General features: G+C 36.3%; 11 protein-coding genes and 1 non-coding gene across 29 annotated transcripts; 10 read left to right on the forward strand and 2 right to left on the reverse strand.

Moving 5' to 3' along the window:
* Positions 1-2,755: 2,755 nt before the first annotated feature.
* Positions 2,756-7,209, forward strand: LOC133784375 (uncharacterized). Of its 6 annotated transcripts, none has more exons than XM_062223750.1 (8): positions 2,756-2,890; positions 3,410-3,635; positions 3,739-3,825; positions 3,911-4,130; positions 4,350-4,448; positions 4,950-5,216; positions 5,789-6,120; positions 6,196-7,209. In XM_062223750.1, the coding sequence occupies exons 2-8, from the start codon at positions 3,492-3,494 to the stop codon at positions 6,739-6,741; spliced, it is 1,695 nt and encodes a 564-aa protein (XP_062079734.1). In that variant the 5' UTR covers positions 2,756-2,890; positions 3,410-3,491; the 3' UTR covers positions 6,742-7,209. The 6 variants fall into 6 exon arrangements, with proteins under 6 accessions (XP_062079734.1, XP_062079741.1, XP_062079745.1 ...); XM_062223757.1 differs by having other exon boundaries at positions 4,953-5,216; XM_062223761.1 differs by having other exon boundaries at positions 3,911-4,019.
* Positions 7,210-11,735: 4,526 nt separating this feature from the next.
* On the forward strand, positions 11,736-17,001 carry LOC133784332 (histone-lysine N-methyltransferase SUVR4). 6 transcript variants are annotated; one of them, XR_009871292.1, is made up of 11 exons: positions 11,737-12,012; positions 12,569-12,831; positions 12,926-13,021; positions 13,107-13,347; positions 13,565-14,754; positions 14,897-15,159; positions 15,373-15,439; positions 15,526-15,576; positions 15,720-15,816; positions 16,587-16,749; positions 16,880-17,001. XR_009871292.1 is itself a non-coding variant. In XM_062223737.1 (11 exons), exons 2-11 carry the CDS (start codon positions 12,616-12,618, stop codon positions 16,613-16,615), a joined length of 2,046 nt encoding a protein of 681 aa, XP_062079721.1. In that variant the 5' UTR covers positions 11,737-12,012; positions 12,569-12,615; the 3' UTR covers positions 16,616-17,001. The 6 variants fall into 6 exon arrangements, 5 of the variants coding, with proteins under 5 accessions (XP_062079716.1, XP_062079721.1, XP_062079703.1 ...); XM_062223737.1 differs by having other exon boundaries at positions 13,565-13,767; positions 13,972-14,754; positions 16,587-17,001; XM_062223732.1 differs by having other exon boundaries at positions 11,736-12,012; positions 12,938-13,021; positions 16,587-17,001.
* Positions 17,002-27,499: 10,498 nt separating this feature from the next.
* LOC133784423 (uncharacterized) lies at positions 27,500-29,508 on the forward strand. The gene is made up of 4 exons (XM_062223777.1): positions 27,500-27,943; positions 28,027-28,119; positions 28,867-29,039; positions 29,163-29,508. Exons 1-4 carry the CDS (start codon positions 27,610-27,612, stop codon positions 29,355-29,357), a joined length of 795 nt encoding a protein of 264 aa, XP_062079761.1. The 5' UTR covers positions 27,500-27,609; the 3' UTR covers positions 29,358-29,508.
* Positions 29,509-31,960: 2,452 nt separating this feature from the next.
* LOC133784435 (splicing factor-like protein 1) lies at positions 31,961-38,133 on the reverse strand. Its single transcript, XM_062223786.1, is given in 10 exon segments — positions 31,961-33,785; positions 33,943-34,077; positions 34,292-34,345; positions 34,459-34,536; positions 35,843-35,925; positions 36,005-36,044; positions 36,162-36,279; positions 36,281-36,336; positions 36,552-36,878; positions 37,983-38,133. Coding segments are annotated over 9 exon segments (2,256 nt in total). The 5' UTR covers positions 36,810-36,878; positions 37,983-38,133; the 3' UTR covers positions 31,961-32,351.
* A 148-nt stretch (positions 38,134-38,281) lies between these two features.
* Positions 38,282-44,057, forward strand: LOC133784446 (uncharacterized). Its single transcript, XM_062223793.1, has 12 exons — positions 38,282-38,397; positions 40,457-40,804; positions 40,902-40,982; positions 41,271-41,366; positions 41,464-41,547; positions 41,636-41,705; positions 41,840-41,922; positions 42,397-42,476; positions 42,763-42,861; positions 42,955-43,057; positions 43,495-43,584; positions 43,691-44,057. The coding sequence occupies exons 2-12, from the start codon at positions 40,583-40,585 to the stop codon at positions 43,727-43,729; spliced, it is 1,047 nt and encodes a 348-aa protein (XP_062079777.1). The 5' UTR covers positions 38,282-38,397; positions 40,457-40,582; the 3' UTR covers positions 43,730-44,057.
* Positions 44,058-46,198: 2,141 nt separating this feature from the next.
* On the forward strand, positions 46,199-47,650 carry LOC133784470 (large ribosomal subunit protein uL14x/uL14z/uL14y). The gene is made up of 3 exons (XM_062223806.1): positions 46,199-46,541; positions 46,996-47,037; positions 47,414-47,650. Exons 1-3 carry the CDS (start codon positions 46,244-46,246, stop codon positions 47,494-47,496), a joined length of 423 nt encoding a protein of 140 aa, XP_062079790.1. The 5' UTR covers positions 46,199-46,243; the 3' UTR covers positions 47,497-47,650.
* Positions 46,604-46,758, forward strand: LOC133813364 (small nucleolar RNA snoR137). Its single transcript, XR_009884380.1, has one exon. It is a non-coding gene; the product is annotated as a small nucleolar RNA snoR137 (small nucleolar RNA).
* An 82-nt stretch (positions 47,651-47,732) lies between the features above and the next one.
* On the reverse strand, positions 47,733-48,589 carry LOC133784457 (nicotinamidase 2-like). Its single transcript, XM_062223800.1, has one exon. The coding sequence runs from the start codon at positions 48,570-48,572 to the stop codon at positions 47,958-47,960; it is 615 nt and encodes a 204-aa protein (XP_062079784.1). The 5' UTR covers positions 48,573-48,589; the 3' UTR covers positions 47,733-47,957.
* A 3,871-nt stretch (positions 48,590-52,460) lies between these two features.
* On the forward strand, positions 52,461-56,378 carry LOC133784481 (uncharacterized). Its single transcript, XM_062223810.1, has 10 exons — positions 52,461-52,730; positions 52,899-52,997; positions 53,108-53,577; positions 53,850-54,051; positions 54,290-54,460; positions 54,754-54,854; positions 55,026-55,094; positions 55,193-55,233; positions 55,316-55,424; positions 56,216-56,378. Exons 1-9 carry the CDS (start codon positions 52,560-52,562, stop codon positions 55,396-55,398), a joined length of 1,407 nt encoding a protein of 468 aa, XP_062079794.1. The 5' UTR covers positions 52,461-52,559; the 3' UTR covers positions 55,399-55,424; positions 56,216-56,378.
* A 1,145-nt stretch (positions 56,379-57,523) lies between these two features.
* On the forward strand, positions 57,524-58,959 carry LOC133784492 (acid phosphatase 1-like). Its single transcript, XM_062223817.1, has 3 exons — positions 57,524-58,039; positions 58,308-58,517; positions 58,604-58,959. Exons 1-3 carry the CDS (start codon positions 57,654-57,656, stop codon positions 58,779-58,781), a joined length of 774 nt encoding a protein of 257 aa, XP_062079801.1. The 5' UTR covers positions 57,524-57,653; the 3' UTR covers positions 58,782-58,959.
* A 33,379-nt stretch (positions 58,960-92,338) lies between these two features.
* On the forward strand, positions 92,339-97,445 carry LOC133784503 (protein PHOSPHATE STARVATION RESPONSE 1). Of its 8 annotated transcripts, none has more exons than XM_062223827.1 (9): positions 92,339-92,787; positions 93,458-93,534; positions 93,610-94,273; positions 94,411-94,621; positions 94,703-94,779; positions 94,884-94,923; positions 95,516-95,573; positions 96,483-96,552; positions 96,677-97,445. In XM_062223827.1, the coding sequence occupies exons 3-9, from the start codon at positions 93,617-93,619 to the stop codon at positions 97,037-97,039; spliced, it is 1,476 nt and encodes a 491-aa protein (XP_062079811.1). In that variant the 5' UTR covers positions 92,339-92,787; positions 93,458-93,534; positions 93,610-93,616; the 3' UTR covers positions 97,040-97,445. The 8 variants fall into 8 exon arrangements, with proteins under 8 accessions (XP_062079811.1, XP_062079823.1, XP_062079809.1 ...); XM_062223839.1 differs by having other exon boundaries at positions 93,614-94,273; XM_062223825.1 differs by having other exon boundaries at positions 93,458-93,519.
* Positions 97,446-132,460: 35,015 nt separating this feature from the next.
* Positions 132,461-141,293, forward strand: LOC133782816 (cellulose synthase A catalytic subunit 4 [UDP-forming]-like). The gene is made up of 12 exons (XM_062222589.1): positions 132,461-132,520; positions 132,643-132,790; positions 133,607-133,683; positions 133,790-133,871; positions 133,972-134,074; positions 137,295-137,925; positions 138,008-138,145; positions 138,346-138,471; positions 138,574-138,786; positions 138,873-139,397; positions 139,524-139,874; positions 140,014-141,293. Exons 1-12 carry the CDS (start codon positions 132,461-132,463, stop codon positions 140,593-140,595), a joined length of 3,036 nt encoding a protein of 1,011 aa, XP_062078573.1. The 3' UTR covers positions 140,596-141,293.
* The last annotated feature ends 2,886 nt before the right edge of the window (positions 141,294-144,179 follow it).

Here is a 144,179-nt window from a genome sequence, read left to right on the forward strand (position 1 = left end):
ATTTAATTTTTTAATATTCCTATATTGCTCCTTATTTATTGATTTATTTTATTTTCAATTGTTTTATATTTTTGAAATAATTTAAATATATTTTCAGATTTCTTATAATAAAATAAATATTTAATTAAAACTTTAAAATAAATATAATAAATAAAATTATTTGAAAAATAAATTTAATTAATTAAAAAGTTGAAATACAAAATTAAAAAACTAATTAAAATCTAATTAATTAACTTTAAATAAGCCTAAAACTTTAATTTAATCAACAAATCAATCAAACATTGAAACAAAAAAAAAATGTTGGTGAGAATGGGAGGGTAGGGAAGTGAGATGGTGAGGGTGAGATGGGGTGAAATATGTTTTATTTTTATTAATTAAATTAAATTCATGTTTATTTAAAGTTAATTAATAGGATTTTAATTTTTTAATTTCATTTTTTTGTTTTTAATTAATTAAATTTCTTTTTAAATTATTAAAATTATTTTAAATTTTAATTAAACATTTATTTTATTTTATGAATTCTAAAAATATATTTAAATTATTTAAAAATAATAAAACAATTAAAATCAAATAAATCACTAAAATAAGGGTGAGACTGGGAGAGTGAGGAACTGAGGTGGTGATGGTGAGATTTGGTGAAATATATATTTTTTATTAATTAAATTAAAATTCAGGTTTATTTAAAGTGAATTAATAAGATTTTAATTAGTTTTGAATTAATTAAATTTATTTTTAAAAATAATTTTGCTTATTAAAATGATTTTAATGTTTTAATTAAACATTTATTTTATTTTATGAATTTTTAAATCATTTAAAAATAATAATACAATTGAAAAATCAAATAAATCATTAAAATGAGGGGTAATATGAGAATATTAAAAATTTAAACACACGGAGGATACAAAACTATGTAGTTTTTTACAAATAGAGGGTATCGATTGATAATTATAAAAAACAGAGGGTACCAAGTTTGTATTTCGATAAAACACAAGGTACCAAATAGGCATTTACCCTTATTTTTAACTACATTTGTGCTTTATAAATTATTTTACTTCTAATTATATAAATATTTTTTAATCATTTTATAGTATAATTTCTTTATTTGATTGAATATTTTAAAAAATTAATATTAATCAATAATAAATGTACATTAATTTATAATATAATAATGATAAATTTTAATTAATTGATTATGTATACTATAAAATGGTAAAAAAAAACATACTATAAAATTAATTATGTATGTATACTTTTATGATATAAAATTGTACTATAATAATGATATATCGAATATTTTAGATAAATTAAATACTTGTATATTGATCTGTACTGTAATAATATATTTTTAATTAATTTATAGAAAATATACTATATAAAAGGATAAAAAAAATTATAAAAAAATATATTTATATAATTAAAAGTAAAATTATTTATAAAACACGTAGAATATGGATATATGCGTAAAAAATCATTAATTAATTATTTTTGTAGCACTTAAGTCATTTTGTAGTTTTTTTTTTTTTGGAAATTTGTGGCAAAAATCATTAAGTAGTTCAAAATATTGCACTCAAATCATTAAATAAGTTTTTTGGTGGCAAAAATCAGGAAGTTGTTTGAAGATTGCACTTAAGTCATTAAGTAGTTTTTTTGGCGAAAAAAGTCACTAAGTAGTCTAAAATGTTGCACTTAAGTCACTAAGTAGTTGTTTTTGTTGCAAAAGTCACATTTTTACACAAATTTTATCTTAATTTTAAGTGATATTTACGGTGAAAGTACTCAATTTATTATGTTTGTAGCACTTAAGTACCCAAGTTATTTTTTTAGCGGTGAAAGTACATTTCGTCCATGTTTTAGTGCAGTTTAGTACAACCGTCAATTCTCACCGTTAAGTTCGATTATGACATGTAGGGAAAATGCCTAATTAAATGAATATTTACGGTGAAAGTACCAAATTTAAGAGATACTTGCGGCAAAAGTACCCAAGTTATAAGTAATTTCACGTCATGGTGGCTGACTTAATAGCGAAACAAACACAATAATTTATGTACTTTCGCCACAAATATCCATAATTTTAATTAATCATAAAGCGTCTAAAAATACATATTCATAACATTAATAAATGGAATCTCTTTTAAAAATAAAAATTATTTTAAAATTTATAGTACAACAATATTATTCAATATTAGTTAATTTTTTTTTAAAATAATACAACTTAAATTGAATTAAAATTTAGTTTATTTAAACTAAATAATATTTCATGTTATAACTTTTAATTTTTTTTAATTTGTAAAATAAATTTCAAATTATTTTTCAATGTTACAACTATATATTTTTATGTTTTTTATTAATTAATTAAAATTGAGATAAAATTAGTATAAAATATAATTTTTGCAACTAAAAAATTACTTAGCCACTTAAGTATAATATTTCAAATTATTTACTAACATTTGCCACTAAAAAATCTATTTAATGGTATAAGTGTAACTTTTAAATCTACTTATTGATTATTGCCGCCAAAAAAACTACTTTTCGACTTAAGTGTAACTTTATGAACTATTTAATGATTTTCGGCTTAATTTTTTTTATCAAATTTGCGCACCAAAATACTAATGGAAGAAACTGTTGACAAAATAAAAAATTATTTTAAAGACTTGAGTCCTACAAACATTATTACATAGTATTTTTGCTGCAATACTCTCTTATAAAAACAATAATTAAAATATATTATTCACCATAAAAAAAAATTATTTACCAAATACAAAACTAAAGTCTTTCACATAGTTAGAGCTCAGTCTCAGTCTCTCTCTCCCTCTCTCCTATTTATCATAGATCATCTTCCTTCCATTCATGTCCGATTCTCAAACTTTAATTCTTAACAAAACAAAGGAAGGTCAGTCAAACGTAGTCAATTTCATTTTAAATTTCTGCTTTTTTTTTTCTTCTTAAAACCCGTTTTTCTTTGACCCCATACCATGTAATTTTTTATGGTGTTGATTTTGAAGTTCTAGAGTTTTTTCTGCTATGCTCATTTTCTCGAATTTTTAAGTACATTCCTCTCATTTCGTCCTTCTATATACTTATACTGTTTATAAATGTTTTTTTTTTATTTGATTTTCGTTGTTTTACTTGGGTTTTGAGAATGATGTTTTGAAGTTTTCAGTTGGGTGATTTTTGTTTTCTGAAAAAAATGGAATTATTAATATAGGGTTCTGTTGTTATACTTGGTCTTTGATTGTTTGAAGGTTTTAGTTTGATCATTTTTTATTTCTGAGAATATAGGGTTTTCTGATCGATCTACCACTGTTTCAATTTGTTGGGAATTTTTTTTTTTTTTCTTTTTGGCATCTTCTGACATTTTTGTAACATTTCTTTGTACTTATTTAATATTGGCCATTGACTCTTGTTATAGTCAATATGAATGTGTAGGTATCTTTTGATATTGAGAGCTCATAATCGAAGTAAGGAGAACTCAATTGGCGCTGAACCGAGCTATGAAGGCTCTAGGCATCGATGAAGTAAAGGTCCAACCCAGTTTGGAAAAGGGTTTAAAATTGTATGAAAAGCATATTGAAGAAGTGAACTACAGAGCTTTTTCTATATTTGAAGAAGTGAAGAAGAAAGACAATGATACTAACGTGGGCTTTTTTTTTTTCTTTCTCTTTACTCATTTTGTTTCCTATCATTCCCTTCATGTAAATATGTATGCGTATTAGCTGATTTTCCCATTAACCTGAACAGGAAGATGCTGAAATGGAGAAAGAAACGAAGGTTAATGAACATCTGAGGCCGTCGAGAAGGTTAAGAAGAAGACGTGAATTTAATAAGGTTTGAACTTCTCTAGTCACCAATTTTATTGAAAAGATCTATTCTTGAGTTATATAAACAAACTGAAACTTGTTCTGCATAGTAGTCAGGGAATGTGACAGAATCACCCGAGGCTAGAGCTGAAGGTAGCTCCATTTCACCTCAGCAGCACACTGTTATAAAAGACAAGAGCAAGCAGCCCATTGTTTCAGATGGTGAGTTTCATTCTCCATTGATTAAGCCTAAATATGAGCCATATACAGATGACATGTTTGCTAGGGACCTACCACAAGACGAGCCCACTCCTATTGGGGTGATTCGTCCAGGTATCTCTCTCTCTTTTCTAGGGGTGTTTAGTGTTTTTTGTTTTTGTCTTAAGTTCTTCATCTTAAATAATAACAATTTATTTTCAGGTGCGTGTTATGATGTTTTGCTTGAGAATGATACATTTTAATGTCTGTCAATCATGTTGAAACCGATGCTTTTTCATGTTGTTTCTTTATCTTATTAACTACATTTTCTTGTATTTCATTTGACTTTTGCAGAGCCGCAAAATAATGGAAGTGGTGGAGAAATTGGCAAGAAATCTTCTTCTGAAGACATCGATGCAAAAGGGAAAACCGATGGTGTTGCCTCTTCACCAGGTGAGGTGTTAACAGACAACAAGCTTGCAATTGTTCAAACTTCTTTTTAACTTAGATGTTGCTAGTACTACCTCACCCTTGGGGTGAGATAGAGCTTTCTCAAAGCTGCATTTGGCGTCTGGAGATCCAACTTTTGCTTGTCTAATATAAATGATGTTATAGAACTGAGGGAGGCAAAATGTTTGCATGCATACAAAATCATTGGCCCAAATTTTTCTGTCATGAATTTGTTGACGCATGTGTGTGAAAGCTTCCTTGAACTGGGAACTGATGAATCACAGGATGGCACAATAATATACCAAGTTTAGATGTAATCTTATCATCTATCCCTTGGGGATGAAGAAATGTCTCACCCTAACTGAATGAATGAATGAATGCCTCCAGGAGTATATTCCTAACCTAGTAGAATTTCCCAAAGAACCTGAGATTATTGTTTTAGATTAACAGTATCTCTTATGTTATATTTGCATAATATTTGATGGTTTGTTTGGATTATTTTAGCAGGACTCCTGTTTACTAGGCCCGTGTTCAGTGATATTGAGTATAGCAAGAAAAGAAAGCAGGCTGCAAGCATGGGTACATGCAAAGGGACTCTACCAGGGTGTTCTTCTGTTCCCTTAGACACCCAGACTATAATCTTCCCGCCACCTCCTGCTCCTGACATTCCAGTGCAAAATAATAAAAGTGGTGGAGAATTTGGCAAGAAATCTTCTTATGAAGACGTCAATGCTAAAGGGAAAACCGATGGTGTTGCCTCTTCTTCACCAGGTGAGGTGGTAACAGACAACAAGCTTGCAATTGTCCAAACTTCTCTTAACTTAGATGTTGCTAATGCTACCTGACCATTGGGTGAGATAAAACTTTATTCAAGCAACATTTGGCTTCTTGGAGATTCAACTTTCGTTTGTCTAATATAGATGATGTTATAGAACTAAGGGAGGCAAAATGTCTGCATGCATACAAAATCATTGACCCAAATTTTTCTATCATGAAATTGTTGACGCATGTGTGTGAAAGCTTCCTCGAACTAGAACTGATGACATTGATGAATCACAGGATGGTACAATTAAATATATTAACTTTAGATTTAATCTTCCTTCAAAGCTTTTTGATGACATTGAATCCTTTCATCTATCTCTTGGGATGAAGAAATGTCTCACCCTAACTGGATGAATGGTATATCCTCCGGGAGAATGGCCCTAACCTAGTAGAAATTCCCAAAGAGCCTGAGATTATTGTTTTAGACGAACAGTTCTTCTGGTGTTGTTCGTTTAATTGCTTCTGAGCTTTTATTTTATATTTGTATAATATTTGATGGATATTTTGGGTTATTTTGGCAGGTTACACAAGTCGTAGGGCCTTCTTCAGTGGTATTGAGTTAAGAAAGAGAAGAAAGCAGGCTGCGAGCAAGGGCACATGCGAAGGGATTCTACCAGGGTATTCTTCTGTTCACTTAGATCCCCATACTATAATCCCTCCACCGCCTCCTGCTCCTGCGGTGACTGTTGCCGCAACATCTGTGAATAAGCCTTCATTGCCTGTTCGGGTTCAAAGGGTGCTACCTCATGTTGAGGAGGTTTTTCATAGCGATCAGGTTCGGGCAGCTTGGTCGTTTTCAGGAGTTGACATTCCAAGGGAGGTCATCCTTCAAAACATCGCAAACAGTGTGCAGGTAATTTTGCTAGCCATATTTCATTTAATTGTGACTTTTATACTATTTTTATTTTTTAACAAAACTTTTGTTCAGGGGACGATTGCTTTGGTCAACTTGTTTGAGGCATGCGAACAGCTGAAGAAAGACAAGGAGGTTGAGTGCAGCAAGCTTATGAATGAAATTGAGGCTGTTCGTGATGAGCGGAACAACATTAAGGCTGAACTTGATCAACTCAAGACGTCCTCCAGCGCAGAGATCGATCAGCTCAAGAAGTCTCATAATGTTGAGGTCGATCAGCTTAAGGCCCAGATCGAACAAGTGAAGGTTGATGCCGAGGCTACTCGCCTTCAAGCCATCGAGGAAACGAAGGATAAGGAAGGGGAGATTATGAACAATATGTTTTTTCAAATATGGAAGCATAATCGTAATGCTGATCTCTCCTTCCTTGAGGGTGGTGAGACATCTCTGATCGAGGCTTGCGAACGAAGGCTTGTTGAGGAAAAAAGGCTTCTGTTCGCACTACATCAGAGTTTCCCAAGGACAACAATGAAAGAAGTTCAAGGGGACATAAGGAACAACACTCCCGTTGACCCTTCGGCTTCACAGAGCAACCAACCCCTTCAGCCAGAGTCCTGGTAGTTTCTTTCCTTTATTTTCTATTTCTATGTAAATATTTAGACGAATTCGACCAATTTTGCAAAGATAATTCTTTGCTCAACGAACAGACATATCTTTTAGAGGTTCAGTGACTTGTGCCCATTGTCACTTACCATCAGTAAGTTTCCTTGAAGAATCAAGTATCTGTAAAGAAGAAGAACAAACATAGTTAGTGACTCTTGCATTTATAATCCAGGATGACATATCATTAATTACTATACAAGTTTTAAGTACAAGCAAATCAAATTTACTTTTGGCTTAGTTTCTCTTTTAGTGACCATCAACTCTACAATAGAAGCAAGTTTCTTTAGGTTTTTTATTTTTTAGAACAAGTTGATTAGGTCGCAGATAATTTTGTTGTTTAAAAGCACTTCTCCGGAGTGCAAGATCTTCTCTGTACATCTCATAAAGAGACTTCTAAATATTAAATCTAATCCAAATATTTGTCTTTGATGTTGACTTATGTATAGGGATATAAACGGGCCGAGGCAGGGCGAGGGCGGGGCCGTGGATGGCTCCTCTATCCCCGCCAAGTCTCGGGGTAGAAACTTATTGGGGACCTATTTAAAAATAAATTTTAATTTTTTTTAAAATTGATAAAATAAATTAAAATAATTAATATTTCTTAATATAAAATAATAAAAAAACAATAATATTTATTATTTTATTATTATATATTTGCAATAATATTTATATTAAAAAAATAAATTAGAATAAATTTACAATATAAACGGACGGTTCCCATGGGGACTGTACCCTTAAATTGACATCAGGACGGAGGACTTTCCTCACAAAGTACATTTGTTGGTTTTTCCAAAACTTAAGAAAAGTCCTATATTTGTTATCTAGTGAATTTTTTTTCACCATATAACTTGTGTTTGGTTACTTGTGGATTTCATCGGCAGACATTTTGATTACTAGAAAGAAATAAAATATACATAATTCATTAAGCTTATTTGTAAGATCAGCCCCCAACTTTTAGGATTGGCAACTTGATCCCTAATCTTTTTTTTAGGCAAATTAGTCTCCATTTTTTAGTTTCAACACAAAAACATATTTTAGTTTCTCATATGGTTATCTTTTTCAAATAATAACATAACGGAAATTTGAGATTTTATGCATAATGAGGGACCTAAATCTAAAGCACTCTCAATTTTAGCATCATGTAAAATTGAAGCTAAACTTTGTCCAATTACCGAAAATACCCTTACCAGATTTTCTAACTCTCTTCTCACCTCACGGAGCTTTATTCTTAGACACTTCCATAGTACAATCATACCACACCCACCTCTATTTCTTTCAGATTTGAAGACCACACATTGACCCATGAACACCATGGAAGCTCCCTTGCCATCTTTTTGCTCTTTGTTTTTTTTCTTTCTAATTTTATTTGTCTTTAATGATTCAATGCTTAAACTAAGGAAAGAGTTCAGTTAAAACACTAATATATGCATTTCAAACAAGTCTATGTTTGATTTTGTTGTTTTTTTACAATTTTTTAGATCTGAAATGTAAAAATTTAAAGAAAACTTGATATATCTCGATATACTTCGATGCCCAGCTCGATAGGCCCTTAAAAATCATGTTTTTCATGAAAAAAGTCATTTGTCTCGACAAGCCTCAATAGAACTCGATGGAACTTGATGCAATTAATAAAAAGTGCATAATTTTTCACTTGAGTATTCGTTTTGCGTGATTTTTTTTTAATTTGGGTATTTTTTGAGATCTACACATTATACACATTTAGAAAGTTCAAGACTTTGAAAATATAGGGGCATTGTTTTTAACTTTTGGGTGCTTTTAATATTTGAACTTCCCAAATGTGTGTAGATCTCAAAAAAATACTCAAATTAAAAAAAAAAATCAACAAAAACGGACACCCAAGTGAAAAATTATGCACTTTCTATGAATTGCATCGAGTTCTAGTGAGGCTTGACGACGTGGCGTCGATTTTCATCAAGGTCTGTTGAGGCAAATGATTTTTTTTCATGATTTTCATGATATTCCATAACTTAAAACCATTTGCTAGTACATATTACAACTACTACAATGACTACAACCCATAATTTTTTATTACTTTTTACCACCCTAATTTCATCTTCATGTTGTACTCCATCCTTGCAATCAACATCGGATACAAAAATCCTATTCTCTCCCACAGAAAAATCACTCAAAGTTTGTTTTGTACTCCAATCGGCATGTGTGTTTCTAAAACCAAGATCATCCTCCAATTGTTTAATTTTTCTTAACAACCCAGGTATGACTACCTTGCTTCGGACGCACATATGAGGGTCTAATTAGCAAAAATACCCACAACCACTATTACTTTGTAAACACAAAAGAAATCATCAAACCAGTAGAAGTTAAGAAGAAATGAACAAACCCAAATTTAAAAAAAAAAAAAACTAAAAATTAACCACACTCGATACTTATAGCAGCACTTGAATCTTCTTCCAGGATTATCATTGGTCCAAGAAGTCTTGATGACGACTGCTTTCGATAGCCGAAAATTGAAGCTCCATTATCCCATGGTCACATTCGAACTCTTATGCCCAAGACCTTCGTGTTCTTCAAATGATAGACGAAGGATAGAGTTTTAAATTTTTAAGTTTTTCCAATAGTTAAGTTTTTTAGTTTTTATTTATATTAGTTTTATTTAATTGTGTCATATTTATTTTTAAGTTTTTCAAATAATAGTGACATGACATTCATTAGGTGACCTGGTCTGTTTAAAATTGTGTGGACCAATTACAAATTGTCACGTGTACCCCTACATGACACTTGACGACTAGCTACCAACGTGTGCCAAAGATTGTTGACGGAAGGTATTTTCACCGCAAAAAAAAAAAGAGTTAGGTATTTAAGTGTTATAAAACTAACAACGTAGGTATTTTCGTCGCAAATATTCCGCTAATAAATCTAACGTGTGAGTATTTTTGCCACCAAAATATCAGTTTGGATATTTAAGTGTCAGTAATTTGTAAGTTTGGGTACTTTAGCCGCAAATATATCTTTGTATTATACCTCTAAAATATTAAATATATTAATTAGTTTATTATTTTTGATAAACATTTATATACTTTAAAATTTAAAAGCATAAAATTTATTAAGGGTGCTTCCATCTATATCTTAATTTTTTTTTTACTGCACATATTTCTATTTAAACTCCTCATAAATTATTAAAAATTATTTCCACCTTTATAAATGAGGAGTTTAAATAGAAATGTGTATGTGAGAAAAAAAAAAGATGTTATGAATAGAGGCATTATTATCTTAATAAATTTCATACTTCTAAAATTTAACCTGTATAATTTTTTTATATAAGTGATTTATTAAATATTTTAGAGGTATAGTAGAAAATAAATTTATATTCTTTTTTAATATTAAAAAAGAAAAAAAATTGGTGCTATATATATTTTTAAAATATCTCATTTAACCTTTATAAATTAGATTTTATTTAATAAAACATGACATTAAGTGAGCCAAAATATTAATATTGAGGATCTAATTGTTACGAAAAAAAAGGTTAGGAATTTAAGTGAAAAAAATAATAAAGGTTGGGGACCCCTCATGATCGGGGATATTTGAGATTTTTTGCTTATATGAGTTTTTTCAATACTTCAATGGTGGGATTAGTTACTAGTTCGAATATGATACAAATTTTTTTTTTAGGAATTAGTTGGAATGTGTTCGTATTTATTAATAGGTTTTTGGTTCACACGACCTACTGCAGCGAATGCTTGTCAAAGAGCGTTTATAACTAATTGCGTGGGGGATTTTGGTTTATTATTAGGAATTTTAGATTTTTATTGGATAACGGGAAGTTTAGAATTTCGGGATTTGTTTGAAATATTCAATGACTTGGTTTCTAATAATTAAGTGAATTTTTTATTTGTTACTTTGTGTGCCCTTCTATTATTTTCTGGTACTATTTACCTTATACTTTATGCAAAATTTACACAATTTTTAGCATACCATACTATTTTATGTCCCTATATTATGCAAAATTTATCGATCAGGACAGCTGTTTTGCTAAATTACATTTCAAATCTCGTATTTTACAAAATAGTACTTTGGATTTAATTTTGGTGAGCATAATTTCAAATATATTATTTCCATCTCTATTATTCGGTTACATTCTTTGCTTCACTGAACTCATGAAGGTTCAATAATTGAACATATATCTGAAATTCTTTTAACCGAAATTAGGATCACAATATTATTTGATTTCATTTTGCACATACAACGACCAAAATGATATTTAACCTTTGAGTAATGTTATGTGTATTCAAAATATGCACCTAAATATTATACACAATAACATAAACAATTTAACTTAACTAATCACATTTATAAGAATTGAAACTCACTATTTTAAAAAACAGAATTTGGATATATGTAATGTTTGAATGCAACTTTTGGTTGCTAATATCATTATCTTAACTTTGTTTAGGTTGTAAAGGGTACTGTTGGTGTTGGTGTCCAACATCTTAAGAAGTTGACGTACAACTATTGGTGTAATTCAATATCAGTTTAATAAAGGGTAGGTAACTATTTGGTACCCTCTGTTTTTAATAATGCTCATATGGTACCCTGTATTTTAAAATCGTACATATTTAGTACCCTAAACTCAAATTTAATTAGTATAATTTTACCAATTTAATCAAACTGCTATTAATTATATAAGTTCTAAATTTAAATTTAATTATTTAATTATATATAACTAATGACAGTTTGATCATATTGACAAAATTTCATCTATCAAATGTGAGTCTAGGGTATCAAATATGTATAATTTTAAAATACAGAGTACCATATGAGCATTATTAAAAACAAAGAGTAGGAAAATAATATTTTACAAAAACATAACTTACCACATGAATAAATTCACTTTAATAATATCGTTAACTTACCATAATTTGCCAACTCACACTCTCATTTGACACCTCACTACTAGACTATGACTAACACTAACTAAACCCCAAAACAAAGCTCTAGTCTAGGCCCCTTTCTTTAAGCTCACGACTCATTTCTCTCTCCGCCACACTCCCATTATCAGTCGCGTGCTCCCACGCGCCACCACCACCCCTACTCTACTTTCCTTCACATAGTTCGAGCTCAGTCTCTCTCTCTCTCTCTCTCTCCTATTTATCGTATCATCTTCCTTCCATTCCTCCATGTCCGAATCTCAAAGTCTTATTCTGAACAAAACAAAGGAAGGTCGGTCAAGTGAATCAACATAGTCAATTTCAGGTTAATGTTCTGTTTTTTTTTTCTTTATTATTTTCTTTGACTCCATACACATGCAAATACAAGCCTTTTTTTTTCCTCAGTATTTTATGCTGTCGATTTTGATGTTCTAGGGTTTTTGCCGTTACGCTAATTTTCTCGGATTTTGAAGTACATTCATCTCATTTCGTCCTTCTATATACGTATATATTTTTTTAAAAAATCTATTTTTATTTGATTTTCGCTGTTTTACTTGGGTTTTGAGAATGTGGTTTGAAGTTTTCAGTTGGGTGATTTTTGTTTTCGGAAAAAAATAAATTATATAGGGTTCTGTTGTCATACTAGTCTTTGATCGTTTGAAGGTTTTAGTTTGGTCATTTTTGGTTTCTGGGAATATAGGGTTTTTCTGATCGATCTACCACCGTTTCACTTTGTTGGTGTTTTGTATTTTTTTTTTCTTTTGGCATCTCCTTACATTTTTGTAACATTTCTTTGAACTTTTTTAATATTGGTTTTTTTTTTTTTGAGATTTGACCACAAGATATTGCATTGACTCTTGTTATAATCAATATGTATATAGGTACCTTTTGATATTGAGAGCTCATTATCGAAGTAAAGAGAACTCTAATGGCGCCGAACCCAAGAGTTATTGCAGCTTTCCGAGCTATGAAGTCTCTAGGCATCGATGAAGTAAAGGTCAAACCCGTTTTGAAAAAGCTTTTAAAATTGTATGACAAGAACTGGGAGCTTATTGAAGAAGAGAACTATAGAGTTTTAGCAGACGCTATATTTGACGAGGATGATACCATTGAGGAAGAGAAGAAGAAAGGCAGTGATATTAACGTGGGTATCTTTTCTCTTTGCTCATTTTTTCTTTTATCATTTCATCATTTCCTGTATATAAATATGTATGCGTATTAGCTGATTTTCCCATTAGCCTGAACAGCAGGAAGATGACATGGAGGAAGAAACACTTGTTAATGAACCCCTACGGCCTTTTAAAAGGTTAAGAAGAGGATCTGAAGTTAATCAGGTTTGAACTTCTCTAGTTGCCAATTATATTGAAAAGACCTATTCTTGAGTTACATAAACAAACTGAAACTTTTTCTGCATAGTAGCCAGGGAATGTGACAGAATCACCCGAGTCTAGAGCTGAAGGTAGTTCCATTTCACCTCGGCACACTGTTATAAAAGACAAGGGCAAGCAGCCCATGGTTTCAGATAGTGGTTTTCACCATAAGCCAAATGTTCCTACTGCTTATCAATTGATTAAGCCTAAAGATGAGCCATATACAGATGACATGTTTGCTAGGGGCCTACCACAATACGAGCCCCCTCCTATTGCGGTGCTTCGTCCAGGTATCTCTCTCCTTTCCAGGGGTGTTTAGTGTTTTTCTTTTTTGTCTTAATTTCTTTATCATAAAGAATAACAATTTGTTTTCAGGTGCTCAATATAATGTTTTGCTTGAGAATGATACATTTTAATGCCTGTCAATCATGTTGAAGCCTATGCTTTTTCATGTTGTTCCTTGATTTTATTAACTGCATTTGCTTATATTTCAATTAACTTCTGCAGAACCTTTAATTATTAAAGGCATTTCTGCGCAAAATGATGGAAGTGGTGGAGAAATTGGCAAGCAATCTTGTACTGAAGACCTCAATGCAGAAGGGAGAACCGATGGTGTCGCCTCTTCACCAGGTGAGGTGGTAACAGACAATGAGCTTGCAACCGTCCAATCTTCTTCTAATTTGGATGTTGCTACCTCATCCTTGGGAGAGGTAAAACTTTCTCTCAGCTGGAATTTGGCTTCTGGGAGATCAAATTCCCGTTTGCCTAATATAGATGATGTTATAAAACTGACGGAGGCAAAATGTCTGCGTGCATACAAAGTCATTGACCCAAATTTTTCTGTCATGAAATTGTTGACACATGTGTGTGAAAGCTTCCTCGAACTTGGAACTGACGACACTGATGAATCACAGGATGGTACAATAAATATATCAACTTTAGATGCACTGAAAAGATCTCCTGCACTGAATGCTTTTGGGGCTGGTAGAGAAAATGTGTGCATTCCATCAAATGGAATAGTCAATGGTGAATGCCATATTTCAGTGGATGCTTCTCAAATTCCAATTGCACTGCCTCTGAGTAGCCTGGATAGTCATGCTGGGAAAGATAAGGACAGGGATCTGGAAGACCACGGCACTGTGAATAGTAAGAGTTTGGTAGCTGCTTCACAGTGTGAACTGGATCCTGACGATCTAAGATCTCTCCATGATATTAATGACATTAGTAAAGGTGAAGAAAGGGTTAAAATTCCGTGGCTAAATGAGATCAACAGCGAGTGTCCAACATCCTTTCATTATATCTCTCAAAGCCTTGTTTTCCAAAACGCCGAGATTAATATCTCTCTTTCTGGAATTGGGGATTTGAGTTGCTGTCCAACTTGCTTTGGTGATTGTTTATCAGCAGTTGTGCCCTGCACCTGTGCTCATGAAACTGGAAGTCAGTTTGCATATGCGCCTGCAGGTGTTGTGAAAAATGTCTTTCTTGAAGAATGTATCAATATAACTCGTGACCCTCAACGACTCTGCACTTATTTTTGCGGAGATTGCCCACTTGAAAGATCGAAGAATGATGTTTGTTTGGAACCATGCAAAGGCCACCTAAAGAGAAATTTTATCAAAGAATGTTGGAGCAAATGTGGCTGCAATAAGCAGTGTGGCAACCGAGTAGTGCAACGAGGCATAACTTGCAATTTGCGGGTGAGGCTTTCTCTCTCGTTATCTAAATTTCCAACTAAATTATCTCAGATTTTGAGTCAGAATTCATGTGTAGACATTATTCTCAAATCTTGCTGATGTGATTTTTTTCTCAGCTGAAGCATTAATTAATATTGTGCCTCAGGTGTTTTTCACTCCCGAGGGAAAAGGATGGGGTCTACAAACCCTGGAGGACTTGCCAAAAGGCACATTTATCTGTGAGTATGTTGGAGAAATACTGACTTGCACAGAGTTATACAAGAGGAACATGCATGGCAAAAGTAGAAAAGATACATACCTTGCTTTACTTGATGCCGGCTGGGATGCTAATGGAGCATTGAAGAATGAAAAAGCTCTGTGTTTGGATGCATCACAATATGGAAATGCTGCTAGGTTTATTAACCATAGGTAGTACTTTCATGAAGTTGAGTAATAAGAAGTGCAAATGGTATCTGCTTCCTGTTATTACCATCGTGTAATTGTCTGTGAAGTATAGTTGCTTAAATATCATACGATATGCAAGTTCAAAATCTTATCCAAGTCCTGCCCGCAGTTATGTTTTATTTTAATTGTCTGATTAATTTTTTTCTTTTTCTTTTTTTTGTAACTGAATATTGCTAGATGTTTTGATGCAAACTTGATTGAGATCCCAGTTGAAGTGGAGACCCCTGACCGTCGCTACTACCATGTATGTAATCCTATTATGTCTTCTGCTGGACTCAATTTATTAATCTATAAAATTTACTATATGGAATGATTTGTTCTGTCGGGCAGCTGGCTTTCTTCACAGCAAGAAATGTTCATGCCATGGAAGAGCTAAGTTGGGTATGTAAATCTAATTTCTGTTGGCTCTAGTTATCCATCCTTCACAAATATATAATTTCACTATCTTGTCATCTTGAGATTGCATTTAATTAAATTAAAGCACACTAGTTAACCCGAGCATCCATGTGTTTTCTGCTAAGCAGGATTATGGCATTGACTTTGATGACCTTGATCATCCTATTAAGCCATTTGAGTGTCGATGTGGCAGTAAATTCTGTAGAAACATGAAACGTCCAAACAGTAAGTATCATTTTCTTGCTCACTTTAAACCCCCCTCCCCTCAGAAATATATATAGTTTACTATTCCCTTTTCCCGTACTTTCCCCTATTATGTAGCTTGAAATTGAAATCATCAAATACTTACATTTGATAAAATTGTCCATGTTTTTGCAAATACATACTTTCTCCTTTTTCTGACATTCTGTTTTGCATTTTTTTAATATAGTTTTTGTTATCATTATTGTAGTTTTAAAAGTACCTTCTACTTTCATCAACTCTAATGCGTTATTTAAGAGACTAGTATTTCTAAAGTTTGGATACCATGGAAGTTGTTGTACTTAAATTGCCAATTTTCAAATAACTAAAATGTCATTTACCAATTATATTTCCAATTTAACCTTTTGGTATCCAAAATTTGGTAAATAAGTTATTATGCTTGATAGACTTGGGTTGATCTTTCTGTAACTACTTCAAGAAGGAAAAACCAGAAGCTAAAAAAACGATTATTCGAGTTCAGGCCTAAAATGCTTTTCAGCAAGCTGTGGACGGTAATAGTATTGCCTTCTCCTTTCCCAACCAAATGAAATGTTTCCAATAATGCTTGTTCAATCCTTGACTTGTATTTCAAATGGTTTCTCTCATTTTTAATGAATTTCCTAGTTGTCTCGATATCGATCTCATTGACACGATCTATCTTTGTGTGTCTGTCATTAGGATTAAATTTGCATTACCCTAGTTGCTTCAATTCTGCTGAGTTGCTTCTAAGGATCATTATTCTTTACATGTCGCAGGATCTAAATCGATGTCTAACGCAAGATGAACAGCTAGCTATACGAGGCAATCATTAGTTTTTTTGTTGAGTTTTTGCTAATGATCTTCGTCTGTTAGGCTGTGTTTTACATGAAAATAGACTCTAAGGAGACCTCATCTTCTTGTTTTACATGATCTTACTTTGTGAGTGCATTTTGGATCAACTCTTTAGACAGTGAAAGGAATTAGGCTGTGTGTATAGGTGAAGGTGGTTTTCTTGACTGTTCTGTACAGGGTTTTGTAGATTAACCATTTTGCATGTCGTGCCATGTAGGGTCTAGTAGTTGCATGGTCAGCCATCGTGGACAAAACGACCCATCTTTTTTGTACGACTTTCCCGGATGAAGGGCAGAAAACATGTTTTGGCTGATTTATCTAGTTAATTATTATGGTATATATAGGGTGTTTCTATGATAGGCGTACCGGTGCACCGTTTTTGTGTAAGTTTGTGTTCTCTTACGGTGAATAATTTTATGACTGCATGTATTATAGTTATTTAAATTTTTTTGCAAATTTTTAGAAAATTTCGAATAATTTACAATATTGAAAATTAGTTTCAAACAATTTGTTTTCTACATGCATAAAAAAAATTAGTGACACGTGCAACGATGTGGTTTAACATTGTTTTTGGCATTGTAGATTATTCAAAATTTTATAAAAATTTACATGATTTTAAATAACTAGAATAAATATGGTTATAAATAAAATTTTGCCGAAAACTGTTCACGGTAGGGAACACAAAAGAAGTGTAGCGAACACAAAAGAAGTGTAGCGGTACATGTATATATACAAGGATCATAAGTTTCTATAAAAACAATCTCATTCATGATGACAAAGAATATGGTTAATCACTAAAGTCAAATTCTATGAAATTAAAAAAAAGAAGCATCTAACATGCCAAAAGAATCCACTTATAGAACTCTACTTTCAAAATTAAGGACATAATCCTAAAGGAGAGCAACAAATTGAAGTAGGATTTAAACAGTCATTGTTGCATGTGTATTAGTACACAGAAATTAAATGAATGTGTGGTTGTGGTCTACTTTTTGGGTAAGAAATATCACTTTCTATACTTAAAGTGATACCCTAGTACTAAAAAAATTTCACTATCCTTCCTGTTACCAAAATATGCTAATCTTTCACAAAGTTCCTAAAATGCCCATATCATTACTTCCCACTTCTCTCAAAACTTTTTCCCAAACCCATCTCCTCCACCCCTATGATCCGCCACCACCCCACATCTCTGCCACACGGTGCCTCTTCCTTGATGCTTCCTCTTCATAGACGACCTTCTTTGTAACATCTAACATTTTCATAATATATTTTTATTAAAAGTCAGAGTTTTAATACATAAAATGTACAAGTTTACAAATTTAAGAAATAATAATGAAAAAATAGTGTTTAAGGCATGATTTTATGTTACTAACGAGATTAATGAGAGAGAGAAACTTGAGTAATCAAGTATTGGGCCCAAATGCCATATAATTTTAATTAGGGATTTGTATAAAATTAAGAAAGTTTTGTTAAAGAGCTTATTTCAAAATAATTTTAATATTTTGGCTCCAAATGTAATTTAAAAAAAAAGTTTCAGCCTTGCTTCCCCGTAACCTCTCTCTCTCCTAAAAAATTTCTTTTCTTTCTCTCCTTCTCTTCCTCTTTCTTTTTCCTCTTTGTGTGCTACTGTTGCTGACGACGAGCGACCACTTTCCGGCCGCCACATATAGACACGCGCCTGATCAAAATGCGCAAAATCCTCCAAACTATCGACCACGTGGGAACCAAGAACTCACTCGTTGGTTAAGCACCTCAGCCGGTTGATTTAAGTTCGGCCACCACGCGACTTCAAAGTTGTGATCCCGCCACCTCGAGCATCTGTTGGCTGATCCGTCACCACCATCGTGTTCCTTGTATTGTGGGCTTCAAAACTCAATAAATTGTTCCCACATCTACTATAGTTGGGTGGCGGGCCCACCACGAGCCACCGTAGATCAATGGTCAAAACTTAGTTTTGAGGTTCCAGAGTTCGTTTTGAGCTTCATAAATCATCATTTAACTCGTTTTGAAACCCCGATCATTGTGGTATCATTTCTTTGACCTATATATTGTGATTTAATTGTGATTGATTATAGTAATTGTTATTATGTGTACCTATAGTATATATTTATATATTATTGATATACTGAATATTTTTCTGTAATTATACTGGCTGTCTGAGATTATATGTATTTCTGATACATGTTTTGATTTTGGGATTGTACATTTTATAGCTGTTGTGCTGTCCAATTTTCTAGAAAATATTAGACATTAAATAAATTATAAAAAGACATATTTAATTGATTTTCTATTAATATGGAAATTATTATAAATAGTTAATTTTTATAATTTATTTTTATTATTTTGTTTGATAAATCAAGAATATAATTTTTATATGTAAAGTGTGATTGTGGTTAAACTATTATTTAACAGTTATTATAGTGTATTAATGTTTTGGTCAATATTTGAATACTAAGATAATATAAAAAAAAAAACTATTTTCATACAATTATTGATATTTGTAAGAACATTGAATTTTGTAGAAATTATATTTATCTTATCAATGTGATCGATTTTATGAATATAAATATTTATATTTATATTATTATCATTATATCGATTATTACAATTTTATGTTAAAAATATGATTTTTTTTATAAAATGATTATTCGAATATATACATTCACACACATATTGTTATTCATGTATTTTGTTATTAAGATTATCAATATGTTTAAAATTATTTTAATATTGAAATAAGTTTATATTTGCAAGAAAATTATTATTATTATTATTAATGTATCATAAAAGTACATTATATTATGAGCAAGGTTTAAGGCAGTGTTTTGTAAAGAGGATTATGATGCATGAAGAATATTAACATTATGATGATAATAATTATTATTATCATTTATGTGGTTTCTGGTATTGTTAATATACACTATCAATAGTGTATATTTACGATTTTGATAGAATTTAATAAATGAAGTACATTGAATAGGATCTGTATGGATTTGATTGATTGACTCTTGGTGAGCAGTTTTAACATAAGCGAAGGACCTAAGGTAAGTAAATTTCACCTTTTGTGCTTAAATGTGAGATGCATGACCACATTGATTGTGTATGTCTGATAAGGTCATTTTTGTATTAATATTTGTTAAGTTTTTCTATGCTTGGATGGCGTTATGATAGCATTTTTAATAGTTTTCACTAAGTTTCGTGATTCTACGACATATTTTCTACGTTGCGTTTTATGATGATAAATCTGACATTTTGATGGCAAGTGTAGTTAAAATAAAGTTTTAGGAGTATTCAAAGGTTTCAGGATTGAAATGTAGAAGTGGTGGCAACATGGAAGCTTTCTAAGATCAAGAATTGAAGAATTTTGAGGTAGGCCGCGGCTCATAAAACTCAGGCCGCAGCACTTTAAATGGAAATTGCAATGTCAGAATTTTTCTTCCAGACAGGCCGCTGCGCATAAAATTCAGGCCGCTGCGCGAAAATTTCAGGCCGCTGCCTGAGGGACAGATTTAGGCACAAATTTCGTTCTAGGCCGCGGCTCGCGACGTCGTTTTCAGATTTTTTGTTTCTTTTTAATTAGAATTTAATTGAGACTATAAATAATTATTAGGGTTAATTTTAGATTAAGTTTTGATTACGGTTTAGAGAGAAAAAGAGATTCTGAAGGGGCTGGAAAGAAGACTACAACGCGACAACAATCTTGTTCATCCATCTAGTTTCTTTTCTTTCCTTAACCTCTATAATTTTAATTATAATTATGTTTGTGATTATGATTACAATTATGGAGTAGATTTTTTTTAGGTTAAGGGTTAATTCAAAACCCAAGACATGAATTCTTGATTATTAATAATGAATATTGTTCTTCAATTTCTCTCAATATTAGATTGTTTCTATTTTTCCAATTGAATGTTATGAATTTTGTAATTTCTTGTTAGGTGGCCAACTAATTAAGGTTTTACATTGTTCAATTGTCATCTTAGAATTACTACTCACCTAATAGTTTAGGATTCTAAGCGTGTGTGATAAATTGCAATTGATAGTTAAGTCAAAAGAATTGTTGATTGTAATGAAAAATAGAACCTAGGTTAAATGAATTATATGCTTCATTAATTTATTGCCTAGATTAACTTGTTTCCATAGAACTTAATGCTTTATCTAAGTTAAATAGATTGTATGCTTCATAGATTTATTGCTTAGATAAAAGAGTTAATTATTGAACGTTTCGCCTTGATTACTTATAATAGGGAGACTGGGATAATTGACTGCTTCAGCGTTATCTGCGGGGTTAATAGTTTAATTGAGAAATTGGAATAATATTTATTATTAGTGATTAGGAATGATTGTTGAGGGTGGAGATTAACCTTTAACTGTTTCTTAATATCGTAATCTCAATCTTTATTTTGCTTTCTAGTTTATGTTATTTTAATTTTGAGTTAAAAATCAAAATCCCCTTTTAAGTTTTAGTGTTAATTCTTGAATAATAAAGTGAACGATAGTCCTCGTGGGTTCGACCTGTGCTTGCTATTATACTGAAATAATTGGAAGTATTGAAAGAAAAATCATTGTTAAATTTGTGTGGTATACGACAGCCATCAATGTCTGATGAGTTAAGTATGAGATGATGATGCATATGATGAGTATGTGATGAATTGTTATAAGGTTATGTGTGGTATGCATATCATAATGAATTGTATGACATATAATAGATGAATTTCATGATATGTGAAAGTTATCTTAATTGGTTAAGTTTGATCTAAGTTATGTGCAAGTATGCGTTCTCATGTTGATGAATATGTAGATTACTTTCTATGTTTATGATTTTGTTACATGTTATGATATATGAAGCCTTTAAGTTTTTAGGTTGGAAACCTTAGACCTGAGCCATAGCTCTACATTAAGGTATAATAACGCCACCAACCCAAAGCTTCATGTATTATGACTAAAGATGTTTTGAGTTATATGAGATGTGATACAATGCATTGATTGAATACCATCAAACATGAATCATGAACATGAACATTGACATTTCAACATTAACATGTATGCATGACATGTATAGTTATGTGATACATTATTATGTGATATAAGATCATGCATAAGAATATGAGAAAAGTTGTGAAATTCCTTGAAAAGTCTTACGTGAAGTTGAACATTTTAATGACAACAAGGCTTAAGCAAAGTGATAATAAGATGTTTAAAAAGGGTGCCACTGTTTCGATGAAGCAATTAAGTAAGTTCAGTAAAGGTGATGGATGTCTATAAGGCTTATAGTGGCTGCCCACTAGTGTGGGCTAGGTCAAAGTTGACCATTCAGATATGTTTACCATGTTCACGTCTTTCTCCTCCATTTATATGTGTAATAAGTATGACAGCTATGGCAACGATGAAATGAGTAATACGATAAGCCCAACTGCGATGATGGCTAGCCGGAGAAGAACCCATGGGATTTCATATTATATGTGTAATAAGCCCTGCAGGCATTGGCTAAATCAAACAGTGTGCACATAAGATAATGGGCCCATAACAATGTGAAAGTAAAAAGAGAAAAAACACAAAAGTAAAGTTTGAAAGTGCTTGATCAATAAATGAAATGCATAAGTATTATAAGTCAGCATATAAGTATATGTGCACTTCAAACTCACGATATTCATGTGTATGTGTGTGCATGAGATTTACTTACTGAGCGTTAGCTCATTATGTTATTTTCCAACATTTTTCCATGCGTGGCTTTAAATGTTGAGCAACTTGTGGAGCACAGACTCAGTAGCAATGTAATAGTGGTTTAGGGTTTTCATATTGCTACATTTAAATTTAAAGTATTCATAAGTGTAATAATTTCTATTAATAAGTTTATATAAAAGTTTTAAAATTTTCTATATTTCTTAGTATCATTTTATTTAATTCATTTGTTCAAGTGCTTAACATATTCGTAAACTCTGGAATTACGAGTATGTCGCAGACGTACCCTACCTTAGGGACGTCACATTCTTCTCCACCAAGGAACTCCAAATTCTCGAAGAAAAAAATTTGGAGCACAAAATCAATGGGTAAGTATATATAGTGTTTGACTATTGTTTTTTTATACTTATTATCATATTTCGAACATATATGCTGATATATTTATCTTCATTATTTGTTTTTCTTGAACTTGAATGTAACTAATTTTTTTGGATCTTCTGCAAAAAAAATAAAAATCGACACGACCCACCAGATCTCACCAAGCATCATTCAATATGAACACACCTCACCAAGCTTCACCAGACTCAATATGAACACACGCTACTAGACCTCACCATACATCAATAACATTTAAAATCAATACACCTCACCAAGCCTCACCATACCTCAATAACATTTAACATGAACGCACCTCACCATACCTAAGCCTAGATGATCACACTTCACCATACCTCACCAAGCCTTATCAGACCTTAATGACCCATTTTGTATTTTTTTTTTAACTTGAATATACATCGAGACACCTCGCTTAAACAATTGATTTTATTAACACTGTCTATCCCAGGTTCGACAGTCTACATTTATAGTCGCTAGGCAAACAATTGGTAGTGGAACGTAAATGTCGTAGATGTGGTGGTAAAGGCCATAGTAGGAAATCATGTAAGGCTAGACTTTGAATTAATTGGAACAATTTCATTATGTTTTTTTTATTTTAATGAAACTGTAGAAGCGATTTCCTACAATTGATTAATTTGGGCACCAACAACCTATCAAGAACAAAGAAAGAGACGAGAGTTCAATTGGGAGCACTAGTGGGGTGTTATCCAAAGGAACTACGACGCTCAAGTTAGTCCAATTGCAATAATAAATAACGTAATAGAAATGAAGTAACAAAATAAAAAAAATGATGAAATGATGAGTAAGAGAAAAATGATGATTGTGACTAGGGGTGGCAATTTGGGTCACGACACGACACGACACGATTAAGGTAAACACAAACACGACACGTTTAATAATCGTGTCGTGTTCATGTTTGAGTTTTTGATACATTTAATAATCGCGTCGTGTTCGTGTTTACCTTAATCGTGTCGTGTCATAATCGTGTTGACCCGTTTAATAATCATGTCGTGTCAGACACGATAACACGAATAATTTGCATAGGTTTTATGATTTTTTTCATATAGTTATGATTAATCGTGTTCGTGTCGTGTTGACCCATTTAATAATCGTGTCGTGTTCGTGTTTGTATTTTTGACACGTTTAATAATCGTGTCGTGTTCGTGTTTACCTTAATCATGTCATATCATAATCGTGTCGACACAAATCTGACACGTTTCCACGAATTGCCAGCCCTAATTGTGACAGTCAGTATCCCGTGATCCGTAGGGGGAAAGACCAGGTAAAAGCTGTGCAATTTCACATCGCCTGGGGAAGGTCAAGTGTGATGATTCTAAGACTGTGTAGGTATGAGACTATACAGTTGAAGAAGGCTTAAAGGGATTGATGAGTACTACCTATGCCAACAAGATGCATATTATTTTCGGTAGCCCATCATTTGAGAACTCCAAAGTTAAGCATGCTTGACCTGGAGTAATCTCAAGATGGGTGACCTCTTGGAAAGTTTTCCCAGGAAGCGTGCGAGTGAGAATAAAACACGCTGGAAAAACTCGTGTTGGTTTGTAGGGCCAGTTGTCATTCCAAGAAGCAGCCATAGTGACGTGGGGCGTTACAATGATGGCGATGGAGCTTGATGGCAAGGTAGGATGATTGGTTCGACTATCTTAGTGAAAGTTATAGGTTTTAGCGTTGATTATTAGATGATCCTCAAGGACTACCTCGACTTCACTTTATAAGGTCCTCCATCAGTCTGGCTGTCTTGTTCGACTCGTTCAGAGGAATGGTTACGTGAATCTCGTAGGAGGGATAACGTCCTTTTTGACTTAATCTTTGTCTGATTGATTCAAACCCTTTGGTTGACAAGGTGAATCCGGATGCGTATTCGGCTATGGATTTAAACATAATGAGTCGTAAGGGCTGAGTAGGAGTGTGCCTGTGTTGGTCGAGTGGGTCGTGTGGGCTAGCCACATGGCCTACTAACGAGTATGGGCCTACTCATTTGTATTAGTGTCGACTCGGTTGGTTTGTCTGATTGTTTTATTGGGCTTTAAGTACATTATTGTTTTAAGAAGATTTTTATCACTACTAAAACTACATTTGTTGGCATTTTATTTTACTTTCTCATGAATTAAAGAACAATTGTTAATATATCTGAAACTGGTTGTCTTCATTGAAAGACTTCAAAATTTGGCATCGTTTAATTTACATACAATAGTCAATAAAATGCCACACAATACTAAGAACTATTAGTCATAGTCCAAACGAAGAACAATTAAATGATGATAGAGTTAGATTAAAATAAAAACAAAGCCATCTCAAGGAACCACTTTTTGGTTGAACAAGTCAGCGCACCATTTCTTTCTGACCAACTTCATGTTTGCATCAATAATGGTGTCTAGTGGTAACCACCCAATAAGATGCTCAATATATTTGATGATGTACATGCCACAATCTCCACTACAAACAATATATTTATATATATATAGAAACAATTGTTAGGTAAGTATTAAACTATAAAATTTGTATGTGACATAAGTGTGTGCCCTAAAGAATAAGGAGACGAGGGACTCGAGCCATGCACTAGCCTAAGCCCCACGACCCAAGCCACCTCCGTTCTAGACTCTTGACGAGCCCCTGCTCTCACACGCTTGCTTTCTGTTGAGCCCATGCACCTACGCGCCTCCTGGCGAGCTCCTACTCCATGCGCGGCGTAGCCTCCTACGTCCCCTACTACTGTGCGCAACCTCCAGCCCAGCCATCTGCTGTGGTTAAGCAAACTGAGCCTTTGAGGCTCACTGGCCGTCGGCCCTAAAATTAGGGCACCAATCTTGGCGCACAAGTTAGATTTTTAATGATTTTTATTTAATTTTTAAATAATTAAATGAATTTTAAATAAAAATTAAATAATAAATAACGTGGATCAATCAGAAGCTGCCACGTAGGCGCTTATCTGGCAGATAACAGTGAGGTACCTGCGACTACCAAGAAAGTGTAACGGAAGGTATTTTAGCCGAAAAAAAATAGTTAGGTATTTAAGTGTTACAATGTAGATAGCTTAGGTGTTTTCGCCGCAAATATCTCTTATGAATATAATATCAGGTGAAGGGAGAGCATATTTTAGCTCAGAGAGTATATGCAAAGCAAGTGTAAAGACAAATATGAAGATCTTTTGTGTCTAGTTGAATTTTTGCATGGTTTGAAATTTAATGGCATCCCTAAACATGAGATGCGACTTAAAGAAGGTGCTCCTGCAATACCCATTAGAAATCTAAATCAAACAGAAGGCTTATGTAATAACACAAGATTGATTGTCATACGTCTTGGTAAATATAGTCCATTGGAGGCGACATTATTTTTGGAACAAATATTGGTCAAAATGTCACAATTCCAAGAATTATCATGTCTCCCAATGAATCAAGATGGTCATTCAAGCTTAATAGACGACAACTTCCCTTGGCACCATGTTTTGCCATGACAATCAACAAAAGCCAATGACAATCTCTTAAACATGTTGGCTTGTATCTCCCTAAGCAAGTATTCACCCATGGTCAATTATATGTTGTCATGTCCTGAGTTATACCACAAGAGAAATATTGATCATACTAAATGCTGATGATGAGGTGGGAGACCCAACCTTGATAAAAAATATTGTTTACAAAGAAGTATTTCAAAATATTCGCTCATAAAAAAATTGTTTATTCTAGAAAATGATATAGTCTCCTTATTCATGCCCCTGCTTCAAATTCTTAGTTAATAAGATATAAATTTTACAGTTGTATAATTTATTAAAATAATTTATCCATTCTTCCTGTCATATATAGTTCAATTCTATCCTCAGCAGTTTTTTTTTCTTTCAAAAAATCATATTTTTTTGTCAAGTTGCATGTGTTTGTAATATTGTAAATTACCATGTCAACTTTATTACACAAACATAGTAGTAAAAAAAAGAATATTAAGTTCAATATTATTCTTTACCTTATTTATTTTTCAATTCATTAAATCAAAATAATACTATATATAATTTCATTTTTTTTTTCCAAATCATAATTACATCAAGGCTTTCACTTATTGGCTAAATATAATACTCTTTCTTGATCTAAATTGAATCAACAAATATATGATTGCCAATGAGCAAAATGTCATGATTTATATTAACTATAAAATTAATTAATATGAAATTGCACAAGTTGCAATTATATTGCCTAGTTTGATGTATGATAAGTTTATAAATTATTAATATTCTAACACAGCTCTAAAATATTCAGAATTTTGTTCAACCAAAATCATCTAATTAATTTCAGAATGTAAATAATACAATTATAAAAATGTGAAGTCACCCAATATTTATTTTTAAGAATAAAATAATGTTAAGAAGTAACATCAAATGTATCAATAATAAATAGGTCCGTCAATTTATTTTTTAAAATTATTTTGCATTTTATCATAGTTTTAATAATTTTTTATAAAAAAATTTAGACAATTAGTTAAATTTTAGCCAAAAACTATTACTTAAAAAATGATCAAAATTAGGCTACAGTACAGAATAAAAAAAAAAGTTTCTTTTTCACAAATTTAAAATTTCTCCTAATAAATTATACTCCAACAGTACCTAAGAATTCAGTCAATTCATTGAGAGATTTCAACAAAACAATAACAACCTTATCTCCATAAAAATATCATAATGTGGATGGGACCACAGTACTCTCTTCCATACTCAGCTTCACCAAATTAAATACCAAAATCTTTGTTTTATTCATCAAACACCAAAACGACACGACGTCGTCTTGTAAATCCACACTCACACCATTATATCATACCAAAGTTCCAATCTTTCTTTCTTCTTCTAATTTTCATCTCACAGTTCAATCTCAAGAAATGCTTCACTCTCTTGTGCAAACCTCCTCCTCATCATCTTCATGGCTTTCATTTTCATCCAACTACTTCCACATTCCAAGCTATTCTACTCTTTTGCCCAAGACCCTTTTCCCAGATACCCTCAAAACACTGTTACTCTATTCAAGTAAAAGATCATCACTTGGGTCTACACTCAAATCAAGAAAGTCCTCCTCTTCACTTACCATATCTACTGCTGCTACTATTCAGGCTTCTCTGCTTGAGTCCCCAGTTTTATGGGCTGGCCGGATTTGTATCTTCTATGCCCTTTTGAAGGCTGGTTTAGTTGGATCTCAGGCTAATCCACTTGTTTCAGGTTGAGTTCTTTAATGGGTTTTACTTAAATAAGTTTTTATTTAATGGATTTTTATTGATTGAGTTGTTTTTATATGTTTTTAGATTTGCAAAGTGGTGAAGATGGTGATGGTGTTGGTGGTGAAACTGGTGATATGGGTTTCTCTAAGTGGATGAATAGCATAAAAGGGAAACCAGGTTTGTGCTTTCTTCAACTCTACTTGGTTGGATTTCTTAAACTGAATAAAACTATGGATTTGTTATGACTGCGAGACTTGTCTTTCACTATGGTTAATTTCATAGGCACAACACAAGGCCAGATAGACTGGAGGATTTTGTTGCCACACACTTTAGTTCTTCTTAATGATAATCTAAGAACAAATGCTGGAAAAGGTTTTGACATGTGGGGTATAAGGATGTTCTTTTTAACTAGATTGTATTAGTCCCTCTTGGCATCTTGTTGCTTTGGAATTGTGTTTATGATCATTAATCACTTATTAAAGACAATAGACAAAAATGAGTTTGAGTTTTTTGTTTATTATTATTAAAAAAATTGTTATGATAAGTTGTTTGAAGGACTCATTCAAATGATAGTATCACAATAGTCTATTTCCTTCAAAGTGTCTGACAGCATCCAGAAGAAAACAATATGGTTCCTGTGTAAATGTTCATAAAAGAGAAATTTTGATTATGGGATATAGCGGTTAGTGAAGATAGAAGCTTCATTCCTTCTCTGATAATAAGTTGTGAGATTATAAGGAAATATTAATTGAAAAGTTTTATTGGATGAGAAGATATTAGTTGCTCTTATTTTACTATGTGCTTTTATTGGTTAGAATTGGTGCAAGGCTTTGCCATTATGAATTTGTTTATTTTCTTTATGAAGATTCTTTATTGATAACTATTAGTTGTTTATGTAACCCAAGTCTTGATTTTTATAATCAGTAAAAGAAGCAGCTGATAGAAGGAAATTAGTGAGTAAATGGCATCCCACAACAAAAGGAACACTCAAAAGGAACTACAGGGTGCCATCTAAATCCGAAGGAAGGCGTCTTCTCAAAGCCATCGCTTCCTTATTGTCAGACGACGATCACTTTGTAGATGCATCTTCCCACAAGGTAGCACAACTCTGCTGAGCAATTCCAGAAAATGCTAATCATGTGTTATCCTATTTCTTCGTTTTCTTTCCTCTTTGCTTTGCTTTCTTCCCTCTTTAGTCAAAATATGAGGTGAACTTGCAGGGTTGTCAAATTCGAAGGGAGAGTGCTCATGGAGAGAGTGTCTGTTGCAACAACGTGAGGGCGCTGTTTGATGAGCTCCCAACTCCACACTTATTTGTGGAAATCACTCCATTCCCAGAAGGGCCTCTCACAGAAAAGGATTACACCAAAGCTGAGAAATTGGAGAGGGTACTTAGGACTGGTCCTTCGATTTGATTCCTCTCTTGATTGAATCGTCACCTTATGTATGTTTGAGTTGTACATATGAACAAAAGTTTGCTGGCATTTTATCTGAAACATAGCAAGCTTCCTTCAATTGACAGTTTTCCTTTTACACTTACCTAATGACTAGCAGCTTTCAGATTTAGTTAGTAGTACAATTACAATGCACATAATTTTACTACAAAGGCATTGAATCTATGTAGATCCAAGCCAACATCTTTAGATAATTAGCAACTAATTGTATGCATGGAGGGAGTCAAATGTTTTGTGGCATTTTGAACAAGGGTCATTGTGCAAAATGATCCTTACTTTGTGTGGAAGTAAATAAATGTCTATATTTTTATTTTTGTAGTAAAATAGCTTAATCATCTCTTTAATATTACATATTACCAAATATGTCATTTAACAAATTACTATTTTGTTCTAAATATTTTAATAGTATGTTATATGTATATTAGTTTTTACTTTAAGGTTATTTTAATTTTTTATGGGTTGTTGAATGATATACCTTACCACAATATATATATATAATGAGTTGAAAAATAATATAACATCAAAACTTACAAAATTATTACTAAAATATATATATTATGCTAACAAAATTATATACTTCCATTAAAATGTATATACCATGATACAAAATTATATATTACCATTATGTATAATAAAATAGAAACTAAATATCACAAAAGAAAAAATTATATACCATACTACAAAAAGCATATACGCTAATTGGAAAATAATATATTAACAATCTATAAAAAACTTAAAAAACAATATAATTTTAAAATAAAAACTAATTAAACAAAACTAATATACATATACCACTATATTAAAGTCATACAATCTTAAATAAATAAGTAAATTATAAAAAATAGCAATTTAGATAATCAACAATGTAAAATGACATTTTTCTACAATTTAAAAAATGAAGACATTAGTTTCTTGATGATTTTATTTTGAGCAATTTGGTATAATTTCTCTTTGAAGGAACAAAGCACCATCAAATAGAACTAGCAGGAAGGGACCATTAAAAGAAAGAAAGAACAAGCTCACTCATTTGGGACATGATCCTGAGCCTGACCCATTTTGCCTTTTCAGCCACAAAACATGGAGGCACCATTGTGTTGCGCCCTGAAAACGTCTACAGGTCTTACTTTGATTTCCCAGAAACAGAGAAGAAATTGGTGAAGTTTTCTAGGGGTGTTAAGCATATCAACCTAGTCCGAAATTGAATATTCCTTTTATGCCATTATTCTGAAAGAAAGAATGGCATTGGAGTTGAGTGTTGAAGACTATCCTTTGAACAATAATGTGCTTTAATGTTCTTAAACACTAGTGCAGTGTCTCTTTATTGCCTTTTCTGTTCACTAATAAGATAGTTATTTCTTTGGTGGATTCTACTACAGCATTGGACATTGAAAAGTAACAAAGAAATGCCCCTTGGCTCAGCTGTCTCATGGACTTGTTTGATTTGTCAACCATCATATGTTGTCAACCCCTTTCCTTCCAAAGATTTGGCTTTGAATTCCATTCGCGCTCAATTCGAACACAATTCTTAAAAGGCAGGAATTTGCTAAAATAATAACATGAAAAAAAAAAGTTTAATTAACAAAATTATCTTATTTTTACACTAAGACTATAATGATAAAAAAACACTACTAATTTTAAATGGTATAATATCATAATGATGCGATTTTTTTTAAATTTTTTTTAAATAAGATGTTGAATATAGTATTGTTATTCGTCTCGAAAATGAGTTGCTATAAATATCATATAATCTGAAGTCTTTTCTTAGAAAGTTATTGGAAAAACATGAGACAACTCCCTTTTCATTCCACTTTTAGTTCTAGTAAGTTCTTAAAATAGCGATTGGTGGGGACGAGAGGACACACTGATCTCTTTTTTTTGTAGTAAAAGAAAACCTAAATAATCTTTTTTTTTATTAGCTACCAACCAGCCCAAAAAATAGAGTAATATTTGGTCAACAACTAACTCCCTTAAAGGGATGTTTTGAGCTGGCATAGCTCTCCGCAATTAATCCATAATCTGTAAAAATTGATCGCTTGACAACTTTTGTAGGTTACTGACCAATTGGATGACAATCTGTAAAAGTTGATTGCTCAACAACTTAGAACAACTCCAATGGGAGTTGCTTAGAGGAGTGTTTATCAGTGGTAGGGTAAGTGGTGGGGTAGGTAAATAAGGTGGAGGAGATTGTTATAAAATGAAATTGGCAACGTTGCCCAGCAGTGGCAATGTTGCTTTCATATTTGTTTTTTTAATTTTTAATTTTTTTTTTTATTGGTTAGGTTTATTAAAAAAATTATGATGGGACAACTTAAGCTACTTTTAATGTTGCTTCCATTATAGATGCTCTAAGTTACTAAAGTATAGCCCCATGACTCGTATTTATGTTCGTCTATAACTCCAATCACATTTCAAAAGTTCATTCGTCTATAACTCCAATCACACTCGTATTGTTGTTCCTCTATAACTCCAATCACATTCCAAAAGTTCATTCGTCTATAACTCAAATCACATTCCAAAAGTTCGCGCTGAGAATTCAAGAGCACTACTCTTCTAATGATCGATCATTTTGAAAAAAAATTGAGCACTCGGTGCACATCTTATAATTATAATAAAAAGTAACATGTGGGCACACGAAATATGTGCCAAATTTTCACATTGCACATCTTAAGAAAGTAATCAGAGTTTAGAAAGAGGATTTGGTCAGGCACAAATAAATGTAATCCAGTACAACTATAGAGCCTAATGGATTCAAAGTCCACACTAGGAAATTGCATTACAATTTAAAAAAAAAGAAGAAATAATCCCATAAGAAATTGCATTACAATGTATCAACCATTAACTATAATATCAGTGTTTAGTAACATCACAGAAGGTACTGCTGTACTAATCTAACAATTTTCTCATTCAGAGAGGACCATTAAAATCCCAGTACTACAGATTGTTGTCCTGTTTTTTTCACCTTCTAGGGAATCCTCCCTGATGTTGCGGTGTAATTGGCATCGACGTTGGTGAGAACGGATCATACAGTTGCTGCTCTCCCGGAGCAGGAGCTGATCTACCAGAAGCAGCAAAGGAGTGACTTGCCTGAACAGGATAATTTTGATGCTGGGCATGATTTCCTGGCCTGGGAGGGAAATGGCCAGGAAAACTAGGAATTTGGGGAGATGGGCTAAAGTTCCGTGGCCCAGGCCCCCCTTGCATCATCTGATTCCTTGGTGCAAGGGTACTTCCATCTGCAAATGTTGGAAGCCTGGAAGGACCTGACATCCCAGTTGGATCTCTGGCAAAGGGACTAACAGGCATATGAGATTGAGGTTGGCCCATGTGGTTGCCAACTGGTGGCCTTGAAAACCCGTGGTTGCCAGACTGAGATAAATTAGGCATTGGCATCCGTAAAGACTGGGATGCTGGACTTGGCAATATTGAATTGGTGGGTGGAGCATTCTGAGCGAAATGATTGTTTGGCCTGGGACCTGCCTGAGAGGGTGGGTTCTGTGGACGGTGAGGTTGAAAAGTAAAACTACCAGAACTTGGAGCTGTTAGCAATTGCGGTTTTGCAGGAGTAAAATTTGCTGCATTTCCAGAAACAGAACTTGGAATTCCTGATTGCATAGATGGGCCTGGCGGAGGATTTGGTGCGGATCCTAAAGTAGGGTTCCCAAAAGATCCATACACAGGTGCAGGTGCATGTGGTGAAACTACGGGTTGATGTAAATGTGTCTGGACCATCCTTGGAGCCATATTACTGAACCCTGCAGATGGTGGAGTATTGGCAGGTTGAGACCCTTGTGGAAGGTTAGAGACAGGTCGGGGTAATGAAGGCATCGAAGGCCTGGTGAAACTCATCGGTGAAAGTTGGCTCCCAGTAGATGGATATGGAACTGAAGCATTACTTGCTGGAACTGAGGAAAACTGTGGAGCCATCAAAGAAGGATTTCTCGGCCCAAAAGGGCCAGGACCTGACTGAGCCATGTATTGATGCTGTAAAACTTGTGCTGGTGGCTGTGGTTCATGGGAAACAAGATTTGGGTTTTGGGGAATGTAGTTGAATCCACCTTGACCTGGTGGAGGGCCAAACAGTGAAGGCATGTTTGAATGTTTGAAAGGCGAGGTTGACATGTTGGCAGGGATGTTCAGACCAAAAGCCGAAGAATTGGGTGGATTGAAGCCGGAAGGTTGATGCAACACCATGTTAGGTGGTGGGCCTCCTGGAAACCATTGACCAGAGTACTGAACCTGTCCTTGTGGAGGCGTTGATGTAGGTCCTGGCACCGGTTGCATTGCAGAACTATGAGCTGGGTCAGAAGTGGCCACATCCTGGCCTAAAGAAACACGGGCATCAGCTGCAGAAGCTGAATTAGAAGTAGTGGATGTAGAAGCCAAGTTACCCTAAACAAAAGAAAATTTTAGTATCAATCCACGGTAAAGGAGTAATGACAGCAAAACTAATATGGCAGAATGGCTAAGATAACTGGAAGTTAAAACACAACAGAGCATTTGTAAATTACAATATTTTTTATAACCTATCTGAAGTAAAGGAACTCACTTTTACTGAGGTGATTAGAAGCTCAATGACAGCAACTGCAGCATCTACTTTCTCGAATGTGTCAGCTGATATATGGACATATAAGTCTTCATAAGTATTGTGAACTTCATTCCCATCAGACTGTTTTATCTCAATCTGCATATTGTAATTCAAAATATTAAAGAAAAAAGGAAGTGCTAACACCTCAGTGCAATGAAATGAAATACACAACAATAGCAAGATGCTCTTGTAAAATGATTAAGTGTAAATACTGATATATTTAAGAGCATAGTAAGGGATGAGATGATGACTAATAATGATGACATATATCTCAAATGATTTTATATTTTCAAATTAGTTAAAGAGATACCTTCTGTCCATTATCTATGTTTGTTCTGTATACTTGAATCTTCGCTCCAGTTTCCTGAGTTCCAAAGAAGAGGTATTCTATCAGTATATACTAGTTTTTTATATACTAGTGAAATAATGAAACCTGACCAAAGCCCCTCTTTCAAAACTGGAAACTTATTTTCTTACCTTTTCCAGCCGTTTTAAGTTCTCACCTCCAGGCCCAAATATTAGCCAAACAAAATTATAACCAGGATATTCTTTGACCTGAGAAACAGTAAATAGCAAGAAAGCATCACACGATAATGCCTACTGTCCAGAAATTTAAATTCAGACAACTTGATAATCCGACACTAACATATCCAGAATATTCATTAACCTTAAAAGGAGAAGATTAACTGGGAAGATTTAGAATAAATTTGAATCATATAAGCAAAAAAAATCCCTCTCAGCATAGACTTTGAAACAAAGAGTAATAATAGTTATATAATGGCATAAGGTTGCAAATCCATAATAGTTTCTACGATGAAAAAAACTAATACATAGAATGTAATTGCAGTTCTTCATCCCCTTGTACTACCCCTTTCAAATACCTAGTTCTTAAAATCTTCCTTTACTGCAAATGAAAACATCCATTAATTTAACAAACGATGCAGCATAGCCTTTGTTTACAACTAATTATTATCCAGCTTGAGATTGATATTAAGGTAATCATACTCTACCTTTACTTTTTTGAAACTAGGCTCTGCTCCTAATCCTACAATATATGGGGGGGGGGGGGGGGGGGGGGTTTATAGGTGGGGCTCAAACCTTATACCGTGTGGAAGCAAATCACATGCGTAGCCATTTGAGCTACCCCTCTTGGGTATCATATTCTACCTTTATTATTTATTTATTTTTAGGTTCTCTTAGTCATCTTCTTTATTTTGTCCCCTGGACTATTAATCTTTTAATTTGTTCCCCCAAACTTTTCTGGCAACTTCTAAGTAAGCTTACTTTTTTTCTTTTTTTTTTTCCAATTGATGTATTTGTTTATTATTTCCTCCACAAACCCATTTGCTCCCTAGTCCATCATTCTTCTCTTCAAGTTTTCCTCGTTATCAACAAAATGACATGTGTAGGGCGTTTATGTATTTAATTGAACTAAATAGATATTAATATTTTTTTTTTTGAAAAAGAGACAGAGGTCATGGAGTGACCTCTTCTCAAATAAATTGAGAACCCTCACTTATGGCCTCACTTATGGCGGAGGAATACCGTGGTGAAATAGATATTAATATTCATTCACAACACAATTCACATTTCACATTTCAAACATATTCACAGCATCTTAATTACACCATGGCTGTTGAAACCTAAGCTCCGAACCAGGCCCCTCCAAATTACAGGTAATTTATTTTCAACAAATTTTCAAAATGTACGTCTTTATTTATTCAAGATATAAAATCCTAGTACAATTAAAATTCTTATATTATTCTTTTATGTATAAATTCTAATAAATAAGAATGCTAAAATACAAGATATGAACTTAACTTTGTGAAAAACACATAAAAGTTGCAGAACAACCACTTACAGGTATGAAAACTCTGGCCTCTCTCATCAAAGGTTTATAATCAGATGGAGCCTTGTAACTTGGATTTAATTTTAGAATTTCACCTGGAAATCATCAACAAAAACATAAGCCATGTGAGAGACAATATATCATCCCTCAATCTAAGAAAAGCAGTGAACATACCTATTGCTTCCCGCTTTTCGAGCTCCAATTCTTCTAACTTCTATGTCCACAAACATTATTATAAGGTCAGAAGACTTCAAAAATTGTTCATGGCAATTAAAGAATGACCAGCATATTAAGCCAAACAAAGAAAAAAAAAGTTAAATATAATCTTTACCTCAATGGCTATTAGATGACTGGACAGTTCATGATCTGGACTTTGAGCATCTGATGCTGAGTTGCCAGGGAACCCAAGCTCTGATATTCCGGATTTGAGTTGCTGATAAATTTGATCTACCCGAGTCTGGAAAAATTTGTGCCACCACACAGGCAGTAATATCACTTAGTGGCACCTGGAAGGGGTATGTGAACCATTCACACAAAAGAATAAGGAAAGGGAAATTTCAATCTGTTTTTTCTTTTGGGGATTGGGAAGCAATTCTTGAGATTTAATGTTATAAAGCCCAACACGAGGAACAAGGACTAAAATATATAATCCTATTAAAAAAGGTTCAATTTGTAGAAGTATGAAGCACAGCTTGCAAAGTACTGTTAAGTAAGAACATACCTGATAAGCAAAGGCTCTCACTCTCCTAACAGAAGCATCCTGGGTCAGATCAGGTCCCCATTTTGTTTTCCTTGGAGTCAGTTTGGTACTTTCTCCATTTAAAGTATCACTGCCTCCAGGATTTTTAACTCCCCGGAATATGGGAACCAATGAACCAGACAACTTGTTTTTCGGTATGACAAACCCAGCCTTTGCAGCAAACATAGGAACTTTTTGGCTACTACCTGTTGATGTCGAAGAAACAGCTGTTCCAGACATCTTACTGCTGATTGATTTTCAACTGCAGATGTTGAGTCAATCCTTGAACTCGTTCAATTATTCATTTACCTTTGAACAAAAGTGAAATCAAAATCAAAGGCTGTAATCATTAAGTGTATTACTGAAAGAATGCATTTTCAAATACTATTTCTAACTCAAACTAGTGGAGAAGGGCCAAACAAACAATCATAAAATCAGCAATCTGTTAAACAAAAATACAGATACATACAATGCCAAAAACCTATAAGACTAAGTGAAACCAATGAATTGATTAACTGATGTGATACCCATACCACCAGAGAATAAGCTCGGTACACTTAATGAAACATATTGAAATCCATCCAAGGAATTGAACATTTCTCACTTAGGCTGATGTGGTGAAAAACGCAAGCTCAGGACACATTTCAGCTTTATATAAGAATAATGCTCTACTCCCAGAAGGGAGGGGGGGAAAGACTGTGGTGAACTATATCATTTCCAAGAAAGCTACTTGAGTTTGTTGTAATTGAGTCATGAGATCAAATTTTATTTTAACTATAGGTAAACCCTTTAATTTATGTCTTTAAGAAAGGTTACCATGATAGAAGCCCTTATCTCTTGTATAAATATTTACAAGAATGCAAGGGAGAAACATCCAATGAAATGATCAGTGCTTGGACATCATAAGCATAGGAACAAAGTGCACAAAGATTAGCATAAAATACAACAACAAAAGATGGTCCATCCCCATGGCCTTCAAGTTTGGTAACTACATATACATGTCAAGTATTCCCACTTAGGTATATGATCAACTATTTATATTTCAAATTCAATACACCGATGAAATATGAACAATGAAATGGGTTTCGAAAACAAAACCGAGCAACCTCAAAATCTCATCCCAAAAAGTTTTGTCTCATAGATTAAATATACATACCCCACTTCAATTTTCACAAAGAAAATTTGGGGTGACAATCAAACGAGCTCAAATGACAAAAAAATTCAGCACAGTTGACAAGCAATGCTAGTTTTTTTTTTTCTTTCCCCATAATCATAAACACAGAAATTGATTCAAAAACTCAAGCAACAATCTTTTTCATTACAATTTTCTGTCTTTCCTGGGATTTCCCGGAAACCAGGGGAGAACTATGTAGGGCAGATAAAATGGGGCAAATGAAAACTAACAAAAAATACCTGATAGCTATGAAGGGTAGAGAACCTGCGAAGTGGGGTGGGTTGGCCGGAGGACCCAACTGGAGCGGCAGAAGAGAGAGAGAGAGAGTTTAGGTTACTGGTTATGAGTGAATTTGGGAAAAAAACATTAGGGTTTAGGTTCAGACACAATCAAACCATGAAGAAGGAGAAGAAGAGTAGTGTGTGAGGTGCCATTTCCTTGTAGTAATAGGTGGCGGGTCCAACCCGTACCCGCTATTTTTGTTTCAATAAAAAAAATTAATATTTATAATAATAATAATAATAATAAACAATTAAACATAAACTTACAAAAACCCTAGAAAAACCCTCACTCGCTGACGACGTCGTTCAGCGGCTTCTTCCCCACCCCACGGTCAGCGACTCGGCGGCGTTCACACAGTCCGACAGTCCCACGGTAAGTTCTTGTTTTGAAACTGATATAGGAAAGGAAGTGCATTTTATAGATTTTCTTCAATATATGGTGTTAACACAAATTTGTATGGAAGAGCATCTTGATTTCAATCAATCTGTCTGCTCGACTTCTGAATTTTCAGCGAAATTTGAATTATGATAAGACTGCCCTTGCATTGCATTCATTTCTTGTTGGCCCATTCCACAAAATTGTTCTTTCATTCATATATGACAAGAGATTTTTGTGGGACTTGAATTGAAGGTCTCTCAAGCCCCAACTTTTGAACCATCCTCATTTTCTGATTAAAATGTTTTGCTTCACTGATGTATCATGGAAAGTTGATAGACACCAGATTGTTCCTTCTTCCTTCTTTGTGTTTTGTGCTTTCAAATTGTTGCTCAGTTCTATGGAGGCCAAGGTCAAGGAAAGTTATTGAAGTTTTTAGCTTTATCTCTTTTACTTCTGTTATTTAGAAAAGTTTTTTCTAACCATGAATTGGACTGTTAGAGTGTTCCTTAAATGTCTAGAGTGTGCCTAGAACCTGCTGGTTTACATTTAATAATCAGGTCATCATGAACATTTGTTGAATGTGAATGATCTGCAACTATAGTTGACTCAGAGTTTGTTTGATGTTTGCAATTTCATGGTCAAGGTTCTTTTCATTAAGCATCCTTTGTATGTGTTGTATATAGTGCAATTTGAGTACATGGTTTCTTGCATAATTGCATTTATGATGGCGTTTATCTTTTTTTGATGTGTTGTTCGAATTTTTTTCGCTATAATTGTTTTCATTCTAGTGTTAAAGTTTAATAGACTCTGTTCTCTAAAATGTTTGTCAATTTATACAAGGTTAAGTTTTGTTAGGATATTTCTTGAAACAGTCTTTAATAAGCTTCCTTGCACACTATTTAATCATTTTTGCCTTGATCAAACCACATTTTCCATAGAGATATGGAGACATTATTGACACAATAAGAGTTGGAGAAGCCAAACCTCTAGGTCATAAAATTTTATATCTGGAATTATATGCATATCTACAAGCTAAGCAAAAAAGATTGTAGAAGTAATATAGAATAGAAGAAGAAAAAGAAATTGCCCGTCTAGAGGAAAAATGATTGTTGATCAAATCTAAAAGAAATCAGTGAAAAATATTTTGAGTCCTTGCTGTGAACCTAATCTGGCTTATACTTTCCAATCATGAGGCTGTTTAAGTAATGAAGATACGGTGGCATTATTATTTTAGATGTTCGAAATTATATGTATCTTGACATTATCTTTTTTATATATATAAAAAATTATTTTGGAACCTGAAATCAAGTCAGTACTTAGTAGGTTCATGGTACCAAATGAAGAGGATCATGCTACATTTTTTTGTTCATGGTAGTAAATTTAATACTGTATCATCTTTTGGATTTTGATTATTGTGTGGATGTCACAAATCCTTTTATCAGGCTCAAAGATACCTTAACAGTTTCATTTGAAATAGTAATAGAAACTAACTTTCAGTGGGTGTTACCAAATTATTGTAAATTTTTATTGACGGAAAAATCAATTGATTCTGACCCCAATGATAAAAGAGGGATGTGATTGTGTGGAATTACATATGTTATATTGTGGGTAAATTTGGTTGGAGAAATGGCAGAATTATTTAAGAAAAGAAAGAGAGTGTGGAATACTTGCTTCTCTCTGTGTGCTTTTGTGGCTAAAGACTTGACAGATTTTCTTTTTTTCTTTTTCATTGTTCTTACTTATTAGTTGGAAGGGTCAAAATCTAATTGTTTTTCTTTTCTCTCTTTTCCTGTTGATATTGTTTCTTCGATAACTCCTTTTTTTTTTCTTTTTTTCCCATTGGATTGCCTATTTGACTGTGTGCTTGTCAGGTACAACACACATGGAAGAATTTCTTTTACACAGTATAATACTTTATATTATTTTCTTTTAAAATTATGTTAGATCCTTTAGCCCAAAATCTTCAAAAAAATATGCTGAATTAATTAGGCACTTCTCACGAAGTATATTAATCTGTTAAATGTTAATGAATTTATAATGGTTTCTTTGGAAGGTTATATAGCTTAAAAGTCCCGGTTTCCTCAAACTTAAACCCTAAGCCCTGCTTTGTCCCACCCCACACTGCACAACCGTACATATTGATACCTCTTAACTCTTTGAGTGGAGTAGTCGAGAAACAATGGTGGTGAAGAGAAAGAGGAACGATTCCAGAGGTGGAGATGAAGAGGAATCGGAAGCAAAGCTGACTATGAAGAAAGAGATACTACCATCTATGATAAAAAACAAAGATAAAAGATCAGAGGTTCATGCCAAGCTTAAGCAGCAGAAGAAACTCGAGAAGCGAAAGAAAGTTAAGGCTCGCGATGCCGCCATTTCCCGTGCTCTGGAGCTGGGTGAGGAGGTTCGTCCTATATATATTATTGAGATATGTTTTTATGGGTAGCTTGCTTATTATTATTATTTTAATGTTTTGGTTTGTTTCAATATGATTTTTGCAGCCTCCAGCGAAGAAGATCCCTCGCACTATTGAAAACACAAGGGAAGTTGATGAGACAATATGCATGGTCGACGATGAAGAGGTTAACCCTTTTTCTTATTATTGTGGTTTTAAGTTTTTTATTTGTTTGTGGGGACTACTTTAAAGTTCAAAATTCGAGCCATAAGTTAAACTGGTTGAAATCTTGAATGCGAAATGCATGGAGAACTAATTTTTATTTGAATTCCAAAAGAGAAAATGCACAAAAATAAGCTGCATTTGTAGAGATGAAATGGTATTTTGATCATTTTCTTTCGAATAAGTTTTTGTTTGCTTTACTTTGTCCGTTATAAAATTGGTGAAGGGAATCGTTTATTGGATCCATTTGCAGTTATATGCTGGAATTGATGCCGATGAGTTTAGTTCAACTTTAAAGCGTGAAAGTACTCCAAAGATATTAATCACCACATGCCGTTTCCATTCTTCGGTATCCATTGCTAAATTTTTTATTCTTTACATACTCTGATTTTGTTAGTTGTTCTATAATATGTTTAGGTTTTATTGGTATATGTATTGGTTTGTAGAGAGGACCTGCTTTTATATCTGAACTACTCTCCGTGATTCCAAATGCACATTATTACAAGAGAGGAACCTATGACTTGAAAAAGGTGGTTATCTATATATCTTCTTGAATGTAATGAACAATGAGTTGGAAAGACATTTGCATTAATATTTCTTGGTACATTTGGGTTTCAGATTGTAGAATATGCTAATAAGAAGGACTTCACTTCTATTATCGTCGTTCACACCAATCGGAGGGAGCCAGGTTGGTAGTGTTGTTTTGCGAAGCCTTCTGTAAAATATTTTATATTCATCATATGTACCATCAAGTTTTGAGGCTTATCTTATCATACTTTTTCTGTCAAGATCTAACAGTCATTTCTCTTGATCATCTTTTAGATGCTCTCCTATTCATTAACTTGCCCGAAGGACCTACTGCTCATCTCAAACTATCGAATCTTGTTTTGCGCAAGGATATTAAGGTACTTACTACCATGTTTTACATACGGGGACAAAACCATTTGATTGTTTTGAGGCACTAGCACATGAAATAAATATGCACGAATCAATGTATTCATTTGATGCCAGCAAAATAACAATGCAGCTCAATTTGGTTGGGTAACATGAAGTTACACTTTCATGATAACCTCGAGCAATGAATGAACTAGAGCAGTAAAAACTTTGTCTAAATTTCATACATATCTCATTCATTTAGTGTTTGACCTTTACTCTATGTTATGACTCATGAGAACCAGATTTTATGGTTAGTCATATGGCCATTCCATAAGAAATGGAAGAACATTTGAGATTTAAGGATTTCAAGCTCTCATACCATTGTTGGTTTCCCATGTTAAGCTTAACTTTCTTTTCTTCATACTGCTGGATGGTAATTTATGGAGGAACAACGAACAAGTAGTTCTTAGTGTTAAGCCTTTTAATTTTTAATGTGCTTGCAGAATCATGGAAATCCAACAAGCCACGAACCTGAGCTTGTGCTGACTAACTTTACAACTCGCCTGGGTCATCGCATTGGAAGGTTGCATTCCTTACAGTACTTTTACACAATGTGTTATGCTTTTGTAATCATATGAGATTTATCTGTTGCCCCAATATTGAGATGCAGCATACTATATGGTTGGTTTCCATTTAATGTAATCATGCCTTTACCTGGTATAATGATTCATATGTATATTCTTTAAGAATAAAAGGTAGAGAATTTAAGATCTAATTTCGGTATGATATATTCATGTAACTTTTGATGTGTAATGGTCACCAACCTTTATCTTTCTAATGCTTTTACTTTGGTGATTCATATTCTTCAGATTGATTCAATCAATTTTTCCACAAGAGCCTAATTTCCGTGGTCGAAGAGTCGTTACTTTTCACAATCAGCGAGACTTTATTTTTTTCCGACATCATAGGTGTGTGTGCCTCTATTGTGAATATAACTAATCCCAACCAGAAGAACATGTTTCCTTATAACTATAACTTTCTGATGGTGTATTATACCCCAGGTACATTTTTGATTCAAAAGAAACTAAGCAGGCTGATTCGAAAGGTAAGTCAAAGGATGCAAAGGGTGAGGTCCCTCAACAGAAACTAATTGCTCGTCTTCAGGTCAGTGTTAATCCACTTACTTTCTTTGTTGGGCTAAACTATCATATATCATATTAGTACCAGAAACAATGATTATCTATTTTTGAGGATATTTATCAAGAATAAGGTTTTACTGTGATGATATGCACAATGATTATCTATGTTGCCATTATTTATTCTCAATCTGGCATTGATGATCATCAAGGTGATTAGAATCTAAAACAATTCATATGTTTGGTTCAAATTTTAAGGGTAAAATTAATAATTTGTGTGGCCCCACATGTATTTTAAGGATAAAGTGAACCATTTTGTACATAAGAGTTCAATATTACATCCATTTTAAGTCTTTCTATACTTTCCAAGACAACTCAACTACTCAAAACAAACATCTGTTGTTTTCTATTTTGGAGCATATACGACTTATAATTGTTGATGCAATGCTTTTATCTTACACACAGGAGTGCGGACCTCGTTTCACGCTAAAGCTAACGAGCTTGCAGCATGGAACATTCGATACCAAGGGCGGCGAATACGAGTGGGTTCACAAGGTATTCTGCTTCAACTGATTTTTTCTTTCCTGCTTCCTCTTTTGGTTTGGTTTGGTTTGTTCAACTTTTGGTCTGACCCTTCTTCTCCTCCTTATTTGAATTTTAGCCGGAAATGGACACTAGCCGAAGGAGATTTTTCTTGTGACTTGGTTTGAAGTGTTGCTTTCGAGTATTTGTGGTGAAATGGCAGAGCTCAGTTGAAGTTCCTCGTCATGATTTTTTTACGTGAGAGATTTATAAATATTTATTGAGTTGTTGGTATAGTTATGTATGGAATGGTGGAAAAAAATAAAACATGATTTTTCTTCCTTCATCCTGTCACCCACCCCAGTCTTCCTTGTGACCCTTGTTGTTAATTAACCCGCGGTCGAATTGTTCTCGGGCTAAGCTTGAGGAGGTCCATTCTTAAATTTTTTATTTATTTTGAATTTAGGGATTTTTTCTTAAATATATATATTTTTTTACTTTTTTACCGTTTTTATTTTTTTTTAAGAATATTTAGTCAAGTTTTCAAAAATACAATTTTTAAAATTTCATATTTATAAAAATATTATTTTAGGAAAAACAACTAAAAAATAACTCTCTGCATTAACTTAAAATAAACTAGAAAAAAATATATATCAAGACAAGTAAACATCAACAAAAAAGAAAAACTAAAAAAAACTTTAAAACAACACAAAAAGTAAAAAAAGACAACCATAAAAATGTAAAAAAAAAATTATAAAGCCGTAAAATTGAAAAATAAATAAATATTTGAACATAAAAATGTAACTTTTTAGTGACCCAAGTTCAATTTAAAAAAAAAAAAAAATTGTTGGAACCAAATTTATATTTCCAATTGTTAGAAATCGGAGAAGACTAAGGGAAAGGGACAGGATGAACTTAATACGATTTTATGTTTTAAAATGTAATAAATTAAAAAGCAGGTGAGTTATGCAGTGTAGTGGGCAAAATATGTTTACATGTGAAAAAAGTCCAACAAGTCAGTCAGACTAGCTTGCCATGCCCAATAAGCCAGCCTCACTAGCTAGTAAGACCCAAACCAATGTAAATGGACTTGCATATATTAAATGGACCGTCCAAAATGGCCAATCAATACCCAGACCCGAATCCCGATATACTTAGCAAGCTTGGAACTTTGAATCAATCAAGGCACACGCCACATTTTTCATGAATTTCGGGAGGAACCACTTGGAGCGAGTCAGACGAATCAGGAAAGTGGAGGAGCAACAGAAAATAAAATAACTATGAGGAAGACCCTAGGGGATGAACACAGGACCATATGAGAACAATGACTCTAAACACTCTCTTTGATTATATTCTCTCAAGTTGATCCTGTCAAGCAAGTCAAACCAGTCATATTGACATGACCAAACTGTTGAGCTTCGCCATTACCTTACCACAAACCAATCAAACTGACATGACCAGACTGTCGAGCTCTGCCGTCGCCTGACCACGAACCAGTCACACCGACCTAATCAGGCTGTCAAGCTTCGTTGTCACCCGATTATCATTATACTCACTTATTCACTATTATCTACGTTATCATTTTATTTTTTCGGTTATCTTTCATGACAATCTGACTAACTCGAGCGTTGGAGTTCCTTTGGCTGACACCTCACCAGTGCTCTCAATTGAACTCTTGTCTCTCTCTTTGCTCTTGACAGGTTGCTGGTGCCCGTTTAATCAATTGTAGGAATCAGCCTCTACATGCAGTGTGTGTAATTTTTTTTAGAGTTTATACATCTTTGGATCCTATGTTTTGTATGATTACCTGTTTGGACCTTCTATTTTGACAAATTACTTTTTAGATCTTATGTTTTGTAAAATAATTCAAATAGACCCCTAAATCTAATTTTGGTCAAAGTTTTTTGATAAAAAATTGCAAATAATTCACCAAAATAACAATTCAGAAAAAAAAAAGCAAATTTAATCTCATATTCAATTTTTTCTTCGTTAAAATTGTGTTTATGAATATATTTGAATTATTTTATAAAATATAATGTCCATAAAGTAATTTTTTAAAACACATGGTTTGACAAATTACATGATCCAAAGATATATAAACAATTTTTCTTATAAAAATAGGGTGTTTATATTCTTTAAAAGAAGAGTATAAGTGATGTCATTTTTAGGATCGGTGTCTTTTTAGAGAATTGTTTGGTTTCTACAACTATTGTTGTTTTCACAACTTAATGCTCTTTTCGAAATAGTGTCGTTTTCAAGAATAATATCGTTTCTCGGCAATGATGTCATTTTTTCTTAATTATGTGGTTTTTTGATAACTATGTCGTTTTTCTAGAATGATATTGTTTACGAGGAATTTTGTGGTTTTTATGAATTATGTTGTTTTGTTTTTTAGTTTTTTTTTAACCGGAGGTCGTTTTTCTAAATAAATAAATACATATATATCTCATTCCGATTTGTAAAATGGTAAGGAACCTGTGTGTTATATTTATTTTGGAAAAATTAGTGAAGGGTTTAGAGAAATTTCTTTCAAATATATTTTAAAAATAAATTTGTCCGATTAAAACGGCGTCGTATAGACTCAGACACCCAACGAACCAAAACCCTAGCCCCAAATGGGTAAATATATAAAGAGCCACAAGCTTACAAACCCTCGCTTCAGTGGAGGCGTTGGAGAGCGAAGAAGGCGAAAATGTCGAAGAGAGGAAGGGGAGGATCGGCCGGAAATAAGTTCCGGATGTCGCTGGGTCTTCCCGTGGCGGCGACGGTGAACTGCGCTGACAACACGGGTGCCAAGAATCTTTACATTATCTCCGTCAAAGGGATCAAGGGACGTCTCAACCGTCTTCCCTCCGCTTGCGTCGGCGACATGGTCATGGCCACAGTCAAGAAGGGAAAGCCCGATCTCCGTAAGAAGGTGCTTCCAGCTGTCATCGTCCGTCAGCGCAAGCCATGGCGCCGAAAGGACGGTGTCTTCATGTACTTCGAAGGTATAAACCCCTAACTTTGATTATTTGTTGATCTGAGAATTAGGTTTTTGTATTTTGTTATTGTTGCTTCTCTGATTTGAAATCTGATTGGCCAAATTGGTTTCGACTGGTTGTTGGTCATTCGTTTTGAGAAGCATATATTGAGCTTAAAAGTGCCAGCTTTAAACAGCATAATGGTTTGTCTATAGCATTGTGTTACCTGTCACCTGGTACATGCCCAGAAAAATTTGTCATTTCATTTTGTTATTTGATCAAATGGGTTTTGGTTTGTTTCGCTAGATTTGTTCAATGTTGTCCACAGATGGGTTGGTGTATAAATATTTCAATTGTAACACAGTAGCACTTGTACCCCATCTTGAATCATACATAACAATTATTGTTATTATGATATGTTTTATTTGCTGTTTCATAATACTTAGTCTTCTAATAAAATGAACTTGATATTGATCTGCAGATAATGCTGGTGTGATTGTCAACCCCAAGGGAGAGATGAAAGGTAATTATACTTTTCATCTTTATGCTATAGTATTTACTTGTATACTTGTACAACATGATAATCTCAAAGATGGGATTGTTAACAGCTAATTTGACCAGATTCATATAATATTGAATGAGGCCAAAATTGATAATTTGATGAGAGATGGGATTGTTATATAAATGAAAATGATCAATTGTAACTTCACTTTATGCTATAATATTTACTTGTATACTTGTACAATAATCTCAAAGATGGGATTGTTAACAGATAATTTGACCAGATTCATATAATATTGAATGAGGCTCACTACCCAAAATTTGATATAAATGAAAATGATCAATTGTAACTTACATTCAAGTTTGGAACTAATAATTTTCTTTGATTGTTATTGCAGGATCTGCCATTACTGGACCAATCGGGAAAGAGTGCGCTGATCTTTGGCCAAGAATTGCTAGTGCTGCCAATGCTATTGTCTAAGAGTCTTTATTTCAGTTTTAGCTCTCTCTGTTTTATTGCTGATCGTAGGATTTCCAATTTTTGTTTAATTTTGCTTGCTTTTGGACAACCATATATTTTCGAATAGATTGCCCTTTTTATATAATGTTAATTTTAGTCCCATTTTTTCTCTCAATTGCTATGTGATTGCTACAGTTCTCCATTTCTTCAGCTTTTGTTTTATGTTAGGCATAGTATACCAAGAATAAACATGGTGGTGATCTTCAAATAGTTGAGTTAAAGTTTCAACTTTTATTGGATTAGAAATGGTGAATCTAATTACAATGATTGGATTAACTTGTTGGAGCTTAGTGAGAAGATTTGAAATCAGACAGTCAATTCTCTCTTTCCACTTTCACTTCATAAACCAGAATTTAAAAAACTTGTTTTCTTGTATATATATTGCTTAGTTGAAACAAAAACAAAACTTTACAATATATTGTTTAATTACCAAAAAGCCCCTGATTCAGTCTCTCGCAATCAACCAAGTAGGCAAACCCATACGCGAGGTTCTTCAAAGTAGCGTCGTGCAACTCGGCGTTCGCCGTGGCCGTCGCATCCGTAGAGAAGAAAACCCTAAACCCTTTGACGAAGGCATCACGCGCCGTCGTCTCGCAGCACAGGTTAGTCATGACACCGGTAACGATCACCTCCTCTACGCACCGCTTCCTGAGAATCTCCTCCAGACCTGTACCCTGGAAAGCACTGTAGGTGTTCTTTTCCAAGAGGACGTCTTCGCCGGGGCGGCGGACGGAGTCGAGATCGGGCATGAGGTCGGCGTCGGGAGTTCCGTCGAGGATGATGTCGCCGTTCCACCACTCGGCGAGGACGGGGTTGTCGGTGAGAGACTTGTGGCAATGGCGGGTGAAGATGACGGGGATGGAGGCGCGTCGGCAGAGACGAATGGTGGCGAGGAGGTTGGGGAGGATCGGATTGGCCATGGAGGAGAAGTAGTTTTGAACGTCGATGACGAGTAGGGCGGCGGCTCTGGGGTTGGGGTTTCGTGTCCTGATCTCGTATTTCTCGTAGGTTGAACATTTCTTTAGTGAGGAAGCCATTGGAGAGAGTTCGAGAAACTAAATTATAAGAGTATGAATATGATATGATGATCATTCTTTTTGGTTGAGTTTACACGTGTCAAAATGTTAACCCAACGTAGAAGTTTCTAGGCATTATGTAATATTAAGGCCCCGTTTGTTTCGCCAAGTGTTTTGAGGAAAAAAATAAGGTGATTTTTAAAAAATATGGTTTTTTAGCAATCAATGTGCAAAAATATGTTACTTTGTATGAAAAAATTTAACTAATATGGGAAAATTTATCCCACATTAAAAAATAAACAAATAAATAATCCATTAAGGAGGGTGGTATTGTAATTAAACATCCAAATACTATAATGCTGAAATTTTGACTCGATCAAAAACATCCCTAACAGAATTTTTTTTTTTCAGCAAGAACACCCATCTCCTCCGGCAACTCCAGCCGCCATTAGAGCTCAGAACCAAGCTCAAAAGCTCACATGTTTTTTCTTTATTATTCTTTTTCAAGTTCTGAATCTTTTCTTGTAAATATGTCTATGTTGCTGTATAGCTTTCTTTCTTGATTGCCTTTTGGTCTCTGTATTGAATTAATTTGTATTAATGCATCTTCCCTTTTTGGATTTTCTATTTGGAGCATTTTGCAGATCCATACACAGCATATAATCTTTAATCAAATACTCCATTGATTTGTTTTGCACTTTTCCTTTTTTCTAATTATTCCCAAATCTTGTAACCCGAATCATTGTTCTCTCTCATTTTCCTAATATTTTCTTCTCGTTAAAGGACTTTTTGTAATTTTCCATTTGTCACTCTTTAGCTGATTTTCTCGGGAAAATCCAAGCTACGAACCTTCAAAATTCCCTCTAGTCTTTCTACAATCTTGCGTAATACACTTTTTTTTTAATATTTATAAAAATGCTTCGATTTGTGGGGTCGTTTTTGCTCTGCCTCTATGCCGTGGCTCTGTTGTTTTTAGATTCAACTTTGTCTTTGCGATAAAAAAACATTTGATATTGGTCTGAATTCTAATTGTCAAAACATTCAGTAACAACAAAGTAACCAGTTACCTTGAAAAACTGTTATATTTTCCAATTAAGTTTTTCAGTGACGTTTTTAATTGCAAACTAAAGTAACCAGTTACCTTCACCGGTTACAACCAATTAACCACTTAAAAATTTACAAAATATTACATGTATGGAAAATACTACTTCTTTGGTTCAATTTGGAGGCAAGTGGTCGGAGGCGCGGGAGGAGGTTGGTTCGTGGTCAGATCTGGTTTTTTTTTCTGTCTTGAGATCGGTGGTAACTGGTTACCTTCACGTTGTTTGTTTGTATATTTTAGGAGGTAACTGGTTACCTTCACATTCTGATGTGTGTGTATATTTCTGGGTTCTATATGGTAACTGGTTATCTAGGTTACTAAATCATACTTACTCTTCTTCTTTTTTTTTCCTTCAAATGTGATGTTTTTTTTTTCATTTCTAATATGAGTGACTCGTCAACCTCTTATGATAACTGGTTACCCCTCTTATGGCAATAAGTTACTAATCGCACTGTAACTGGTTACCCCTCCTGATACATGTTATTTAACCTCTAAGATTATTTTTGACATAAATGTGAAAAAACACAAACAAGTAACTGGTTACCCCTCTAGATAAATGTTATTTAAGCTAGCTGTAGGATTTTTTTTACATAACTTTGAAAAATTAAATAAGTAATTGGTTACCTTACCCAGGTTTTAAAAAAAAAACGTACAACCTAAAAAAAAGGAAAAAAAAATGTTTACAATAAATAAAAAAAAATAATAAACACAATTCATATTAAAAAAAAAATAGCAAAACAACCATGGAAAAATTTAATATAAAAATAGTTATATAAAATTAATATAAAAAAATAATCAAATAAGCTAAAAAAAATAATCAAATTACAAACATACCCTTCAAAATTCATAAAACTTGATTAAGAATGAAAATATGGCACAAACAAACTTTTATACAAAAATATGGGAAACTAAACCCATAAAAGTGAAATTAAAACAAAAAAAGCCATAAATTAACTTTTCTTAAAAAAAAAAAGCCATATTTTTGCACAATCTACTAAAATTCCCATACAATATGTAATTTTCACAAAAAATAAAGGAAATTCCAAGGTCCATTATTTTATTTTTGGGTGGGACGGTGTACTTTTTTTTTATGATATTTTGTAAATTATCGTGAAATTTTGAATAATTTATAGTGCTGAGAACTAGGGCTGAGTACCGGTAGATTTGAGCGGTTTTTTTTTATAGTATTAAATACAGAATTTGGTTTTCGGTAACATGTTTTTAAAAACTATTTTCATTTGTAATATCAAGGCCCTGTTTGTTTGGCTAAGTGTTTTGAGAACAAAATACAAGAAAATTCTAAGCTACATCCTTTTGTTTTTCGGGTGTTATTTTTAAAGTAATTTTTGTTATGACTCAATATATTATAGTTATTTAAAATATATTGTAAATAATCGAGAAATTAAGAATAATTTATATTGTTAAAAGTAAAGTTTAAACTAATTATTTTTCACACATAAAAAAATAGTTATATGTGCAACAATTAATTAATTGAATTTTGTTTTTTATAATTGTAAATTGTTTATAATTTTCTTAAAATTTGCAACTCTAAACAATTACAATGTATATAATTATAAAACAAATTGTGCAAAAAATTATTCAGATATTTAAAACACAAGGAGAGTACAACGGTGTACGCCTTTTTTGGAGTACACTATAGCAGCCCAAATATATATATTAAAATTTAAAATATTTTCTTTTAGAGAAGGTATGGTTATAATTGATTTACATCACTCTATATATTAATTTCTTTATATTTTTCTTTACATTATTTAAATATTATATTTTAAAATATTATTTATTCATTCAAATAAAAATAGTACAAAAATATTAATTAAAAACTCTTTAAATGAAAAAATAAAATAAAAATAATAAATATTAATTAATTTTTTGAAGGAGCTTTATTCCATTATCTAAATGTAGAGAGTGAATAGTTTAGAGAATCTTTAAACAAAGATGGATTATAAAATATCTGATGAACACTATCTTTCTTTATTATTTTAGAGAATTCTCTATTTTAAAGCCGTTGATGAGAGAGTACTCTCAATAATTATTCTACTTTATCATTTAAAATACATTACTAAAACTTTACTTTTTTTATTTTACATCAAAATTTTACAATACACTATATATATCAGCTTCTTTATATATATTTTTATATCATTTAAATATTTTTATTGATCAAAATAATAAAAATGAATAAAAAAACTAATAGATTTGGAGAGAGAAAGAAAGAAAAGTGAATAAAAAAAATGGAAAAATGTTTAAAGGAGTTCTAAAATTCTATTAGTGTAAAGAAGGAAACAAAAAAATATAGAGGAGCTCCAAAATGAAGAATTGGATAAAAAAGAGCTGATGGAGGTGAATTTAATCAAGTTTCTTAAAATTTTTAAAGCAACTATGAGTGCTCTTAGATCCCTAAACTTATTAAATATGTATCATAAAAGTCTTTTCTGTTAGAAAATGATTTACAAAATACATAGCGTAAATTAATTTGTGACCCAATTAATTACAAAAAAATTAACTAGTTCATAAATCGCTTTTTATTAGGTCATAAATCACTTTATGCTGCATATTTTAAAGTTATTTTCGAATGTAAATGACTTATGATACACATTTATTAAATTCTTGGATTTAAGTGATATAAAATAAAATTGGAGGATATAAGTAAAAAGTTGGACAATTCTGCCTACATAAACCCAAAATTCATTAACTTAAAGATTTATGTACGACATGTCGTATTTGTGGATAAAAGTTATCGTCGTTTTCCGAAAATTGCTTTGGGTGGGGTTGGTTCGTTGTCCCAATTGAGGGAATGGCGGGAGAATCAGAAAGTCCAACGCCAAGCGCCGACGATTATTCTCCTTAGCGATACTTTCAGCTTGAAGAAGAAGAAGAAGAAGAAGATGGGATCATGGTTCCACCCGGACATATCACTGGAGGAATTCATGAAACTGATAAAAGGGTTCGTAGATATACTCATTCTGACATCTGGGTATCAGTCTTCTGGTCGTATTGCTCACTGGGATCCCCTTAACATCAAGAAAGCTTTCCAATGGGCTTTCTTCTTTGAAAATGTCAGTACTCATTCTCCATTTAGTTTTTTATTGAATTCTTGTTAGTTTTTAGACTAATATTCCAACAGCTTTAATGCATTTTCAAATAAGTTTCATTTGGGTTTCCATGGTTATGCTTCAATTTTCTGTACGTGTACTGTGATTGAACTTTACTTGCGGAAATAATAGGTCTTGAGAACTTTGAGCTGCTTGGACAATCACCAGGAATCTGTCAAGGAACTTGATGCAGCTCTATCTGAATTGACATCTGATGCTTCTTTCCCTCAGGTGTTATTTATTTTCGTACCTGTGCTTACACTCTTATTAGCTATATAAATAAAAATTATGTTACTTGAACTTTTTTGTAATTGTTCGGTTTATAATATGAAAAAAAGCAGGGTTTCACACATCTGTCATCAGCAACTCTTACTATGGCGAGAGGGTTTTTAGTAGAACATTTCATCCATGCTTTACCATTGAGAGATTCACATCTTAGAGCTTTTTTGAAGGCAATTATCGAAATGGATCTTGATGAGCTCTCAGGAGCAGAGCATGATCGCTTGAGTGTATATCTGAACAATCTGAAGCTGCAAGAGTCATTTTCCTCTGATCAGAATAGAATGTTTTGTAACGAAGATTTAATTACCTCTCCAAGCTTCTATTTGGCTACTGAGGCAGGAGAATTTAAGGGTAATAGTTTCACAAAATATACAGTTCAAAAGCTACTGAAGAGATTGTCTGCAGTGTCACAGATATCGACAATTGAGAGTGGCTTAAAGACCATTTCTAACAACATTAGATGTAGCAGTTGGAGTGAGTTTGATGATAACTTGTTCAAGGAATTAATGAAGCAGAACGATGCTCCAGCGTAAGTGGGTGTGCGAGCTAGCTTTGCAGTATTTTTAGTATGTTAATATTGTAAGATGTTTCTGAGTTATGAATTAAGAGCAGTCTCTACTGATTTGGAAAGGCATGATCAAATCTAATCAAATCCCTCTTTGAAATGTATGGTTTTAAGTCGTTTCAGTATTACTGATTGAATGTTTATTGATGAATGGAGATTTTTAGTCACATTTTGCATGTCTTAGGGATTTAAACTTTATGGCCTGAACTGGATATCTTCTGCCTATGAGTATTCAGGATTGTGGAGCAGCTGGTTGGTTTTGTGACATGGAACCATTGGAAATCAAAGAATCTTAGTTATTTTCTTGACAAGAGAGCTATTCATATGGTCTCAGGTGCCAGCATGATATTTTCTGCTCCAAAGATTCAGTGGGTGCAAGTTCTTGACCGGCTGAAAATTTCAGCAGAAAGAAGTGATGATGATTTCCGTGACACAGTTGTAAGTAGTCTAATTATTAAGTTATGCTCTATTGTCTATTGTTTTATGTAGCTTCCCAAAAATTCAGTGAAAAGATCAGAAACTAGCTCCTTTCCTCTTTTTCCATCTTCTGTTTTCATGTGGGCTAGTTGTATTTAAATAGTTGTACGCATTTAATGTTTCAAAAGCTTATATTCTCCAGAAGTTATAATCTTATATGAGTTTTAATTTTTCCCAACTCCTGTTGTTGTTTAAACAGGAGCTCTTGTTACTTGGGTGCATCTCAAATAGGTGGACTTATTTTATTGAGCATTTGATGTCAGTTTCTTACTATCCCATTACGACTTCAGAGCAATTTCAAGAAGTATGCAAGTTACTTCCTGGGAAATTTCAAACATTCGAGTCTAAACAGGAAACAGTGAATTCAAAGGTTAGTTTCATCTTTTTCCTTTTCCTCTTAGAAAAACTCAAAGGTATTTGTCAGTGCTTTTGTTAATATATGGTGATTTCCTACCAAACACGAAAACTAAGTAGAAGCTTGGATATTACATAATTGAAGTTGAAGCCATAACTCATAACCTTGATCTCATTCCACGTACAAAGTCATTTTCGTAATATATTTTTGGTAGTCAACACTGCTGCTCATGTGTTATATCAATTAAGTTTAATATTTTTCTAAGTATTCTATATTGTGTTAAGTTCATCATTAATTTTTGTAACTAGGAAAGTGATATTTTTGAGTATTTGACGGGAATATTGAGTGGTCAACTGCATCCACTGTGGAATATATCCCCTGCCCTTGCAGCAGTTGCAATTCCATCCTGGTATTTGTACTTTTTACCTGATCTTGAAAATTTGAATCCATAATCTTTGCTTCTTACATCCAAAGATCTTAAACCAGTGCTTGATTTTTTTTTTTTTTTTTTTTTTGTGTGGAAGCATAAATGTTCTTAAATCGGATTCATTTTTGGTATTTTTGTACTTGGAAACTGCAGGTCACTCCTGTTTAGATTTTATATAAATGAATTGGAAATTCAATTCAGAGGAGATTTCTCAACGATGAGGTGTTCTAAAGTCCTTTTGCCTCCATTGTTTTATTTTCAGATATTTGATCCTTGTGAATTTTTAGTATATAAGAAGTTTATGTGTATTTTTCTTGTAGATGCTGCAGTTGTATTGAAGATAAGAAGGAACACAATGATTGTGAGTTTCACATGTAAATAAGTGTCGAAAATTGTAGTAACATATTTGTTACTAAAAATTAATACAAGTGTTTGATTCCCAGGTGATCTTGCCGAGAGAATATGGTGCCTCTATATTTTTCATGTTTATGTTGCTCGGCAAATGCATGGTCCCAGTAGTGTTTGATGCCTTGCTGGTAAAAAATTGACCAGGTTAGTCTTCAATAGATGCATATGTTTTATTACGTGTACAATTCCACACTCATTCACTTAACCTATGTATTTGTTATGATTCGTTTTATGTATTTTTGCATAAACTTTCTCCTTGTTAGGTATAATATTTAATCATTTTATGGTGTAGGTTAGGGAGACCTGCTTTTTTCTTAGAAAAGCTAAGTTTTTTTGTTATCTTCCACTCGTGGCAATCAACAGATGATCTGCCCCATGAAATCTGTGAGCATAATCTTTATTTCCTTTTCAATCCAAAAGCCAGGTCAAACTTGATCTCTTAGGAAACAGATGGGGCAACTTTAGACATAAGAGTCGGCCTTGTTCTCATCATTCTTTACTGACACTTCCTGGAAAGTTCACCTCCATTTTTTTGAGTGAAACAGAAGAGAACTAAAAAAATTTGACGAACCCAACATCTTCTTTGAGAAGGTATTGCTTTTGAAAAGTGCCCTGTCATCAATGACAACACCTCACTATGAGGCCATAGGACCACACCTTCAAAATCTTGTCTTTAAAGCTGGGGCCTATATGTGACTGTACCAAATATTTAGCGGGGGATATATGACTAGGGAAAAGCATTTTTTTGTAGATAATGCCCTTTTACTTTTTTTAATAACCCACAAATGAGAAAGTGACATCTAAAACAGGAGGCTCCTCCAGTGGGATGGAGCTAATCCACACATCTACTTATAACCTTAATGATTTCATGGGTTTTCCCACTTCTACCACTAAACTACTAATATTCTGATATCAGTCCTCTCTGTGAAACGCAGCTCAAAATGAAAGCTTCAAACTTTGGGAAGAGAAGTGCCATCTCTAGTTCTGCAGGAACGGTAGTTGGCTTTCAAAGAAGACCATCTTATGACTGCTGCTGCCACAATGCATCATATCTTTTAAGGCAGCTGGTTTGGAGATTAAAGTCGCACTGGAAACGAGCTTTGGGAGCGCAAAGAAGCAGTGCTCGGTACAGCTATGATATTCAGAGCTATTCTCTTAACTTTGATGATGGTTTCTTATAGTCATGTTTCCTATGATTTTTCCTCTTTTTCTTTTTCTAATGTGAAGTTCGTAAATAAGAAACAGATCATTGTTTTGTTATGATTTGTTTTTAGAACCCATTTTGAGGGGTATAAACACGGTGCTCTTGTAAATATTATATATGTGAATGAATCACTTGTATGTCGTTATGCAATTTTGATTTACCATGAAACAATAGTTTCAGTATTCTTGAAGAAAATTCATCATAGCTATCTGGGTTTCTGCCATATTCACCATTCTGTTGTCCACAATGATTAACACCCCAGTTTTGTATAAACATTTAAGCTTCTTCATATTATGAATTTTGAGATTATAATTAATTAATTCTTCTCACTTTTAACTGATTGGTAACCATGACATATGTAAAGATCTATTTACTGTTCCTGGTTCAAATTAAAAAACAGATTTCTTGATAATCATTATCCAGAAAAGAAAAAAAAGTTAACAAGGAAAAGGGTAAAAAGATTACTACTTTTTTATCTCATCCACTGTTTTGGTTTCAGGTTCCTTAAATCAGGGTATGAATGAACCGTAAAGCAAAGAATACTTTTACTTGTTTTTATTTTTTTCACATTTTAATGTCAAAAGATAAATATTCAAGTTCATGAATGAATGACCAGTGTTGGCCAGTTGGGCATCTTAGTTGGCCTCTTTATCGGATCCTCAACCATTATTGGCATATTCCTTTGTTTTCCAAGCAAAGACCAAATTAGTCATGATGAAGTGGGGCTGCTATTAGTATCATTTAACACAAGACTTAGGTAAGAGAGGAGAGTGTCAATCTAAGGTTATGAATGTCTCTTTTAACCTAAAATCTAATACATTTGACAAATGAAAACTCATGTCTTGGATATGCACACATATTGATGAGTCATAGCAATCATTCAGCAAAAGAAAAGGTAACACAAGTTTGAATTTTATCTTAGGAAAAATTTGTAACAGCTTCAAAGGGAACAATCTTCATAGTTGTAAACCATAATAAATGTATTCTATTGTCCAATTGTCTTCCTACATTATGTACAGCTACCCACTAACTTTATTGATTACCATGTGAAATTTAAGACCCATAATAATCATACACCTCATACTATTCCACACCCTTTATTTCCCTTAAAACACTCAATCTCATCAAATTTCTGTTCATTTCCAACCTCTCTTCTCCTAGCTTTAGACATGGGAAAACTCATAGTTTTCTCACTCATTGTCTCAAACATCTTCATAGGCTTAGCAGTTGCAGCAGATTGGAGCATTTTGAAGCCAAATTTCAGCAATGGACTCACTGACAGCTTGAAAAGATACTGTGAGAGTTGGAGGATCAATGTAGAGGTGAGAAACATTATGGGGTTTGAAGTGGTTCCACAAGAATGTGTGCAGCACATTCAACAATACATGACATCTTCTCAATACAAGGCTGACTCTGAGAAGGCCTTAGATGAGGTCAAACTTTACCTAAGTAGCTCTTGTACTACTTTGGAAGGTGATGGTAAAGATGCATGGATTTTTGATGTTGATGATACTATGCTTTCCACCATTCCCTACTATAAAGGACATGGTTTTGGGTAAGCCAATACTCAGATCATGCTTGTTTTTTTCAACCCTTTTTGTTGTTTAGACCAGATCAGATTGTTCATTCTCGTTGGGCTATTAGAAGTATTGTGTTTGTATATATATGCTACATAACTTGGAGATCTACACTATTTTGATTCTTAGATGCCTAGGAATTTGGTTCATTAAAACTATTGTTGATTGATCATATCTGAAGTATCTTCTATGCTTTTATCCCAAGCTAATTCTAATGTGATATAGCTAAATATTGATTATTATTAGAGGGAAGAAACGCAATACAACCTCTTTGGAATCATGGATGAAAAAGAAAAAGGCACCAGCTCTTAAGCACACCCTCAGCATCTTCCATGATATCAAAGATAAAGGGCTTAAGATCTTTCTGATCTCATCAAGAAGGGAAGCTCTTAGATCTCACACCGTTGATAATCTCATCGATGTTGGATACCATGGATGGTCTGGCCTCTCATTAAGGTACACACACTCTTGCTTAAAATATAGCAGAAACAAACAACACCAAATAGTACTTGTTTAAGAACTTGAAATTTATGTCATCTTAGGGGTTTGGAAGATGAACAACTTGATGAGAAAGAGTACAAATCAGTGGCTAGACAGCGATTGGTCGATGAAGGATACCGCATATGGGGAATCATTGGAGATCAGTGGAGCAGCCTCGAAGGGTATCCAAGTGCAAAAAGAACCTTTAAACTCCCAAACTCTATTTATTCTCTGTCTTAAAGCTCTTAAAAACTATCTTATTTATGTTACTAATCACAAGATTGTTGGTTGCCCCCACTTTTGCCTTTGTTCTCATTTTGATTCCTGCGAATATGGAAAGAAAAACTGTCTTTCGGCTTGGTTGTGTTATAATACACTTTCTTAATGAATGTTCAAAGCATTAAGTTCTCTGAATGAACTCCACTCTGATATGTTGTCACTTTCTGAAGATGATATACCATGGTTATGCACCAACTCAAGGAATATCATTATCTACCACTACTATTATCTATAAGCCTGGACTTAATACCATAATGTTTACATATCTTAAATTGACTATGTTGGTTTGGCTATACTTGGTTTGGTGTTATCAAGCAACTAAACCTGACAAAGTGGATAAACAACATTAACTAAATGTCGTTTGGAGATTATATTCATATTCATATTCACATTCACAATTATCTCGAAAAAGAATCCAATGAAATTCAAGTACAAGTTCGATTGTAAAAGGTGATATTTCTCAATCTTATAGTGGGATACCATTAATAGCAGTTTTGAGCTGTGATTCATTGGAAGCCAAATAAAAGACTCTTAAATATATACTTGTATAGAAGTTGGTGGTGGTGGTGGTGGCAGCCATGGGAGGTTATGTTATAGTGTAACTAAAGATTGATTTTGACAAAAGATTGAAAATGACATTTCTACAAGCAAAGATTATTCCCATTATGGTATATTTTTTTTTTTTATTTTGTGTTGTGTGGATAATGTACTACATCTTGCAACTTCAGAGCAAAGTTTAGATGCCTTTCATAAAAAAATTGCATTAGTAATAAAAGAAATTCCTTTGCAATCCACTAAAAGATTTGAGGAAGATAAAGTAAAATATTACTATGTGACTAGTCATATATATCTTTTTAATTGATTCACATAATTATTTTCATAATCTTACAAGCATGCATGTTCTCACAATTATTAATTAAATTTCTACTTGTGTATATGAAATATTCATAATGTTAGTATTATAACTTTTGTAGAAATAATATTTCATATCCGTAGATATTGAAAATTGTGAGGTTGTAACAAATTTGGATGCTTATGTATTCACCTATCGTGAGTCTAAGCTAGCAAGTTTTGGAATCTTATTGATTATTTTAATCTCATATAAGGTCAATATTGATTTACTTTCCATAATTTTGTTATATGTGCCATTTGTGATTTTGTGAATCATTATTTTTTGGGCATATAGTATGGATAATTTGTGACAAATTATTGATTGTTGTTGAAGCATTAATTATGTTGATTATTACTAAATGCTTTAAAGTTATTTTGGTAATAATTTTTTTAGATTGATAATACGTGTATTTGACCTCATTTGATGATTATGAGATTAAAATTATACATTGAATGTGTTATGCTTACCTATAGTAAGCTTTCGCATGTCAATTATTGAACATTGTGATTTATTATTATTATTATTATTTTCTATCATGTCAATTACAAAATACTAAGATCCATACAAACAATTTAGTCATCCTGTTGATGATTTTATTGTTGGTAGGATGCTTAGATGGTGAAAGAAACACATTAGATGTCAAAAATTGCACAATTTTTCTATCTTGTCGGTAGTAGATTGATGCAATTAGTTGTGACACTTGACATTTGGTGTGGTTGTCTTTACCTACGTAGGAGTCATATGGTTTGTTAGAATGACTCTAGCATGATATGATCGTTTCTACTGATAGATCATTGAGAAAGCTAAGGAAATGAGTTGTAATGTCCTGGATAGCCAAGACCGTTACACTGTGTGTTTGTAAATATGTAGGACTTGCTAGCCAACTCATTTAATTAAATTGTGTTACTAATCATAGGTGTGCTAGGGTTAAAAGAAGTTTTGGTCAGAAAAGATACATTTTATAAAATTAAACAGTTTCACATATGGGATCCCAAAAAGAAAATAGTGTTTAAAAGTTGGTTTACAAAATCTCAACAGTGAAAGACAATCATTGGTCATACTAAGGCAAAATAAACATTTCCGGTCCTCTCGTCCCTGCTTTCCCCTCAACCGTGGCGGCTGAGCAGCCGGTCATGTACATTCAGCTCGCAGAGCTCTCCAAATCAGGGCTGATCGAGCTTGCCCTTGTCTTTACCTGCACCACGCAGCACCCGTGAGCCAAGGCCCAGCAAGAAAACACAATCTACATCATATACAGTATTAGCAAACAAGTAGCCTTTTAAGCATGTTCAATCATTCCATATTCATATAAACTTGTTATCCCCATTTTCCTGTCAGGGTTTTGGGCCCTCGCCCCGGCCCGCGGTCGGAGGGACCGGTTCGGTATTTGGGCCTGGTCCGAGGACTACGGACTGGGCCTGTGTAGAAGGGTCCGGGACGTTCCTCCGGGTTCATGTTCAGATTGAACGGTCCCGGCACTGTCCGGAGTGCCCCGGACCATCGCGACCATCGCATCCCTGTCCCGGGCCCGGAATGGTCCGGGCCCGAAGTAAACGAAGCGGGCCAAAGGTAAACGAACCTGGGCCGTTTCATCCCCAGGCTACGGGTCAGGCATCCAAGACACTGAAACCGCCTCATTTCGCGTGGGCATTGTCCCCCCGCTTTTCACCTGCAGAAAGGGTCACCTTGGGATTATCTGCTGGCATGTCAGGACTGCGCAGCCAAGTATTCTGACCGGTCTTGTCCCCTGAATCGGCCTCGTGATTCGAAGTGGTCAGAGCCAAAGTGTCGTTTTGTCGGGAGAATGCTTGCGCCTCAGGGCAACTACTTGGGCCTGAGCTGGTTCGGGTTTGGTGTACTGTATATCTTTTTAGCGTGGGCCTCCACTAGGAAGGCCCCTTGTATACATTCCCCAGATGGGTCCGGGTCGGGCTCGGCCCAAACCTGATGTCCCCCTCGAACTATAAATATGAGTTGTAATGCAACGTAGAAAAGGAGAGAGAAGGCAGAAACTCTGCTCAAATACAGTCAAACAACTCCATTGTAAAAGCTTATCCTAGCTCTAATACAGACTTATATACAGACTCGTGGACTAAGGCTAGTTAACGCCCCAACCACGTAAAAATCTTGTGTCAATCTTCCATTTTCATTATTATTATCAGTAAACATCCTTCCTTAGGATAGTTGCCGAAAATCTCGGTTAACAGTTTGGTGCTTTCATTGAGAGCTGAAGGAAGCTAGCGCCGACGCCAGGCCTTTGCTACGATGGTGAACACGCGTCACACCACCTTCGACCCTACCAACCCAGAGCAGGGTAACGAAGACCCACTGCTTTCTCAGCACATTCCTCAGGACCCGCCTGAAGACGTGCCTCTTCAGACGTCTCACCAGGACGAGTCGCAAGACTACGAGGGTGAGGCAGAGTACGAAATAGAAAACGAAGAGTACTACGAGGAGAACGAAGGGGAGTATCACGATGAAGCCGCGGACCCCGAAGTCCCTCTCGACGGTCAGCAAGACTCGGAGGTGACTAGGCTGAGGCAGCAGATCCTGGACCAGAAGGCCAGGATGGCCGAGAAGGCGGAGGCGCACCGCCGGGTGCAGAGTCTCTGCAAGCCCTGCAAGCACTGATGGCCGCGCAGGGCCTGGCAGCTAACCCCACAGTTGGCCCGCAACCAGAAACGCAACAACCCGCTCCCCAAGCGCAAGCCGGGGGCCCCAGGGGTGCCAGTCCGATCCGTCCGCCGGAGCATCTCCCCGACGCGGCTCCGAAAGTCCCGGACAAGGAACGATGGACGACTCGGAAAAAGACTACCCCCGTCAATAAAGCCGGGGCACGTTCACGACCGTTACCCAGGAAAGAGAAGGTGCGCCCTGTCCCAGGACGATGCCACCCTTTCGATCCGCAGGGGGTACGGCCGCAGGACGGTCAGCCCCGGCCCGCCCCAAGGGCGAACGGGAGGGAAAAGTCTTTACACCCGAGTGCCTCGGTCAACAAGAACCATCGGGAACGATCCCGCCGCGAGGATCATAACGCTCTCAGCTCCGGGGACGACACTTCCCAGGTAGATCTGCGTGACGGACTAAATGCCCGGAAAGAGCGGGCCCGCAAGCAAAAAATCCTTCCTCGAAACGGCGACCTCAGGAACGACATAAACGACAGGCGGAACGAGAGAATCCCCCTGGAGGACAGCGCGGCCAGGCAGCTCATGGAGCAAATGGCAGCATTAAAAAAGGTCACCGACCGCTTGGTCTGCAAGCAGGAAGGCGCGGACACTGACTCTGACGAAGAGGACAAGGAGCCGTGCGCAAGACATATCCTGGATGCCGTATTGCCCAAGGGGTTCAAGATGCCAAGTCTCGCCGCCTACACTGGAAGCATGGATCCTAGGGATCATCTGTCCCGGTACAACCGACTCATGACCGTGGCTCATGTCAGCAACGACGGCAAGTGCCTCTGCTTCTCCATCACGTTGGGCGGTCCCGCCGAAGAGTGGTGGAAAAGGCTTAAACCGGGGTCCATTCAAACATGGTCCGGGCTACAGTCGGCTTTCCGAAAGCAATTCGTGGCCGCCATGAGGATGGACATGCAAATCAGTGCCCTCGCCAATATTAAGCAAATGCCCGCGGAAACATTGAGGGCCTACATCCAGTGCTTCACTGAAGAAGCCTCAAAGACAAAGGTCGATGACGGACAGCGCCTGGTGGCACTACAGTCTGGAATCCGGGCCGGGTCCCCTCTCTGGGACGACATGCAGCGCAATAAAGCTGCCACTCTAGAAGAGTTTATTAGGAGGGCCCAAGGAATCATCAACTGGGAGGAGGCTCATATCCAGGCTTTCGGATGGCCCTCGGCTCCTCATCCAGTCCCTTAGACGATTCCAGGAGGTGCGGGACATTTCCCCGCACAGTCCTACGCAACGCCTCCCATTGTTCCGAGGGCGGTTGTCGCGCCCGGCGTTTGTTACACACCTACGGTGTACGGTCCTGCCGCTTCGGGATACGTCCCGGCCAATCAACGCATTTCTCCAGGTATGGCGTTGCGCCAGCAGGGCACAGTATGGCCCCCGTCGTGGCCCAACAATCACAGACCAGAGTAACCGAGGCAAGCGTGAATCCCTCCCGGGGTAAGCGGGCCGGCAAAGGCCAGAACCGGCCAGAGTTGGCCAAAAAAGGGAAGAGGGGCTATGAGCCCCAGTATTCAGAATACACTAACTTGGTGGATACCCGGGAAAACATCTACCTGGCTACAGAAAGAGCGGTCCACTACTGGAAACCTAGCCCCATGTTTAGGGGGGAGGAATCCCAGAGACACCAGCAAACGGTGCGCCTATCACAAAGATGTGGGCCACACCACCGACGAGTGTCGGCAGCTCAAAGATGAAATTGAAAACCTCATCAAGTTGGGCCACCTCCATCAATGGGTAAGGATGCCCGTAAGCGCCCCGGGCATGACAGCAAACCCCGCGCAGTCTGCGGCGCCGGCAACGACTCGTGCATTCCCACCCCAGGGGGGGTATACGCCGGGGCTCCCGGCCCAGGCCCCTCAGGGGGTCGTCGCTACGCAGGCCCCCGGTCCTGGAATGCCCTATCCTTCCGGGGCAGCGCCCCCTCGAGTGGACGGGCACGTGTCGACCATATCAGGCGGACCCCACCTAGGAGGACCTTCGAAGAATGATCAAAAGCGCTATCTGAGCGAGCTAGACCATGACCAAGAAGTTTGCGCCCTCGTCCAGGCCCCTGCTCAGCGCCCCAAATTGATGAACCTCCCCATCACGTTCACAGAAGACGACGCCCGTAACGTCCATTTCCCGCACCACGACCCACTGGTCATAGATGCTCAAATTGCCAACAAGATGGTGTCCCGAGTGTTGGTAGATGACGGAAGCTCCGTCAACTTATTGTTCAAATCCGCCTTTGCCGCCATCGGCCTGACGGAGGCTGATCTGGCGTCGTGCCCGACCCAAATCTATGGCTTCAACGGAGACGCGCTCCTCCCCATGGGAAAGGTCCAGCTGCCTGTAACTCTGGGGGACGCGTTGCAGCAATCGTTCAAGTTCTGCACCTTTGTGGTGGTGGATTGCCCGACCGCTTACAACGTCATCTTTGGCCGGCCCGCCCTGGTCGAGTTCGGGGCCATCACCTTCATCCGCCATCTATGCATGAAGTTCCCGTGCAGCAACGGAGGGGTTGGGACGGTCCGCGGAGACCAGAAAAGAGCGCGGAAGTGTTACCATATCTCTGCCCGTCCCGTTTATATGGTCCGGGATGAGGACGATCTGGACCCACGGTTGGGAGAGGAGCACTCCCTTGAGCCAATGGACGAAATAGAAGAGGTATGCATCAGCGAGTCCGACCCTGCCAGGGTCATCCAAGTGGGAAAGAGCCTGCCGGAAGACATTCGGGCCGTCATTATCGCCCAAGTCAAGGAAAACCAGGATCTTCTGGCATGGTCCCACTCCGATATGACCGGGATCGACCGCAATGTCATATGCCACGCGTTGAATATTGACCCAAACGCGACCTCGGTCCGCCAGAAGCGCAGACCTCTGGGGACGGAAAGGGCCGAGGCCCTCAAACTGGAGGTAGAGAAGCTGTCTTCCATTAACTTCATCCGCGAAGCCGTGTACCCCGTATGGCTGGCCAACCCTGTCTTGGTGCCGAAGCCTAACGGGACCTGGAGGACCTGCATCGACTTCACGGACCTCAACAAAGCATGTCCGAAGGACTGTTTCCCGCTCCCCCGGATAGACCAAATGGTGGATGCTACGTCCGGTTACGAGACCTTGAGTTTCATGGACGCCTACTCGGGCTACAACCAGATCTCCATGCACGTGGCAGATCAGGAGCACACCAGTTTCCAAACTGACAAGGGCATCTACTGCTATATCGTCATGCCTTTCGGACTCAAGAATGCCGGAGCAACTTACCAGAGGCTCGTCAATCGAATGTTTAGGGCCCAGCTGGGGCGAAACATGGAAGTATACATCAATGATATGCTGGTCAAGTCCAAGACGTCGTGGGAACATTCGAACGATTTGGCGGAGGCTTTCGCGGTTATCCGGAAGTACGGGATGAAGCTGAACCCTAAGAAGTGCACCTTCGGCGTCGCATCCGGGAAGTTCCTGGGCTTTATAGTGAGTTCCCGAGGAATTGAAGCCAACCCCGAGAAGATCAAGGCCCTGATCAACATGGCCTCTCCCCGGAAGCACAAGGACGTTCAAAGCCTGACAGGACGAGTGGCCGCCCTGAGCCGTTTTGTCTCCAAGGCCACGGACAAGTGCGTCCCTTTTTTCAACGTCCTCCGGGGAAACCAGCGGTTCGAATGGTCACCCGAGTGCGAAGAAGCCTTCCAGAAGCTGAAAGAGCACTTGGCCAAGGCCCCCATCCTGGCGAAGCCAGTCGAAGGAGAACCTTTGTACTTATACCTGGCCGTAACCGAGCACGCCATCAGCGCCACGTTGGTGCGCGAAGAGGGAAGGACTCAACTACCGGTGTACTACGTGAGCAAGCGATTACTAGACGCCGAATCTAGATACCCACTAATCGAAAAGCTGACTTTCTGCCTGCTGACGGCATCCTGGAAGCTTCGACCTTACTTTCAGGCCCACACGATAAAGGTCTTAACCAACCACCCCCTGCGGCAGGTGTTGCAGAAACCTGAGGCGTCGGGGAGACTCCTGAAATGGGCCATGGAGCTGAGCCAATTTGATATATCTTACGTACCCGGGTGTCCATTAAGGGACAGGCCCTGGCCGACTTCATCGTCGAATGTTCCGGGATAGCCCCAGAAGAGATTACCCCCGCGGCCTGCACTTCTCCCGTTTGGAAAGTCTTCGTGGACGGAGCATCGAACGAGAACGGGGCCGGCGCCGGGATCATCCTGGTATCCCCGCAGGGGCACCAGCTACAAAACGCCCTCCGTTTCCAATTTAAAGCGTCGAACAACGAGGCGGAGCATGAGGCCGTCATAGCCGGCTTGCGTCTGGCCCGAGAAGTAGGGGCGGCGAACCTCAAAATATACAGCGATTCTCAGCTGGTAGTCAGACAGATTTCGGGGGAGTATCAGACCAAGGGAGAGCGAATGGCGGCATACGTAACCCAGACGAGGGAGATGCTCCAAGCGTTCGCGGCGCATTCCATTCGCCAGATACCCCGGGAGAAGAACGTCTTCGCGGACACATTAGCGAAGCTAGCAACCGACGCAAAGGCCGAGTTGGCCGGGCTGGTCCCCGTCAACCATCTCCCCGTCCCAAGCATCGGGACTCCGACCGTCCATGTCGTCGATCACTCCAATTCATGGATGGGGCCGCTGATCCTCTACCTATCCACCGGGGAGGTTCCGAACGAGCGAGTCGCGGCCAGGAAGCTCCTGTACCAGGCCCACCGATACGTCATGATGGACGGGAAACTTTATCGCCGGGGACTGTCTATGCCTTACCTCAGGTGCGTGTCCGGGACTGAGCTGGGCGCAATCATGCATGAGGTCCACGAAGGCTTTTGCGGAGATCACACAGCCGAATCCAGTTTGTCCAAGAAGATTCTGCGCCAAGGATACTTCTGGCCCACCATGAAAAGGGACTGCATAGACTACGTCCGCAAGTGCGAGCAATGCCAGAGGTACGCGAAGATCCCTCGGGCCCCCCCAACAGAGATAACCTTGATGAACAGTCCCTGGCCCTTTGCAGTGTGGGGGATCGATCTTGTGGGATCCCTCCCAACCGGGAAATGAGGGGTGAAGTACGCCATTGTGGCGGTAGACTATTTCACGAAATGAGTTGAGGCGGAGCCTATGAACATGATCACGTCCAAGAAGGCCTTAGATTTCGTCGTTAACAACATAGTGTGTCGGTATGGCCTCCCCTACAAAATCGTGTCTGACAACGGGAAACAATTTGACAGCCTCCACTTCACGGATTTCTGCGAGAGGCACGGTATAGTGAAGAGTTTCTCCGCCGTGGCCAGGCCCCAAGCGAACGGACAGGATGAAGCCGTGAACAAAATCCTAAAAGGAACACTGAAGAAAAATATCCAGGCCTGTAAGAGTAAGTGGCCCGAAGAGCTCCCGCGCGTGTTGTGAGCCTACCGGACAACCGAACGGACGTCAACCGGGCATACCCCATACTCAATGACGTACGGATGCGAAGCCGTCATCCCAATTGAAACGACCATCCCGTCCCATCGTCGCGACACGTATGATCCCACCCAGAACCACGCCATACTCCAAGAATCTCTGGACCTTATCGAGGAGATCCGGGAAGAGTCGCAAGTACAGTTAAAGATGTACCAGGGCAAGATCGCTGGGCACTTCAACTCCAGAGTCAAGAGCCGTAAGTTCGAAACCGGCGATCTGGTCCTGTGGAGGGTCTTCCCTGCCACTCAGGATCCGGGGGTAGGGGTTCTGGGCCCCAATTGGGAAGGGCCGTATGAGATCCAGCAAGAGATCTGCCCCAGAACATACCGCTTGAAGCGGCTCGATGGTTCCGAGGTTCCGCGAGCCTGGAACGCAGAACACCTCCGTAAATACTACCAGTAGCCCAAAGGCTCGTCCCAGTTTAATGTTTACGCTGTAACATGTACGCCTCAGGGCTAATTCCCTTTTTTTTCGAGCAATGAAAATGACGTGTGCAAAACGTCATAAAGGGCTATCATTTCCATGAAAATGTGTGCCTCAGGGCTATTATCTCAAGTGACCCCAGACCAATCTCCGCTCACTTGCGGGGGGTGTCATCCCAGGCGCAAAAATAAAAAAAGGGACTGAGCCCAAAGCCGGTCCCACCCCGGACGAACGACGTCCGGGGGTATAAATAAAAGAGGACCGAGCCCAAGGCCGGTCCCACCCCGGACGAACGATGTCCGGGAGTAAAAATAAGAGGACCGAGCCAAAGGCCGGTCCCACCCCGGACGAACGACGTCCGGGAGTAAAAATAAGAGGACCGAGCCAAAGGCCGGTCCCACCCCAGACGAACGACGTCCGGGGGTATAAATAAAAGAGGACCGAGCCAAGGGCCGGTCCCACCCCGGACGAACGACGTCCGCGGGTATAAATAAAAAAGGACCGAGCCCAAGGCTGGTCCCACCCCGGACGAACGATGCCCGGGAGTAAAAATAAGAGGACCGAGCCAAGGGCCGGTCCCACCCCGGACGAACGACGCCCGGGGTATAAATAAAAGAGGACCGAGCCCAAGGCCGGTCCCACCCAGGACAAACGACGCCCAGGGGTATAAATAAAAGAGGACCGAGCCAAGGGCCGGTCCCACCCCGGACGAACGACGCCCGGGGGTATAAATAAAACAGGACCGAGCCCAAGGCCGGTCCCAACCCGGACGAACGACGCCCGGGGGTATAAATAAAAAAGGACCGAGCCAAAGGCCGGTCCCACCCCGGACGAACGATGTCCAGGAGTAAAAATAAGAGGACCGAGCCCAAGGCCGGTCCCACCCCGGACGAACGACGCCGGGGGTATAAATAAAAGAGGACCGAGCCCAAGGCCGGTCCCACCCCGGACGAACGACGCCGGGGGTATAAATAAAAGAGGACCGAGCCCAAGGCCGGTCCCACCCCGGACGAACGACGCCCAGGGGTATAAATAAAAGAGGACCGAGCCAAGGGCCGGTCCCACCCCGGACGAACGACGCCCAGGGGTATAAATAAAAGAGGACCGAGCCAAGGGCCGGTCCCACCCCGGACGAACGACGCCCGGGGGTATAAATAAAAGAGGACCGAGCCAAAAGCCGGTCCCACCCCGGACGAACGACGTCCGGGAGTAAAAATAAGAGGACCGAGCCCAAGGCCGGTCCCACCCCGGACGAACGACGTCCGGGGGTATAAATAAAAGAGGACCGAGCCCAAGGCCGGTCCCACCCCGGACGAACGACGTCTGGGGGTATAAATAAAAGAGGACCGAGCCAAGGGCCGGTCCCACCCCGGACGAACGACGTCCGGGGGTATAAATAAAATAGGACCAAGCCCAAGGCCGGTCCCACCCCGGACGAACGACGCCCGGGGGAATAAATAAAAGAGGACTGAGCCAAAGGCCGATCCCACCCCGGACGAATGATGTCCGGGGGTATAAATAAGAGGACCGAGCCCAAGGCCGGTCACACCCCGGACGAACAACGCCCGGGGTATAAATAAAAGAGGACCGAGCCAAGGGTCGGTCCCACCCCGGACGAACGACGTCCGGGGGTATAAATAAAAGAGGACCGAGCCCAAGGCCGGTCCCACCCCGGACGAACGACGCCGGAGGTATAAATAAAAAAGGACCGAGCCAAGGGCCAGTCCCACCCCGGACGAACGACGCCCGTGGGTATAAATAAAATAGGACCGAGCCAAGGGTCGGTCCCACCCCAGACGAACGACGCCCGGGAGTAAAAATAAGAGGACCGAGCCCAAGGGCCGGTCCCACCCCGGACGAACGACGCCCGGGGTATAAATAAAAAAGGACCGAGCCAAGGGCCGGTCCCACCCCGGACGAACGACGCCCGCGTGTATAAATAAAATAGGACCGAGCCAAGGGTCGGTCCCACCCCGGACGAACGACGCCCGGGAGTAAAAATAAGAGGACCGAGCCCAAGGGCCGGTCCCACCCCGGACGAACGACGCCCGGGGTATAAATAACAGAGGACCGAGCCAAGGGCCGGTCCCACCCCGGACGAACGACGTCCGGGGGTATAAATAAAAGAGGACCAAGCCAAGGGCCGGTCCCACCCCGGACGAACGACGACCGAGGGTATAAATAAAAGAGGACTGAGCCCAAGGCCGGTCCCACCCCAGACGAACGACGTCGGGGGGTATAAATAAAAGAGGACCGAGCCAAGGGCCGGTCCCATCCCGGACGAACGACGTCCGGGGTATAAATAAAAGAGGACCGAGCCAAAGGCCGGTCCCACCCCGTACGAACGATGTCCGGGAGTAAAAATAAGAGGATCCCACCCCGGACGAACGACGTCCGGGGGTATAAATAAAAGAGGACCGAGCCAAAGGCCGGTCCCACCCCGGACGAACGATGTCCGGGAGTAAAAATAAGAGGACCGAGCCCAAGGCTGGTCCCACCCCGGACGAACGACGCCCGGGGTATAAATAAAAGAGGACCGAGCCCAAGGCCAGTCCCATCCCGGACGAACGACGTCCGGGGGTATAGAATTAAAAGGATCGGACCAGGGCCTGTCCCGCCCCGGGCGAACTGCGTCCGACCCGAGGAAACTGGTCTTCGTGTTCGGAGTGCAAAAGCATCCGACCGACCCTAGGCGCTCCGGGGCAAACAAAGACCCAAGTGCCCCGAGCAGCGCCGAGGCTAGTCGTGGGGTCCAGTCCCGGCCTTTGGAACCAGGACAAAACCCCCCGCAATCAGTTAGTCGCGACTATAACTTGTTGAACGGTGAAAGGAAAAATCTCTTGAAAACCAAAGGAAAAAGCAGTGTTTAAAATTTAGTTACAAGCTAAACACATTAACAAAAGAACAAGGCCGAGACAAGGGCCTACAGTGCGTCCGCCCGAAGGTCCGCATCCTCCCTCTCCTTGGCCTCGTACTCGGCACGCTTCGTGTCGGGATCGGGGAAGATCAGGAGGTTCATGTACTTGTCCTTGCACCAGGCCATATAAATGGCCTCGTTAAAGGTGACATCCACTAAGTTGTCGGCCTTCTCCTTCTCCCGACGGGTGGTTTCGTGTGCCGCCTTCTCATGAAGAAGGGAGTCACCCAGCTCAAGGACACGGGCTTTCAGGATCCGAATCTCCTCCTTGTCCAGGACGGACTGTGCTGCAGCCGTCTCCAAGAGAGTCGCTCTTTCGTCAGCAACCTTTGTCGTCCGGGACAACTCCTCTTCCACCCCGGTCTTGGCACGGCTAATTTCCTCGCGCTCCGCCTTCGCGCGGGCCAACTTTTCTTGGAGGCGAGCTGTCTCCTTGCTGAGATTTTCTTTGACGGCCTCCCTCTGGTTCACGGCCGCCTCTATTTCCAGCTTGGCCGTCTCCATCTTGAGGGCAAGCTCGGCCATCAAATCGGCACTCCTTTGAGATAACAAGGCAACCTAGAGCAAACGAAAGTTAGAAAAAGAAGTCACCACCAACGAATGACTAAAGGACATGAGTTGAAAATTACCGCGGTAGCCTGGCGGCGGAGAGCCTGAGAGATGAACAGCCCATCCGGATTGGCTATCGTGGCGTACCTCTTCAGTTGGAGGTTAGACATAGTGCTCCCGACCTGATTGAGCAGATCAGCGGCCATGGGGGCAATGTCCTGGCCCAGCTTAGGGCGGAAGCCCATCTCAGCAGCTAGCCGATCCACGATCGGCTGAGGAGCGCTGAACTCGGCGGGACGATCCGAAAACTCGACCAGACGGCGGATCATCAGGGCCTTGTAAGCATCGTCTCTCCAGCATCGGCCGCTCTCCCATGTCCGGTTGACCAGCCGGGACTGCTCGTCCCACAGAGCGGACTCCCCCTCCTCGAGAAGGGTTGGGCGGAAGGGAAGGTCGGGCGGAGAAGGGATCTCCTTCGTGGTTAGCCTACTCTCCCTGTGTGACTCCTCGGCCGTCTCTGACAACGTCGTCCGAGGCCTCTTCCCGAGTCTGCCCTCCCGGGCATCATCTCCAGGGCCTCTCTTCCCAGAGCTCCGGCTTGCGGCTTCACCCGCTTCCAAATCAATTACCGGGGGCTGGTCTGGGAGACCGTCTGCGGCCGGCTCCACGGCTCGGAATGGTACCACGGCCAGTTCCTCGCCTGGGCCGGGCGTTGTCCTGGGTTTTTCACTGGTTGGGGGGAGCTCCGCGCCGGCCACGACATTCGACCTCCTGGCCGCCCTCAAGGTTGACCTTTCCTTGAAGAGCCTCCTCATCTCGCTAGCCAGGTCAGACATGTTGGAATCCTCTGCAAAAATACAGGAAAACGAAGTTAGTATGGTAAGCCGAACGGGAAAGCACAACAGAAAGGAGAAAGTATAGCCTGGGACAAACCCTCATCTAGGCCCCGGGCGAGACTCAATTCCCTTAAAGCAAACGAGTGTATCCGGTCTCCTACGTCATCCGGGATTAGAAACCCCCCGTATTGGAGGAACCCGGACAGGAACATTAGGGTTTCTGATCCTACAGGGATGGGAGATGAAGGCCTCATCTCCCCATCAGCCCCAAACGCGGGGCCCGGCGGCTCTAGCCTATCCCTAGCTAAGTCCCCAACTTGAGGGGCATAAATTAAGACTAAAGGGGAGTTACCTCGCCCCGATACGCTAGCCCCAGGAGTCCCAACGTTTGGTAGGGAATCTTCGAAAAGCTCTTCCAGCTCTTCTGAGGTGGCCTCTTCCACCTCTTCTGAGGTGGCCTCTTCCACCGGAAGCAGATTCTTCTTACGCTGGGCTGCGGTGGCCCGCGCCGCTCTCACCACCTCGGCGATGTGGTCGAGGGCTAGCCGTTCCCGGACCTCGGCGTTCTTCTCAAACGGGATGCCCCGGAGGCTAGGGACAACAATGGTCTGGGTGGCCGCGAGTAACCCTACTAGCCGGAGGTTTTTGTCGTTGACATAGCCCCCTACGTCCAGCTCCTCCGCGGTCAGCTTGGCGTAGAACCTCCTCCTTTCTAGGAGGGAGGCGGTGAGGGGGGTTTGCATGAAGGGACCTGCGACCCGAAAGATACGATGAGAGATGGAAAGCGAAAGAGGAGTGAAATAGAGGGTCCGGGGAAATACTTACCCACTCACTGGAAGTCTAGCAGCAGCGTGGGATTCTTGTCAATAAGGAACCCGGATGTCATAAACTAGTAATGCCTGACATCCGGGGGGTGCTTCCAGGTGCTGGTAGGAGCCGGATAGCCACTCCGCGGCTGCAGCTTGTAAAAGCCGTCCAGGCTCTTGTCTTTGGCGCTGACCTGCGGCGCCAGCTTGTAGAAGTACAGGATTTCCGCCGGGGTAAGCTCCGCGATCTCTCTCGCGACACAAAACACCTTCCACCCTGCAAGCAGGCGATATGCCTGTGGCAGTAGTTGGAATGGCGCGATCCCCACGTACGTAAGGAACCGCACGAAATAATCATGAAGCGGGAGCGTAGCTCCCGCGCTGATGTGGCCGGCACTCCAGGCCCCGAATCCATCCACGGACATATGCGCCCGCTCCTCTAACCTGGCCATACGATTGTGGAATAGGCCCGGAGTCGATTCGATGCCCAGCCCCGTCTCCAGGAGCTGCATCATCCGGTAGTTCCGGAACAGGTTGGGCGTTACGTCCATCTCCCACCTGTTGCCTTTGGGCGTCGTGGAGCCGGGAATGACTACAGGAGCCCTATTAACCTCCTCTTCGGAGTGAAGTGTGACGCCCGTGGACATGATTGACGATCTGGGAACAAAGAAAGAAAGACCAAGCAGTCAGTACCTAAACCCAAAAGAGTCGATTGAGGTACAGGGAGTGTCCTAAGGACTGCTCGGAGTCCCGACGGATCAGGCCCGGGACCCCAAAAAGCCCCGGGACCCTGATCGGGAGGAAAGGCTACTACGGTCCATCCCTTGTCCAGGGATCGTCCGAAGCGGTGCCGCCCACCCGGGCAGCCTTCCTAGCAAATTCTAAAGCACGGAGCCTAGGTGCATGCGTCTAGAAAGCCTAGATTCACAAAGTTGACAATAGAATCAAAAGATACTTACTGTGTGGTGTCGACGGCTGAAGCTGGCGGTTGTCTGATCGCAAGGACGGCAGGGCCTCGTTCCTGAAGTGGCACAGCCGGTGCAGCAGTTCGTCGGCGGGGCAAACCCGAGAAGCGCCGTCAGGTTGCAGAACGAAGTTTGAGGCCCTGGGAAACAGGCGGTGACGCAGAACTAGTAAACGGCGAAGTATTTCGTCGGCGAAGTTGGACATGCAAAGCTCTGGCGAGCGTTCTGGTTTTTCTTTTTCTTAAGCTGGGTCGGAAGTGGAAAAGTGCCGAATGTTTGTAGTCCGAGTCTTTATATCAGCCCCCAAATCCTGGCCCCCGATCCAACGGTCAGGTGCCTCTTCATCCAACGGCCGAGGATCGTGCAGATGACATTTATGAGCTCTTTTTTGATCTGGATCCTCAGCACCTCCAATCCGACGATCTAGGAGTGGTGGATGTCAAAGGACGCCCCATCCTACGGTCCACCCCATTCCAAGGAAATTAATGATGACTCTCCCCGTGCGGATGGGACGCCTCGTGACGTGCGCTGACACCCTAACCCAGGCGTAGCAGACTTTGGGAGGCCTAGGCGACTCTTCGAGGCCCTTGCAACAGTCACGTGGCGACACGTGTGTCGCTATTCTTGAAGCAGGCCAAGGGTAAACGTCCCCGGGGTACATCAAATGGTCCGGGCTGGGTAACCTGCCCCAGCCACGGCCTTCCCGCGAGCCTCCTGGCCCTGGCAGAAATTGGGAAGGTAACTCGGCAAGAACCGCGAGGGTGGTGCAACCCTCCCCCCGGCTAGCCCGGGTGAAGGCTTGGGGGGTAAATGTTATCCCCATTTTCCTGTCAGGGTTTTGGGCCCTCGCCCCGGCCCGCGGTCGGAGGGACCGGTTCGGTATTTGGGCCTGGTCCGAGGACTACAGACTGGGCCTGTGTAGAAGGGTCCGGGACGTTCCTCCGGGTTCATGTTCAGATTGAACGGTCCCGGCACTGTCCGGAGTGCCCCGGACCATCGCATCCCTATCCCGGGCCCGGAATGGTCCGGGCCCGAAGTAAACGAAGCGGGCCAAAGGTAAACGAACCTGGGCCGTTTCATCCCCAGGCTACGGGTCAGGCATCCAGGACACTGAAACCGCCTCATTTCGCGTGGGCATTGTCCCCCCGCTTTTCACCTGCAGAAAGGGTCACCTTGGGATTATCTGCTGGCATGTCAGGACTGCGCAGCCAAGTATTCTGACCGGTCTTGTCCCCTGAATCGGCCTTGTGATTCGAAGTGGTCAAAGCCAAAGTGTCGTTTTGTCGGGAGAATGCTTGCGCCTCAGGGCAACTACTTGGGCCTGAGCTGGTTCGGGTTTGGTGTACTGTATATCTTTTTAGCGTGGGCCTCCACTAGGAAGGCCCCTTGTATACATTCCCCAGATGGGTCCGGGTCGGGCCCGGCCCAAACCTGATGTCCCCCTCGAACTATAAATATGAGTTGTAATGCAACGTAGAAAAGGAGAGAGAAGGCAGAAACTCTGCTTAAATACAGTCAAACAACTCCATTGTAAAAGCTTATCCTAGCTCTAATACAGACTTATATACAGACTCGTGGACTAAGGCTAGTTAACGCCCCAACCACGTAAAAATCTTGTGTCAATCTTCCATTTTCATTATTATTATCAGTAAACATCCTTCCTTAGGATAGTTGCCGAAAATCTCGGTTAACAAAACTCTATAGCATTTAATCATAATCCAAGATACAAGTAAACACCATTAATAATCAGATTACACAATGTTCACAATAATCATCTTTAATAGCCAAAATACACAATAATCAGGGCCGATAACTTAGGCCGCACCCTCTGTTTAACCCACTGACTCCAGCCCGCTTAAACCGAGCTCAGTGCATAATAAGCTGTCCTCGGCTACCAGTGGCCGAGTCGTGCCCTGTGCGCTAGTTTAACATTGGCACGCTTAGGCCATTGGTTTACTATTTACATGGCATAATACCACTCTTTCAAATATACATATTAGGGAGCCCTTAGTCCCGTTTCAAATATACAACCGGGTGTAGTTTTCTTACCTTTAACTTCTTCGTTTATTAACTACAAACGACGTCCCTCGAGCACGATCCTTTCCCGAGCCCTAGCTTTAGCACCTAATCACAACCAAGGTATTGGGTTCCATTAATATTCAAATATAGGTTTTCGGGTACAAAACTAGCTTTCGGGAAATCGAATCCCACCAAGCACGGTGGGGAAATCGATCTCGAGCACTCTAGGCTAGATTCCCATGCTTAAAAACCCTAAACGTTCAAGTATGCACCAAAGGGTTGCGGCCCTTGAAGCCTAGCTGTAATGCCCCAAATTTCCTAAAAGGTTTAGGACCTTGATTAGGAGGCCAGGATGGCCATAACTGATTTATTATGATATTTAATGATTATATGCATGTTTATGTGAATTATATTATAATATGATGTTATATGCATGCATGTGAGTCCACATTTGATTATTAGGGTGTTTTGGTAATTTGGCCCATTGAGGGCATATTTGTATATTTGGGTGCATATTGTAATTTGTGAATGAGATTCCATTATTATGGAGATATATTCGAGCTATTCGACATGAGACGATCTTATATTATTGATTAGCGGTTTTGTCATAACGGGGTCAATTATTGGGTAATAAGAATGTTTATTTAATGATAAATTGGGAGTTATTGAGATCAGGAGGAAATTCTAAGAGTTTTGACTATAATGTCCCTGGGGGTGTTTTTGGGACCCCGAACACTAGGTTTTATTTGAGGTTACTTAAACTTGAAATAGCTTGTCAGATAGAACGTACGTTAGAAAACATTTCCTTTCTCCTTCGTTAGCTCATTTTATCGTTCGAAGCCTTTTTGAAGAAATCTCGAGTTCTAGAAGTCGGAATCAAGTGAGGATCAAGGCATAGAGATCCTAGGAAAGATTAGAAGCTTCTTAACCGAAGGATTTGACGGAAAACAACTCAATCGAAGGTAATCTAAGTTTAAGTTTTGAGTTTTTAGAGTTTCTAAGCTTTGAATTGGATTTTGTGAATCGTTGAGTTTTTGGTTCGATTGAGCCTTGGGTTTTGATGGTTTTGGACCATTGGGAAGCTTGGGAACTTTAATTTGATGATTTGGAAGTGTTTAGATATGTTTTTGGGGTGTTTGGGATGATTGAAAACGAGTTTGGGCATGTTCTGGGTTGGGGGCCGCGACCCTATTCTTGGAGTGCCGCGGCCCTAGCTCGAAGAAGCAGGTGGCTGAGATTGTGCTTGCTGGGCGCCGCGACCCTATGTATAGGGCGTCGTGGCCCTTGCTTTAGGAATGGCTGGGGGCCGCGACACAAGGTGCCAGGGCCACAACCCTTGGTCAGATTTGAGCCCGTTTGAGTGTTTTGGCCCCGGGAACATGGTTTTAGGCCTCGGGATTGCACCTACTACTTGGATTAGTTTGGATTGATGTCCCGGAGTGTAATGCCCCAAATTTCCTAATAAGGTTTAGGACCTTGATTAGGAGGCCGGGAGGGCCATAATTGATTTATTATGATATTTAATGAGTATATGCATGTTTATGTGAATTATATTATTATATGATGGTGAATGCATGCATATGGGCTCATATTTATAATGCAAGGGAATTTTAGTAATTTGGCCATAGTGGGCGTAAATGTATATTTTGGGTGCATGGTTGAGATTAATTAGTATAGCCACATTATAGGGTGGATTGGTTCGAGCTTTTCGACATAAGACGATCATGAGATGTAAGTGTTCGGTCTAGTCATAACGGGTTTAAGTTTGGGACTCGGGGTGAGTCTCGGGGTGAATTTAATGATTAGAGCATTACCGGGAATTAAAGGGTAATGGGATATGATTTATTGGTATTTGAGAATATGGAGATTAGTGGGTATTGGGAAGCGTTAATTATGATTAACGGGATAGGCGGAAAGTACCAATTTTACCCTTGAAATGGTTTAGAGGCTTTTGTTGGCTTAAGGGTATTTTGGTCATTTTGGGTTTTGGATATATATAACATAGGAGGGCTGTAGAAGGACAGAGCAAAAACAGAGATTTGCTTCTTCCTTTCCCGACCTTCTTCACTTCTCCTTTAAGGGTTTTGAGTTCTTGGTGGAGTTTCAAGCTAGGGAAACTTAAAGGCTGGGTTGGAGACTGGGTTTAGCTTGTAAGGGAGGTTCAAGACCAGTTTCAAGGTGAGTTTTAGCCTTTGGTTTCAGGTGTTGCTCTGTTTTCGTTTTCGTTTTTAATTCATGGTTTTTGATGTGGGAAGTGTGAATCAAAGGGGGGTTTTGTGTTGTTTTGATTGGGGTTTGATGAGGGTTAGCTAAGGGTGTTATTTGGGGGTTTAATTATATGTTTGAAGGAGGTTTAGAGATGGTTTAAGGGACTGGTTTTAGGGGAAAGCGCAGGGGAGAAATCTGGTGTGCGAGTTGTCATTTTGGCTGAACTGGGGTTGCGCCGCGGCATGGCCAGGGAGAGTCGCGGCCCTTGGAGTAAACTGGGTTTGGGCGCCTCTGTCTGAGGGGCGGGCCGCGGCATGGCCAAGGAGGGCCGCGGCCCTTAAGGTCATTTTTGCCAAGGAAGGGGATTTTATCTTGGGAATTCAAGCCTTAAGCCTCGGGGTTGTACCTAGTACCCGGTTAAGTGGGGATTGATGTCCCGGAGGCTAGATATTGATTTGGGAACTTATATTGATCATTTTTATTGATGTTACCTTATATTTGGTTATGACTAGGTGACCGCTAAAGAACTAAAAGTTGATCGTTCTCAAAGGTCGTTTCTTTTATTAATTCACGCTCGAACCCAAGGTAAGAAAATTGCACCCCGTATGTGACATGCATGGCTATGATTGATGCATGTTGGATGTTTAAATGTAAACATCGAAAGCATAATGAATGCCTGGCAATCTTGCCCGTTTGCATATGGTTATTATTGAGGCATGCTGGATGATTAAGTGTGATGCATGTAATGCACGAGAAACATGTGATTAGGGCATGCCATGAGTGATGAATATGAGATTGGCCAGAGCTTGAGTCTCTGGGTTTGTGCATGATCATGATTATGCTAGCAACTGTTTAGTAAGCATGTTGAATGCCCTATTCTTGGATAACTGGCATATGATACATGTTGATAGCATTGCTTACTTGTGCATGGTACTGACTAATTAGTCAGATTTGGCAAAGGGGCTAGTATCAACTGTGAAGCTATGACTTATGAGTCAGGTTCGGCAGTGATACTAGGCACTGGTCACGATGCACTGACTCTTCAGTCAGAATTGGCAAAGGTGTTGGTATCAGCTGTGAAGCTGTGACTTATGAGTCAGGTTCGGCAGTGGTACTGGGCACTGGTCACGTTGCACTGACTCATCAGTCAGAATTGGCAAAGGTGTTGGTATCAGCTGTGAAGCTGTGACTTATGAGTCAGGTTCGGCAGTGATACTGGACACTGGTCACATAGCTGACTTATTAGCCAGAACGGCCTTAGTGGATCACGCAAGCCAACAGAGATTAGATCTAATCGACTATTAGCATTGAATGGCTCAAAGAGCATTAATGCAAGATCGACCTCAAGGGTCGATGAATGAAATAAGCACTTGGAGGCTAGTGGCTTACCTAGCAGCCACCCTCCCTCTTGAATCATGTGATGTTCACTCATTGGCTTGAAAGTTTTATGCTCAGTGTGATTATAATGATAATCATTTGATAATGTTTATGTATAGTGTTATGTTTTCTTGCTGGGCTTCGACTCACGGGTGCTATGTGGTGCAGGTAAAGGCAAGAGGAAGCTAGACCATCCTTGAGTTGGAGAGCTTAGGTGATGATGTGTACATATGCAGCTGCTCGTCCGTCACGGCCGAGGTTTAAAGTGGAACTAGGGTTGAACCCTGTTTTGCCGCTTAGAACGACCTGTTGTAAATATTTTCTGTAATAAACTCTGAAATTTATATTTTCGGGATCCCAATATATGTATTAAACGTTCTAGTGAAACGTTACATCCTAACCAAAGTTTTTAAACCCTAAACCGCTAATCATACTTAGTTACACGATTTGGCCAAATGACTCGGTTAGTGAGTTTAGCACTGTTTACAAGGCACACCGTAATGGTCCCTGGAGTTTGGGGCGTTACACGGAGGCTAGATATTGGTTTGGAAAACCTATGTGGATCATTTTTATTGATGGTGTCCCATATTTGGTTATGACTAGGTGACCGCTAAAGGACTAAAAGTTGATCGTTCTCAAGGGTCGTTTTTTTATTCATTCTAGCTCGAATCTGAGGTAAGAAAACTGCACCCTGTGTATATGTGACATGCATGGTTATTCTTATTGCATGTTGGTTGATTAAATGTGACACGCATGGTTATGATTGAGGCATGTCAAGTGATTAAATGTGATGCATGTGCTGCACGACAAACATGTGATTAGGGCATGCTATGATTATTGAATATGAGAATGTTCAGAGCTTGAGCCTTTGTGTTTATGCATCGTCCTAATTATGCTAGTAGTTGTTAAGTAAGCATGCTGAATGCCTTATATTCGGATATTTGACATATGATATATGTTTGGTGGCATTGCTTGCTTGTGTGTGGCACCAACTGTTCAGAATCGGCACTGGCCGCGTATCACTGACCTGAGAGTTAGAAACGACATAAGCGTCGAGGACGCATGGCCGAATGAAGATTAAATCTAATCGATATCAACGTTGAATGACTCATATGGGGTATTAATGCTGGACCGACTTGAAGGTCGATGAAAATTATAAGCGCTTGGCTAGTCTAGGACTAGTTACTCAGAGTCAGGGCCTGAGGCCTAGGTGACTGCTTGTCACATGGCTAGGGAACAGTATTCCATAGTTATGACTCTAGGGTCATGAGGAAGGTTATGTTGGTGACTAATCATCATGCACCTATCCTGTTCAAGCTAGTGAAATGATCACTTATTTATAAAGGGAATGGAACCCACCTTAGTGACTTGTACCACGATCACTTTTTTATTCAGGGCTATCAACCCGGTATGGTTACCGGAACCACTAGTGATAAATCACTTATCTGATTGAGATTGACTTGATAGTCGTCCACTCAAGAGGGCAGGATTCTTTATCCTGGATACCCATCATTATGTGAATCATTTTGCCTGCTTGATTAGGGTTATATCTGCTAGGCGTGTGCCTTATGATTTGATGACATGTTATTACTGTTCATGAGCATATTGAGTTTTCTTGCTGGGCTTCGACTCACGGGTGCTATGTGGTGCAGGTAAAGGCAAAAGAAAGCTGAACCATCCTTGAGTTAGAGAGCTTAGGTGTCGATGTGTACATATGCAGCTGCTCGACCACCACGACCGAGGTTTGAAGGAAAGGAGCTAGGGTTAAACCCTGTTTTGCCGCTTAGACCGGCTGGATGTAAATATCTTCTGTAATGGACCTTTAAATTATATTTTTGGGATCCCAATGTATATATTAAACATTTTAATGAAACGTTATATCTTAACCAAAAATTTTAATCCCTAAACCGCTAATCATACTTAGTTACACGATTTTGGCCAAATGACTCGATTAGCGAGCTTAGCATTGTTTACAAGGCACACCGAAACGGTCCCTGGAGTTTAAGGCGTTACACTCGGGGTGCCGGAAACGTCTGCGAGGCCAAAACGGTAAAATTCCCCAATATTTCCGCCTAGGCTTCCTAACCTCAAATATATCTCCATATATTTATTTTCATAACCCAATAGTCTAATTAACTACCCGATACCTAGAATACCCCTGACTTATCCAAAGTCAACTATTAAGCCCCGTTGTGACTTTTCCCGCTACTAGCTCCCTAGGATCGCCTCAGGTCGCACGCTGCAGATTTGCCCACATAATAATGTGGTTCTCACAATTATAGCATTTAATCACAATTTAACATTCATATAATCAAACGGGCATTCTTAACATATAATCATGTATTTAATCAATTAATCCACACATGGACCAATTATGCCCTCCCGGCACACTAATCAAGGCCCTTAAGCCATATTAGTGATTTTGGGTCGTTACACGAGCACATAGCATAATATTTGTTCTTACACGCTTATTGCTATTGCTCTTATATATTTCCTTTAGCTTCAAGCAATCCTAAATTCTCTACCATTTTGATTATCAGATGAGACAATAATTCATATGTTTTTGACATATCTATCTCTCATTAGAAAAATGGACTAGGCCTTAGAATTGATTAACCTTGATGCATAGTTGATTTTTTAAAAGATGCCAAGTTGCTCCTTAATCAATGGGAGTATTGAGATGAGTGTCAATTGACTATAGTGAGGTGTATATGTGTCGATCGATCCTACTATGATTAATTTTATGAAGATGAGATTGCTTAGGCAATTCCCAAGGTATTTGAAGTGAAATTCCTATATTTTACAATAATGATGAGTTCATATGACTAGTATTTTGGTTTTATGCTTTGAAATAGTTTATGTAGAACTAGCGAATCATTTGTTATGATCTTCCTTATAATTGAGGCTCAAGATATGACATAGATCATAAGTGGACAAATTTTGGATGAATATGACAATAGATGTGTGATTGTCGTTATCTATTTTTGAGGTAACAATCGTGTTAATTGTGGATGTCTGTAAACACGGTGAATTTGTATTTCATGGGATAATGCATGTGTACTCAATATCATATCGTTGTTGCTACTAAATTTTGAGGATAGTTAAGCTATACCCTTTGGGATATATTGATTATTAAAGTCTACTGGGATAGAAAGTTTCCACATAGTGACATTGTCGTTTTAGTCACAACTTTGGAGGAAAGGTGGAAAAGATTAGAGAGCATTAGTCGTTGACTTATTCAAGGTTAGTACACATGTTCATTATGAAATGACCACCAATGTTTGTCAAAGTTAGTGATGATGGATTTGCTTATCCTTTGTCCATAAAGATTGATCTATAATACCATGTATGAGTTTTGAGAGATAAGCAAAATATGATTATTACTTTTTTTTATGAGATCTCTCTGGCATGGCTATCTTGGGCACAATATTCTCAAAGTTTTGACTCATTGAGGTTTAAAAAGGCTTCTGTGTCTTAGAAAGCTATAAAATAGAAAACACCTAAAGCGATCAATCCAAACGTGCATAATGATATGCAGTCACTTCTTATATGTAATGTTTGATGAAGTAACAAGTACAAAACGAGATGTATATATATATATAGTCTCAATTGGTGTACTACATGCATGTTGTTTTAATGGTTGTTATTATATTTGAATATCTCTCGGGCCAAATCATGTGTAATATATGTTTCCTATCAGTATGATGTTATACATGATTTATATGACTGCCTATTGGATAATGGATATTAGTATGGTGTTTGTTAATTATATTGGTCCAAGTGGGAGAGACATTGGAATTTTGTATGGACCAATATAATCATAAACATAATTCAATATTCACAACCATGTTAGGTGAAGAGACAATATGGGTCAAGCTCTCAAAAAGGAATTAGATTAAGTCATTCATTCCTAATAGCCTCATGTAGGTTATGATTGAATATGGTTTCGTTTTTATGAATTTTTCGTGAGTTTTAGAATTATGAGGCAACATAGGACCTTGTGTTTGGAAATCTCAAAGTTTAATCGTGTAAGAGAAAGTGATTACTTTTGAGAGTGCTACGTTTTATACATCTGTCTCTTCTAGCCACCATTGATAAAAATTAAATAAAGTTGTCCAAGTTGGAGTTTTATGCTAGTGTTAGTGAGGGTTCAAAAGATCATATAATGGTTATTTGTTTAGCTTCCATTGCTACTATTATTGACCCTATTAGCCAAAATATGATAAGAAACTCCATATAAAGGATCAAAGCAGTTTTACAGAATCGCAATTATAAGCAGGAAATAAGGTTGATGGCATATACCTCTAAATTATTAATCGAGAGTCATTAGTAGTTCTTAATCCTTATTAGTCAGATGATATAATAATATCACGATTTCCAAGTTATGTTCAAGCATGAAAGTTTAGGCTTAATTACATGGTAATTGAGATTTTTATTCTGATGGAAGTTCATGTTAAGAACATGCTATTTGGTAATCAAATTAAGGTGAATTAAAGCACATAGCTAGTCACTATTCTGATAGAAGGGACTCGTTCATTTTGCACAATTATTTAAGGATGACTTGGAAATCAATGTTCAAGGATGTGAGACAAATTCTTATTTAAGAATATCATATGGCTCAATTAAGCCTTGAGATGGTGACTGACAAAGACACCCGAGTTCAATGGGTTGAATCCATTGTATGGAAAGGCATCAAGACAATGACTATCAAAAGGGTCAATTCTAAACATTAACGTTAGTAAATATTATGTGATAGATCAGTGGGAGTAATGATACTGATCTATTCAAGAGACAAATAAATCGTTATTAGATAATCTCTACCAAATGAAGAATCCTCTCATAATCTAAGTATGTAGATTCTTCATGATGAGATCAACGGTAGGCTGAATTGTCTCATTGTTTGCGTTGACTATCTTTTGTTGAGATTAATGTTTCAATTTCATTGAGAATCTTGGAATAGTCTAAAATGTGTTGCATTATAAAAGGCCTAAAGTCCACGTGTATTGATAATGACGAGAGATCAAGTTTGAGATTGTTCCATATATGCTTATTGAAGGCAGCCTCATATTTACTCAAGTTCACGCACCCCTTGTGATATTTTGTTGCGAGCGTGCTGGACTAGTACTTGAATTACCATCCTTATGGTAGCAATGATGTGTTGTAATTGACAAACCAATATCATGACATGCAATAATTGATTTTTCTTTTGTGATATCGATTAGATAAGTTGGATATGTGACAAAGTCCACTTGTAAGCATTCATGATGGTAAGAGGAGCTGATTTGTGATTAATTGCCAAATCAAATAAACACCTACAGCTTCTTCTCTCATACATGAAGGTATATTAGTAAGAGGAGTTATTTTGTGCTTAGGTGTTGTGTGGACACTTACAACCTCCTCATTCGTAGAGATAAAATGAATTGCGTGTTATGAGGACATTAATTATATAGTGCAACTGGGATATTTCATTTCAGGGTTAAAAGTTGCTTACTCTATTATGATTTACTGAGCTTATGTGATAAATGTTGCAATAATATCTTTCTCTTGGAACTTGAGAAGCCTTATTACTCAGATAGTGTTGATGACGTTCCATTTGTGATGATAAAGTAGTAGTCATCTATTAGCATTAGAACACACAATTATAGATAGCATATTAATGACTATACTGACACAACTTACCTAAACGTGTGAACTAAGAAAAATTTTCTTAGTTGGATTGTTAGGTGCTCAAGATGTATTTTGTCAGTGGGAGTTATATTTCTTTTTCATGATGTACATGTTAATGATTGCTATTTGTTGTTGAATACATGCATACAGTTGATCACTTTTTGATATAATGTATGCACATTTGTTGATGCAAGCTGGTGGCTTAATCTCGGTGCTATGTTTTGAGTGGATTCATATTGGAAGTTATCTATGTGGTTTACAAATCTTCAATGTCTCATTGTATATTATATTTGTATCTGTACGCCCTAAATATCCACGGGGTATTAGCGAGCTAAAAATGGCATAATCCTACCAGCCACGTGGAAGCCAGCTACCTGGAGTTGCTGTTACGAGTCTCTACCTCTTTAGCTCGAGATAGCCAAAGGTTTAGTAAGAACACTCAAAGGCATCGGGTCAGCAGTGTGGACACCACGAGCTGAGACTACATCAGGCTCGAGGTAAGACTTGGAGCTGACACGTCCGCCCTTTATAAAGTCAACCACGCAATGTAAACGTGCGCATATCAGACATCACGTGTCTACTCCATTCCTGAAATCTCGGACACGCAGCTTAAACATGCATGTTCAGGCACCCCACGACTGGTTTGGGCCATGCGGCCCATTATCCCCCTTACTTATTGATTAGACCACACTTTATTGTCAGTTTTTAGGAATTAATCATGAATGTCACAGAAGTGACATGATGGGTAAGAAGGTCACGGGATGACCCCCTTTGCCAACACCCAGGTGTCATCTCCCTATAAATATGGAGACCCTAGGTGTTGCAAAGGGTTGACTTCTAATTTGTAAATAAACACCCTGTAAGGAATACTAGAGATATATTAATAATATTGACTGGTGGACTAGAGGGATTTTAACCTTCGAACCACCTAAAAAGAGTACGCGGGTTATAACCTTCCTTTGAAATTATTCACATATTACGGTTCATCATCTAGCACTAATCCATCCCATTTATCCATATAATTATCTGTTGCCGAAGAACCGCGTCAATAGTATCCTATCAATACAATATGATAAATAATTAGTTTCATAGACATTTGTGTTTTTGAGATTCTTGCATATAGACACTATTGTTCAGTGAGCACTTGTTAATGTAATTATGTAGTCCAAATGAGAGAATGTTAGAATATTTTATATGGACTAATATAATTAACTGTTGCTCACACTGTCATTATTATCACATAATGATAACTACATAATTAGTATTGTATAGTATTATTATCGGGCCATAATGAGATGGACATAAAACACTAACATGCTCGGGACTCATGGACACACTCTAAAACGTCTTTGGTCAGCCCATTGGGCCAAGCCACTAATTCTCTCCCTATTTGGGTACTAGGCCCAATAAACCCATTGTGACTCATAAAATGGGATATGCCCTTTCATTGTATGATGATAGTGGTACAGGTGGTTTTAGGGAGAAATGGAGGAGTAGTGTTCATAACCCCCTTGCTCTTCCTTGGTTTGTTTTTGTTTTTGTGTAGGAAAATGATTGAAGAACATAAGGTACTCAATGAGGATTCACAGCCAACAACACAAGGTAATAGAGCTAGTCCTAAACCTTTCTTGGTATGCTTCAAGTTCTATGAGTTGTTTTAGTTGATTGTTTGCACTTAATGTGCATTATTTTCAACATAACGACCCGATTATTAATCTTATAATTGAAAATATTTTGACCAAATCGGGTCTAGGGTACTATTTTGATCCATTTTGTAAAATACAGGGGCTGATCGCGTATCCGGGAAAAGCAAATAGGCCAAAATGATATTTTTCATTTATTGAATATTATTGACGTTTATAGCTTTTATTTTTAAATAGCATTGCATGTAACGTGTATTAGAGCATCACTAACATTTATTTTGGGTGAAAAACAGATATTGGAGCAGTAAAATTTTTAGTAAGAGTAAAATAAAATTATAATAAAAATAATTACAATGAAAATAATTAAGCTGTTATAACTTATAATATATATTTTTCTCAATAGTTCTGTGCATCTATAGATACTTTTTGTGAAAATCTAGCTCATATACTAGAGTACTCCCAATTGATGAGCTAAAATGTCTAATTCTTTGTAATATAGAGAAAAAATAATTAAATAATCTTTCAATAAGTGATGTAAACTTATATTTTTTTTACCTAAATGAATAGTATTTCTCTATATGTAGTAAAACATTATTCATCAAGCTATAAATATTTTATTATTTTTTTATAAACTTTTGTATATATATAAGTGTGATACTATTATATTTAATTATTTTATTTCTTAAAATGAATAAAATATTTTATAAAAAATATAATATTTAAATGATGTAGAGAAAAAATAGAGAAGCTGTTGTATGGTATCATGTAAAAGTTCGAGGTAAATTATAAAAAATATGTTTTGGTGATGTATTTTGTAATACACTTTCTCTATAATATTTAGCTAAAACTCACAAAAACATCTTCCATCAACTCCTTTATACATATATTTATAATAGCTATGCACAAACTCCAATTAATCCATATCTACATTTACATAACATTTACATATTTTTTATATAATATTTTAATATTATTATTTTTCTTTATAAGCTTTCTCTCTCCCATTTAGTATATATTTATTATTTCTTTTTTCCTTTTCAATTATTTTATTTTACTTTAATTAATAAAATATGTTTAAATATATAATATTTAAATGATGTAGATAAATAGAATCTTATGTATGATATAATGTAAAACATGGAGGTAAAATAGAAAAATGTGTGTTTTGATGAAGTATTTTAAATGATGGAGTAGAGTATCTATTTGAAGTGCTCATGGCCACTTTTTATTTATCTGATAAAATTAAAAATAATTTAAATCTACTTTTTAATTTTAAAAATAAAAGACTATTTTATTTTTTATTAAAGTAAATTAAAATTCATTTAATTCTTTTAAAAAGTTCAGAACCTAAATGTAAACTAAAATTCACACATATATGATTTGAAAGGATGTCCACTATACCATAACTCATATTTATTGCCAAACTAAAAATAACGTGTATTTTTTTTTTTTTTTTGGAATTTACTCATTTGACCTATGTTTTTGTAAAGTATCATTTTGGTATCTTCTGTTTTCAATAATACTCATATGGTACTCTGTATTTTAAAATTATACATATTTGATATCCTAGACTCAGATTTGATAGATAAAATTTTGTCAATATGATCAAACTGTTATCAGTTATATGTAATTAAGTAATTAAATTTAAATTTGGAACTTACATAATTAACAATAGTTTGATTAAATTGGTAAAATTTTATTAATTAAATTTGAGTTTAGGATACCAAATATGTACAATTTTAAAATACAGGATAACATATGAGCATTATTAAAAACATAAAGTACTAAAATAATACTTTACAAAAACACAAGGTACCAAATGGTTACCCACTTTTTTTTTTAAACACTCCAACTAAGATTTGGGTTCCAACATAAATTTTGTGTTCATTTAAGTAAATAAATTAAAAAAAAGTGCGGTCATCATTTTTATTCTCGTGGTCAAAAATAACAAATAGATATTACACAACACACTTTAAAATAAAATTAATCTAAATCACAAACAAATTAATTTGAATCACTAACAAAAATTTCAAAATTAAAAGTCTAAAACTGAAATGAAAAGAGATAGAAAAAAGAAAATAAAAAGAGACCTTATATTTGCACCTCAAAAATATATATAGACACCCTTGTAATTAAAAAATATTAATTTTTAAAATTATTTTAAACATTTTTTCTCAATATTTTTTTGACATTCTTTAATTTTTTTTGTTAATTTTAATAATTTTATTTTATCTTGTTTTCATAATTTTTTTAAATAATGTATAATTTTTTTAGAAAAAAACTCTTACTTTAATAAGTTTTTATTTTATTTTTTTGTTATAAAATTTTATTTTATTTAAATATTTAAAATATATATTATTTATATGTATTTTTTGGAATACGAAAAATAGAAAAAAAAAATTAGAAAATTTTGAGCATAAATTAATAAAAATATATATTATATATTAATTTTTAATAAAAATAAAACATTTTAATTAAATTTTGGGATGCAAATATAATGTCCCAAAAAAAAGGGAGAGGTTTGCTGCCATTTGCTACACCAACCTGTTATAAAAAAATCTTTATAACATTCATTTCTTTGCATTTTTAGGTTTATGTGATTTGTATTTAGGTTTATTTCATTTCTGTTTTTGTTTAAATGTTTAATAAATTAAATGAATGTTTTTTTTTTTGAAAAAAATTAAATGAAAGATAATTGATATTTTAGTTTTATTTAAATTTTTTTTTTTTTAATTTTAGGGACCATATCCACTTGTCTCTTGGCTTCACCAACTACATGTATTAAAAAGGATAATTTTTAAAAAAATTATTTTTAATCAATATAAGTGTCCTTCGCTTATTATATATAATGAATTTTCTCTAACTTCAATTATAAATCATTTACCTAAAAAAATATCCAAGCTAGAGGTTTTTTCTTTATTTATTTTAATATAAAAAAAAAAGGAGATTTTAATTTTGTCCTCTAGATTTTAACCAAATTTGGAATTGTTACAACTAATATATTAAATATATGTACTATTTTGGGCAAATTTTTTTTTTTTTGCCTAAATAGCTTTGATTCAAACCCTTTTACAGCTACATTTAGTTGAAAAAACAAATAATTAAAAAGGACAAATTGCTGTTTTTTTCTTCCAAATAAATGAAACCAATTATTAGATTGACTAAATCTTTGAAGAGTTTTGTTACCAAATTGTAACACCTGAATTTGGAGCATGAGATTGTGATCTTGAAATCTAGGCTTGTTATGTGTAAGTTTGAAATAGACGCGATCGTCGTGCGTCCTTTCAGTTAAACCGTTTCTGTAAACAGCGACCTCGAAGGTGTAAAGGGGTATGTAGCCTTGAAAATGCTCCGAGCTCGCAAACAACATGGTGTGACACTTGTATATATCCCTGAACCATCTCTTGCCTTCCAAACTGTTCGAGCTCGAAATGTGTGAGTTCGAATGTGGCGACATCGACAATGTCTATTTGTTCCGAGCATAGGCAAAGTCAGGCGACGAACTCGTGATTGACTGATAGTCTCGGCGAGTTCATGATCGATTGCTAGTCTCGGAGATTTGATGAATCTCGTACCTGAGTTAATCAGTTATATGTGAACATATTTATTGCTGTACAATCCCAATGTTTAAGGGGATATTATTTAATCTGTCATCCGATCCCATATTTTATGTGACGTTTCGTGTATGTGGGAAATAATGCATTAAATAGCATTATATTAATTGATTAACAGAATATCTTCATGAGATATGTGGGAATGAATTCTGCAACCTTCTCTGTAAAGGGCAAAATACTGATTCTCTTGAGAGAAAGCTCTGTGCAACTATTCTCTGAAAAAATTTCAGAAAACTCCCAAGTTCTAATAACATAAACTCGTGGACTAGGCAAATTAAACGGCTGAACCACGTAAAAATCCTCTTGTGTTCATTTTTGTTCATTTCATCCGATATTTTCTTGTTTAATTGCTATCCTATTTAAGTTGACGAAAAATAGCGTCAATACAAATAATTTTTGAAGAATTGTTAGAGTAGAAAGTTTTTACCAAATATTTTTATGGAACTCTTCCTTCCAACAAAACTTTTTGTAAAATTACTTATATAGAAAATTCAGACCTTATGATTTTTAAATGGTATGTGTATTTATTATATTCATTTTATTTAATAATAAAACATTTCTAAAAAGAAACCAAAGAATCTTTGATGTTGTCAAGTGGCAACACCAACCCAATAACACTCATAATATAAAATAGGGATCCTAGGGTTTCACTTTATTTGCAATTCAATCTCAAATAAATTTTTTTAGCAATCAAATTTTTGAGTTTTATGAATACTAATAATTAAGTCTTTGTTATTTATTTTTCACAAATTTTAGTTTTAGAAAGTTTTTTCTTTAATTTTTCTATACCATATGATGTGTATGTTTATAAAAAATTAATTATTGATGCTTTTAAAACTCAAGGACTTGAATGTTAATTTCTGTTCTTAAGGATTAAATTACCAAGCAACAAAAAATTCAAGAGCATTCAAGCTAAAAACTCTATAAAATCTTTGAACTTTACTCTCTTTTTTAAAAATTTGACACGTGTCGACCAAAAATCCGAAGGAGCATGTTTAGAGTGTGAGAAGTAACACAGAGGAATGGCCCAAAAGGGAAGACCTCTGTTTTTAAAAAAATATGACACGTGTCGACCCAAAATCCGAAGGAGCATGTTTAGAGTTTGAGGACTAACACAGAGGATTGGCCCAAAAGCGAAGACCTCTGTCTCAATCCACAAGGCCCAATTAATTGGCCTCTTGGCAAACTCAAAGAGCAAAGTTTTTATTTATTTATTTATTTATTTTAAATAAAAAAACACAATAAAAAATAAAAAAGAGAAAAGTGAAGAAACCAAGCCCCACGTGCGGCACCACCAGATATTTAACCGTAGACCAATCACAAACTTCCATAAAGTGGACCCCACAACAACACAAGCACTATTCCACTTACATAACCAACACGCGCTAGTGAAGCGCGTGGATTAAAAAAGACTGTTCCTTGTTGTATTGTATTTGTATTGTATGTACTTCTCTGTTTAAGCCCCCAAAATACGAGAAAGGGAAGCAAAACGCACTCGTCACCGCTCACTTCCTTCCTTTTCTTTTGCCGGTGACCCAATTTAAATCACCAGCTCCGTCATCCTAGCTTTATCTCCATTCCATATCGCTCTTCTCTCCTCTTCGACCAAATTTTTTTTTTGGTTCTTTTCCTGGTTTGGATTCGACTCTTTTGGGGTTTTGGATTCTGATTTTTCGCTGCTTCCCTTATCAGTTTCCAGGTATGAATTGAATTCGGCCTTGCCCGTGTCAAAAGTTTCTCCATTTCTGGTCAGAATTTAAGCCTGTACTGCTAGCGAGTTTTTTTGGAATGCTCACTTCGACTCATCGTCATCCCCAGTTTCGGTTTTTCTTTTTGTATTGTGAATTGGGTCGGAGTTGAGTTTGGCTTTCCTGCTTTTCGTTGGAATTTCTGGGGTTTTTTTTTTCTTCTTTCATGGTGAGTAATGTGTTTTCTCATTCCTGCTCTGTAATTTTCATGCGCATGGTAATTGTTGCATGGGATTCGTTTATTGGATGATTGGTATGTGGAAAGTGTTTCTCTTTTTGTTTGGATCGATTGAGGTGGTGGTATTATGGTTCTTTACCTTACCTTTGTTGTAGTTTAATCTGTGCTTATTGCGGTGTCTGCTTTTTTCGTTAGGGATTGAAGTAGGGATTTCGGTAGAGTACGGTGGAAAGTCCTTATATCTTATCTGCGTATAACATAGCTGAAAAAAAATAGATGATTGGTGAAAGTTTTGTGAACTCCAATTGGATCATGCAGATTGGTTAGAATTTTACTGTCAGGTTACTTGGTTGTTCATGATAGTGAAAACGGATTCAAAGGTCGTTACTTGCTACCATTCAGGTGTTTATGGGTGGATCATGTTGGACCATCCTCTTTGGGGATTTGAGACAAGTAGTGTTCATTCTAGTAATTGTGATAAAGGAAACCATTTTACTGTTTTAATGAGTGTTGTTTTACTTAATATAAAGTCTTGTTTTGTGTGCCTGTGTTTTAGTTATGTTGGACAAATTTTAATATTCTCTGCCGTTGAATGATTTACTTCATTATTCCTTGTAGTATCTTGTTTAGTTAATGGTATTTTCTTTCTCTCTTTTCTCAGACTTACTAATTGATGAGTATTCTTGTGCTTTGGTTATTGGCAACAAGCAAAGAGTTTCTTTAGTAAGTTCTAATTTGGTGAGCACCAGCATCTACAGTAGCTTAATTTACATAATTATACTAATTGATTAACACATCGTCTTGTGATATTAGGAAGACAATGGAGGCACGCCCTACTTTATCCATTTCAAGGTCAGGTGCAAAGCAGCTCACTAACATGGGGGTATCTGGAGCACTGTCTTCAACTTTGCCTGTTCTTCCAACCCATTTTGAAGAGGCATATCCCATGGTGCCAGACTCGCAACAAATCTCCATGGGAAGAGAACTTATGGCAAGTCCTCTCACTCATGGAAGTCGCATATCCTCCAACAGTGGTGTAATGGGTCACATATTTTCATCTTCTTCTGGATTGTCTTCAGATCTTCACTATTCATCTGTTTCACTTCACAAGAATCAGTCAAGAACTAGTCCTTTTATATCTCAGTCCTCAACTAATGGAGTATCTTTTCCAGTATCGCAATCCTCTCATTCAACACTGCTTCAGTCTACTATGTCAAGTCCTTGTGCCAAAGAAAACAGTGCTTCATGGTGTACAGATTCTGTTTCAGATTTTCTTGATTTTTCTGTAAATACCCCTGTCGAGAATACTCAAGTAGAAAGCAGTAGTTGTAGTGGCATCATTGTATCAGAAGAATTTGGCAAGCGCAACGATTGGCAGGAGTGGGCTGACCAGCTAATTACTGATGATTCTGCTGCTTTAACTTCAAATTGGGATGAACTCCTTGCGGACACCAATGTAACAGATATGGAACCAAAGGTTGGATCCTTTATATGTGGGTGCTTAATATGCTGTCTCAATGTTCTAAAAAAGAAAAATATGCATTTGCAAAGTAACGTGGGAATTTTTGGTATGATTATCAACAAATATTTTGGCTTCTACTTTTGTTGCTTCAGATGGCATACCAAGTATCAACATCGTCTTCAAATATTCAGGCTCAACAGCCCCAAGCTCATCAGCAGCTGTCCGCTCCATCCGGAGAAATTCAGACTGTTGCTACTCCATCTAATTCAGCTAATAATGCTGCAGCCAAGCCACGTATGCGTTGGACACCAGAACTTCATGAGGCCTTTGTGGAGGCTGTCAACCAACTTGGTGGCAGTGAAAGTATGCAACTCTTCTGTCTCGTTTAGTTTTTAAAATCATGACGCTTTTGCTTTTATTAAATTGCTTCTTTCTAAATTTCAGGAGCAACTCCTAAGGGTGTCTTGAAGCTCATGAAAGTTGACGGCTTGACTATCTATCACGTCAAAAGCCACTTGCAGGTGTATATTCTATATTGTTGGGTTGTATAACTATCTTTATATTCTATATTATGTGTATAACTTTTTGTCTGATGGGAGAATTTGTGTTTTGATTTGAAATGCAGAAGTACAGGACAGCTAGATATAGACCTGAATCATCAGAAGGTATAGAACAATTTTCTCTCTCTCTCTCTCTCTCTGGAATATAGAAGTATGTCAATTAATATCCATGCTTTAGTTGTATAATTAAATGCACAGTTGCTTGCTTTTTGTATGTATCTGCTATGCCCTTATTCCTTTACTGGACAGTCCTTTTAATTTTTTCACTTATCCCTTTTCTACTGGGAATGAAAAGTTGGCAGCAATTTTCGGTATTCACTTTTTCTGTTCTGTTTCTGTTTTGGGTGCTTATAATACCCTATTATGTTTACTATCAAGTAATAACATAGTTTCTTGTGCTTTAATGCAGTAGTTGGTCCAATAACTGTTTCTATATGTTTTATTTTTCATATATATTTATCATATTTTTCACATTACATGTAAGTTGAATTCATGCTAATGTTCCCTCAAAATGTTAAACAGGACTGGTATGAATTTTTCCGTTTGCTCATTTCTTGTGCATTATGCTATTGCATATCCATAATTTTCTCATTTTTTAGCACTAGTTTTGCTTATTTATTTTGTTTTCCATTACTAAGTTGCGTGTTAAGTTATATCACGTTTACATGATGTACTTCGTTGTAATTTCTGTTTTCAGGGACTTCAGAGAAGAAATTGACTCCCATTGAAGATATTTCATCTCTTGATCTGAAAACGTGAGTCGGTTCTTGATAATTTATGGAATTACTTTGTTTTATTTATTTTTTAATATTTTTTGTTGGGTTATACAGTTTGCCTTACTATGTTGCTAGCACCTCTTTGCATATCTAATGGTACAGCTTATGTATTTCCAAATTAGTTGTTTTAGACATTAGTCCCTGAAGTTAGTATGTTGTAGAATTTTGAGTGTGACCTGTTGGCTCTATAATTTATACGAGGAAAGCATTGATAGGAACTTAATCAGTTGCATGGATGACCATGACATGCTACCCTGCCATTGCTTCATCAACAAATCGTGTTATGGATAGGAGATTTTGTTAGTATCTAGGAATTAGTGTTCGTTGGGATTTTAAAGTTGGGTCCCATAAGCGAATGATCCTTGTGTGTTTGAGGTTGCCATCAATTGCAGTCCTCGTTGGCAGTCTGGCTTCTTTCACAAAAAATCTAAGTGGCTTGGGAAGGTTGCTCCATAAAAGAGCATAGTAGCCCCACCCAAGATGGAAGGGCCTTAAAGAAGTGTAGGCTGTAAACTTGATAGGGAAATGTAGGCTGTATTATTTTGTTGTTGATGGTGTATGTGTGCAAGGCTCTTGTTGAATTTCTTTCCAATTAGTAGAGACTGGTGTTTATAAGAGTGCCGAATTGTCAAAATTTTCCACCTTTAAAGGGCTTGTTTGGCTGGGCTTATGTTTTTGGTTTTTAACTTCTCAACGAGCTCTTTGTTAAGAAGCTATTGATACTAGCTTCTTCTCAAAGAGCTTAGCCAAAATACATTGAAAATCCAACCAAGTTTACAATTGCTTTTGAAGCTTTAAAAGCCCCAGCCAACCAAGGACAAAATGTATTCTTGTTGAAGGTTGAATTTATTACTGAATATTTATATCTTTTTGTGGTTTGCTTAACAGGGGTATTGAGATCACTGAAGCTCTACGATTGCAAGTGGAAGTGCAGAAGCGTCTGCACGAACAGCTTGAGGTGTGAATCTTTGCCTTTGACATTGATGAATTCTTTCTTTTTGTTTTTTAACTTATGTCTACATAAGGTTGTTCATTCTTTGTGGTGTAAACTGTGGTACTGAACTGTCTCTAATTCTCTGTAGATACAAAGAAACCTGCAGTTGCGAATAGAAGAGCAAGGGAGGTACCTTCAAATGATGTTCGAGAAGCAATGCAAGTCCGGTTTGGACAAGATGAAGGCTTCATCATCTTCTTTGGAGAACCCGTCTCCTGCATCTCTTGAAGCAACTCCAGATTCCCCCCCAAAAGGAGAACTGGAAGCATCGGGGAAAGACCACGGGAAAACTAAAACTGATCCAGGCGATGCTAAAGCCATCACGGAAGAAGGTTCCAATGAGCTTGGCAAGCAACAAGAGGCACCTAAAGAAAAAGCTTCTGATGATCTTGAGCAAGATGCAAGTGGGACCAGCTCCCAACCCTCAAAGCGTCCTAGAACAAGTGAATAAGCCATGTCATCCCTCAACTTAGCATTAGCTTGAATCTGACATTACATAATCAGTCTTGAGTAAGGCAAGCTTCAGCTGTAGATGGAAAGAGGTTTAAAGACTTAGAGGTCCTTCTCTCGTGTTCCTACTAGTGTCATAATATTATTATTACCATCATCATCGTCATGGGAGTTTTCACACATATTTAGATGATAAATTGAAGCTCTTTACAAGTTTTGTTCCAACTATTCTTGAATTTCTATTATTAGTATTAGGTACTCTTCTTGCCAAGTAGAGATGAGGTCTGAGGATTACAAAGTAAATCCGATCCATTGTGCCCTTTTGAGGTCTTTCTATGTGTATGGAACTAAAAACCTTCTGGAGTTTAGGCCATTAATAAAAATCCTACTGTCAAATTATAACATAACTTCCTAACTTGAGGCCATGTTTTGATTTTGACTGATTATTAGTGTTCAGATCACCAAGTTTGAGTTGATAGAGACAGAAAGGCTTGCTCTACCAGAATGATTAGGCAACCAATCTTTGAGCTTAAAATATTCAGCTAAGAGTTAAGTTGTAATTGTCACATCAACTATTTTCTCTCATAAGGAATATGTGTCAGTGTCAGTGTCAGAAGGTATTATTACAACTTAAGGAGTTGACAAAGTAACAAAGATTGCATGGCATAATGGTGTGACATTCCCCATTATTGTAAAGTTAATGGGAAGAAAGATTGGATCTGTTCATTCTGCTGTTTTGGGCTTGGGCCTCCCTATCTGTTCACTGATGTTTTGGGCATTAATCTGGGCTTGTGGAAGGCCTGGTCCCGGGTCATTATAGCCCATAAACATTCAATTCATCTAATTTTCTCAAGGGCAAGGGCAGTTTACACATGTATGCTAATATAAAGTAAATAATAACAACTTTTTTTTGAAATAAAATAATATACCCACAACATATTAATTAATATTATATATAACTGATTTTATTTAATTTAATAGATAATTTACTTTTTCCAAATTACTTACAACTATAACAACTTTCCTTAAATAACTTTTTTTTAATTCTAATTCCTTAAATGGTTTAATTTTTTTGTCATACTTAAATAACATATTAACAAATTATTAATTTTATTACGAAATTTACACTAGGTCCTAAACGTGAATAGTAAGAGATTACCATTAAATGGTTTGACTATTATCAATCTATCACCATTGTAAGATTTGGGAAAAGTAGAATATACACAATTTACTATCGATATATCAGTGAAACGGTTTATACTTTTTTGGACTCTGTGTTTTTCCTCATTATCTGTTTTGACCTTGTGTTTTGAAAAATTATTTTTTGGACCCTATGTTTTGTAAAATGGTTAAAATAGAACTATAAACTCAATTTTGATGAAGAAAAAATTGAATATAATAATACAGTTTTTAAGCAGAATGATTTTATTTTTGTTCTAAATTGTTAGTTTGGTAAATTATGTGTGATTTTAGTTTAGAAAACATTGACCAAAATTGGATTTAGGGTTCTATTTTAACCATTTTACAAAACATAAGGTCTAAAAAGTAATTTGTCAAAATACAGGGTCCAAACAGGTAATGGAAAAAAAAAATACAGGGTCCAAAAAAGTATAAACTCTTAGTGAAAATATGAATATGCATACTTATTGGTAGTCAACGCAATAATTTAGATAATCATTGGTAATTGATAAAATTGTTTAGATACTAATATGTAGGGTTGTGCAGAAACGATCCGATTCAATAACAAATCGACCGATCCAATGTCAACCGACCGCTAAAAATTGGATATCCAATTATGATTGGATTGGATCGGATGACATTTTTAAAAATCCAATATTGGATCGGTCGGTTCTTGGATGACATGTAAATCCAATGGATCCAACCGACCGATCCAATCCAATAATGATCCAATACCATCCAATTAATATTCACATAAAAAATATATTATATTTTTTTTTAAAGTTAAAATATATTATATTTTATTACATTTATTGTTTACATATATTATATTTGATGTACTAAACTTTTTTATTTAATTATGATGTATTATTGTAATTTTATGTTGGATTCCTACAAATTATTAAGAATTATGTTTTTAATTTTATGTTGGATTCCTACAAATTATTAAGACTTATGTTTTTAATTTTATATTAGTGTTAACCGAGATTTTCGGCAACTCTTTTAAAGAAGGATATTTACTGATTATAATAAAGAGAATAGAGGATCGACACAAGGTTTTTACGTGGTTGGGGCGTTAACTAGCCTTAATCCACGAGTCTGTATATAAATCTGTATTAGAGCTAGAATAAACTTTTACAATGGAGTTGTCTAACTGTCTTTCAGCAGAGTTTCTGCCCCTTTTCTATGGAGCATTACAACTTATATTTATAGAATGAGGGGGACACCAGGTTTGGGCCGGGCCTGACCCGGGCCCATTTGGAATATGCGTACAGGGGGCCTTCCTAGTAGAGGTCCGAGCTAAAAAGATATATAGTACATCAAGCCCAAACCAGCTCAGGCCCAATTAGTTGCCCTGAGATGCAAGCACTCTCCCGACAAAACGACACTTCGGCTCTGACCACTTCGAATCACGAGGCAGATTCAGGGGACAAGACCGGTCAGAGTACTTGGCTGCGCAGTCCTGACACGCCAGCAGACAATCCCAAGGAGACCCTTTCTGCAGGTGAAAAGTGGGGGGACAAGACCCACGCGAAATGAGGCGGCTACAGTGTCCTGGACGCCTGGCCCATAGCCTGGGGATGAAGCGGTCCAGATTAGTTTACCTTGGGCCCGCTGTGTTTACTTCGGACCCGGACCATTCTGGGTCCGGGAGCGGGACGCGATGGCCGCGATGATCCGGGGCACTCTGGACAGTGCCGGGACCGTTCGAGCCGAATCATGAACCCGGAGATACTTCCCGGACCTTCCTGCACAGGCCCAGTCCGTAGTCCGCGGGTTGGGCCCGAATACCGAACCGGCCCCTCTGACCGTGGGCCGGGGCGAGGGCCCAAAACCCTGAGAGGAAATGGGGATAACAATTAGATTTGTGTTGTAAACTTCTAAATCATTACAATTAAATATTTTTATTATTTGGATGAGTAATTAGTGTTTTTATAATTGAAATAATATATATATATATTTTTTAAAAATCAGCCTAAATAAAGGTTTTAAAAGATCGGATAGATCCAATCCGATCCAACGGATAACCAATGGATGTATCCAATGGATGGAACCGAACTGATCCAATCATCCATTGGATCGAATCGGATCGGTTGGTTCAAGATGATTGGATCGGATCGGTTCCAAAAATCCCACATCCAATTGGATGATTGGATCGGATCGGATGAGCTTAAAAACATTGGATGTCATCCAATGAACACCCCTACTAATATGTAGTGAATGACGTTTATGGTATTCTTTTTTTTTTTTTTTTCCGTTGTTCTCTAGTTCAATTTTTGGATACCAATCTATAGAACAATAAATTGAAAGAGTATAAAATAGATTATTATAATTAGTAGAACAACAAAAATTTATTTATATAAAAAAATACTAAAAATCATAAGTTAGTAAAAAAAAGACAAAAATCAATCAATATTATGTTTTGAATACTAAATAGTAGAAAGAAAAAAAATTCATTATAAAACTTTAACACCAAAAAGTATGCAAGAAGAGTAAACAATTAGACTAAAAGGTGAATACTATGCTTTAGATACTAATTAGTAGAAAAAATCTCATTAAGTATCCAACCCAAAAACACCTCAGTAGAAAATGGACCAAAAAAGCTATGTTTATAAATACCATAGTTTTTCATTACCATTAGTAGAAAAAACTTGACAATATAAACTTATAAATACCACAAAATAAAGAATGCAAAATAAAATGCACACGATTATTGTCCTACCAAACATTATTTTATTACTCCATAATTTCTCAAGATTTTTAAGCAAAAACATATATATAGTATAAAATAGGTCATAACTTAAAAAACTTGCCAAATAAAATCTGGAATCAATCAAAAGTGTTGGTTTCTTAAATAAATACTATGTTGGATACTAGTTAGTTGAATAAAAATTTTGGTATAACACAAATGATACTACATATGTATAAAGATACCATATAGTATATATTGTCAATCATGTAACTTGAATACTAAATAATAATCAATAAAATAGTGTATAATAAAAACTATTGGATATACACTCGAAAGTTAATTCAAACACTACTAATCATATAATAATAATAATAATAATAATAATAATAATAAGGCAATAAGAACTGATCATTTATTTTTCAAACACTACTAATCATATAATAATAATAATAATAAGGCAATAAGAACTGATCATTTATTCCTTTCCAAGAATTGACAGTTTCTTTTTCTTTGATTCAACCACAATTTCTTTTTTTAATTATGTAATTGCTTTTGAATTGATATTATAAATATGGTATTTAAGAGGATTGTATTTTAATTAAAATATAATGGGTATAATTAAATAGAAAATAAATTAATAATGTTGGTTATTTATGTTATTTAATATTAATATATCGGTATATAAAAAAAATAGCTAACAGAGTTGATATTATTTTGTTATATATGTGTTACGATGTAAATGTTAATTTTCTGAATCTTATTTTTGAGGGAGTTGAGTCACTTTTGTATTATCAGTAATGATACATTTTAAGGATATATTTGGAATTGATTTTCTAATTACTAGTAATTATACATATAGTATGTTTGAATCTTAAATGATAATTACATATGAATTTATATAGTCATATTTGATAAGATGATTTAGTAAGTTCATAGTAAAATAATATTATGTAATAATTCTTATTTAAAATTGATAGTGTTAAGCAAAAATTTCATATTTAGAAAATAAAAAATAAATGCGAAACACAATTTCACCTATGCCAAATTTATAGCATAAGATTTTATTTATTTAAGTTCGACCCATCCAAGATTATAAGAATAACCTCTTAATTACAATCCTTTTATTTAAAGGAAATACCCTTTGATTCCAATTACGATGATATTAAATAATTTTAAATAATTTAGGGAGAACTGTGATGGATTTGGAATTGCAGCTGAACTCAGTACTTTTGGCTAACCGAGTTGCCTACATACCTTCTTTGTGAAAGATCAAGCCACTTGTAGTTCAGATTGAGATATTTTAGAATTTGAATATAAGAATTCCGATATATGACCATTTTCAAGAATTCTTTGCCATTTGAAAATTTGGAGAAATTCCTAGGTGGATGACCTTTTATGGAACTTTGAGATTTGTGTTTTTATACCATTTTGCGGTATTGGTGACTGCGCTTAGTTTTAGCAACTAAGTTGCCTACGTATCCTTTTTTAGGAATCAAGTCTAACGTAGTTCCGGAGTTTTCAAAGCTTTTATGATGCTTTGATAATTAAGAGGTGGATGACCTCTTTTTGAGATACCATTTATTATGGCTTTTAAGTTTTAGTGCACTTTTGAATTTGTAGGTAAAATAACCATTTTGAGATTTTGTGAGGTTAACGACCTCTTTGAAATTTTGGAATGACATTTCATCATTTGAATTTATTTTGATGAGCTCATTTGGGATTTTGAAATTTCATACAATTTCACATGGTTTTAGAATTTTGTCATTTTTGGCGACAATTTTACGTCTTGAAATCTCTTTATTTATATATATTTTTAATAATTTATTTTATATAAAGGGATTATTTGACTAATATTTTAATTGATTATTCCAAAATTTGTAGGGAATAATCTAAAATTTTATATCAGGTAATATCATTATTTCAAAATTCAAATTTTATTATTTAAAAATTTGAATTAAAAATTTTGAGATAAAAATATGACTGTATTTATGTTTTGAATTTTTCAAATAATATAAATATCTTAAAATTTGAATTTAAATTTAGTTTCAAATTTAAGATATTTTGTTTTTTTTTGTTTTATATTATTTGATTATTAGTTATATCTCTGAGTCTATTTAATAGACTTACAGAGATAAAGTAAGAGTCATATGATGAGTTGTGATTCTTTGACAGAGCATACGCACAATTTTTTTTCTCAAGGTAAGTCTCTTTATATATATATTGTATATGCATGATACTTAATTTTTTTTTTTTAAGTATCATATATACAGTCTCTTTCTTGATTTAATCTAATATATATTTGTATATACATTTTTTGAATTTAGCTTATTCGACTAATGCTGAAATCATATATACATATATATAGGACTAAAATTCCAAGCGCTCCTAGCTCAGAAACTACACACAGACAAACACATGGTCGGCTTCATTGGTACCCTTTCGGTATGCGTTGCGAACACTTTTATTTACGTTGGCACTGATCCATGAAAACATGCATATATACATATGTACATATATATATATTTTGAGTCCATATTTAATATCTCTGAGACTGTTTTTTCATATATATATATAATGACCAAATACTTTGAAATTTTTTTTTCCGTATAAAACAAAATGCATCACACATATCTTTGCTTTTGCCTACTATAGTACATATGCATCACATATGCATCTATAATAACTTTTAGTCATTTTTGTTACCAACTTTTAGTCACATATGCATCTATAATAACTTTTAGTCATTTTTGTTACCAACTTTGCTTTTGCCATATAAGACAAAATACATATATAATAACTTTTAGTGGGTCATTTTTTATATATATGATATACATATATATATACCATACAAAGATGTTAAGCAAAAATTAGTGCATATATATGCATACGAGACCGGGCGATTTCCTTCTATCTTCTAAGAATCATGAGCCCATTATTTCTTTTGGGGTATACAAATATATGTCAATATTCATTCAAATTTTCAGAGTGATTTTATCTCTTTTGAACTTGACCAGGAAATTGACTAGCCAATCCTAACACTGCTTAGACAAATACTTTGATTATTTGCAATTTCAGTGAGGTATGAGATATTCAATCAAGTTTTTTTTTTTTCTTGCTTTTATTATTTTTCATTAAAACCCACACTTAGTGATAATTTTGGCAGCATAACAATTTCTTTAAATCTCCTATTATTTCCTTTGGTTATGTACCACATATTGACTTATTTTCTGAAGTCTAGTGAACCAAAAGGAAGCCATGAAGATTTACAATAAATCAAGCAGCATAACACCATGAAAAATTCATATATATATATATTTTCTTTGATTATGTATCACATGTTGACTTATTTTCTGAAGTCTAGTGAATCAAAGAGAAATATAAGAATCCATGATGAAATTGACAATATAAAAATATCAGTCTTTTTATTTCCCCTTTGATTATATATCACATCGACTTATTTTCTAAAGTCTAGTGAATCAAAGGTGATTAGAATGACTCTTAATCACCATAGATTAAAAAAATAAAAGAGTCAAGAGAAGAAGATATAGATCCTTTTTATGAATCTTCACTTACCCTTGTAAAGCTTGAATGAAGGCTTTAGAATATGCAGTGTTCTTTTCTTCTCAATTTGTCTGGTTCACTTTTGCGTATCAATTTTCTTTTTGCCCAAAAACCAAAAAAATCCCTTTAACTGTTCTGCTCTCTACCTTTTTATAGAGCCTTTTATTTTTATTATTTTTATTTTTAATAAAAACCCACTCAACGTAAAAGTGGTAGAAGTGGAGAAAAGATCTCCTTTATTTGCTCTTTTGACTGACTCATCCCTTTTTTATATATTATTATTATTTTAATAATTAAATATTCCTTTCAGGTTTTAACTAATTTATAAAGGAAATATTTATATATTAATAATAATAATAACAATTTGTTGCTGCTCTTTTTTTTTGTTCAACAGATAGTATTTAGGGCCAATTTGGTACAATTATGTTGTGGGGAAAAGTTGCCAAGTGTTTGATACTTATAGATTTTAAAGTGTTGTGAGTGGGAAAAGTTGTATCAAGATGTCATATTTATTAAAACAAATTCACATATATTTTTGATAAGAGACTAGTAAAATGATCATAAATAAAAATATTATATTATATAATGAAAATTCCAGTTTGGCCTCTGTGTTTTGCCCGAATACTCGATTGACCCCTATATTTTGTTAAATGACAAATCGAACCCTGTGTTTTGTAAAATGTAACAAAATGGTACCCTGAACCCGATTTTGGTCAAATAATTTTAAATATGACCAAAATGCCCTCGAGTTTTATTAATTAATGAAATAAAAATAGATTTTTAAATAAAAATAAATTAAATAATATAAAAAACGTAAATATTTTTAATTTAATTAAAAAAAACTAAAACCTATTTATCTAAAAAAAACTAAAACAAAAAGTAAAAAAAGTAAAAAACAAAAATTAAATCAAACAAAACCAAAATTATCAATCTGTTCATCTTCTCATTATCACAACCAAATAACAACACAGACACAAAATTTCAAATTCAAAAAACCTAGATCTATCAGTGTTCATCTCTCCTTCATCACAACCAAATCACAACGCAAAAGATGCAAAATCTCATATCACAGATTTGATTTTACCCAGATAATTAAAAAATTAAAAACTCAGATCTATTTAAGCAAGTCGAGGTGAAGATGTTCATGTTCTTTGTTTCTATTCAAAACTCATATCTTATTCCTATTCTTTGTTCTTCTTTTCAATAACACCAATTCTTCTTCCTTTTCTTTTCAAAATCCAAATCAAAACACCAAAAATAAACTTCAAAACCAATGAACTTTGCTGAGTAATTTTAGAAAAATATGAAAAAACTACTTAATTGAACGCCCATACCAGAGGAACCCAAGCAATTCCCATGGCACCCAACCACCATTATCAACTAAAGCCATTCTAGACCCGTCGATCTGAAGCCAAGCGATTCCCGTCGATCTGAACCCAAGCATATCAGAAGAAAACGATGAAGAAGATGATTAACCCACGAACGAAGCTCCTCCACCAGATGCGTGTCGATCTCGAAACTCCTCCACCAGATGCGTGTCGATCTTGAAGCTCCACCACCAGATGCGTGCCGATCTTCTGTGCCAATCTCCTCCACTAGATGAAGTTGCAGCGCCTTTCTCCTCTTTAGTCCGACCGAACTCCAGATTGGCACCAGTTCGACCACTTGCAATGAAGAAGAAGAAGGAAAAGATGAGAGATTTATGGTAAAATGTAATTTAGGTTTTGCAAATTTTATTTTTGTATTGTGCTGACTAGTTTGGTGCCATGTTGTTCTTTGTTTGTTGCATCTAGAGAAGCATAAATTTGATATGCAGATAACATGATTATGTTGTGATGAGTTAGGTTATGGTGGAAATGACTCATCAATTGTTTTGATAAAGTTGGTTATGACTGACTTCAGTATAATCCTGGATATGGATTGGTTAACCAAGTGTGGGGCAATGCTAAATTGCAAGGAAAGGATAGTAACTCATGGTTTTGACAGTGGGAGATCTTGTAGTAGCTGGCACAATGCATGGATTTGGTATGCTTATGGCATATGTATTTAGAGCTAGACATCTATTGCAGGAGGATGCATAGAACCCCTAGCTAGTGTGGTGGATACCACTTAGGTCGTGCCAGTAGGATCAGGACAGACTGGATTAGTCTGTAAGTTTCTGGATATGATTCCAGGGGATTTGCCAGGATTATGTTTACATAAAGGATAGAATGGTGATTGGGTTGGTGCCAGTGATGGAATCTGGTTTAGGGCACTGTATTGAATGACTTCAGCAAAGTTGTGAGACCTAAAGTACTGAGTTATTGAGTAAGATGGTATTCTTCAAGGTGGATCTTTGATCTGGTTATTACCAGCTAAAGATCAGGGAGAAGGATATGCAGAAGATTGTTTTTATATCAGATAAGGGCACTTGGAGTGCTGAGTTGTTTTGATGAAATAGATGAATGAAGTACTCAAGATTATTTGAATTGGATTTGTGATCGTTTTGAACGACGGTATTGTGGTATACTCTCAGTTGGAGATTTTCCAAGGTCAAAGAACGCCTCAGAGGGCAGGAGTTTCCTTGAACGGGCAAGATATTACATGTACTTTGTGGATGGGTTCTGAGTCTTCTTATAGATCAGAATCAATTAGTAGGTTGTTATGACACCTCAGTGACAAGGAAAAGAAATTGCCTATGCATCATGTTAGTTAAATGATATGACCAGAAATAGAGTAAGTTTCTAGTGGGCCAGGTGGCCAGCTTTATGCTTGAGATTATTATTTCAGAAAAGATAAAAGGAAAGACGATTAAGTGAATCACAGATAGGAAGATTGAGTGGAATGTCTTAGCTGGATTAACTAAGGATTATACAGTGTCAGGTATGTATTTATTGAGGTGTAGAGATCGGATTTGGAATCCGATGGACACTGGGATTAAATGGGAGTGTAACGACCCAAATTTGCTAATAGGGCTTAAAGGGCCATGATTAGTGTGTCTGGAGGGCATAATGGGAATTATGTGTGATTTTAATGAGTAAAATGCATGATTATGATTTAAAGCATGTTATATGACTATTTGAATATTTGAGATGCATGACTATGTGTATTAGTATGCATGTAGGCCCTGATTAGGTTAGGAGGGCATAATCATAATTTTGGCTGTTGCGGGCATAATTGTATATATATGTGTGATAATTGTTGAGACCACATTATTATGTGGGTATATATGTGATTTGTGATTCGAGACGATCCCAGTGAGCAGATTAGCAAAAAAGTCACGGCGGGGATTTAGCCCCGAGCCTAGGGGTATAAATGGGAATTTAGAGAATATATATTGAGGTTAATTTTGATAATGAGGAATATAATTGGTGATTAATTAGGTATCGGGAAGTAAGCGGTAAATATTAGAGACATTCGAGGAATTAGCGGGAATTGGGGTGAAATGACTAAAATGCCCTAGATGCACTTAAAGGTTTAAAATTAAGAGGGAGGGCATTATGGTCAATTGGCTTACAAGAGATAAGTGTGCTGAGGCTTTATACTTAGTGGAAATTGTAGAGTAATGTAGAAGGCTGAGGAAAGAAAGAAAAGAAGGAAAAGAAAGAAAAATAAAAGGAAGGAAAACATAGTAGTTTTCTTAGGGTCGGTTTGTGGTTCTCTCACCATTTCTCTTCATTCTTCTTGGAGCAAAACTCAAAAGGGAGCTAGGTTAAGCTGAGTAACAAGAATACTAAGCTAATCTTGAAGGGTTGGCAAGGGGTTAGCAGGATCACACCAATACTTGAGGTAAGCCTTTGGAGTTTTCAGTTTCTGGTTTGGCTAGTTTGAATTATGGTGTCTAAGCTAAGTTGATGGGAACTTTAAGGGAATTCAAGCCAAGGAACTGGGGAGAACAAGCTAAGGAGGTCAGGAAGTTAACTTGAAATCGAATTTCCGTCAAAGGTATAAAGTCTAAGCTTTAAACTTTGAAGTTCTGACTGTTTTGCTGAGTTTCTGAAGTCTATGAGCAACAATGGTGAATTTTGAGATTAGGGATGCATGTGATTGGGTTTTGAGTATTTGGGATGCTTGGGATGAGTGGAGTGTGTTAATAAGCTTGTTTTTAAGTTTGGTGAAGATTTGGAGAAGTTTTGGTTGAGTTTGGCTCGGGGAAATCGCAGGAAGGGAAAATGTGGTGTTGCCTGTCTGTGACTAGCGCTGTAGCGCTATCCTTTGGGCGCTGTAGCGCTAGGCCATGCTTTCTGGGGGATTTTGGTTCTGCTTGTAGCGCTGTAGCGCCCTCCTTAGAGTGTTGTAGCGCTGCCCTGTTTCCAGAAAGGGGTTTTAGGGTTATTTGCAAGGGTTTTTGACCAAGAGTTCGGGGTTCGATTCCACCACCCTGTTTGGTGGAATTGAAGCTTCCCGAGGGTTCGGGATTGGTCCCAAGGCTAGGTTTTGGACTTGAGACTTGGTGATGACTTTGACCTATGGTTGTGATTAGGTGAGCACTAGGGCTCGAGAAGGATCGTGCTCAAGGAGTCAAGTGATCAAAGTTAGCGAACCTAAAGGTAAGAAAATTGCACCCGTTTATATGTTTTGTGATGGAACTAAGTGCTCCCGATAACTGTTAAATGTCAATGATGGCATTATGCCATGGGACATGTGATAGCGGCCTAAGGGTGTCGTACACAATACTTGCACACAGGGCGCGACTTGGCCACTGGTAGTCGATGACAGCTTAATATTCACTGAGCTCGGTTTAAGCGGGCCGGAGTCAGTGGGATAACGGAGGGTGCGGCCTGAGGGCGCTAACCCTAGTTATCATTTATGAATTGATGTATGATATGAGTTGATGTGTTTAGTATGTTGAATACTTGATTATTCTGAATATCTATATGGTTGAGAATATGTTATGCAATATGAGATATTGGATTGTCTATTGATTGCTTATGCTCTATTGTTGTGTTTTCTTGCTGGGCCTTGGCTCACGGGTGCTACGTGGTGCAGGTAAAGGCAAAGGCAAGTTGGACCAATCCTGAGAAGGAGAGCTGCGGGGTTGAATGTACATAGCCAGCTATTCGGTCGCTATGGCCGATGAGTGGATCAGGACAAAGATTGCCTAATTGTCTGTTTTGCCTTAATATGGTTACTTCTGTATTTAATTCCTGGATCTTTTGTAAATGGTTTAATCTTAATATTTTTGGGATCCCGTGTAAACAGGAAATGTTATTTATAAGAAATGTGACTTTTAAGACCAAAATATTTTAACCCTAGCTCCATTATAGTTTCAGTAACACGATTTTAACTAAATGACTTGATTAGCGAGTCTAGCACCTTTATAAATACACATTGTAATGGTCTTGGCTATCCAAGGCGTTACAGGGAGATTCTGGATGAATCTCATAATATCATATTTTTCTCTTCATCCTGGCATAATGGAAATGTGCCAGAATATGAAAGCTTTATAGTGATAGCCTATGATGGAGAGAGAGATGATGGAATATGTGGCGAAGCTCTTAACCTATTAGCAGGTCAAGATAGAGTATCAGAAACCAGTAAGGTCATTATAGCCTTTGAGTATTCCATAGTGGAGATAAGGAAACATCGCGATGGGTTTTGCGGTGGGGCTGCCTAGGATAGTGGATTAGCGTGATTTGGATTGGGTCATTATGGACCAGCATTTAAAGTGAGTCACTTCTATTAGTAAGGGTGAGTAACACAGCTAATCAGTATTCAGATCTTTGTGTGAGAAAGGTAGTACGCCTTCATAGAATCCGAGGTCTATCTTATCAGATGAGGACTTAGTTTTTACTTCCAAGTCTTAAGGAAGATTGAAGAAGGCCATGAGTATATAGATGGAATTCAGTACATCTCATTATCCTCAGACTGATGGTAAATTAGAGAGAGAGAGTTATCCAGTTATTGGAAAGGGACCTAAAGAGATGAGGTATGATAGAGAATGTTTATCAATCATTCATTGGAATGAGATGGGTGAGATGTTGATTTTCGATCCTGAGGTAGTTCAGGAGATCATTGAGATTATTAGAGGTCAAAGCTTGGATGCTCACTTCTCAGAGTAAATAGAAAAGTTATATTGATTTAAAATGCAAGAATGTGGAGTTCCAAATAGAAGATTGTATCTTCCTTAAAGTAACACCATGGAAAGGGGTGAGGAGATAAGAGCAAGTTGAGCCCTAGATTAAGATGACCGCTTGAATCCTTGATAGGATCAGTCAGGTTGCCTTTGGATTGGCCTTATCTTTGGCATTGTCAGCAATATACAGTGTATTATGTATCTCCATGTTGAGAACATGGGTTAAAAGAAACTCATGAGTTGAGTTATGAGAATCTGGGAATTGAGGTTAAGTTATCCTGTGAGGGGTATCCAGTTCAAATTTTAACAGAAAGAATAAGGTTCTGAGGAACAAAATTATACCTTGGGTTAAGGTATGTTGCAGAGACAGTGAGGTCGAGGGAATGACCTGGGAAAAACTGGAATCAGTGGTGCGGAATTTATGTTCCAGGCTGTGCAGATAAATTTCGAGGACGAAATTTCTATAAGAAGGGGATAATTGTAATGCCCCAAAATCCCTAATAACGTTTAGGACCTTGATTAGGAGGCCAGGAGGGCCATAATTTATTTATTATGCCATTAAATGATTATATGCATGTTTATGTGAATTATATTATTATATGATGATAAATGCATGCATATGAGTCCATATTTTATTATAAGGGCATTTTGGTAACTTGGCCCGTTGAGGGCGTAATTGTGTATTTTCATGCATGTTGGTGAAATTTGAATAATACCACATTATAATGTGGATTTGTTCGAGCCATTCGGCATGAGACGATCTGTGAATGCAAGTTATCGGTCTGGTCGTAACGGAGTTAATTTCGGGGCTCGGGGTGAGTCTCGGGATAATTTGAGGTTTAGAAAATTACCAGGAATTAAAGGGTAATCAGATGTGATTTATTAGCATTTGAGAATATTGAGAATAACCGGAATTGGAGGGCGTTAATTATGATTAACGAGATAGGCGCGAAAGGACGGTTTTCCCTTTGGTGGCCTTAAGGGGATTTTAAATGACCTAGGGGAATTTTGATCTTTTGACCTTAAGGATATATATCATTGAAAAGCTATAGAAAGCTTAGGAAAACAGAGCACTTCATCTTCTTCTCCCGTTCTTCTTCTTCTCTTCATTTTCCTTTGAATTTTTAAGCTCTTTTTGAGGAACTAGGCTAAGGAACCAAGCCTTGAGGGTTTTGGGTTATGCTCTACCATTGAAGAGGGTGTGTTACTAAAAATGAGGTGAGTTCTTAACCATTAAAACTCTTGTTCTTGCTCTGTTTTTCATTTGGTTTTCAGTTTGGTTTTTGAGTTGGAAAGTTGAGAATTCAATGGGGTTTTTGGCAAAGGTTACTTGGGTTATGATGCCTAGGTCATGTGTGGATGGTTTTTGGTTCAATTGGGGGTTTAAATGAGGTTTGGAAGTTTGATTTTCAAGTTGGAAATGGAGGATTTGAAGGAGGCTAAAACCAGGGTGAGTCCGCCCAAAGGGTAGTGCTACATCGCTAGCCAGGGCAAAATTCCCCTGGTTGTAGCGCTGGGGCGCTAGAGGGGGGGGGGGGGGGGGGGGCAACGCTACCCTGTTTTTTCTGATGCATATTTTGGGTACTTTTGGAGGTTTTTGGCTCGGGATTTCAATTCCTAAGGCTCGGGATCGAATCTAATCACCCTTTGGGTAAAAATCCGGGTACCTAGGAGTGAGGTTTAGGTCAAGAACCTTTTATTGTTAATTTCATTAATCGGAGATTGTATTTGGTTATGACTAGGTGACCGTTAAAGAATCAAAGGATCGATCGTTCTCAAGGGTTTTTTTTAACGTATTTCTCTGTAACGCCCTGGTTACCCCAGAACAGTTATGGTGAACGATGAACCGTGAATTTAACTCGCTACCCGAGTTCTTTGGTTAAAATGTGCTTCTAGGTATTATTAACAGGCTAAGGTGGAAAATCAATTAAAATGGAAGGATATATTTTATTTAAAACATAAAACTGTTCATGGGCCCATCAAAACGTTTACAAGTTATTTACAACTCAAAATGGTCATTATTGTAACGTCCCTAAGGTAGGGTACGTCTGCCACATACTCGTAATTCTAGGGTTTACGAGTATGTAAGGCACTTGACCAAAAGAATTAAATAAAATGATACGAAGAAATACAGAAAAATTTAAAACTTTTATATAAACTTATTAGAAGAAATTATTACACGTACGAATACTTTAAATTTAAGGCAGCCATATGAAAACTCTAAACCATTATTGCATTGCTACTGAGTCCGTGCTCCACAAGTTGCTCAACAGCTAAAGCCACACCTGGAAAAATGTTGGAAAATAACATAATGAGCTAACGCTCAGTAAGCAAATCTCATGCATACACATACACATGAATGTCGTGAGTTTGTAGTGCACATATACTAATATGCTGACTTATATACTTATGCATTTCATTTATTGCTCATGCACCTTCAAACTTTACTTTTATGCTCTTTCTTTTAGTTTCACATTTTTATGGGCCCAATATCACTTGTGCACACTGTTTGATTCAGCCAATGCCTGCAGGGCTTGTTACACATATCATATAGAATCCCATGGGTTCTCCTCCGGCTAGCCATCATCTCAGCTAGGCTCATCATAACACTCATTTCATCGTTGCCATAGCTGCCATACTCATTACACATATGGAGGAGAAAGACGGAAACGTGGCAAACATATCTGAATGGTCAACTCTGACCTAGCCCACACTAGTGGGCAGCCACTATAAGTCTTATAGACTTCCGTCTTCTTTACTGAACTTACTTGATTGCTTCATCAAAACAGTGGCACCCTTTTTAAACATCTTATTATCACTTTGCTTAAGCCTTATGTCATTAAAATGTTTAACTTTGCATAAGACTTTTCAAGACATTTCATAACTTTTCTCATATTCATATGCATGGTCTTATATCACATAATAATGTATCACATAACTGTACATGCCATGCATACATGCTGATGCTGAAATGCCAATGTTCATGTTCATGATTCATGTTGATGGTATTCAATCAAGGCATTGTATCACATCTCATATAACTCAAAACATCTTTAGTCATAATACATGAAGCTTTGGGTTGGTGGCGTTGTTATACCTTAACGTAGAGCTATGGCTCAGGTCTAAGGTTTCCAGCCTAAAAACTTAAACGCTTCATATATCATAACATATAACAAATCATGAACATAGAGTAATCCACATATCCATCAACATAAAAACACATACTTGCACATAATTCATATCATTCTTAACCAAGTAAGACATCTTTCACATATCACATAATTCATCAATTACATATCACACAACACCCTTATGGTGTTCATATAACCATTTTTTTCACATACTTATCATAATATGCATCATCATCATACCATACTTAACTCATCAGATGTACACAATCAATGTAGTCATGCATCTTACACTTAAGCACAAAAGGTGAGATTTACTTACCTTAGGTCCTTAGCTTATTTTAAAATTCCTCACCAAGAGTCAATCAATCAAATCCATACAAATCCTATTCAAGGCACATCATTTATTAAATTCTATCAAAATCATAAATATACACTATTGATAGTGTATATTAATAATACCAGAAACTATATAAATGATAATAATAAATTATTATCAACGTAATGCAAATAACTCTTCATATAAAACCATGCTTTAAACCTTGCTCATAAGATAATGTACCCTTATGATAATAATAATAATAATCCCAACAAAAATAATAATTATCGTCTATAATTAAACTTATTTCGATATTAATAACAAAATACTTCAATAGCAATACGTATATGGATGTATATATTCAAATAGTCATTTTATAAAAGAAATCATATTTTTAACATAAAGTTGTAATAATCAATATAATGATAATAATATAAATATAAATATTTATATTATTATTAATTAGTCATAATATCAATTCCAGTGATATAATAAATATACTTTCTCCAAACTTCACTGGTCTTACAAATATCAATAACTGTAAGAAACTAATATTTGATATTATTTTAATATTCAAATATTAATATACAATAATAATGGTTAGATAATAGGTTTACTATAAATCATACTTTTCATATATATATATATATATGAATCTGTATTCTTGATTTACTTAACAAAATAATAACAATAATAATTAAAATTACTTAATCATAATAATTTCCATATTAATATAAAATCAATTAAATATGTATTTTTATACTTTATTTAATATCTAATATTTTCTAGAAAATTAGACAGCACAACGGCTATAAAGTGGACAATTCCAAAATCAAAACCTGTATTAAAAATATATATAATCCCAGACAGCCAGTAAATTACAGAAAATATTTCATATATCAATAATATATAATTATATACTATAAATACACATAATAACAATTACTCTAATCAATCACAATTAAATCACAATATATAGGTTAAAGAAATTATACCAAAATGATCGGGTTCCACAATAAGTCAAACGATGATTTTCTGAGACTCAAAACGTACTTCGGAACCTCGAACACTAAGTTTCGACCGTCGGTCTACGGTGGCTCGTGGTGGGCCCACCACCCAACTATGGTAGATGTAGGAACAAGTTATTGGGTTTTGAAGCCCACAACACGAGGAGCACGATGGTGGTGACGGATCGGCAAACGGATGCCCGAGGTGGCCGAATCGCAACTTTGAAGTCGCGGGGTGGCCGAACTTAAATCGAGTGGTTGAGGCGTTTAATCGGCGAGTGAGCTCTAGATTCCCGCGTGGGTCGATAGTTCGGAGGCCTCTGAATCCAACGGTCCGGCGCGTGGCTAAAAATGGTGGCCGGAAAGTACTCCTGCGTCGTCGGCAACAATAATACGCAGAGGAGAGAGAGAGAGAGAGAGAGAGAGAGAGAGAGAGAGGGAGAGAGAGAGAGGGGTTTTCTGAGGAGAGAGAGAGAGACTCGGGTAAAAAAAGAAAGGCTGAAGCATTTTCTTTCTTTTTTTTTTTTTTTTAAAAAAATTATTTTTAAAATTACACTTGAACCCAAAATATTAAAATTCTTTTCAAATAAGCCCTTTAGCAAAACTTTCTTAATTTTATAAAAATCCCCAATTAAAATTATATGACATTTGGGTCCAATACTTGACTACTCAAGTTTCTCTCTCTTTAATCTCATTAAAAACATAAAATCATATTTTAAACACTATTTTTCCATTACTATTTCTTAAATTTGTAAAGTTGTACATTTTATGTATTAAAACTCTGATTTATTATAAATAAATATATTATGAAAATGTTGGATATTACAATTATTGTTTACATTTACAACCCGTCGACCTAAAGCGGCCACATATGTACACAACACTACCTAAGCTCTCCACTCAAGGCTGGGTGATGTAACACCCCGATTTGCTAATAAGGTTTAGGACCTTGATTAGCGTGCCTGGAGGGCAATAAGTGAATTAATATGATAATATGTGAATTTAAATGAATATGTGATTAGAATGCATGTTTAGGTGGTATAAATGTGCATGTGAGCCCCATTTGCATGATAGGGGTAAATTGGTAATTTTAGCTCGTTGAGGGCATAAATGTGATAATTGTACTATGTGGTTTGTACCACGTGATTGTGGTGATATTAATGTGATGCACGTGCAGAGACGGTCCTAGAGAGCTAGTTAATTTAAAGGTCACAACGGGGTTAACTACTCGGCTCGGGATGAGCCTAGGGGTACTTTGGGGATTTTGTAAATTGAGTTCTTGTGAGTTAATGGTAACTGATAATTTGGTAACTTGTGTAACTGCTAGTAACCACTGAGAGTAACAAGTTTGGTTGAAAGGAATGGTAGAATTGTAATAGATAAGAAATGACAAAAGAGCCCTTGAGGTTTAGTTAGGAAGGGATAATTAAGGAAGGGTAAAATGGTCCATTGGCTAAGAAGAGATAAGCTTGAGCTGAAGGGAAGAAGTGATTCACGTTATTCTCATTTGGGCAATTGGGTTTATGCTGAAATTTGGGGAGAAAACTAGAAGAAAAGGGAAGAAGAGGAAGATTGAGGTTGGGAGACCTAGGAAGAGAATTGAGGGAGTTTGGGGCAATCAAACTCGAATTTGAGCAAGGATTTATCAAAGGTAAGAGTTTGAACTCTGTTTTTGTTGAAATTAAGCTTGAATTTACAGAGAATATGTAATATCCAACATTTTCATAATACATTTATTTATTATAAATCAAAGTTTTAATACATAAAATGTACAACTTTACAAATTTAAGAAATAGTAATGGAAAAATAGTGTTTAAAATATGATTTTATGTTTTTAATGAGATTAAAGAAAGAGAAACTTGAGTAGTCAAGTATTGGACCCAAATGTCATATAATTTTAATTGGGGATTTTTTATAAAATTAAGAAAGTTTGGCTAAAGGGCTTATTTGAAAAGAATTTTAGTATTTTGGGTCCAAGTGTAATTTTTAAAAATAAATAAATAAATAAAATAAAAATAAAATAAAAGGCTTCAGCCTTTCATTTTACCCGACCCCTCTCTCTCTCTCCTCAGAAACTCTCTCTCTCTCTCTCTCTCTCTGCGTGTTACTGTTGCCGACGACGCAGGAGTACTTTCCGGCCACCATTTTTAGCCACGCGCCGGACCGTTGGATTCAGAGGCCTCCGAACTATCGACCCACGCGGGAATCTAGAGCTCACTCGCCGATTAAACGCCTCAACCACTCGATTTAAGTTCGGCCACCCCGCGACTTCAAAGTTGCGATTCGGCCACCTCGGGCATCCGTTTGCCGATCCGTCACCACCATCGTGCTCCTCGTGTTGTGGGCTTCAAAACCCAATAACTTGTTCCTACATCTACCATAGTTGGGTGGTGGGCCCACCACGAGCCACCGCGATCCACCGTAGACCGACGGTCGAAACTTAGTGTTCGAGGTTCCGAAGTACGTTTTGAGTCTCAGAAAATCATCGTTTGACTTATTGTGGAACCCGATCATTTTGGTATAATTTCTTTAACCTATATATTGTGATTTAATTGTGATTGATTAGAGTAATTGTTATTATGTGTATTTATGGTATATAATTATATATTATTGATATATGGAATATTTTCTGTAATTTACTGGCTGTCTGGGATTATATATATTTTTGATACAGGTTTTGATTTTGGAATTGTCCACTTTATAGCCGTTGTGCTGTCTAATTTTCTAGAAAATATTAGATATTAAATCAAGTATAAAAAATACATATTTAATTGATTTTATATTAATATGGAAATTATTATGATTAAGTAATTTTAATTATTATTGTTATTATTTTGTTAAGTAAATCAAGAATACAGATTCATATATATATATATATATATATATGAAAAGTATGATTTATAGTAAACCTATTATCTAACCATTATTATTGTATATTAATATTTGAATATTAAAATAATATCAAATATTAGTTTCCTACAGTTATTGATATTTGTAAGACCAGTGAAGTTTGGAGAAAGTATATTTATTATATCACTGGAATTGATATTATGACTAATTAATAATAATATAAATATTTATATTTATATTATTATCATTATATTGATTATTACAACTTTATGTTACAAATATGATTTCTTTTATAAAATGACTATTTGAATATATACATCCATAGACGTATTGCTATTGAAGTATTTTGTTATTAATATCGAAATAAGTTTAATTATAGACGATAATTATTATTGTTGTTAGGATTATAATTATTATTATCATTTATATAGTTTCTGGTATGATTAATATACACTATCAATAGTGTATATTTACGGATTAGATAAAATTTAATAAATTATGTGCCTTGAATAGGATTTGTATGGATTTGATTGATTGACTCTTGGTGAGCCGTTTTAAAATAAGCTAAGGACCTAAGGTAAGTAAATCTCACCTTTTGTGCTTAAGTGTAAGATGCATGACTACATTGATTGTGTACATCTGATGAGTTAAGTATGGTATGATGACGATGCATATGATAAGTATGTGAAGAATGGTTATATGAACACCATAAGGGTGTTGTGTGATATGTAATTGATGAATTCTGTGATATGTGAAAGATGTCTTACTTGGTTAAGAATGATATGAATTATGTGCAAGTATGTGTTCTTATGTTGATGGATATGTGGATTACTCTATGTTCATGATTTGTTATATGTTATGATATATGAAGCGTTTAAGTTTTTAGGCTGGAAACCTTAGACCTGAGCCATAGCTCTACGTTAAGGTATAACAACGCCACCAACCCAAAGCTTCATGTATTATGACTAAAGATGTTTTGAGTTATATGAGATGTGATACAATGCCTTGATTGAATACCATCAACATCAGTCATGAACACGAACATTGGCATTTCAGCATCAGCATGTATGCATGGCATGTACAGTTATGTGATACATTATTATGTGATATAAGACCATGCATATGAATATGAGAAAAGTTATGAAATGTCTTGAAAAGTCTTATGTAAAGTTAAACATTTTAATGACACAAGGCTTAAGCAAAGTGATAATAAGATGTTTAAAACGGGTGCCACTGTTTTGATGAAGCAATCAAGTAAGTTCAGTAAAGAAGACGGAAGTCTATAAGACTTATAGTGGCTGCCCACTAGTGTGGGCTAGGTCAGAGTTGACCATTCAGATATGTTTGCCATGTTTCCGTCTTTCTCCTCCATATGTGTAATAAGTATGGTAGCTATGGCAACGATGAAATGAGTGTTATGATGAGCCTAGCTGAGATGATGGCTAGCCGGAGGAGAACCCATGGGATTCTATATGATATGTGTAACAAGCCCTGCAGGCATTGGCTGAATCAAACAGTGTGCACAAGTGATATTGGGCCCATAAAAATTGTGAAACTAAAAGAAAGAGCATAAAAGTAAAGTTTGAAAGTGCATGAGCAATAAATGAAATGCATAAGTATATAAGTCAGCATATTAGTATATGTGCACTACAAACTCACGACATTCATGTGTATGTGTATGCATGAGATTTGCTTACTGAGCGTTAGCTCATTATGTTATTTTCCAACATTTTTCCAAGTGTGGCTTTAGCTGTTGAGCAACTTGTGGAGCACGGACTCAGTAGCAATGCAATAATGGTTTAGAGTTTTCATATGGCTGCCTTAAATTTAAAGTATTCATACGTGTAATAATTTCTTCTAATAAGTTTATATAAAAGTTTAAATTTTTCTGTATTTCTTCGTATCATTTTATTTAATTCTTTTGGTCAAGTGCCTTACATACTCGTAAACCCTAGAATTACGAGTATGTGGCAGACGTACCCTACCTTAGGGACGTTACAGAATAAGTGTGGGAACCTAAAGGAAATATGGCTGGTTTTACTTGGAAAATTCAGTTAGGATAATCAAAAGGAAAGGGGCTTGGAGCTGGAATTGGAGGAGTTCAAGCTAAGTTTGATTGAGGTAAGAATCCTTAGCATGTTTAATTTTCGTATCTGGTGTGGTTTAAGATTTTAGAGGCATGATTTATAGTTTTCAAGCTCTGGTTTAAGTCTTGGAAGCCATAGTTTAAGTTTTAGGAATTTGAAACTCAAGATGGGATTTTGGGTGTGATTGTGTGATTGGGGTTGTTTATGATGTTTATAGGTTGTTAAAGGGTTTATTTGGGGTTTTGAAATAATTTTAGGACTTAGGTACTTGCTTGGAATGATTTGGAATGGTTTTAGCTCGGGGAAAACGCAGGGAAAAACCCAGAAATCTGGGTTTCGCGAAGGAGCGCCGCGGCGCGAGGCTGTTTCTAGGAAGGGGAAATGCTCTCTGACTTGTTGGGCGCCGCAGCCCTCTAGGGCAGCGCCGCGACGCTAGGCTATTTTCAGGACATGGAATTTTGCAATTTTGAGCTTTTGCTCCGGGGGTTCGGGGGATGTTTCCGATGTATTGTTTTAGGTATTTGGGGATTCCGAGAGTATGGGATTGGTCCCGGGAAGTGGTTTTGGATTGGTTAGCATTAAAGGGTGTTTATATGTGTTGTGACTAGGTCCTTGGAGAGGCTCGAGTTAGAGGACCGTGCTCGCGGCCTTGGTGCATTGGGAAGCTCGGGATACAGGTAAGAAAAACCACTGTTCCCACAGGGCTTGTATGCAGGGCTGAGCCCAATATGTTTGAATTTTAGGGCGTAGCCCTTTGATTGATTTTGTTAGTATTCATTATATGTTTGTTATGTTGTGAATACGATTACATAAATGTTCGGCGAGAGCCGGGAACGGCGCAGGCCGAGGTCGACAGGGGACTGGGAACGGCATTTAGCACGTTGAGAGTAAGGCCGAGTACGGCATGGGGCCGGAAGCAGCGTTGAGCACGTGGAGTGCGAGCTGCCAGGGTGAGACCCTAAAGGATACCTGGGATATCCTCACGGTGTGGACCGCGAACCCAGGGCCTGGTAGAGCGCCTGGGACGGCATGGCCGTATGTGTTTAGCCCATTGGTGGCCTGATTATATGCTAAATGTTTGTTGTGCATATGTTATCTTCTTGTGAGGGTTTTCTTGCTGGGCTTCGGCTCACGGGTGCTCTGTGGTGCAGGTAAGGGCAAGAGGAAAGTCAGCCAATCATGAGTATGGAGAGCGTGAAGCGGCGTGTACATGTTTGGTCTGCCTGGTTGCCACGGCCAGTAGTTTTGGGAGATGGTTGTATTAAAACTTAGATTTTGTCGTCTAGTCGACTCAAACTTGTAAATTTTATGTTGTAAATATTTCTAAACAGTATCTTGGGATCCCAAGTGTCAAACACTCAACGATTTGTAGTAAATGGAATTATTTTCAAAGTTTATTTCACTGTTCATGATTTAATTGCACTTTTGACCTAAAAACCTCGATTAGCGAGTTAAACGCAAGTTTAAAACTCACTTAGTAACGGCTCTAAGGAGGTAGGGCATTACAGGTGAGCTTTTCTTTCCCTTTACCTACACCACATAACACCCATGAGCCAAAGCCCAGCAAGAAAACACAATAACACATGAATATAATATCAACAATGATCATAATAATCATTCAGGACTTTCAGTCCAAAATAGATGAGTGACAATTGGAAAAGTCACTAAAGTGGGTTCCGTTCCCATTAGCCATGTGACGATAGGGTCACCTGGGCTTTACAAACAAGTGATCATTTCACTAGCTTATCAGGATAGGTGCTCGATGAACCAGTCACCAATGTAACCTACCGCATGACTATAGAGTCACAACCATGGGATTCCGCTCCCTAGCCACGTGACAAGCAGTCACCTAGGCCTTAAGCCCTGGCTCTAAGTAACTAGTCCTAGACTAGTCAAGCACTTATAATTTTCATCGACCTTAGGGTCAGTCCAGCATTAATGCTCCTAGAGTCATTCAACGCTGATATCGATTAGATCTAATCTTTTGTCAGCCCTGCGTTCATGATGCTTATGCCGTTTCTGACTCTCAGGTCAGTAATATGCGACAGTACCGTCCCTGACTAGTCAGTGCCATACACAAGTAAGCAAGATCTACTAAGCATTTAATATGCAATCAATGTCCACATTTAGTAACCAACATGCCTCAACATCAACCACTCATGTCATATACACAGGGTGCTGTTTTCTTACCTCTGGTTCGAGCGAGAAATAGAACAAGAACGACCCCTGAGAATGATCAAACTTTTGATTCCTTAGTGGTTACATAATCATAACCAATTATAATCCCATTAATGAAAATCGACAATGAAATGGTCTTAACCTAAACCCCACTCTCGGGACCTCGAAACGTACCCACACGGTGAGTAGATTCGATCCCGGACCTTAAATTGAAACCCTGAGCCAAAAACCATTAAAAACACTCAAAACAGGATTCTGAAGGAACAGAGTAGCGCTACAACACTACTCATTAGCACCCCAGCGCTATTCTTAGAACCAAAAACCACCCATCACAACCCTGGGTAGCGCTGTAGCGCTACACCCAGCCAGATCTTCCCCTGATTCTTCCTCCTTTGACTCCTTCAATTCCAACTCGATTCCAATGCTTCCAAACCTCATTTTTGGTGCCAAGTGAACCCAAAAACCATCCCCACAAGCCCTAAGCATCACAACCACAAGAACCCTAGCCAAAAACTCCCAACAAAACCAATCATTCAACCTAGAAATCTCAACTGAAAACCAAAGCAAAAATAGAGCAAACCAAGAATCTAATGGCTAGAAACTTACCTCAAGTTTATATTATGATGCTCTTCAATGGTGGAACACACTCCCAAGCTCTCAAGACTCATTTCCTAAGCTTGAATCCCCAAGTTAGGCTAAAAAATCCAAGAAGAAAAAGAGAGAAAATAGGTACGGGTGAAGGTTTTTCTATGCTCTGTTTTTCCCTTCCTTCTACAGCCTTCAATGGCTTAAATCTATCCTAGAGGTGAAAAGACCAAAATAACCCTAGGTCAAATAAAGATTTCTAAAGGCTCCCAAGGGCAAAATTGACTTTTTCCACCTAATTTGTTAATCATAATTAACGCTCTCCAATTCTCGCTATTCTCAAAATATTCAAACACCAATAATTCATATCCCGTTACTCTTTAATTATCGGCAACACTCTAATCATTAAAATCACCCCGAGACTCACCCTGAGCCCTGAGCTTAAACCTGTTATGACTAAACCGCTAATTTATATTCAAAGATCGTCTCATGCCGAATAACTCGAAAAAATCCATATTATAATGTGGCCTCAACAATAGGTCACCGACATGCATACAAATATACAATTACGCCCTCAACGGGCCAAATTACCAAAACACCCCTGTATGAAATGTGGACCCACATGCATGCATTTAACATCATATTATAATATAATTCACATAAACATGCATATAATCATTTAATGGCATAATTAAACAATTATGGCCCTCCCGGCCTACTAATCAAGCCATTAAACTGCATTAGGGATTTCAAGGCATTACATTCTCGCTCGAACCAGAGGTAAGAAAACTGCACCCCATATGTGACATGTATGGTTATTATTGAGGCATGTTCAATGTTTAAATATGGACATTGATTGCATATCAAATGTTTAGCAAATCTTGTTCACTTGTGAATGGCATTGACTTATTAGTCAGAATCGGCAATGGTGTCGGTATTTGTAACGCCCCACGTCACTATGGCTGCTTCTTGGAATGACGACTGACCCTACAAACCAACACGAGTCTTTCCAGCGTGCTTTGTCCTCACTCACACGCTTCCTGGAAAAACTTCCCAGGAGGTCACCCATCTTGAGATTACTCCAGGTCAAGCACACTTAACTTTGGAGTTCTCAAGTGACGGGCTACCGAAAAGAAGATGCATCTTGTTGGCATAGGTAGTACCCATCAATTCATTTAAGCCCTCTTCAACTGTGTAGTCCCATACCTATACAGTCTTAGAATCATCACACTTGACCTTCCCCAGGCGGTGTGGGATTGCACAGCTTTTACCCGATCTTTCCCGTTACGGATCACGGGATTCTGATTGTCACAGTATTAACTGTGAAACTGTGACTTACTAGTCAAGTTCGTCAGTAGTACCGAGCACTGGTCGTGTGGCATTGACTTATGAGTCAAGGAAGATTTTAGTGTGTTTAACGCAAGCCAAAAAGATTAGATCTAATCGACAACTGCATTGAATGACTCATCATGAGCATTAATGCCGGACCGACCTCAAGTTCGATGAAAATGAAAAGCGCTTGTCTAGTCTAAATGCTAGTTATTTAGAGCCAGAGCCAAAATGCTAAGGTGACTTACACGTCACATGGCTAGGAGGGTATGAGACCTCCGAGATAGACTCATTAGTCATCTGGCCGAGATAAACTTATCAAACATCTGACCAAGATAGACTTATCAGTCATCTGACCGAGACAGACTTATTAGTCATCTAATCGGGATAGACTTATCAGTCATCTGACCGGGATAGACTTATCAGTCATCTGACCGAGATGGACTTATCAGTCATCTGACTGAGATGGACTTATCAATCATCTGAACGAGATAGACTTATTAGTCATCTAATCGAGATAGACTTATTAGTCATCTAATCGAGATAGACTTATCAGTCATCTGACCGGGATAGACTTATCAGTCATCTATTTAGAGAGTGACTTATTAATCAACTGTTCAAAGAATGACTTATTAGCCATCTACCTCAGAGAGACTTATTAGTCATCTACTCAGAGCGCAGGATTTCACAAATATTGATTTGTACCTGCTTGCATGCATGAGTAGGGTTATTACTGCTAGGCATGTCTATTAAGACTTAGTAACATGTTATTACTTGTTCTTGAGCATATTGAGTTTTCTTGCTGGGCTTCGGCTCACAGGTGCTATGTGGTGCAGGTAAGGGCAAAAGAAAGCTGGACCATTCTTGAGTTGGAGAGCTTAGTGTTATATTATAATATAATGTTTTAGATTAAATAAATGTGACAAAGAGTGTCATATATTGTAACATATAATAGAGAGTTACAATATTTAGATATATGAGACATTTCCAAATAATGTAATATATTTGGTGTTACAAATTTGTAACTTCCAAATATTACCCTTTATTGTGTAAATTTGGTGTTACACAATATTGAGATGAATTTCATAAAGCCATTTGAGAAATGGCTGTTAGAGATATGATTTTAACCCCAATAATGTGTTTTGGGGGTTACAAAATCATTTGGGAGGGTTGGGAACTGTTTGGAAAAACAACACATTTTCAAGTACTGAAACTAGGCTGTGGCCGCGGCCACTGAATGATGGTGGCCGCGGCCTGGGGGACAGAAAGCAGTGGCCGCGGCCACTGATGTCCCTGGCCGCGGCCACAGGTGCATTTCAGGCCATTTTTTCAGTTTTTACCAAAAGTGTTGAACAGTTCCAAAATCCCAAATCTCATTTTTAATTCTATATTAATCCAATTAAACATTGGTAACAACCATGGGGGTTGGTGGAATTTGAAATTCAAAGGGTGTCTCTAAACTCTATAAATAGGAGCCTATAGCTCACTTGAAAGACACAACATTTCTATCCATTGGAGCACTTGGCTAGAAATACCTTGAGGCTTGATAGTTCCAGAAAGCATTTCCAAAATCTAAGAGAGATCCCTTAGTGCTTGAGTTAGGGGGAAATAAGCTTTTGGACAAAGGTTTCAAACCTTGTTCAAGTTGGTGATCCCCAAACACTCTTCACTTTGGTTGTGTGAGTGAGAGTATCTTATTATTTTGTTCTTGTTCTTATTTTCTTCTATTGTTTTTCTTCTTATCATTCTTGTTATATTTACTTGTATCTTTGCTTAAGAGTTGTAATCTCATCTACATCTTTCTTTTACTACCTCAAGTTTATTTGTATCTTTTTGTCAAAAGTTGTATTTTCTATTTCAATCCTCTTCTTCTTCTTTCTCTATATTTATTTGTATTTTCAGTTATAAAGTTGTAACAACCTTATTTAATCAATCTATATTTATTTGTAATATATTGCCTAGAGTTGTAATATTCTTACTTATTTCCATTGAGGCAATCTATTTTTTCCTAACACTTAGGTGACGATGTGTACATGTGCGACTGCTCGACCACCACGGCTGTGGGTTTAAAGAGGAACTAGGGTTAAACCCTATTTTGCCGCTTAGGTCGGCTGGTTGTAAATATTTTGTTGTAATAAACTTTTAAATAATATTTTTGGGATCCCAATGTATACAGTAAACGTTTTAGTGAAACATTATATCTTAACTAAATTTTTTAACCCTAAACTGCTAATCATACTTAGTTACACGATTATGGACAAATGACTCGATTAGCGAGTTTAGCATTGTTTAAAAGGCACACCGTAACGGTCCCTGAAGTTTAGGACGTTACAATTAATATCTTAATTAAGAAGAGATTACCAGTTATGCATAAGACACGCAACACATGTCGTCGGGTTATTGGGTTGATTGGGTGACCTTCAAAATCTGGAGCGTTTTTACTGCAGGGTATGCGGTCCTCGAAATCCTAACGGAAATGTGTCATGGACCACTCCCAAAATGAAGTCTGCACTGGGCGTATATTCTGTGGTCCCCAGGTCTCCAAAAAATTTGCTAAATCTTTTCTCAGTAAGACTCCTCGGGCTTTCCAAGAAGTTGATGTAAATGTTTCTTTCCTGAACATGGATTCGAGGACTTCCCGAGAAGTTCTATCATAAAAACTCACGGATGGCCCCAAGCTCCCTTCTCAGGTAAGTAGTTATTCGGGTTCAAACGACTTCTCGGAGACATTCAATGTGGCATCATCCTCCCAAGGACTCATTGGGCGATGCGATGTTTATAGCCACGTGTCAGGAATTGCTGATGTGGAAACGTTCCCGAAAAAGACATGTAATGTTTTATTTATTTACATTCACCTTGATATAATTGAAAAAAAAAACATAATACTTAAAAAGAAACTGACATAAATATTTGATCTACAAAATTGTAAAAAGAAAAAGTATGCCAATAACTAATTAGTAGAATTATATAATAATAATTTAAATAAGAGTGAAAATTTGTAAAAATAAATATAGAATGAGAGATATAAAAGAATTTTTTTTCTAAAAAAAAGGAAAAATAAAAAAAAAAAAACTACAAAAAAACATAAATCTCTTGTATATAATAAGTGTATAGATAACGGAAATTCTTGATTTTAACAGTTTTTTATTTTTTTAATGTTAACTTTAACGGAATATTCTTATATTTAACAGAATATTTTTATATTTAATAGTAGTTTGTAAACACTTAAACTTAAATAAAAATAAATAATTAAAAAATTAAAATATGATATTTTATAATGATAATTATTTAAAAATAATAAATAATTAAACAAATTAAAATATGATATTTTTTAGATATTTTACAATAATAATTATTTAAAAATAATAAATAATTAAACAAATTAAAATATGATATTTTTGAGATATTTTACAATGATAATTATTTAAAAATAATAAAATCATACGTTTTATAACTCAAATAAAATTTAATTAAACTTAAACTCACTTTAGTATAATAATATCATATTAAACATATAATATAATCTACTGTCAATTAACAACAAATTATTTAAAAAAAATCTAACAATAAACTTAAATTTAAAATCTACGTATAATATATAATATTACATTAAACATATAATATATAATCTCTTGTTGTCACTGTTAAATTTAAAAACTATAACAAACATAAATTTAAACAAAAATAAATAAATTATTTTATTAAAATAAAATATTTATTTGAAATTTATATGACATTAATATACATTTAATAAAAATAATTAATAAATTCTATAAATAAAACTAAGCAAAACGTGCATATTGCATGTTGCTTATATCTAATATATTTATATATATGAAAAACATATTATTATTAAAAAAGCATACACAAATTTTCAAATTCTTGAAAATATGCACATAAAAAATAATATGAATTTCATAAATTACAAGTGCTTACAAAAAACTTATAATTTATAATTGGTTTTCATTTTAATTTTTCAGTATTTAAATTGGAGTTTTTTTTGTTTTTTTTTTTGAAATGGGACTTAAATTGGAGTTTCAATAATGAGCATTAATATTGAAAGTAATTAGCTAGTAATAATGAGCTCATAATCATGATTAGTGGACTTATTTGTTTTCTATTCAAAGAGCTCATAATCATAGTTGTTTAATACTATTTGTCGAAAGTGTAATATAAAATTTTCTCTAAATTTAATTATATGTGTTCAGATCTCACAGCAATTAGTTATAATCAGCCTTGGATTACATCAATGGTGTAGAACTGTAGATTTTGTTTTTAGCAGAAAAAGATGGCTGAAAAGTTTACTTTTCATAACCTCATCAGTCATTAGCCGCTAATTATATATTACTACTGATTTAATGGCGGCGTTCCAAAGGCACGTGCCACCTGTTTTTAAAATTTAGCATTTTTAAAAAAAAAATTCAATATCTTGCAAAAAATATAATTATCACATCAATTGAAAATTTTGGTATCAACTTAAAATGGTTTGATCACACACTTTATTGGGCTATTTGAGATATTGCATGTTGCATCAAATGATAATTTAGGTCTTGGTGAAACATCTATTATGGTTGAAACTAAAGTTTTATTATATTTCTTATACTTTTATATTGCTCTTAGATTATTACACTCTCCATTAAAAAATATTTTATATTCTCATGATTTCATAATGAAAATGTAATTAGTTCAATTTCATACTTTTTTTTTTGACAAAATTTCAATTTAAAACTTAAATATATATGTTATATAAATATATAGGGAGCGACTACAGTGCATATATCAACTTTTTTAACAACATCAGTACAATCAATTTATGTTTTCTACACCTCGATAAATTTTTTTCAATTTTTTTATATGACAATGTACATTGTAATCATTTAAGACATCTTGTGTATATGTTTTCTACACCGAAAACAAGGTTAAAAAAATTGACTTTTACACGTGTATACACAAAAATAAGCACTCGTGCAACAAGTTGTTTGAACCATGTTTGTAGTACCTTAATTTATTCAAAATTGATTGAAAATTTGTTGGATGTTCTAGATAGCTACAATGTACACCATCATATAAACAAATTTGTGATTATATCTATCCAGCTGCTGAAAATAGAAAAAGGATGCACCGAAGTTGTCAAAAAAAATGGATGCGTTGTAGTCGCTCCCTATATATATTACATAAGAGTATATAAATCTCTAAGTAAATTAGATAAAAAAAATTCTAATTGTACAAAGTTATCATATTTTTTTTACAAGATGATAATATTTTATCAAATAAAATCCAACCAAAGCAGGTTTTTTTGCTGCCTTCTTACATATACATACATATACTAGATACAAACAACGTCCAAAATATGATTGCTTAGTTTTATTTATAGAATTTATTAATTGTGGACGCTCAATATTCCGCGCCCATAAAAGATCCCGTGAAGGCCCATCGTCCTTTGACGGCAACTTCGGATCAACTCGCAATGTGTGAGGTCCCAACTGCGTCACCATGGCCTCGCTCGGCCATGCCCCAGGTGCAAAGCCCACCTCGCGCGCGCACCCCCTGGCGTCGCTCGGCCACCTCGCACGCTCCCATGGCCCCGAAGTGGCCTCGCCATCTAGGCCCGAAGGGCCTCGCCCATGGCCCCAAGGTGGCCTCGCCATCTAGGGCCGAAGGGCCTCGCCCATGGCCCCAAGGTGGCCTCGCCACTTAGGCCCGAATGGCCTCGCCCATAGCCCCAAGGTGGCCTCGCCTGTGGCCCCAAAGTGGCCTCGCCACATAGGCCCGAATGGCCTCACCCATGGCCCCAAGGTGGCCTCGGCACTTAGGCCCGAATGACCTCGCCCGTGGCCCCAAGGTGGCCTCGCCACATAGGCCCGAATGGCCTCGCCCGTGGCCCCAAGGTGGCCTCGCCACTTAGGCCCGAATGGCCTCGCCCATAGCCCCAAGGTGGCCTCGCCACATAGGCCCGAATGGCCTCGCCCGTGGCCCCAAGGCGGCCTCGCCACTTAGGCCCGAATGGCCTCGCCCGTGGCCCCAAGGCGGCCTCGCCACTTAGGCCCGAATGGCCTCGCCCATAGCCCCAAGGTGGCCTCGCCACATAGGCCCGAATGGCCTCGCCCGTGGCCCCAAGGTGGCCTCACCACTTAGGCCCGAATGGCCTCGCCCATAGCCCCAAGGTGGCCTCGCCACATAGGCCCGAGTGGCCTCGCCATCTAGGCTAGAGTGGCCTCGCCGAGGTAGCCACGTCATCGAGCCTCGGCGCCCATGGCCTCATGAGGGCCACATCCGCAGCACACTCGACCTCGTGAACAGCTAAAGAGCCACGCCATCAATAGGCCTCCCAAGGGGGCCTCGCGAAGGAACGTGAGCCACACCACCTGGTGGCCACGTGAGTGGAGCCGTGCACCAATGGACCCGCACCACCAAGGGGGTCGCAAGGGGGGCGTCTCGCCTCGCATCCTTAGACGTCCGTCAAGGCCAGATGCCTATCGCTCAGACTCGGGGGTGACCTCGGGAGGCTTCAGGCATCTCTTGCCAAGGACCCAAGATCCCCACCTCACGCCACGACCATAACACACACCAAGGGTCCCATTCCTTACATCTTGAGACCCTTATGCTTAGAGACTCCAGTACGAGTCAAATGGGACATACTTGTACGATCTAGTACTGGGTACGGACACCAGTACCAGTGGGACTGCTGGGATAAGAGTCATGGTCCGTACGTCTACGGCCAAAGGTCAGAGCCGACACCACTACCTCCTGCACCACCATGCCTGCCACCACTCATCAGACATGGGTATAGACAAGTAGTGGAGGCATTCTCCTGACACCTGCTCCTGTACTGGATGTACGACCACAATCTCTGAAGCCACTCCCCTGACATAGTACTTAGGTACCCCTTGGTCTCCTGGACCACCATGTACCTCAGGCCATTAGAGCCTACTATAAAATGAACTCTAAGACCACCTGAAAGGGGGTTGGAAATTTTACTGTAGCAAAGGCTTGAGTGTGAATGAAAGACATAATTCTCCATTATTGTTCTATCATTGTTCTTGAGTGATTGTTTAAGTTTCTACAGCTTTTCCATTAGCGATCTTGACTTGATAATTTTTCCAACTCAATTTAGTTGACGAGTTCTCACCGTCAACATTAATTATTTTTATTAAAATTATATTATTATCATATAAATTTTAAATATATAAACAATATTATATATAAAAGAATCACATAAACATATTAAATGATAAATTAAACCAAAGCATTGTTTATGATTTTTTGAAAAATATATATAATATATGATAACCTTTTTAATTAAGCATAAATGATAATTTTATTAATAAAAATTAATATTATGTATTATATTTTATTATTATAATGATATTTGATAATATTTAAATTTATATTAATATAAGTATTAAATATCTAGTTTTGTATTAAATATTATTATAATAATATTATTTTATAATTTATGAATTCATATTAACATAATCTATAAACAAATTAGAACTATATTAATTTTTTCATAATAATATATTATAACATTTAAATTTATATTGATATAATTATTTAATGTCTAGTCTTGTAGTATATATAATTATAATAATGATATTTTATAATATTTTAATTTAAATTTATATTAATATAATTAGTTGATATCTATTTTTAATTAATTTTAAGGGTATATTTTATTAAATACAAAATAAACCGTTGAAATCAATTTTTTATATAAAAGAGATATAAACCTAATAATGATATACGTTTTTTTAGTATAAGAGGAGTGAGTGGATATAAGATAGAATAAGTAAAATAGTTGGCAATTATAACATATATATATATATATATTCAATATAATTATATTATACTAAAAATGATCATAATTTTATGTTTTTAATACACTATAAATATATTTATATATAATTAGACTGTGCTAACTTTTGTGTAAATATATGGTGATATATGACTTCTTATTTTACGTAGAGAGTAAAGCCAAACTACGCACATATGGAAAACGACAAAAAAGAAGGAGAATCAGATTAGAGTTTTAATCAATATTCCCACCGTTAATTAGATATATAAGGTTGTATCAACGGTCAGGATCAACCCTTTTTGAAGAAAAAGAATAATTGGCAGAAAAAAAAAGTGATGAAGATTTTTTTACTGTTTCATGGGGTCTTAAGCCGTTTATAATATATTATGTAGATTCTATATATAGATTTTGGAGAGTGAGTGAGTGAATACAAAATTTGTAATGAAAGAAAGGCACATCACCCTTAGGTGGGGTGGTGGTGGCATTGCACCTCTCATATCACACTATATCATTATATATATATATATATCATATATCATATATAATAACACTATATATGTACCCCATATCCTTCATTTATTGTCTTCTTCACCAGATCATATAGCTTAATCATCATCATCATCAACCATATATATATATATATATATCTCTGCAGCCATGGCTGGTTCTTCTACCACCCGAAACGCCGTCGTCCAAGGTGGTGCTGCCGCTGCCGAGGTACGTACGTACGTACGTTATACATGCATATATATATATAAATAGAAGTTGAAGGTGCATGAGTTATTACTAATATTATTATTGTTGTTTGATATTATATTATGATGATCGATGATGATTAGATGATGAGATCAAGTAGTAAATGCAAAGTATGTGGTGATGAGATTGGATGCAATGAAAATGGAGAGATGTTCACAGCAGCCTGCCACGACTGCCACTTATTCCCCGCCGTTATTTGTCGACCTTGTCACGACCAGACCACTCACGGCGGTAACCACTCCTGCCCTCGCTGCAACACTCCTTATAACCCTCACAAACCTATAAATATATAGATATGAGGGAGAGTTTTAGAGAATAGAATCCCATGATTACTCCTGCGTGGGATTATCGTACCATTTTAAGAGCATGATTACTCTATTTATTACTAATTAATTTTGTGATAAAATTCATGCTTCTTGCCAATGCATTTCATTCTAATTTCTAAAACCATATTACACATTCTATATCAAACTTTTCTAAGCTTTTAGAAAAATCTAAATAATCCCTACTATATACTATTATATACTATAGTATTATTAAGATTATCTAGAGAGTATTAAGATTATCTAGAGAGGTAGCATATCGTTATTGACAAGCCTGACTTTGGGGAGGCCTCAAATTTTTTAAAAATATCATTTTTTTACATACAAAAAGACTCTTAAAAATTTTAAAAATATCATTTTATATATAATTTTTTTTAAAATAACATATTTTATATAGGTATTATACCCTATTCAGGACCAACCCTAATTATTGACGCAATTCAATATCAAGTCCCATACATTTTAATCATCGCTAACCAAAATTACCATAGAGAGTTCCACCTTAAAATGTCAAATATATTTATTGTACCACAATATCTCACTCCCTACTAAATATATTTGAGTATCGCTAGGTGTATCTCTAAACATGTACCATATTATTAGTAGTGTAATTTAATATCGACTCCCAATATAGCAATATACTATGTATATTATGTGTCATTATATTTATATTGTTATAGTTTCTGTAAAATACAATATTGTAATTATGTATGTATATTTATAGGTTGTCCAAGAGTGGCAGGAGCTGACGATGAAAGCTGTGAGGATACTGATTCTGATGATAATCACTTCGCTAGTTCGGTAATATATTATTTATTTATATAAGCATATTTATTATATTATTTGATGATTATTAGTTCATTATATATATAAAGTATAATATATGTATATTAATTGAAATTTACAGGATACTGAAGACAACAATAATAATAATAATATTAATGGTAAAAAGCAATGGAATGATCAAGCCTTGTCAGCTGCAGGAAGTGGTAATATTATTAATTAAGCACGTAAAAATATTAATTAATTAATTTTCAGTATGTTCTAAAAATAAACTAATTTAATTTAAATTTAAATTATTAATAATAGTGATTTCTGGAGTAGAAAAATGGAAGATCAAACAAGAAAAGAGAGGTGATCTTCTCAACAATGACGATGCTAACGATGATCAAGAGGTTGATGATGACTACCTGTAAGTACATACATATAAACTATATGCATTTTGCTAAATTGGTCTCATACTATTTGTTTTAGTAAATTGGTCCCTAAACTTATTTTTTTTACGCAAATTAACACTATATTAATTATCTGTTAATTAAAAAGCGTGAACATAATAGAATTAATACAATTTGGTCGTAATAAACTTTATGTGTATCGATAAATTGCTATCCAATCTTATTATTTTTAATATATATTAAAAAAATTTAAATTAAAAATAGAAACAAAACTAAATATAAGTACATATAATAAAAAAATGAATAATACGAATTTATTTTAAAATTATATGATTTTTGAAAAAAATATAAAAATAAAGAAAAAGATTAAATAAGAATGAAGAAAAATAATAATAAAAATTTTCAAAAAAAAAAATAATCTTTGAACTTTTTACTTTAATTATTATTATTTGTGTATTATGATTATGCAAGATCTCATATTTATTTATTTAAAGGGCATAAACCATTTTTCCCCATTTTAGGTTTTGATTAAATACCCACATATACTCATTTAGCTTCAATAATTCAAAACTACACCTTTGTTATTTACAAAATAGTACAAAATGGCCCTTGAAGAATGTTTTTGGTCAAAACTAATTTAATTAAGAAAATAATACCACTCAATTATTTATTTTTTTTAAAAAAAATACTAACATATTATAAAAATATTTAAGATATTAGATTTAAATAAAACATAAATACTATTTAAAAATATTATTTCACCTTTTAAAATAAAATTTTATTCTAAAATTATTTTGTAGAAATTAAATATTTTAAAATAAAATACATTAGATATTCATTTGATTATTTTCTAACAAGTAATTTATTTAAAAAACTTCCATGATAAGATTTATTTTGTAAAATAAAATAATAGAAATAATAGCTTTCTAATATTTGTTTGATACTAAATTTTTTAAAATTTATTATGACAACAAATTTATTCAATGAGATATTTTGATTATTTGGTAAAACACAAATATTTACTTCTAAATTAATGAAACCAAATATATATATATATTTATTTATATGAGTATTTAAGCAAAACACAAAAAAAATATACATCCTTCATCTCATAAAGATATAAAAGTTTTATGTATTAAATTATTTTTTGTAATTTAAATTAAAAAAAAATTATTCTAACATTTTTTACAATAAATTTTTATTTATTTCCAAAAAAAATTAATTGTACTTTTTGATAATTTAAGTCTAAAATAAATTTAATTTTTTTTTTTATCAACTTAAATATTTATAGCATTTGCTCACCTTCATGTCCACATCAGAATCTGAACAAGATTTTTGTTTTTGTTTTTTGAAAAGGTATCTGAATAAGATTTGATATTTGCTTATTTCTCTCTAAAAGATAATTCAGATAGCATGTTTGCTATGCATGCAAATATATAAAATCATTATTATAAATATATATATTTATATATATATATAAGGATATTTTGGATATTCAAATTAGTTAAACTGACCATAATTTGTAACTCCTTAACATCTTGCAGAAAAAGACCCTTTCTTTTGTAGTCATTTTTCTAATATGGACATCTTATTAAGAGTAATGCTAAGGAATTCTAATGATGTTAAATACCATTTTTACATGGTATTATGTCTCGTAAAAAAAAAAAATAATAATGATATGTGCACTCAAAATATACACTCAAATATTATATACAATGATATGACAGTTTAGCTTAACTAATTACATTTATTAAAATTAAGACACACTGTTTTAAAAAACAGTAATATATCACTGTAAGTAATATTTGAGTTCATATTTTAAATGTACATCTCATTACTAAAAAATAAAAATAGTACATAACCATATACAGTTGATACATATTAAAAAATGTGTATTTCTTTTACATGGTTAAATCCACACCGTTAGCAAACCAGTTTTTGCAAGTAAATAAAATGAGAGTATTACTTAAAATGTCTAATATTATTTTGATATGATAATAGGGAATTTACTTATTTGTTACCCTATTTTTTTGTAAAATATTATTTTAGTACTATTTGGTTTTAATAATGCTCATATGGTACCCTGTATTTTAAAATTATATATATTTGATACTCTAGACTCAGATTTGATAGATAAAATTTTGTCAATATGATCAAACTGTCATCAGTTATATGTAATTAAGTAATTAAATTTAAATTTGGAACTTACATAATTGACAGCAGTTTGATTAAATTGGTAAAATTTTATTAATTAAATTTGAGTTTATGGTACCAAATATGTACGATTTTAAAATACAGGGCACCATATGAGCATTATTGAAAATAAAGAGTACCAAAATGATACTTTGCAAAAATACAGGGTACCAAATAATTACCTACCCGTGATAATAATTAATATACAGTTTTACGTAATATTCATTTGCATTAATAATTAACTATGCCACATCAAACAGTATATATTAGCAGTTAATAAAATTAACTTGTTACCAACTAATAATTGTTTTTGGTCTTATCTGAGGATGTCACGCTGAAATATAAATATATTTAGACTTTGTGTTTTGATAAATTATTTTTTGTTTCTATATTTTATAAAATAGTTTAAATAGATTTTTAAACTCAATTTTGGTCAATATTTTTTTGAACTAAAATCATAAATAATTCACCAAATTAATAATTTAGAATAAAAATACAATTATTCTGTCTAATAACTGTGCGATCATATTCAATTTTGTCTTCATCAAATTTAGGTTTAAAGATTTATTTAAACCATTTTACAAAATATATAGAATAAAACACAATTAAAAAAGGACATTATATTTGTACCACAACATTTAATTAGTACACCCCATATTATTAAAAATTAATATATAATATATATATATATTGTTTTAACTTCTCCTTATATTTTTCTATTTTTTTTTTTCATTTTCATATTTTGAAATATACAAATAAATAATATATATTTTACATATTTAAATAAAAAATTTAACACAAAAAAATATATAAAAACTTGTTAAAATAAGAGTTTTTTTCTACAAAATTATACATTTTTTTTCTAAAAATATTATGAAAACAATAAAAAATAAAATTATTGAAATTAACAAAAAAAAATGTAAAAAAAAAATAGAGGAAAAGTGTTAGAAATAATTTTACAATTGTTTATTTTAATTAATGGGTGCCTGTACATATTATTTGGTGCAAATATATAGTTATTTTTCCATTCCCTTGTTAATGGCAATGTATATATACTTGCAGATTGTCCGAAGCTCGACAACCTCTGTGGAGAAACGTTCCAGTGTCATCAAGCTTAATCAGTCCCTACCGTATAGTCATCGTTCTCCGCCTCCTCATTCTCTGCTTGTTCCTCCGATTTCGAATCTTGACTCCGGTTTGGGACGCATTTCCACTGTGGTTGATTTCAGTGGTATGCGAGATCTGGTTCGCCTTCTCTTGGATTCTCGACCAGTTTCCCAAATGGAACCCTATCACTCGCGAGACCTACTTGGACCGCCTCTCGATTCGTTTCGAGCGCGAAGGCGAGCCCAACCGCCTCGCTCCCGTCGACGTCTTCGTCACATCGGTCGATCCTCTCAAGGAGCCTCCCATCATTACTGCCAACACGGTTCTTTCCATCTTGGCTGCCGATTACCCAGTCGATAAGCTTTGTGCTTATGTATCGGACGATGGTGCTTCCATGCTGCTTTTCGATTCGCTGGCTGAGACGGCTGAGTTTGCTAGGAGATGGGTTCCCTTTTGTAAGAAGCATAATGTCGAGCCCAGAGCTCCTGAGTTTTATTTCTCTGAGAACATTGATTATTTGAGGGATAAGGTTCATCCTAGCTTTGTCAAGGAAAGGAGGGCAATGAAGGTAAGGGTACAAAGAGGTATGGGTTGTGGTGGAAATCTGTATTATTATCAAAAGGGTTGATTGCTTTTTTGTGGTATTGCAGAGAGAATATGAGGAGTTCAAGGTTAGGATTAATGCATTGGTGGCCAAAGCTATGAAGAAACCAGAAGGTGGATGGGTGATGCAGGATGGTTCTCCATGGCCTGGGAACATCACCCGTGATCATCCCGGAATGATTCAGGTTTTATTATATTACAAATTTAATTGGAATAAATACATTTTATATACATACATATATTTATAGTAATTGCCTTTTAGAAATGTTCTGACATTGTTCTGTAGAAAGATCAAAGAAAATGATCATGAAAGCGTTTACTTTCAGTATGTTTTGAGCTTATTCTAGTGGAAGAAATAGATAATAATGGAAATATTGCTCTGTAGTTTTTGCTGGGAAATGGTGGTGCACTAGATATGGAAGGTAAGAAATTGCCGCGTCTTGTGTATATTTCTCGTGAGAAACGTCCTGGTTATCAACATCATCAGAAAGCAGGTGCCATGAACGCTCTGGTGAGTACCTAGTTATCTTTTAAGCGAAGCTTTTGCAGAAAAAAAGAATGAAATTAGCAATGCTAATAACTTGGGAATGTTATTTATGTTTTTGATCAATAGGTTCGAGTTTCTGCTGTGCTTACAAATGCACCGTTCATCTTGAATCTGGATTGTGATCACTACATTAACAACAGCAAGGCCGTGAGGGAAGCCATGTGCTTTCTAATGGATCCTCAGTTGAGAGAGAAGCTCTGTTATGTTCAATTTCCTCAAAGGTTTTACGGTATTGATCGTCATGATAGATATGCCAATAGAAACACCGTGTTCTTTGATGTAAGTGATATTAAAATATTACGTGAGATTGTGTACTCTGTTTCCATCAAATTTAGCTGATTATCTCGTCTCTGCCTTCATTGTAGATCAACATGAAAGGTCTTGATGGGATCCAAGGACCAGTGTACGTTGGTAATGGATGTGTCTTCAATAGGCAGGCTTTGTACGGCTATGATCCACCAGTTTCTGAAAAGTGGCCAGATATCACATGTGATTGCTGGCCTTCATGGTGCTGCTGCTGTTGTGGTGGTTCAAGGAAGAAGTCGAAGTCTGAGAAGAAAGAAAGCGAAGACATGTTTGATCTTGAAGAGATTGAAGACATGTCTGAGAAGAGTGAAAGCGAAGACATGTCTGAGAAGAGTGAAAGCGGAGACATGTTTGATCTTGAAGAGATTGAAGAAATGCTTGAGGATTGTGAAGAGTTGGAGAAATTATTGCTCATGTCACAGAAGAATTTTGAGAAACGATTCGGACAGTCACCTGTTTTCATAGCCTCCACTCTTATGGAAGATGGTGGCCTTCCACATGGGACAAATAGCGCAACACTTATTAAGGAGGCCATCCATGTCATAAGTTGTGGCTATGAGGAGAAAACTGAGTGGGGCAAAGAGGTGAGAACCATTATAATCTTTACTGCAAAGCTATGGTAATTTATAGTGTTGCATATAAACTCCAACATCATTTATCACTTTAATGACATCCTATTTATTGATGTTACTTATAAAATTTGTTTGTAGATTGGATGGATTTATGGTTCAGTCACTGAAGATATTCTGACAGGCTTCAAAATGCATTGTAGAGGATGGAAATCAGTGTATTGCATGCCAAAGAGAGCAGCTTTCAAGGGATCAGCTCCTATAAATATATCAGATCGGTTGCTCCAAGTTCTTAAATGGGCTCTAGGTTCAGTCCAAATATTTCTTAGTCTTCACTGCCCCTTATGGTATGGCTGGGGAGGAAAACTAAAACTGCTTGAAAGACTTGCTTACACCAACACCATTGTCTACCCTTGGACTTCCATCCCTTTACTTGCCTACTGCACCATTCCTGCTGTCTGTCTTCTGACCGGAAAATTCATCATCCCAACGGTAGGTAATCAAGCGCGCGCACACACACACACACACATATATATATATAGCTAGAAGATCAAAACTCTTTCCTTTGTTAAATTGGGACACAGGCTAGCTCTTGCAATCACTAATTACAAAACCATTTTGTTCGTTGAAGCTTAATAATCTTGCCAGCATATGGATCTTGGCTCTTGTCCTCTGCATCATCGCCACTGGCATTCTCGAGCTCCGATGGAGTGGTGTTGGCATCGAGGACTGGTGGCGCAATGAACAATTCTGGGTCATTGGTGGTGTCTCTGCACATCTTTTCGCCGTCTTCCAAGGCCTCCTCAAAGTCTTGGCTGGAGTTAACAACAATTTTACAATGACATCAAAGGCAGCCGACGATGCTGAGTTTGGGGAACTCTACCTCTTCAAATGGACTACCCTACTCATCCCACCAACCACCATTATAATAATGAATATGGTTGGAGTTGTAGCTGGAGTTTCTGATGCCATTAACAGCAGCTATGGTTCATGGGGTCCTCTGATCGGCAAGCTACTTTTCACCTTCTGGGTCATTCTCCATCTCTACCCCTTCCTTAAAGGTTTGATGGGAAGACAAAACAGGACTCCCACCATTGTTGTGCTCTGGTCGGTTCTTATGGCTTCAATCTTCTCAATGATTTGGGTTCGAATCAATCCCTTCTTGCCTAAGCAAACTGGACCAATACTCAAACAATGTGGGGTGGAGTGCTAGACCTTCCTCTTCGAGGAATTTGTGTGTAGTTGTTTTCAATGGCACCTTCGTGGAGGCTGTCAACCAACTCGGTGGCAGCGAAAGTATGCAATTCTAACCCGTTTAGTTTTTAAAAGTCATAGAGCTTTTGCTTTTATCAAATTGCTTCTTTCTGAATTTCAGGAGCAACTCCTAAGGGTCTTAAAGGTCATGAAAGTTGAAGGCTTGACTATCTATCACGTCAAAGCCACTTGCATGAAAATATTCTATATTGTTGGGCTGTATTTACGCATATATTGTATGTGTATTATCTTTTTGTCTGATAGGAGAACTTGTGTTCTAGCTAGATACAGACCTGAATCATCAGAAGGTATATTACAATTCTCTCAACTGAGCAAGATGCAAGTAGAACCAGTTCCCAACCCCCAAAGCGTCCGAGAACAAGTGGATAAGCAATGTCTTCCCTCAACTTTGCATTAGCTTGAATCTGACTTGAGTGAGCCAAGCTTCAGTTCAGCTGTTGATGGAAAGAGGTTTTAAGACTTAAGGTCCTTCTCTTGTGTTCCTACTAGTGTCATAATATAATTATTATTATCATGGGATTTGTCACATATTTAGTTTATATATATTTAGATGATAATTTGAAGCTTGTTACAAGTTTTGTCCCTACTATTTTTTATTTACTTAGTAACTCGATCCATTCTTGCCTTTTGAGGTCATTCTATTTGTATGGAACTAAAAACCTTCTCAAGTTTAAGCTATTAATAAAAACCCTACTGTTAAATTATAACATAACTTCCTAACTTGAGGATTAGTAGTCTAATAGTGTGTCCATATTTTGATTTTGACTGATTATTAGTGTTCTAATCACCAAGTTTGAGTAATGGAGTCAATAGAGACAGAAAGAATTGCTTCACCAGAAGCATCCATTTACATGAGGCAACCAATCTTTGAGCTTAAAATGTTATGCTAAATGACAAGAAAGAAAGTTAAGTTGTAATGTCATAATGGTGTGACATTCCCCATTATTGTAAAGTTAATTTAACATATATATTTTTTAAAATATGGGGTTTTAAAACTTCATATAGAAAAAATATGGCATTATCATAGATCTAACTTTAAGAAAATTAGCTTTTAAAAATCAATAATAGAGCTAACTTTACGAAAAATAACTTTCAAAAATCAATAATGGCCTTTTCAAAATGCCATTAAAAAATAATACAATTTAAATGTGAAAAAAAAATATGGCTTAATTCTAAACTTAGCTATTTATATAGGGAAGAAAAAGCTATGTATTTGAATTTTTTTTAAAAAGCCATAAAATATTAACAATTCAAATTTCTCATAAAAAATTAACTATATACCATGTAATGTCCATTAATTGGAAGAAAGATTGGAGTTATGGAGAATAGACTTTATATTTTGTGTTTGGGCCTCCAGCCTTGTGTACTATTGTTTTATTAAAAATGCTTTAATGTCTAAAAACTTGTTAATATTTACTTGCCTTTATAAAAATCTATTAAAAAAATAATATTTATTTATTTGATTTTTAATGAAATTTTGTTTTTTTATATTTTATTCATGTTCCAATGATAAATTTCCTATATGATCTTTATTGTTACAATTAATAAAAATAAATAAATAGATTAAAAAATTATTTTATTATTTAAAAAGTTATTTTGAAAACATAATATCTAAACAATTTTTTTCCTTCTTCTAGTCTATGCAAAAGTTAAAGCTATAGCTATGGTTTAGTTATGATATATGCAAAAGTTAAAGCTATAGCTATGGTTTAGTAATGATACATTCTAAAGAAATTGAGTAATGATCCAATCATTCAAATAATGACTAAAGTACAATAGCATATGTATTTAAAAGTTCTCACTGATTAGAAAAATATAAGTGAATTGATAAAAACAAATTTATTGGTTGATAAACTAATTTAAACACAGCCATTTATTAAATTAAAAATTTGAAGTGTACCACATTTCCAATAATTCTATTAGATTATATTTAGAGAAATGCTAAGGGCAACACGAATATCCAACACCACAAGAATGTGGCATATTGTTATTGATGTATAATTTAATATCGGGTCTCACACAATTGAATTTAATAAGTATTATAAGGTATCGTTAACCAAACATATAGTGCCACCTCATATGACATTGGATACTTTAAGGTACCAAATAACAATACTCTTATATTTATTGTCAAAAATGCATTTGAATCGTGTATATATACTTTCATATACTTTCGGGAAAGGGTTGAAATAATAGGCATATGAAAATTCACTTGGAAACATGGAAAGAAAACAATATTAATATAATATGGGCAATTCTTTAGTCCGTTACTTGCTTTTGAGGGACTAAATTTGTCGTAGAGTTTTAACCATTAGATTAAGCTATAAAGATTGTCAGCCATTAGATCAATTTATTTTGTAAAAATTTGTTAAAATACCACACTACCCTTAACTGGTTAGAATTTTTTTTTGTGGGTCTATTACTCTTTATCAATCAATTGCTTAAAAAAAAAAAATCCTTCGTCTCTCTTCTCCCCTCCCTTCCATCATCTGTGCATGTCCTTTCTTCTCACTTCAAAAGACTATCTTTGTCTTCCCATCTCAATCCTTGTCGGCATGGCTGTTGTAACCTCAACAATGCAACTCTAACTCAGTGGACCCAGTCGATTTTCTACTCCACCCAACTGCCAAGTCGACTCTAACTCCGAATATTCCTTTCCTATTATATCTATTATTTGTTTGTGTATTTTTGGTTGGGCATTAGATATATGTTGATTCTTCTTTTGGATATACTCCATGAATCATTAATTTCTACTGGTTGTAAAATATCTCCATCTCTCTCATTCTCCTGGGTTGGCGGCGACAAGGCGCAGAGCAAGCACGGGGCTAGAAACGGTGGCTCAATTTCTCCATTACGGTGGGTCGAGCTCTTCGCTAATGGTGGCTAACGGAGCTCTTCGCAGGTGATGGTGGCCTTGGGTCAGTTCAAAATAAGGTTTTGTGTACATTTTTATAATTTGTTTCTATGAATGATGTTTAAATTTTTCGTATATATTGTTGAAAATGATATATATATATATATATGCATATATATATATATATTTATGTTTGATGGGGGAGAGTTAGGATTGTTGGGGCTTTGGTGAAAGTGGTGAAAATGCTAAGGAATGAGGATAGTTTTGAAGACTCAACACTAAAAATCAGTCATCTTCTCAACAATCAAGAGCAGCCATCCTTGACGCTGAAGATTTCTCCATCCCAAAGATCTCATCTTAGCAGCAAACCTCTCACCTTCTAGAGCATCCATTTGTGATTATGAAGCTCTCCTCATCCAAAGAACTCATCCTTGTGGCCAAAGCCGTCATTATCCAACTTAAACCCTTCACAAATTTCACTATTTAAAGGTTATTTTTCTATCCAACAAAAGTTTTGCTTTTTTTTTTTTTTATATATTGGATTTCTAACTTTTCTTTTCCCTTAGGTTTTCTATTTTCAATTGTGTTTGATGTGAAATGTCATGTTTTTAATTATATTTCTCTAATTTAAATCATGAAATTTTGTATCCCTTACTAAAATTCATGTT

The sequence above is a fragment of the Humulus lupulus genome, chromosome 1, assembly GCF_963169125.1.
Source record: "Humulus lupulus chromosome 1, drHumLupu1.1, whole genome shotgun sequence".
NCBI classification, from domain to species: Eukaryota; Viridiplantae; Streptophyta; class Magnoliopsida; order Rosales; family Cannabaceae; genus Humulus; species Humulus lupulus.

Bases quoted from the DNA above. Each gene is read 5' to 3' on its own strand.
- LOC133784423 (XM_062223777.1), top strand. From the start codon at position 27,610: ATGCTTCACTCTCTTGTGCAAACCTCCTCCTCATCATCTTCATGGCTT. The intron at 27,944-28,026 runs GTTGAGTTCTTT...ATATGTTTTTAG, and splicing joins GGCTAATCCACTTGTTTCAG to ATTTGCAAAGTGGTGAAGAT. The intron at 29,040-29,162 runs GTAGCACAACTC...GTGAACTTGCAG, and splicing joins TAGATGCATCTTCCCACAAG to GGTTGTCAAATTCGAAGGGA.
- LOC133784481 (XM_062223810.1), top strand. From the start codon at position 52,560: ATGGGATCATGGTTCCACCCGGACATATCACTGGAGGAATTCATGAAA. The intron at 52,998-53,107 runs GTGTTATTTATT...GAAAAAAAGCAG, and splicing joins CTGATGCTTCTTTCCCTCAG to GGTTTCACACATCTGTCATC. The intron at 53,578-53,849 runs GTAAGTGGGTGT...ATGAGTATTCAG, and splicing joins AAGCAGAACGATGCTCCAGC to GATTGTGGAGCAGCTGGTTG.
- LOC133782816 (XM_062222589.1), top strand. From the start codon at position 132,461: ATGGCTGGTTCTTCTACCACCCGAAACGCCGTCGTCCAAGGTGGTGCT. The intron at 134,075-137,294 runs GTAAGTACATAC...TTGTTAATGGCA, and splicing joins GAGGTTGATGATGACTACCT to ATGTATATATACTTGCAGAT. The intron at 138,787-138,872 runs GTAAGTGATATT...CCTTCATTGTAG, and splicing joins GAAACACCGTGTTCTTTGAT to ATCAACATGAAAGGTCTTGA.
- LOC133784457 (XM_062223800.1), bottom strand. From the start codon at position 48,572: ATGGCTTCCTCACTAAAGAAATGTTCAACCTACGAGAAATACGAGATC.
- LOC133784332 (XM_062223719.1), top strand. From the start codon at position 12,616: ATGGCGCCGAACCCAAGAGTTATTGCAGCTTTCCGAGCTATGAAGTCT. The intron at 13,022-13,106 runs GTTTGAACTTCT...TCTGCATAGTAG, and splicing joins GAGGATCTGAAGTTAATCAG to CCAGGGAATGTGACAGAATC. The intron at 15,577-15,719 runs GTATGTAAATCT...TCTGCTAAGCAG, and splicing joins CCATGGAAGAGCTAAGTTGG to GATTATGGCATTGACTTTGA.
- LOC133784503 (XM_062223827.1), top strand. From the start codon at position 93,617: ATGGAGGCACGCCCTACTTTATCCATTTCAAGGTCAGGTGCAAAGCAG. The intron at 94,274-94,410 runs GTTGGATCCTTT...TTGTTGCTTCAG, and splicing joins TAACAGATATGGAACCAAAG to ATGGCATACCAAGTATCAAC. The intron at 96,553-96,676 runs GTGTGAATCTTT...AATTCTCTGTAG, and splicing joins GTCTGCACGAACAGCTTGAG to ATACAAAGAAACCTGCAGTT.
- LOC133784446 (XM_062223793.1), top strand. From the start codon at position 40,583: ATGGTGGTGAAGAGAAAGAGGAACGATTCCAGAGGTGGAGATGAAGAG. The intron at 41,548-41,635 runs GTGGTTATCTAT...TTTGGGTTTCAG, and splicing joins GAACCTATGACTTGAAAAAG to ATTGTAGAATATGCTAATAA. The intron at 41,923-42,396 runs GTACTTACTACC...ATGTGCTTGCAG, and splicing joins TTTTGCGCAAGGATATTAAG to AATCATGGAAATCCAACAAG.
- LOC133784375 (XM_062223750.1), top strand. From the start codon at position 3,492: ATGAAGGCTCTAGGCATCGATGAAGTAAAGGTCCAACCCAGTTTGGAA. The intron at 3,636-3,738 runs GTGGGCTTTTTT...TAACCTGAACAG, and splicing joins AGAAAGACAATGATACTAAC to GAAGATGCTGAAATGGAGAA. The intron at 4,449-4,949 runs GTGAGGTGTTAA...GGATTATTTTAG, and splicing joins TGGTGTTGCCTCTTCACCAG to CAGGACTCCTGTTTACTAGG.
- LOC133784492 (XM_062223817.1), top strand. From the start codon at position 57,654: ATGGGAAAACTCATAGTTTTCTCACTCATTGTCTCAAACATCTTCATA. The intron at 58,040-58,307 runs GTAAGCCAATAC...GATTATTATTAG, and splicing joins TATAAAGGACATGGTTTTGG to AGGGAAGAAACGCAATACAA. The intron at 58,518-58,603 runs GTACACACACTC...ATGTCATCTTAG, and splicing joins TGGTCTGGCCTCTCATTAAG to GGGTTTGGAAGATGAACAAC.
- LOC133784470 (XM_062223806.1), top strand. From the start codon at position 46,244: ATGTCGAAGAGAGGAAGGGGAGGATCGGCCGGAAATAAGTTCCGGATG. The intron at 46,542-46,995 runs GTATAAACCCCT...ATTGATCTGCAG, and splicing joins TGTCTTCATGTACTTCGAAG to ATAATGCTGGTGTGATTGTC. The intron at 47,038-47,413 runs GTAATTATACTT...TTGTTATTGCAG, and splicing joins CCCCAAGGGAGAGATGAAAG to GATCTGCCATTACTGGACCA.